At 47.3% G+C, this 144,179-nt stretch overlaps 2 protein-coding genes and 1 long non-coding RNA gene across 4 annotated transcripts in view; 1 reads left to right on the top strand and 2 right to left on the bottom strand.

Moving 5' to 3' along the window:
- Nucleotides 1-62,703: 62,703 nt before the first annotated feature.
- On the top strand, nucleotides 62,704-129,509 carry CSTF3 (cleavage stimulation factor subunit 3). The gene is made up of 21 exons (XM_083164310.1): nucleotides 62,704-62,913; nucleotides 74,987-75,088; nucleotides 75,200-75,295; nucleotides 112,433-112,465; nucleotides 112,784-112,881; nucleotides 113,839-113,905; nucleotides 113,993-114,027; nucleotides 116,517-116,643; nucleotides 116,733-116,810; nucleotides 117,315-117,477; nucleotides 117,892-118,001; nucleotides 122,060-122,176; nucleotides 122,415-122,489; nucleotides 122,837-122,980; nucleotides 124,248-124,350; nucleotides 124,500-124,569; nucleotides 124,977-125,172; nucleotides 125,371-125,524; nucleotides 126,013-126,107; nucleotides 126,312-126,372; nucleotides 128,487-129,509. The coding sequence occupies exons 1-21, from the start codon at nucleotides 62,830-62,832 to the stop codon at nucleotides 128,687-128,689; spliced, it is 2,211 nt and encodes a 736-aa protein (XP_083020436.1). The 5' UTR covers nucleotides 62,704-62,829; the 3' UTR covers nucleotides 128,690-129,509.
- Nucleotides 129,510-136,735: 7,226 nt separating this feature from the next.
- LOC146045472 (uncharacterized) overlaps nucleotides 136,736-144,179 on the bottom strand; it is a 365,523-nt gene continuing 358,079 nt past the window's right edge. Inside the window, exon 2 of the long non-coding RNA XR_014465439.1 lies at nucleotides 136,736-137,313. This is a non-coding gene — a long non-coding RNA (uncharacterized LOC146045472). The remainder of the gene's footprint in view (nucleotides 137,314-144,179) is intronic.
- The window catches only part of TCP11L1 (t-complex 11 like 1), a 43,744-nt gene continuing 37,101 nt past the window's right edge, over nucleotides 137,537-144,179 (bottom strand). For both annotated transcript variants that reach the window (XM_083164306.1, XM_083164307.1), the window contains exons 7-10: nucleotides 143,328-143,497; nucleotides 142,156-142,337; nucleotides 141,207-141,379; nucleotides 137,537-138,116 (exon numbers count right to left, since the gene is read on the bottom strand). In XM_083164306.1, coding sequence (XP_083020432.1) covers nucleotides 137,896-138,116; nucleotides 141,207-141,379; nucleotides 142,156-142,337; nucleotides 143,328-143,497 — 746 coding nt within the window. In that variant the 3' untranslated portion in view covers nucleotides 137,537-137,895. The remainder of the gene's footprint in view (nucleotides 138,117-141,206; nucleotides 141,380-142,155; nucleotides 142,338-143,327; nucleotides 143,498-144,179) is intronic.

Genomic DNA, 144,179 nt, shown 5'->3' with positions numbered 1-144,179 from the left:
CGACCCCGTTAAAACCAAAGCATCTACCCGCGGGTGCTCCACCCGCGCCTCCTCGAAAGGGGGGAGTGGCCCGTCTAGCCACCACACCAGCCGCTGGCGGCGGAGGTGTAGGTGCAGGAGGGGGGGGGTGTTGGGGCGGAGGACACGGGCCTTTTCCCCACCCACAATTCCACATCTTTACACCCGAAGTCCATGATGGCGGATCCCGACTGTTTATGACGGAAATCCTCATCATAGGACTTCCATGCCGTGCCGCCATCTGACATGAACATTTCGTGTATCATGTGCATATAGCGCACCATGTTCATGTGCTCTTGCGGCCTGGTTTCAAGATAGCAGGCCGCAAACATGAACAGCCCTGACTGCCAGCGCTGATAAGTGCAATAAGCCGCCTCCCCTATGCCCCCTTTTCTCTTCGCCGCGCGATAGTCTTTTTCCGCCTGAGCAGTCATTGTGAAAAAACTCACGTATTTACCCTCGATGATCCGCTCCCGCACGCTCTGCCGCAGACCCCTGCACACGGCTGTATAATCGCAGCGCACCACATTACCTTTGGGGTAAAGCGGGGAGCCAGAGCTCCCGCTGGTCGATCGCGAGTAGCGGCGCCGCCGCCTAGAATGTCTATGCCTACGCCGCGACCTACGACCCCCCTCCTCCCCCGACGTCACTGAATTGGACCCGGAAGAAGTGGATGTGTGTGACCTACGCCTGCGACGCTTAGCCTTACGTGCAGACCTACCTGATGGTTCTGCCACAGCGACCGCCAACGTCTGGGCCAACGGACTGGACGCGCCTCCGGAACCGACCTGCAGACCGGACGTCGATGCCTCTTCAGCCGTTGGGACTGCCGGTACTGCCGCCGACGGCACAGGAACCCCACCTTGATGGAATGACACACCGGGGAGCTGCGCGGAGGAGCTACTCGCTGGCGGGGAGCGCTGCGAAGGCTGACTTAGCAGGGGGACCAATACTGAGACCAGCTGTCTCCACCTATCGTCCGCCTGCATAGCCTCAACCGGTGGCTGCGCCGGCGCAGCCGCCACCCCTGCCCCCGCAATGTTTGTGGGACCTGCCCCTCCCCCGAGCCTAGGCAGTAGCCTGGCCCTCCTCAGCCGCTGTCTTCTGGCCGCCTGCAAATGTGCCATGGCCCACGCGGTAGTAGGGGGTGGGGGGGGGGTTCACCGCCTCCCCACTAACCCCTGAGCTTCCCCTAATCCTGGGCCCCACTCCTGCAGCACGGCCAGCAGGTGGAGCATTGCCCCTGCTTCCCTGGCTTGTGGATCCTAACACCCCAGCTACACGCTTTGCCAGCAGGGGGATGCCAGAGGGGCGCCCTGCACCTCTCCCAGGGCCCCCCCCACGTGCCATGCCCCTGCAGGCCCGCCCCCTGCTGCTTGACTGGCTTGCAGCCTGGCCTGATCTTATTCCAGCCGCGGGCCTAGCGCCCGCTGCTGCACGACTCCCAGCGCTGTTACTGTTAATATTTCCCCTGCTCCGCGCAGCACTGCTGCGAACCCCCCTCCCGCTACTTCCCCGCCTGGACGCCGTCGCCAGGGGCCCGCTCGCGCCGCTAGCGACGGAACCCCCGGCCGCGTCATCAGCGGGGGACGCGCGCCCACGTGCTGCACGCGCGGCCGCCGTCCCCGCTCTCCCAGCGCCCGCCGGACGCCTCTGACCACCCCGCCGGGAGCCTGGAGAAGCTCCGGCGGCGGGTGCCACTCCACCAGCGTTCCCAGCATCCGCCAATCGGGCGGGGGGACGGCTCACGCGAGCAGGACGGGGCATGACTACCGAGCACACGCACAGCACTGCAAGGTGAGAGGATAGGGAAAGACTGTATAGAAAGAGGGACAGAATAGGTAAAGAAAAGAAAGAAATTGGGAATTAGAGAGAGAGCCCTAAGGAATTAAATCAGGAGCAGGCAGTAATGCGACTTACCAGTCCCCAAAAATTCTCCAAGAGAGGCTGAACTCCCTGGTCACAAGACCCTTCTACCCCTCTACTCCTCCCCTTGCACCCATTGGCTGCCAGACGCAGCACACTGTCCCTTCATTAACTGTTTCCTAGCCTGCAGCATGATAGCCCTTCGGTGATTTATGTCACCTCCTGCCTAATCAGCCATCGGTGTTACTTTCGTGCAGAACTGAGGGTGTGGGTGAAATCAATTTGTTCCGGGGTAAGTTGATGGCGCTGGGTGAACCCCTTCATTAACCATCGTCGTAATGGGTATGCTGCATCCCCGATTATATGTACTGGGATCTCCACCCCATCGATGATCTTCGATTTCTGCAAAGTAAAATAAGAGTTACAATATGGAATTCTTGGAGTACAAGTATGCTATTCTGATTGCCACTTTTCTCTACCGGTGAAAAGAGAGACATTGAAAAACAACAATACATGTGGTACGTTGGTTATACATACATGCATACATAACACTAAAAATATCCCAACTGCAACAATCAAAAACATATCTTTACCTCTCTAGGGAACAACCAGCCATCCTGCTTCTCCTCAGCAATAAGGTATAGGTCCAAATTTGCTAGAACCCTTGCATCATGGGAACGGCCAGGCCAGCCAATGAAGACATCAGTGAAGCTAGTTACCCTAGCAATACGCAAAGCACAGTTTAATATTATCATAAAAAAATGTACTTACCAATACTTGTGGTCCACTACAGCCTGTAGAATTATGGAGTGCCAGCCTTTGCGATTAAAGTAATCAGCATGGTTTTCTGTGGGGGCAATAATAGGAATGTGTGTACCGTCTATAGCGCCAGCACACTGTGGATATCCACGATGCAGGAAACCCGCGATGATGTCGTCCAACCTTTGTCCTTGAGGTAAGGTGATGAAACGACGGTAAAGTCCTTCCAGCAAAGCCTGCGTCACCTCATGGACTATAGTGCATACAGTGGATCTCCCCACTCCAAACAAGCAGGCGACTGTGCGGTATTCTCCCGGTGTAGCATACCACCATAGCGCTATCGCTAGTCTCTTTCTAGGTGAGATGGGTATTCTGCAGTTTGTGGTCTGTCTGGAAAGTGCAGGGGTTAGAAGGTCCAGCACATACTGAAAGGTCCCACGTGACATGCGAAAATGCACCATCCACTGGTCATCCTCATAACCCTCCACTGTAGACCAAAATACCTCGCCATGAGAGCAGTCTCTGGTCCACATTCGCCTGGTACTGGATGTGCTGAACCTCAATATGGAGGTAACGCTGGAGGTGATGAAAGCTCTTCTCCTTCGCACATAATGAAGGCGAGCACTGTCTCTCTCAGCAAGAAATTGCGCTCTCCTCCTCTTCAAGGTGCATTGTGCAAGGTAGCACAAAGTAAGCAGCTGCAGCAAGCTCTCATTTGCTGCATGAAACAGCAAAATGGTGCAAAACAAAAGCATCTCATCAGCCATGATTCCAGCAATGCAGTGTGCTTGGAAAAAACAGGCCACTTTATATGACATCATCCTCAGCCAGCCAATAACAGCTGCTTTCTAAAACAGCCAATCACAGCTACTTTTTCAACAGCCAATCAAAGCTGCTTTTATATTCACACACTTGTTGGCAGGGCAGACCAGGGGAAGCAGTGTGAACGCGTCATACACGGGAATTTCCCGGGTTTAAGGTGCTGTATGAACGGGGTAGAAAAGTATCCATTCTCTGTGCCCCGCCAAAAACCCGGCAAGAAAAACCCGGGATTTTGCAGGGGCGGCAATGAGAACATGGTATTACTGTATAGCACCGTGCTCGATATTCTAAGCACTGGTGACCATACGTGGGAAATCTCTCAGGGCGGTCCCCCACGTGCAGGCTTACTGGGGGATACCCTGGGCAATAGCATACCCCATTGAGGGAACATATTGACATTATCTAACCAGTATTAACTTTGGCCACACTGATACTAACATTATACAGTGCAGAGAAGGCGAGCCGGGGTGAGTTATCTGGGACTAGATACACAGTAATACCATTTACGGGGTAGTTCACATGACCCCGAGTTATTGTTACTGATAGAGGGTTATTCTATTCGTACGCCCGTATATAGGGTTTGTATTATACAGTACTGTCAAGACACAATAAATAGACACTCATTCATAGAGTACTACACAGTGTGTTGATTGTCTGCCACCTTTGTTTTAATTGTGTGATTTTTACCACTGTCTGTCTATCCTATTTATATTATCGCAGTTCTTAATCTTAATCTAATAAAAGTTCATTTTTAAACTCTGTTAGGTGCACCTACATCAAAGGACATTACTCTCTTTTTCATTTGCTCTAATCCCTTTTCTGTCCATTGGTTGCACACCCCCATCCAGTGAATAACCACAAAATACACAAGGACATATTAGGGGGTCCTCTACCTACGATCCTTGTCCTGTGTGACTGGCACAAACCCTCCCCTTTACCCTATTTTAAATAGTTGAAAGTTCAAAGCTTTGTTTTGATGAAAAAAGTGTTACTTATACTGTATGTCAACCAAAGTAACTAAAAGAAACCTCAAAGACAACAAATTAGCACATACTGTATAATATGTTAGTAAATAAGACCGTCATATTTTTTTTATTATTGATTCCGCTAGGTCCTTTTTTGAAAGTATCAGGTAACCGCCAAATGTAGAAGACGTTTATTTTGTCAGTTGTGACCCTTGAAATGCGCTAGCGGATACATTAACGCACACTTACGTAAATAAATCTATAAATAAACAATTATAAATAAAGAAGCAATGCGACCTTGTAATCAGTACGTCTCCTAGTAATTGAGAATGAATGACACTTGTTGTATATAGTGAGTTCAATGGGATGATCTCTCTCTCTCTCTCTCTCTCTCTCTCTGTCTCTCCCCCCCCCCCCTCTCTCTCTCTCTCTCTCTCTCTCTCTCTCTCTCTCTCCACATTAAAAGAATAGGGCTGTTTTAATGTTAATAATTTTTAATGGTTAAAACGGAAAAGGTTCGTGCAGAAACAGCATTCAGAACATTGGACCTTATTCAGTCCCCCCTGTGAACGCATGAGGGACAGATGGTGTGCGCACCTGCGCATGTGCAGACGCAGGGTGCGTGTGGCCATGGCGAACAGGGTGTTTGCCGGGTGCACGCACACAAGATTGCAGGCGTGGGGTGTGGGGCAGCGGGCTGGGCGATTCTCCCATGGTGACGCGATTCCCCCGGTGATGCGGGTGCGGGGGGCAGGCAGCTGACATCACCGGATGTCAGCTTCCCGCCCACTTCCTGCCGAGCGTAAGTATATCTAAGGGACCTAACTTAGATACGCACGCACATCGTCGGCGACCATCATATTATGTGGGTGGTTCCCTGTAGCCTGCGAATGGATGTGTATGCCACAGGCAGTGCGGGTGAACCCGCGGTGCATTCACCGGGCGGGGTCTGGTAGACTCACAGCCTTGCGAATCAACCATAATACCCCCCCCCCCCCCAGAGGCTAGTTGGAGTTGGGTGCCCCCCATTTAAAGAAAAATGACGGTAAACATATATGGTGCGTGTGAATGCTTGTTTGTGTATATAAAACACGCACGACTTACAGATTTATATAGATAGCGGGCTTAGCTGGACTACAAGTACCAGAGCCCTCAACGAATTGTCAGGGCTCTCGCTAAGCTGTGTGACAATGGCCGCTGTTTCCGGATCAGACTCAGATTCAGCCGTCTGCAGAATTAGCTTTCATCAGTGGGTCCCAACTCAGGGGTCAATGTTCTAAGACGGGTGTTCTATTGTAAATGAGATGTTGCCCGTAGCAACCAATGAGATTCTACTTTTTTATTTAGCACCTTCTAGAAGATAACTTGTAGATGGAATCTGATTGGTTGCTCTTTGCAACATTCCACCCTCAATAAAACGCCCATCTTAGTAAATATACTCCTCCTTTGTAAAAGCACTTGGATCGCACTGTGAACCAAACAGGTAATACTGTACATGTAGGTGCCCTTTTAAGGCTTGGAGCCCAGATGCAGGTGATTTCATTGACTTTGTGAGTTAAAACCCTAGTTGGTGGGGATTTGAGGACTGAGGGGCAGATGTATGAAGCAGTGATAAGGGAGGAGAAGTGATAAAGGGGGAGATTCTCTAAGATACCCCGGTTTTTACCGCATTTTGGGATGCACTAAGCATCCCCCGCCGCGATAGAAGCCCAATGGGCTTCTAACGCGAACCCACCGCCGCCCCGCAACGACCCCCGCCGCCCCTCACGGACCACCACCGTCCCGCATCGCCCCCTCACCTGTGACCTCCTCCCTGCACTGATCCTCTTCCGGGTGCAGGGAGGAGGAGAGCCCGGCGCAGCAGCAGCAGCGCCGGGTGTGGGAGGGAGGGGAGAGTCCCCCATGGGACCCGCTGACTCTATCGCAAAGGACAGCTCTTAACGCAAGAGCTGTCCTTTGCCATAATTATCGCATATGTTAGAACATATGCGATAATTATGTCTGCGATGGGCAGCGAAGGGGGGCGGAGCTGGGCGGCGATTCTTAGAGAATCTCCCCCAAAGTGCCTGGTACTTTATCAACAGCAAATCAGCTCCTGACTGTTAAGTTACAGGCTGGGTTTACAAAGGAACAGTTAGGAGCTGATTGGCCGGTGATAATGTACCAGGCACTTTATCACTTCTCCCTTATCACTGATTCAAACATCTACCCTTGAGGGGCAGATTTATTAAGCACGGTGAAGTGATAATGTGGCTGGTACTTCATCACCAGAAAATCAGCTCCTAACTATAAAGTTACAGACTGGGTTTGAAAAATGATAGTTAGGAGCTGATTGGCCGGTGATAAAGACCAGACACTTTATCACTTCGCCGAGCGTAATAAATCTGCCCCTCAGTTGGGGGTCCACTGGTCTGTGCTAATTTATGCCCCCCATGATAGCCAAGGCACAAGCTCCGTCATGCTCTGCCCATCTTGGAGTTGCTTCCACTGGTCGTTCTATACAATAAATATGTTTTATATGGCAGTCCTGTTACAACAACAATGCAAGCTAATAACGCTGATCTCTATAGCACTTAGCGCCCCACCCTTAGGATTATGGGTATTAGTGGGGACAGCTATACCCATCTAGGAGCCTCTAGGAGGAAGACACTGTAGGTGTGGCATGTATGGGCTGATCCAACGTTATGTTACATGGGTGTCTCTGTTTCCCGTTGGAAAATTATAGGAGCCCCAGCAATAAAACAGTGCTGCATTTTTCACTGTGGTTGAACATGATCCGAGTCACACTCATGGTTGGTCGGACTTCTATCCCTGCAGAACACATGGATGTTATTGTGCATTATTTACCCATGTTCTGTTCTGAATTTACATGGAAAATCCCTTTTAATGTGGAACTGCGGTTCTTCTTACCACTCAGTATGGGGTGAAGTTACTACATTGCATGCAATGCCAGTCCATTCACACCATGCCCCTGGGGCTGGCACATGGGCAGGGGCTGGCACATGTGCCCTGGGGACATGTTTGCTTTACTACATAGTGTATGTGCCAACCAGGGCTGCTATTAGATGTGTTGGGCCCCAATACAGCACAGGATTTGGCCACTAGGTGTAAACATGGCTTTGTTATGTTAAGCCCCCTCCCACACACACTAGTCGATTTCTTAAAATATATCTCTGAAAAGGGCCCATCTGAGCGATATTTTGTTTAAAATAATGCCTAGTTGTACCCTCAATATTGTTAACGACCCTCCCCCCCCCTTAATCTCCCATCAGCTGAATAGTCAGGCTGATTATGGCTACGACCAGGGCCGCCATTAGGGGGGTGCTGTGGTAACAGCTGTCCTGGGCCCGGCCTCTCTGAGAGAGATGGAAGGCCCAGGGCAGCTCATTTTGCCCACCGCAACCCCCTCCCCCCCTGACTGCCTCCGCTGTGCTGCCTGCGCTCAGTGCGCTGAATGAAGAAGGTCCCAGAGTGCAGGCTTCTTCAACTCCAGGATGCCGGCGGCCAAATAAAATGCTGCACCGGCTTTTGAGCCAATCAGAGCTCACGTACTGTTAGCCAATCAGATCGGCTGCCGGTATTCAGCACAAGCAGCACAGCGGAAGAAGGGATGGGGAAGCAGGAGCCGGGAGTGGTAAGGGAAGTGAGGAGGGAGGAGAAGGGAGGAGGAGGGAGGAGGAGGAGGAGGAGGAGGAGGAAATCGGTCTCTGGCCACAAAATTTCTAATGGCAGCCCTGGCTAAGACCTCCATGTTCAGTGGGTCCTGGTGAAGTCACTGAACGATATTATTTACCGATATCTACCGATATCAATATAGTTCAGCGAGTATGCTCAATTCACCCACCTGCTGCCGGTAATGATTACTCTATGGGCTGCAGAGTGTGTACAGGACTTTTGGGTCTACCGTACCCCATTCACAGCTAACCCTGTACACACTAGGGGCCTTATTCTGGTTGGAGCGGCCGGGCCGTACGCGCACGTCCCGGGGTTTTTAATGATCTGCGCATGCGTACATTCGCTAATGCGCAGGCGCGAACACTCCACAACGCTTACGGACGGGTCTCTACGTGCGAAAAAACCTGTACGCGAGTGTACGGGCATTGGGGGCGGCATAGGGGCGTGATGAGGGGAGCGGCCGAAATAATGAGGGAAAATGGGCGTAAATATGGGCGTACACGGGGGTGTGCACCAAAAATGAGCGGTGCTACTACCGCACGATCGACTAAGGCACCGTTCATTTCGGACCCAAAACAGGCGGCCGCCAACCGCCAGCTCAGACCACCCCTACAGATACCGCATGCCAGCGTGCGCCTGGGTTAGCTAATTTACGCGGATTACTACCAAACACATACACCTGAATGTAATAAGCAATGCTGCAGTCTATTAAGTCCAAACCATGATTTCACTACCTGCAAGCCACACACAGCACTCTAACACATTGGAAGCTTATCTTTCTATACTTCTCCACATTTAAAGGTTTGTTTAATTTAAGGTAAGAATCTTTGTAAGACCTGCTTATATATATGCTAAGGTAGGTATTTGTTAAACAGTTATACACATTCACTACGTGCTTTCATAGACTTTACACAGTAGCACACTCAATCGACACAAGTCGACATGTGTCGATGTGTTCACTCTAATACAAACATAGGTTTTGTATTTATGATACAATAACATAAACCACATCTAACACCTACAAAGGATGTTTCAGCAATGTTTTAATCCCATGGCCACTATTTTGCACATTAATTAATTCAATCAATTAATTAATTTTCATAATTATAGTTGAAAGGCAACATTTGCAGGTCCATATATATGAAGGGTATGTCAGCGTACACGGACGTACGCTCACTCTCACGAGCGGTGACATAAGCTGACTTTTCTATTGAAAACAATAGGGACCCGTCCGTGCAAGCTGGCGTACGCTCAGATCTCCGCAAGAAGGCGGTGGGAAGACGGACGAGAGACGTCCGTAAACGGCGGCGTACGCTCAGTTGTACGCCAGTTGTCGGAGTGTAAGGGCTGGCCCGTCCGTGTACGTTGGCGTACGCTCATTAGTACGCCACTCCCCTTCTACGTTGTTTATGCCCGTACGTATGCGGCAGAGTTGTGGGTGGACTTAACCCCAATGGCCGCGTGCGGCTAGCGTACGTTAATTGCGAACGTACGCACGTTTGGCCGCACCGATCAGAATAACCTCCTAGATGAGGTTTTTAAAGATATTGTTCAGAAAGGCCACAGTTATCAGTAAACAATATCATTGTTTGTACGCTCTCTATTGTACACCCACGGCCACTGCCGATATTAATTAGGGGCGTGGTCCCTCATAAGGGGGTGTGGCCACACCACATTGAAGGCGTGTCTGCACCTCTTTTGCTGGACTGGGAAACCAGTACTTTGTAGCCGTGATGGCTGTCTTGGCACCCCCTCTACCAGGCCAGCCACGCCATCTCCAGAAAAGTGGGGTGCTGTGGGGTATAGAGAGGCATTGACAAACCATCCCCCAAAATATCCCATTGAGCCTTATGATGCTGTGTTTTGATATATCAATCAGGTTGGATAATAGGATGGAATACTCACAGCTCCAATCCTTTCTTTCTCTGCAAATAAATGTCACAGCATGTAAACGCACAAGTGAGCGGCCAATTCTTCCCTTTCAGATCTGACATTGATTTGGAGTGCGCTGAAAAAAGACAATCGAAAGAAAACAGTTATTCATTATTCATCCTTACATTATGTCGGGAATAAGTAGGTCAAGAAACCGTGCCCTTGGCGCAAAGAAATTCATATTCAGCTTCTGTGTTCAAATATGGGCAGCTGGATATTAAGTGAAGTTGATTTGTGTGCAGGTTATTGATAATCGGATGTACCACAAGCCCATCAGTGCAATGGTCGTGACAGTTGTAGACATTGCTTCTATTTATCTGGGTTCTAGTAATACCCTTAAGCTAAACTGCACTGTATTACCATGATCATTGAATTCAATTCCATGTGAATTAGTCTGTTTACTATGGTTATCATGTGACTTTATTGTAATGGAACATTCAGAATCAATTGAACTTTTGCTAAACTTTTCAAAAGTACAGCTGGCGGCGCTAATCTCCAGGGGGGGGGGCTGCCCAGTACATGCCTAGACTGCCCCGCACACTGGGTTCCTCCCCGCGATATGGCCAATATGGGTGTGGGTGCTTATCACATGGCTCAACAGGGGTGCAGCCGCTGCTGCCTTGCGACAAAGTGCTACCCTCCAGTGGCTGGCACCAACAGGCAAATGCCTGAAGCTGCCTAGTGGTGGCACCGCCCTGCACTCCCATCAGAACTTGTTTGTGCATTCTCAAAACTCCAAGGTTCTAAATGAATTGATCCCAATGAGTGATCTCACCAGGCCTCACCAGGGCCGTCTTAACAGCAGTGTGGGCCCCTGGGAAAAGCAATGCACCGGGGCCCTTACCCATTCTCCCCTCCTAGGGGTGGGGGTGTTATCAGCAGCAGCTTTGATGTCCCACGGGTGGCAGGGGTGCTCTATCTTCCACTCAACATGTAAGACCTGGAGCAGTAACTTCTGCTAATTACTCCTTTACTGCACAGGTGGTGGGAGGGAGAACACTAACGTGTGAAAGGGTGAACTGAGCTGAACGAAGGGTCCCTTGTAAATGACTTCCAGGGAGGTAGGGGGTGTTTTATACACAGGCATAGGCGAATCTAGGGGGTGGTCCGGGGGTGCACAGGACCACCCATTAGCCCATTTTGTAGCTGAGGGATAGGGCTTTCCAACGAGCCCAGCCCCGTGTCTCTAGCTCCCTGGGAACCAGAGATACTGCCAGGCAAAGCTGGAACGTTTTCTCTATAGGATAACATGGGACCCGCTAATTCCGACCCGCACCCAGTTCAACAGCTGCCAGTTCCCCCTTCTGCATCACTGAAGCTCGAGGTTGATCTCAGTCGAACCCAAATCGCTGGGCCTTCAATCTGATACCAGGCTGGATCCATATGGGTTAATTGGTTCCAGGGATATTGAGGTTAAACCGTTCTCTGGAACCAAACAGCCCAGTTTCACGGGACCAAAAATCATTCGAAGCCAACTCAAAAGTTCTTCAATATGATACTGGTCTCATGTAAATGGGTCAGTTGGTTCCGAAGATATAGCTTGTGGGTTAAAGGGGTGTAGGGAGAGGGGAGTGTTTGTCTCTCCCCCTCACACCGGAAAATGCAGGGACTAGGCTGCTGTATAAGGGGTCAGCCTGGGAATGTCCCTGCATGATCCTAGTACCACATTCCCGGGTAAATCCCTGCATTTTCTGTTGTGAAAGGGGTATTATTTCAAACAGCCGTGACCTGCAGTGCTCGGAATACAGCCAGCAGCCCCATGCTCTCTGCCCAGCTGTCAATGACTGTCACCCCTGCAGCTTCCGCTACAATTCTTCTCCCCGCTTTCACCTTAGCCCGCCCCCCTTTAATCATGTGGTGCCGGAGCCCGGCGTGCTCCCCCTCACGCACAACAACAGCGTGCACAATATTTCAAATGTCCACTCGGCTAGAGGGGACACCAGGAGGGGAGTGGGAGCGTGCTCTGCGCTGCGCTCTGCTCCTCTCCCCATAGAAGCAGCTGCACCACTCTCCATCTCTCCCTGCAGCAGCAGCGAAGGCTCATATAAAAATTTACAGTAAGTGGCACATTTTGGGGGCATTGCTTAAGGGACGCTACAAGTATGTGGGGGCAGTATGTGGGGGCATTACGCATAATGTGTGGCTTAATGTGTAAGGGGCATTACGGTGTGCAGCATCATGTGTAAGCGGCATTATGTGTGCAGCATCATGTGTAATGGACATTATGTGTGCAGCATCATGTGTAATGGGTACTATGGTGCGCGGCATCATGTGTAATGGGTTCTATGGTGTGTGGCATCATGTGTAATGGGTACTATGGTGTGCGGCATAATGTGTAATGGGTACTATGGTGCCATCAAGCAAGAACCCCCTAGCAATGAGCACGTAGGTAAGCAGCACTTATGTGGCAAATATGTAATGGGCATTACGGTTTGTTATATAGTATGTAATGGGCATCATGATGTGTGGCACAATGTGTAATGGGCATTATGGTGTGTGGCCTAATGTGTAATTGGCATTATGGCATGTGGCATTATGTGTAATGGGTATTACGGAGTTTGCTATGTATGGTCTAAAGTGTAATACCACACCCCTTTTTGTGATGCCACGCCTCCTTTCCATGGGGCCACGCCCCCTTTTTTGGCGCGCGGCTACGCCGCGCAAAGTTCCCCCTACTATTATGTCTAGTTCTGGGACCACCCATTACCATAATTCTAGATTCGCCTATGTACACAGGGGAGGGTTGGATAATGGAGTGGGCTTAATATTCGTCATTTTCCGGTGGAAGGGCAGCTTGTTTGACTGCTGATATCGCCATTATCTGGAAATAGATTTCTTAGCCTTCAATAGTATAAAAACCTAGAATCCCAACTTTCAGGAGGTGCTGGGAACTTGGGGATCAGGAGCTAGAGCAATCCATTGACAAAAATATAAAACTGTACACCAGATGTTTGGAGCTGGAGCAGGGACCAGCTGCTGGAAGGCTGATAACTCTGGTTCTGGGCATGATAGAGACAAGCTGCTAGTGTCAACAGAAAGGGGAGAGTCCCAGCATTTGGAATATACTCTCAGAAATTCAGAGAGAATCTGAGAAATATGACTGGGAATTGCAATTAACAGGTCGGATGTGGACTGCTGCTTTGAAGTTGGATATCTCCAGTTCCCCTGGGCTGATTTTCAAAATTCTGGTATCCCTGGAAAAGGGGGATCAGCATAGGGCCCTTATATACCTGGAGCCCCTGGGCAAGTGCCCATTAAGCCCATACGAAAAAACGGCCCTGGGCCTCACTTATGTCTCATCACCTTTTTCATACCAAAAAGCTTTGTATGTACCTATAGAAAGTGAGACCTTCCCTTGCTTGCACAACAACAGGAACTCCATCTCATTGATATGCGCGGTGACTGAGTTTTCATATTCCAAAAGAAAAAACACCAGTTTATCCGGTGATACTAATCTATAGACTCTGCAGGGTGACTCATTGTCAATATAATGTGGCAGTATTTATACAATGTGACAATTAGTTGCGTGTAATGAATGTATTGTTTTTAAGCAACTCAAGACCAATTACCTTTTGATGGTGCAGCCAGTTCTTCTGTTTGCACTCACTCCTCCTGGCAGAAGCATTTATTAGTTCGTTTGGCTGGAAGCCCCATAGGGAAAGTCTCCATCCCGGCCTTACGGATGTTTATTTACACCATAGAGATCTCAGCTCCAGAGGAAGCTCCAGGCCACAAACACTGTAATAACCCAGCAGCTTCCTGGCGGCTAGATCACATCCGAGACACCATATGCGGCCATTTTGAATACGATGTATCGCATGTGATCCCATTCACCGTCCCAGGATACAACCAACCCACTAACCAACCAACCAACCAACTAGTTGTCTGGTTGGAAGACATATCTGGTAATCTATGGATCAAAGGACAATTGACCATTTAGTACTAAATACTTGAAAATGGACAAAAAAAGAGCTGTTCAAATTGGTTAAAAACGTTTGATGTAACCAATTTGTCCGAAAGACAGTTTTTGTCCATTGCAGAGTGATTGGCCATAAATGATCAGTCGTTATTTGCTGCCATCTATTAGTATTTTACTTTCCAACCAGCCAATTAGTTGGTTGTTTGGGCACATAGGGGGTTTTTCTGGTTCATTTGCATGTGTTGCATCTGGATATGTGCAGATGCCGGGTGTGTGCGGCCGCGGTAAACTGGGTGTTCGCCGGAAGCACACACCCAAGTGTGTGGGTGGGGGCGTAGAGGGGAGTGGGGCAGCGGCCCGGACCAGTTGCCAAATGCCCCGAAGACACGGGTGTGTGTGTGTGTGGGGGGGGGGGGGGCAGCCAGAAGACATCACCGGATATCAGTTGCCCGCCCCCTTCTTCCCGAGCGTCCATGCATATGTAAGTGACTTGAGAGTCCCTTTTATGCGTGCACCTCCGACCATCAAATGATGTGGGCGGATCCCACTAGGCTGCGACTGGATTTTACTGTGTAATACCTATTCCCAAGTCCTGCGAGGGAATCGCCCTTGCGAATGGGTGGCGGCCAGGCCAACATTCGCAACTCTGGGTTTGGTGGACTCTTGCGAATCAACCAGATTAACCCCCATAATATCAATGTACAATAACCAGCTTTAAGCCCCATACACACTATGCAATAATGTGCACAATAACGCACAGAAAGGCGCTTCTGAGCGATATTGCTCGCGATATCATATAGTGTGTACACACGTTAGCAATGCGCGCTCCTACACAATGTTAATGGTGATTGATGTCTTCCAAAGATGTAAGTCAGTTTGGTAATTTAGCCAAATAACCTGCATGCTTAGTGGCCGCAGTGACAACATTGAATGATATCGGCGTCAGTTATCATTCTGTTGGTGCAGGCAATATTGTCCGCCTGCGGGCCGATATGGTTACTTATATCGGTCGCGGCCTTTGTCGTGCATTGTGCGTGGGGCTTTAGTTAGGAAAAGTCCTGTACAAAACCCATTGTCAGCGACATAATCAGAGCCCATTGGGTGATACGTTATTCAGGTTCTTAGTATAGTTTACAGTATATAAGCTTTATAAAGAGAGACATAGACACAACTCGCTGTGTTATGTAAGCTTGCTTTTTTCCCATTACAACTTTGTAGACTTGGCTCAGAAAATCATTTCATGACTTGCAGCTTGCAATGAATTGTCAACACCCAATGGCTATTGCTTCCTGTATGCTACCTGTTGCCAGATATCTGTTTGATTCTGGTCCTAAAAGGAGTTTTCGTTTCCTCCACTGATCCTGACTCAGTTTATCGATGACTCCTGATTCTATTCATGTTACTGTAGTTTGACTCTTCATCAATTACTTGGATTGCTTTACCTCTACAATCTGTACCATTAGAATACCTGGGTTATTTCTACAGGGAGCGTTTCCACCTCTGCCTAAAATCCCGGGTTTTGTGTGCTCCTGTGCAATAACCTGGGATATTTACGCTAGTGGAACAAGTAAACAACAGGCTGAACATCCCCCCCCCCCCACCCAGGGCTATGACTACCCTACTGACCTTCCACCTATGACTCAGATTATTTGTTTGAAGGTCTTTGTTTGAAGGACTAACGGACTAACGGAAATTCATCCCGAATCCTCCCTCCAGTCCCCACTGAAGGGCCAATCGTTTTTTATGTCTCCGCTTTGACTGGCACGCCCTAGATTGGTCACCGTGAGACTCAATATACACTTCATTATATCCCAGTACATGAAAAAGGTTGACAGAGCTTAGGTTGGCACGTGAAATAGGTCGACATGGCTAAGGTCGGAATGTCGACACAAGCATTATGTCGACAATGGGAAGGTCAACAGTCAACAGTCAAAAGGTCGACATGAGTTTTGTAACTTTTTTTTAGCCGACTTGTGCCGACAGGCGGTATTTCATACCATCCGCTAGGACGTGGAGGGAATATATAATGGTGCCGCAAGCAATGCGGAGGGATGCGGTACACTGGTCCATGTCGACTCACGGTGAAATTTGCAACAAAAAATGGGAAAAACTCATGACAACCTTTTGACAACCTAATGCTTGTGTTGACCGTAAGTGGTTGACCCCATGACCCTTACCCATATAGATTTGTATAAACACCAGAGATGGTCTCTTCTAGGTAAAAGCACTATGGTGCAGATTTATCAATGCTTAGAGAGAGAGATAAAGTACTATCCAATCAGCGCCTGCAGTAGGTAAGTAACTTTTTAAATATTGTTGTATATATTATTGTATACCTAATATATGTGAGAAACCAGTGTTTAAAGGCATGTCCAAACTATGGCCCTCCAGCTACAGGGGGGGGGGGGGACTCCCAACTGCCCCCCCCCCCACCGCGGGACACTGCCGGTGGCGGGAAGAGACGCAGGACATTCCCGCGATAAGCGGGACAGTTAAGAGGTATGACCAACCCATTGACCTCAACGGTCTGTGAAACGTTGGGCTACAAAGCAGTTGCCTGGGTTACCTCCTCTTGAGCCAGGTATTCCAGGTATCTGGTCAGCATAACAGGTTCCAGAACATTCCACCATTGTTTTCTGATGAACACCTCTCTATCTTGATATAGTCATAGGGAAATAAATCTGAGGACTGTGACGAATACGCTGTAAACAGTAATTGGCGCGTTAGAGTCGGTATTAAAGGCTTAGCTCAGGTAGAGACTGCATTGTGATCTGTATGGAGCTGAGAACCTGTTCTATGGGATGTCCTCTTCTAGTTTCCTTGGTTACCTCTATAGGATTGAGTGACATAGGGTACATGTGTGTATGTGTGTGTGTGTGTTTCACATTCAACCCACTCTTTATTCATCCTGTGCCAATCTTTCATCTTCTGTGATCCAAAATACTGTAACTGCTGCTTTATTGTTACTGAGATGACGAGAAAGAGGAATCAAATCTGACAATGCATTGAAAATAATATTTATGCCAATACAGCAATATACAGTATTATTTATACCAGTGGTAGCCAACTCCAGTCCTCGAGAGCTACCAACAGTTCACATTTTCCAGACCACCTAGCTGCTGCACAGGTGCACTCATTACTAGCTGAAACATTTTCAAAGATCCACATGTGCAGCTAATTACTTCACTTGTGATTCTGTGAGTAGATCTGGAAAACATTAACTGTTGGTAGCTCTCGAGGACTGGAGTTGGCTACCTTAGATTTATACCAATACAGCAATAAACCAGGGGCAGATTAAGCCTTCGGGGGGCACAGGTCACTTTATACAGGGGGACCCCCTCCCACTTGTCATTACTGGCCGCAAACTGCACGGGAGAACATTACACTGTCAAAACACAGAGTAAAGGCAGTATAAACTTGGTCGATGGGTAACTGCAGGGTGAGGTATTTATATATTTATATTTATATATATATATATATATATATATACACACACCACATGAAAAGCCTGTGTTTTCCCTCTGTACATTACTCTTTAGGAGACCTAACAGGCTCAGTAGCCTCTGATTAAAAACCCTCCCATGATGAGGCCGCGGCTGCTGCTGTCTTCCATGGGCCTGAGGAGCAAGTGATGAGCTCCATCAATTAGAGCTAAGCACAAGCTTCTCAGCCTCTAACCTCTTGTTCAAAGTCTCATGTGTCAACTCCCAGTAATGCACTGCACACTTGTGCAGTCAGTGTGCCTTGGCTCCCAATGCTCACCACCATTAGTCACATTGGCAGATAGCTGAAGCTGCAGCACTACCCCACTCCCATGCACAAAACTTTAAGCTACATTTTTTTTTAAATTTGACATAACGTCAGAGCCCGCCCAGAATTTGACGGACAGCCATTGCGGGGAGGGCCATGGGCGGGTAACGTGTTACGGCATCCCCATGAAAATGCTGGGCGTTCCCATGGGAGCGCAGGTGGGTCGATGCTTGCCGGGGCGGATGCTGACGTCACAGGACGTCAGCGCCTGCTCCCTCTTCGGCGAACATCGAAGGAAATAAAAGTCAGCAACCATCAAATTATTTCTCCTGCTAGCAGATGTATGTGAGGGGATGTGTTAGTAATGTCACTACATTTAGCAACTATGCCTATAGGGATTAAAGTGTGTTCCCGCAGGCTGGGCCCACCACTGTCAGACAGGCAGAGTTTGCATTTGTTGGAACTTGCTGGGGGATATGAGAAAGGAGCAGGAAAGGTCAGACGTTCATCATGTTTGAATTGAACATATGGGAGCTAAGACTGAAGGTGTCCAGCCTAATGGCAGTAGTCTAGGGTTACCAGATACCCAGGGCTGCTGGGAACTGAGAAGGTGACAGATTTAAAGTCTTACCAATCCCAGAAGTGTGGATCATGGCAGTCCATAAATCTCCAGTGTCTAATAGCAACTCAGTCTGTTCGTGTACTTTCACCTTCGCGCTACTGCAAAACTGTACAATGCGTTACTCTTCCAATATGTTACAGCTGCTTAGTGACGCTTCGAAGGTTATTCTGAAAAGCGCAATTGAATAGGCTGCCGATATATATAAGTAAATATTAATAAAACTTATAGAACATATTTTTATCTTTGGGCCTGATTCGGAGATGCACGCCAGGGAGATAGAGTTTCCTCCCCTGTTCCCCAACTCCGCTGCCTGGGTGTCACTCTTGACTCCTCCCTCTCCTTTGCACCCCACATCCAAGCCCTGGCCCATTCTTGCCGGTTCCAGTTACAGTACAAATTTTAAACAATAACAATTGGTGCGCACAGGTATATAAGGTGCAGCTCAAGATATGGTGCAAAAAGTGACATCCAATTCACTTCAAAAGGTATAGATACAGCATAGAAAGAATGCACAAAATCAGTAAAGCGCTCCCCATATACACCATGTGTAAATAAAAGAAAAGGTACTACCCCTTTAAGGCAGTATATTCGAATCCTCAAATCCACGTTTTATACTCTGTGGAAACAGCCTTGGTTTTATGCAGCCCAATATGCATGCATAATTCCAAGGAGAAATATAACAAATTTTAGTGCAGACTGTTATACACTAATAAGCATAATGTGGAATAGTTGTAAACTCACACTTTACTAGTTGGTATAAGCGTATTCATATATATCCAACTTACGCAACATTGCTCGCATCAGGCCCTTTCTCTCACAGAGTGCAACTAAGCTGATCATCCACTCATTAGTCATCTCACGGCTTGACTACTGTAATGCTCTTCTCACTGGCCTCGCTCAATCCCAACTAGCTCCTCTCCAATCTGTCCTCAATGCTGCAGCCAGGCTTATCTTCCTCTCCCGCCGCTCTAACTCTGCTACTCCCCTTCAACAAAATCTGCACTGGCTTCCATTCCCCTACAGAATCCTCTTCAAACACCTCACACTCACATACAGGGCCATCTCTAATTCCATTGCTCCATATATCTCTAACCTCATCTCCATTCATACACCCTCCCGCCCTCTACGGTCAGCTGACGACTGTCGTCTCTCCTCCACCCTGATCACTGCTTCCCATGCTAGAGTACAGGACTTTGCCCGTGCTGCACCCCTTCAGTGGAACGCACTCCCTCGCTCCATTAGACTCTCCCCGACCTTGCAAAGCTTCAAACGGGCACTGAAAACTCACCTATTCATCAAAGCGTACCCTTCCACTGCATAAACCAGCTGGTTCTCCGACCCCTTGCCTGTTTACATCCTGCTATCTAGCCACCACCCACTCACGTGCACCTCTTGTAATCTGTCTGTCTCCCCTTCCTACTAGATTGTAAGCTCCTCCGAGTAGGGCCCTCTTCCCTCCTGTTGTCAAAGCCCACTTCTCTTCACATGTCACTCACAGCTCTCCTATACTCCAACACTCAGTGACCATCTTCATACTCATCTCCATCATTGGCCTCAAGCCTCTAGTTGTATGTTGATTGAGTCCTCACTACTTACATTTAAGCTGTAATGTGTATTGATCTGTGGCGCTCTTTATTTGTACTGTATTCTTGTTATTTATTCAATGTTATGCCAAGCTTTGTCTCCCTGTATTGTTCCTTTGTACGGCGCTGCGAAACACTTGTGGCGCCTTATAAATAAAATTATAATAATAATAATAATAGAGTTTGTCACAGCCAGTTTTCCAATAAGGACATACAGTAAGGCCCATTCCCTCAAGGGGAAGGGTCTTGTCAAAACTGATCCCAGAGAAAGCCCATGCTATGATGCCCCTTCCCATAATAAATAACACATTTCATTATACTGCTATACCAAGGATTCAAACCCATAACCTGTTACATTGCAGTCAAACACACTACTTATCGAGCTAGTCATGAGATGCCGGGCCCCAAAAAGGAGGGAAGATTACAAGTAAAACAGATAATTGACAAGTGTCGCCAATAGCGTCCCCACCCAGCAGCGCTGTATGCGTTGGCACATTGTGTACCACCCTAGTTACGGCCCTGGGGATCTTGTTCTTTGTTGCTTTGTACCAACACACTCTCACCATGGCCCACAGTCACTCTGTTGTTTTCTAGATGTTTCCCTGAACATGTGCCTAGCTTGGATCAGAATGGAACAGTACAATACAGACAATGGTACAGGAATAGGCAGCTACTGTATGCCATCAATCCTCCTTCAATTTGCTCAGACTAAGCTGTAATTGCAATCTCTCGTACGACGTCAGGTTTTCCTGTGTCTTTGCAGCAATTAAAATAGTGTCATCTGTGTTTAAGATTCATTTGACCAGAGTCAGAGGACATCTTCCTTCATCTCCTGTAGCCAAGGTTTAATAATGATGCATGCATGAAGGTTTTAGCGAAGGACCGCTCTCCTGATGACAGCTATCCTTTGCGGGTTGGGGATTTTCAGGTTAAGGACTGGGAGTCCCAATATATACATTATGCCACACTATAAAGCCCCCAGTATGCCCATTATAGCTCACTATACTACCCCCAGTATGCCCATTATGCCATACAGTACCCTACTATACACATTATGCCACGCAGTATGCATATTACACATTTGCCACGGGCTCTTGATGATTTTGCGCTCATTCAACCAGTGCGGCTGCAGGCAAATAGAGAAGCTCTCAGTTCCCAGAAGTGTTGTAGAAGTGGTGCTGTGCTTTAGGGACTCAGAGCCACTCTTGATGCCCCGTCCAGGACAGGTGCCACTGCCGAATTATGAGTAATGGAGCACAATAATATTGGCAAATATACCAGTCACAGGACCCCATATACAGTAGGACATTAGACATGTGCAGGGGATTTGCAATAAAACAGGCACTTTGCTGGTTACTTGTTTGCTTTTGTCTGAATGTGCATCTACTGTTAGCAACGCTGCCTTCTGGGGCCAGATTAGGGTTTGTGTGGGGCCACACAATGTGAAGTATAATACATAAATCCCAGGTGATGGGGGCCCCACTGGGCCCCTCCATCAGACCTGGGGCTGGGTAATTACTGTCGTACCCACTTCTCTTGGCACCACTGTGTGGGGGAAGTGTGCGTGAGACTCTGGGTGACCGCACCAGATGCCCAGGTTTTGATCCGTGTTCTGCCTTGAATCAGTAAGACCATTTGGTAGTCCCTGAGCACGCTCGGTGTGTATCCCTCTAGACCGCACACACAGGCCTGAGGCTGCTGTGTGCCAGGTCACTGACCATAGCTTCCAATCCTAACTATTACTCCACATTAAACCAGTTTGCAGTGGTTCTGGCCATGTATCTGTGCAGCCCCCCTGTTGTTCCTGTTTCACTAGGACAGCTGAATAATTATCTGCAGTGTCCATCTTCATCCCCACGGGCTGTGCCATTTGTCTGACCATGAGCTGCCCTTTCTAAGGACTCATCTTTTCTGCGGGTGTGGTATATGTTCCCGACAGTCATTAGCCCGACGTCGGGATCCCGACTGGCCGGACTCAGACAGCGGGGCAAGCGCTCCCCACGCTATGGGCACGGTGGCTCGCTACACTTGCCACCTATTCTGTTCTCCCTCTATGGGGGTCGTGGACCCCCACGAGAGAGAATAGGCGGTGGACGTCGGGACCCTGAGTGTCTGGGTTTTGACTGTCGGGATCCCGATGTCGGGGTAGTGCCTGTCGGGAAACTGTCCGGCACCCTTTTCTGAAGCCAACTCACTATCCAGGCCTGTGTTATTCACAAACTAGTGTTACATTGCACGTCAGCCTGTTCTTGAAGTGGTACCTATGAAAAATGGTGCACTGGAAAAAGGTGCTACAGTATACATCCCAGTCAGTCACTTGATTTAATATTGTAATCTGCACTAGAAATATAGGACCTTATTCAAGTCTGTTCGTTTGGACCCCTTCGTTCGCAAGGAGTCAGATGGTGTGCGTCTGTGCAGATGCTGGGTCCGTGCACCCATGGCGAAACTGTTCGCTGGGTGCCCGCACCCAACCTTGCGCGAGGGGGGTGGAGATTGGCGTGGGGCGGCGGGTTGGGCCATTAGCATATGTGAATGCCCATTCTCATGCTAATGAGCCGATGACATGGGTGCAGATACTAGATATCAGCTGCCCGCCCACTTCCCACCGAGCGTCCACACATATGTAAGTGAAAAGGGGCCGATTCACACCTGTCAGCACAGGTCGGAATTCTGGCTCCACCCCTGATGGTGGGGGAGTGCGCATGGTCATAGTCACACATGCGTATGTGCACATCCCGGAAGAGAATGCCTTTGTTGAGTTGTCCACTCGCCGGGGGCCGGTCGCAGGGCCAGCGCCACCACTAGGCAGCTCTAGGCATTTTCCTAATGCGCCGGCACCTGGAGGGCGGCAGTTCACCCCTCACCCCCAGCATGTGCATATTGCTGGCGTCCCTGCAGTGCTGCAGCGGGCAGGTGCTGGAGCGGGCAGGGGTGTCCGTGCCGCGGGGGTACCTGCGGCGCTGTCACTGTGTATAAAGCTGCTGCTGGCGGCGGCGGGGTCCCTGCAGTGAATAGAGAATAACTAGCGCTATGCGGCGGCGCGGGAAGCGCTTCTGGGTTTGAAAACACTTGCCGCAATCAGCGTGCGGCAAGTGTTTTCAAAATGATTGACAGGCAGAGGGCGGTCGCTGGGGTGTGGTGCCCAATGTTCTATGGGTGTGCCCAAAAAAACGGTGGGTGCACCCTTGGAAACACCAGGTGGACACCTGCGAATGCGTGTGTGGCCCTGTCTGTTTGCGGCAGGCTGATGACGTCACATGACAAGACCGTACAACCAATTGTAAAGCGGAATCTGCTGCGCTATATAAGAAACCGTAAATAAATAAAATAAATGGTACTTGTGTTATCACGGTGCCCAGATTTTCTACGTACGGAAGCGTAGTGAAATCGCATTGCATCGCAGTGCATCGCATGTATGCCATACAATGCGATGGGATGCGATTTTATATCGCACCCTATCTTTTTAATGGTCTATACCACTAAATTACATAAAAATGCAATTTAGGGTGGCCCCCCACTATCCACTCCCCCCCCACTATGCACGTCGTCCCCCCCCACCACCACCACTATCCAAGTAATCCCAAAGCATGGTATGAAAATTTCGGAGGACGCGTTCCGCCGCCCCTCGCGGGGCTCGCTAAGCTCACCACGCTTCACGATTACGTGGAAAGTGGGGGGGGGGGGATGTGGATATTGGTGGGGGAAGTGGATAGTGGGGAGCCACCCTAAATGGCATTTTTTTGTCATTCGTGGTATAGAATGTGATGGGTGCTTGTACAATTTTTTTATCTCATTGCATCGCATCCTGTATACAATGCTGTAGAATGCTGTACAATGCGACGCAATTTTTTATCGTGATTTCCTGGGCTATGCAGTGGGCGCCGTGATAATACATAAGTACCAAATAAATAAATCATAACAGAAAGTCCAGGCTCACCACTGTGCGGAGAAATGAAAAATCATTTGATAGTGAGTAACCCTCAAATTACATATTTTTCTCTGTATGGCCTCATGCAAATGATGTGTAAGCGTACACACAAGCTCACATCGTAGCGGGGGGATACATGCGGCGGGGGTGGGGAGTGTGTTAGACGTGCAGTGTTTTCCTGCTCACATGCCTGAATTACCCCTAAAGTACTCTGACCAGAACTGTCTTGAGGCCAACAGTGCGCCAGACCTCTCAAGGAGTTGTAACCATACTACCAATGTGGCATGCCCAGGGCTATTTTTCAGCAGGCTCCAGCAGGAATGAGGCCCTTATTCTAGTTCACTCTTTCTGACAAAATATTTCTTAGTTGGACCAAACCATGTGCACTGCAGGTGGGGCAGGTGTTACTTGTGCAGAGATAATTAGATTTGGGTGGGGTTTTACACCTGCCTCACCTGCAGTGCACATGGTTTTGTCCATCTAAGAAATATTTTGTCAGAAAGAGTAAACTAGGTCCCACACCCTCCAACTAAGGGCGTAAATACCATAGGTGCAGGGAGTGCACCTGCTATGGGGCTCAATGCTGAGAGGGGCCACCTTCCCTATCAAAGTAATATGTGCTACATACAAATGGGTGGTACAATGGGGCCCTTACAAGCCTTTGCTATGGGGTCTACAAATATATAGTGACACCACTGCCTCCAACTGTACCGTCTTAGCCACCATTGTGCCTCGCCCCCTTAATTGTTGGCCCTACATTTGTCCTGGTGGCCCTGACTATAGAAGCTGAATTAATTGGGATTAGACTAAAATCTGTTACTTCATTGAGCAATTCAGCTGCCAAGGAAGCAATAACTGCTGAGGAGATTTATGATTGGGATATATAATACAGGCAATGAAATGTCAGTTATATATAACGTACAGTAAGTACATATCCACATATAGGTTTGAGCAGCTGCCACCCACCAGCTTATATCAATGTTCAGCTGCGGTAAACCGCACTTAGGGGGAAATGTAGGAAACCTTCTAGAGACAATGAGTGGAGGCGTTGTCCTTTAATTTTATAGAATGTACTAAATCACAGAAAGCCCAAGGTGATTGGTTGCTATGGGAGACTTTTCCTTTTGACCATTACAAAAATGTGATACTTTACCCCATAGATGCAGGGAAATACAGGGCGTCATTCGGATATAGTAGTGCTGATGTCGGATGCAGTGGAGCTACTTTTCTGGCACTGCGCAGACATCTTAGTCGCACTACGTATGCCACGCGATGGTCTGACAATAGCAATCACAGTGAGGATTTATTTTTAGAGAATGACTGACAGTTAGGGAGCGTTTGTGGATGGTTACGTGAGCTGACCAATCAAATTGTATTATTTATTTATTAACAGTTTCTTATATAGTGCACACATATTCCGCAGTGCTGTACAGAGAATATTTGAACATTCACATCAGTCCCTGCCCCAGTGGAGCTTACAATCTATATTCCCTACCACACGCACACACAGACATTCTAGGGTTAATTTTGTTGGGAGCCAATTAACCTACCAGTATATTTTTTGGAAACCGGAGTCCCGGAGGAAACCCACACCAAGTCCGGGGAGAATATTCAAACTCTGCACAATTCGGGCCATGGTGGGAATCAAACCCATGACCTCAGTGCTGTGAGGCAGTAATGCTAAAAACCATTACACCGTCCGTACTGCCCCATATATATAACACATGGTGGGGATAGAACCCATGACCTCAGTGCTGTGAGGCAGTAATGCTAACCATTACACCATCCGTACTGCCCTGTATATATAACACATGGTGGGGATAGAACCCATGACCTCAGTGCTGTGAGGCAGTAATGCTAACCATTACACCATCCGTGCTGCACCGTATATATAACACATGGTGGGAATAGAACCCATGACCGCAGTGCTTTGATACAGTAATGCTAACCATTACACCATCCGTACTGCCCTGTATATATAACACATGGTGGGCAAAGGCGTAACTACCATAGGTGCAAGGGGTGCAACTGCTATGGGGCCCAGAGCTGAAGGGGGCCCATCTTTACAGTCTAAGGTATATGTGCTATATTCATTTATTACCAACAGTTGCTAAATAGGGGGCCCATACAAACTTTTGCTATGGGGCCTATGAATGTCTAGTTATGCCTCTGATGGTGGGGATAGAACCCATGACCTCAGCGCTGTGAGGCAGTAATGCTAACCATTACACCGTCCGTACTGCCCCGTATATATATATAGCACATGGTGGGGATAGAACCCATGACCTCAGTGCTGTGAGGCAGTAATGCTAACCATTACACCATCCGTACTGCCCCGTATATAAATATAGCACATGACAGAACCCATGACCTCAGTGCTGAGGTGCTGTATATATGACCTCAGTGCTGAGGTGCTGTATATATATATAGCACATGATAGAACCCATGACCTCAGTGCTGTGAGGCAGTAATGCTAACCATTACACCATCTGTACTGCCCCGTATATATAACACATGGTGGGGATAGAACCCATGACATCAGCGCTGTGAGGCAGTAATGCTAACCATTACACCATCCGTACTGCCCCGTATATATAACAGATGGTGGGAATAGAACCCATGACATCAGCGCTGTGAGGCAGTAATGCTAACCATTACACCATCCGTACTGCCCCGTATATATAACACATGGTGGGAATAGAACCCATGACATAAGCGCTGTGAGGCAGTAAAGCTAACCATTACACCGTCCGTACTGCCCTGTATATATAACACATGGTGGGAATAGAACCCATGACCTCAGTGCTGTGAGGCAGTAATGCTATAACCATTACACCATCCGTACTGCCCCATATATATAACACATGGTGGGAATGGAACCCATGACCTCAACGATGTGAGGCAGTAATGCTAACCATTATACCATCCGTATTGCCCCGTATATATAACACATGGTGGGAATAGAACCCATGACCTCAGCGCTGTGAGGCAGTAATGCTAACCATTACACCATATGTACTGCCCCGTATATATAACACATGGTGGGAATAGAACCCATGACCTCAGTGCTGTGAGGCAGTAATGTAACCATTACACCATCCGTACTGCCCCGTATATATAACACATGGTGGGGATAGAACCCATGACCTCAGTGCTGTGAGGCAGTAATGTAACCATTACACCATCCGTACTGCCCCGTATATATAACACATGGTTGGGATAGAACCCATGATCTCAGCGCTGTGAGGCAGTAATGCTATAACCATTACACCATCCGTACTGCCCTGTATATATAACACATGGTGGGGATAGAACCCATGACCTCAGCACTGTGAGGCAGTAATGCTATAACCATTGCACCGTCCGTACTGCCCTGTATATATAATACATGGTGGGGATAGAACCCATGACCTCAGTGCTGCGAGGCAGTAATGTAACCATTACACCATCCGTACTGCCCCGTATATATAACACATGGTGGGGATAGAACCCATGACCTCAGTGCTGTGAGGCAGTAATGTAACCATTACACCATCTGTACTGCCCCATTGAAATGTGACCAGTGATGGCTTCAGAGGTGGGGCTGCAGCACAGTTAAAAATTCAAATAGGGTAGTCACATCCACTACCAGTGATTCCGTTTGGAATGGCAGTTGCTGGGGCTCCCAGTGGCGGATTCAGGGGGGGGGGGGGGGCACCCGGGCACATGCCCCCCCTGTCATTTTATTTTATAGCTGAGGACCAGGGCTTTCCAACGAGCCCAGCCCCGTGTCTCTAGCCCCCCCGGGAACCGGAGATATCGCCTGGCAAAGCTGTAACGTTTTTTCTCCATATGATAATATGGGACCCGTCAATTCCGACCCCCACCCGGTTCCGACGGCTGCCAGTTCCCGCCCTTACATCACAGAAGCTTGTGGTTCTTGATACCAGGCTTGTCCATATCGGTCAATCGGTTCCAGAGATATTGCGTGTAAACCGATTTTTTTTAAATGTAATTTCATGGCTGTTCATGTTCTTTGAGGGCAGATTACTCTGGAACCAAACGTTCCAGTTTCACTGGACCAAAATCATTCAAAGCCCACTCAAAAGTTCTTCAATATGATACTCATGTAAATGGGTCAGTTGCTTCTGAAGATATAGCCGGTTAAATGAGATAACTGGTTAAAGGGGAAAATGCAGGGACTAGGCTGGTGTAAAAGGGGCCAACCTGGGAATGCATTTTCTGGTGTGAGAGGGGTATTATTTCAAATAGCCGGTACCTGCAGTGCTCTGAATACAGCCAGGCTCTGCCACTGTCAGTGGCTATCACTTCTGCCTGGCGGCGGCTGTCCCCCATTTACCGCGAGCATGTATTCCCCCTTGGCAATGAACATGTAATCCCACATGGCAACGAGCATGGAACCTCTGGCAATGAGCATGGAACCTTTGGCAATGAGCATGTAGATAAGCAGCACTTATGTAGCATAATTTTCAATAGGCATTATGATGTTTGGCATAATACATAATGGACATAATGGCGTGTAACTTAACGTGTAATGGATATTATGGTGTAAATGTTTAATGCGAGCCTTTGGTGGACAATGTCCCTGTTTATGAAGCGTATTGTGAATTTTGGCTAAATCCGTGTGGGGGGGGGGGGGGCGATTTCAGGGACCCTCCCGGGCTTTCCGGGAGAGTAGGAAACCATGTACTAAAATAATGATAGTTCTGTAAAATGTCTTCCAGGCAAGAACAAGTTACGCGTTCTGTTTCTGTGACCAGAGCAGCCCCCGCCACGACACAAAAATCCAATACAAAGAAAAGTTAATGAACTTTTTAAGGTCACCTACTGAGCATGGAAACGCAGACAACTATAATTCCATAATCCAGTTCCGAGCCAGAAACAACATTAACACAGATAAAGATGAAAGAGCCTCTTGTACTGTGGTGCAGCCAGGTCGGACATCTCCCGAATTACGTGTAAACAGAAGATAAAAAGATTTTTCTGACCAATTTCAAAAGTTTTAAAATCAGTTGAAGAGTCCCAAGGTCTCTAAATATCTTCTAAATAGAAAATGGGCTCAAATATGGGGATAAACAATATAATAATAAAAGTCATCATCAGGGCTGTTTCTAGACAATGCAGAATCAGGGGCGGATTTGCCCACCGGGAAACCGGGCCATTTCCCGGTGGGCCGGCCCAAAATTCTTTAAAAAGGGTCTGGCCGCGCTCCCCCCTGGGCTGGCTGGGCCGCGGGCAGCAGCCGCAGCACTTTGCCCAAATACAAAATGGCCGTGGATCTCCAGTACCTCACATCAGGCTGGGGACGCCGGGAGATCGAGTGGACCAGGCTCCGATCCTCCTGCCACTTGAGTGCCATGCCTCCCTGTGAGTACTACTGTGCAGCCGCTGGCGGTGTTCGGGGACGGGCGGGCATCTAGTGCTGTGCTGCCTCAGTGTCTCCCTGCTGCTGCTCCTCCTGTGATCTCCGGACAGCGGCCATCTTGGTTGAGGCAGAGTGGACGGCTGCGACCTCTGCCTGCCGCATACTGACTACCTACTCTGTCACCTCCCAGAAAGAAGCAGCACCCCCCTGCATTACATACCGCCGCACACCCCGCGCATTACATACCGCCGCACACCCCCCCACACCAGAGCCGAATTTCCCATTAGACACGTGAGGCACCGGCCTAGGGGCGGCACATGTTTGGGGGCGGCACTTGGATGCCTGTGATAGTACGGTCCGCCCAAAATGTCCCAATAACTGCAAAATATCCACTGTACTGTACTATATTCCATCTTAAATAGAGTGTAAATGGATAGGACATGCAGATACTGCCCCTATAAACTGTCCTACTTAGTAAACATTATTGTTGTGCCTAGGGGCGCCCTCCTCCCTAAATCCGCCCCTGCCCCACACACACACACGCGCATTACATACCGGCGCCCCCTTCCCCGCTCCCGCTCCCAGGCCGGAATAAAGTCCCAATCCGCCCCTTTGCAGAATCCAGTATGGAAAGTAAAAATGGGGTATGCCTTAAGGCCCCCATACACAGGGCGATGTACCTGCTCTTTTCCTGTGATTGCAGCAATAAATCATAGGAAAGAGCCCAAATGGCAGGTGACTGACAGTGAGTCCAATGCAATACGCGGACCCATGCGCATCGCACCGGGCTCTCCGAGTCGCACCTGCAGCAGAAGCCATCTCCTGAATTGCTTCTGAGCCGAGCATGTGTCCTCACTGCCCTGCAAAATGCGGTTGTACCCACTGTCCACTGAGCCACGAACACGTGGACAAGTGGATCAGGGCAAACTAAGGACTATGTGACTGTGACAGCCCAATGGGTAGATGCATCGCCTTCCGCAGCAGCAGCATCTCCTGCACCCCAGCTCCTTCCAAGGCAGGCTACGCTGTGTATCACCAGTTTCAGGAAGAGGCACAACGCCGACAACCTCTTAGAGAAACTGAGGGAAATCATCTCCCTGAGGCTTACCCCCCTTAGACTCTCCTGGGGATTTGTGGTGTCGGACAATGCCAGTAACATTGTGCGGGCATTACATATGGGCAGTTTCCAACATGTACCATGTTTTGCCCACACAATAAATTTGGTGGTGCAGCATTTCATCAGAAGTGACAGGAGCATGCAGGAGATGCTTGTGGTGGGCCGCAAATCGCCATTCTGCCACTGCCTGCTGAAGGCACTACCTGCCCTGCCATCACCTCAACTCCACCCGGTATATGCTGCAGAGGATGGAGGAGCATCAAAAGGCCCTTTCAAGCCTACACGGCCCCTAAGACATAGGCAGAGGAGCGGGGCGGCACCTGACTCAAGCACAGTGGAGGCTGATTTCTGTGTGTGCAAGGTTTTCCAGCCGTTTGAATCTGCCACATGTGAATATTCGTATAGTGAGAAAGATCGCTAAGTGAATTTGAAACGTGAATTATAAAAATATAAAAAGGTATAAATAAAGTATATTAATGGTACCTGAAAACTAAATCAATAATAAGGTTCACATCCTTTTGGGGATAGTGATTTTTGTAAAGGATTTTATCTCCGGTACTCCTGGCCCTAAGCTTACCCTGAGTTGTTCCGTGTGAGGGAGAATTGTGGTATAGCCATAGATGGAACAGATGGAGGCTCTCTGCGGTATCCAGATTGATGTGTGGGAAGCGAAGATCCTGGCCCCGTCACCTAGCCATTGCCGCTGGAATCACCGCTATCTCCAAAACGGGAAGTGATCGGAAGTTGGCGGCGGCTGCCGGAGAGGGTCCAGGGTGGGAGTGTGCCAGAGTTTACTTTGTGTCCTGGGAGCCCAACGCATTTCATGCGTCCAGCGCACTTTATCAAGGATGATGCTTGTGTTAGCAATGTTTTGCCACATGTGAAGTCAGTTCCGGCGCTGCCAGCTTGAGGCAGGTGATTCCCCTGATCAGGCTGTTGCAGAAGCAGCTGGAGAAAGTGAAGTTGAAGTGTTGGGATTCCGCAAAGCACGTAGCTCTTGTGGATGAAGCCCTCCATACGCTTTGCCAGGATACGAGGGTGGTCAATCTGTTAAAGTCAGAGGAATACGTTCTGGCCACCATGCTTGATCCTTGGTTTAAAGCGTATGATGTGTCTCTGTTTCCGGCGGACACAGGTCTACAGCGGTGCAAAGACCTGCTGATCAAATGTCCTACCCGACCTGCTGGTGGTGATGCAGGAAAGGCAGTAGCGAGTTTGGACATCTGGCCAAGATAGAAGGACCTGACGGCGATTGCTGACACTTTAGCCCCACCCCCTCCCTGGAGAGTTTTTAACATAGCCAGGAACCTTGTCAACGAGCGGCTTAGGACGTTGCTTCTGCAAAATGTGGAGACGGTATAAGGGGTGTGAGGTATTCCGGATAGACTGGAAATGAGTGGAAATTAATTATTGAGGTTAATAATAGCTTAGGAGCAATAAAAATAAAAAATTTAGTGATTTTAATTGTTAAGCTTTAAAAAAAAAAATACAGATCCAAAACACGACGAAACACGAAACAGTGAAGGGTGGTGCTTTGGAACAGATCCAGATCCAAAACACTGCCATAGATCAGGGTTGCCTACACTCCAAGAATGGCCGGGAGGGTCCCGAAAATCGGGTTACCCTCCCGGCCCCCCGAAAAGGTGGCCGACCCTCCCGGATTCTGGGGGACCCCCGCTCCCCTCCTCTGATTGCGCCCCCCCCCCCTGACCGCGGCGGTTAAATTACCTTATGTCTGCAGATCTCCAGGGAGGGGGTGGGGCTAAAGTGGCATAATCGCGTCATTTAGCCCCGCCCCCTCAATGGAGATAGGCTAACTAAGTAACTTTCCTTCATGGGGGCGGGGCTTAATGATGTCCCGATTAAGCTGCAGGTGGGGCAGATGTTACTTGTGCAGAGAGAATTAGATTTGGGTGGGGTTTTACTTAAAAATGTGAGATCTATATTGCAGTGTAAAAATAAAGCAGTCAGTATTTACCCTGCACAGAAACAAAATAACTCACCAAAATCTAATTCTCTCTGCACATGTTACATCTGCCCCCCCCCTGCAGTGCACATGGTTTTGTCCATCTAAGAAGGATTTTATCAGAAAGCGTGAACTAGAATAAGGCCCTAAAAGTTGCCGGTTCACATCCCTACTTTAACCTTACTGCATAAAGACATTTTATTCCCCAGTAGACAGCGCCCGAGCAGAATGGACATTAGCTGAACCATCCGTCCCTCAGACAGCGTAGCAGTCATTGACTGACGCTTTGCACATATGTCTAATCCTCTTTTAGGCTTATTGACTGAATTAGTTCTTACGTCACCCATTCACTCACAGATTCTCCGCTTCATAATTCACTGTGAAGAAGTCTGGAGATTTATATCTCGGATCCCTGAATGTGTTGGACAGCATGGGCTCAGGTTTCTAGCCTTGACTGTTACATGTATCACCTGTGAGCCACACATTATAATTTACCACCATGTCACGAAGCTACTGATTGGCTCTCGCAGGGAATTCCTGATATACAGTCCTAGATACGTTATCAGGCTGCATGAGGGCCAGTGTGATATAACCAAATCGCGTGTAGGTGTATGTGGCCGGTACCTGAGACTCCGGACTCCTCTTCTGGCACTGCTCTGCTGTGTCTTGCCGGCTTCACTCGCCTGCAGTTCGGAGGGTGGAGGGACAAGGTGCCCCGGGGAAGAACAATACCTCAAAACAACCCCACAGATCGGTCAGCACACGTTAGGGCGGTGATCAGAATATTTTATTTAGACTGCTATGAAGTGAAAGATCACCGCTATAACAGAAGGATTTATCAGTGTAATGACAATAAAACCGGAAATCAATAACAGGTACACAATCGGTGCACTGGAGTTGACAAGTACTACAAGAGTAATAGGAAATGTTCTACAATAGAAATATTGTGCGCAATGGGGCCCGCTATAATACCCGTAGGCCACAACTCACACAATATTCTGCTTCAGCCATACCGCTAACAATCTGTGCACAGCAGAAAGTAAGGGTCACACATCAAAAGGGTTTGCAAATGAATTTCTATAAAACTGTAACACTGTACATTTAGCACACACAATAACAAAGGTCCATAGATCAGAAGGCACTGAGTCCCTGAACTGCGCAGTTCACCTCTAATGATAAGGTACCTGTCTGGCCTAGGTGCACCGTATTTTGGGAGGGACACTAAAGAAAAGTAACTGGTCCTCCAAGGCGAAAGCGTCCCTGAATTCTGGCACTGAGCCAACAAGTACAATTGTCACGCCCGTAGTCACTGGCCCAACGTGGCGGTGAACTGTTGAACACCACCCTATCACTGGGGGTTAGGCAACAAGGCAAAGGCAGGATATTCCGCGATTGTTCCTAATAGGAAGGAAGTAGGCAATAAGGTGAAAGGCCGGGTATTCCTCAATTGTTCCCAATAGGGAGATAGTAGGCAATAATGTAAAAGGCAAGACGTCCCTCAATTGTTCCCAATGGGGAGAAAGTAGGCAATAATGTCACAAGCAGGGTGTCCCTCAATTGTTCTCCGATAGGGAGGAATTAGGCCACCTGTGTTGGGCTGTGAGGCTTATGGAAGAGGGTGCGGGGCAATGAGAGTCTTTCGGCTGGGTGGCAGTGGTCCAGGAGGGCCTGGAAGGGCCGCGGGGAGAGGGTAGGACCAGGGTACCTTAGGGTCTGCTGCAGTTGCCGGCTCCTGCCAGTCACGGTCTCTCTGTTGCCTGGAGTCTTCAGGGGGTTCTTGCGCTGCTGCACGCCATTTGTTCTCCTCTTCTCCGGTCAGCTGTAGTCGGCGGGGTCACTCGCTGCCAGGCGCCGTCCTGCTCTCCTCCTTCTGCGGCTGGCTGGGGTCGGCGGGGGTCACGCGCTGCTGTGCGCTTTTCTGGCTCCCGGCGTGGTTTAGGAGGTCAGCGGGGGTCCCTGCTGCTGACGTGAGTCGCGGGGTCAGCGGGGATCACACAGGCGTCGCCGCCCTCGCTCCGGTCTCTCGCTTGATGCTGCGGGCGTCCTCCTTCACGTTCCTCGTCTCCTGCCTCGTGCTGCCGTCCCGCCACTTCCTCCGGTCTCCGTTCTGCCACACCTCCTTCTTCGCACTCTGCTCCTCCTCTCTTCCCAGCCCCGCGCCACTTGTTACTTTTTCTTCTGCCTGGCAACAGGCTAGGACCACCCCCGCCATCTCGCGCCCTGCTGAACCACCAATCAGAGCGGTCCCTCGCTGATGTGGGCTGCAGCTGAGCCCCGAGTCCCTGGCCACCATCTTGACAAAGGGCAGGCTGCCCATCCATGTCGCTCCGGGGCATAAGGTACCCCAATTCTAGAGTGCCACACCAGATGCACTAAAGGTGCCCATACACTTGTCCAATTTGGGATGATGTTGCCAGATCCAGCCGAGAAATCGTCTCAAATCGGACCCCACTGACTGACTGCCCAGCCCTGCAGCTACCGCGCTGACTGCTCCGCACCACACAGACCCACCTGCCCACCCCGCTCCACACGGATTCCGTTGCCCACCCCCTGCCACTGCCAGCTCCCCGGGGATATACATGCAATCAATTGCATGGGATTATTGCATGTAATTTGGCACATCAAGTGCCAAATCATAAGCGAGTCCGGGAAGCTGCCGGGGGCTCTCAAGGGCAAATTGGTCCGACTTGTCCTTAGGACCAGTTATCCTGTCCTTATCTTCAAAAAGTGATAAAGTGGAAAGAAATCAACAACCAGCCAATCAGCTCCTAACTGTCATTCTACAGACTTGGTTTGAAAAATGACAGGTAGGAGCTGATCCACCTTATCACTTTTTGAAGCTTAAGCAACCACTGCTCCACTTGCCCTCAGGCAATGCAGTATTGCTTCCATTGAAAGATGGTTGATTGACAGCTGTAATTTGCTTTTTTCTTCAAGAGGACATTTTTCAAATGGATAGAAAGCAACAGTTATATGTGGTGCTATTCATCATACATGTATGCGGTATACCCTGTACAGATATTTATCATTATAGGCTAGAGGCAGGCATTCTATCCTTCCTGACGTGCTGTGACGCGATATTACACAACAAGAGAACCCTGCGGGTGCCCAGGCTGGATATATGTATTATACCCTCCCATGAATGGACCCAGGCAAGGCAGACTTGCAAGCTGAACAGGTAATGGACATGGACGACATGCATTGGGTCCACTACTGAAGGTTGATATTGGCCTAGGTCGACACCGCAGAAGGTCAACATGGGCTTAGGTCGACAGGGTCATTAGGTCAACATGAGCAAGGTCGACAGTCAAAAGGTCAATATGGGATTTTTCATAAGCATAACTCCCAACCAGATTGTAAGGGCCCCTTTGTATCCATATAACACATATTATGTTGGCAGGGAAGGTGGCCCCTCTCAGCTGTGGGCACCATAGCAGCTGCACTCCATGCACCTATGGTAGTTATGCCCTTGGGGAGGTCCCTTCTCCCCAGCTGCTGTGCTTAGCAGAGCAAGCGGTGAATAGATGCGGTCAGAGGCGTAGGGAGGGCGGAGCCAGTGGAGCACACGCTCCGGGCACCGTGGCACCTAGCTACACCACTGGATGCGGTACACCAACGGTGGAGAAAGGGACTGCTGGTGTGGCTTCGGGTTGTGACAGCCAGGCCATGCACCCTAAAGTGGCCAGTAGTGTCTCCTCTTTGGGCATGTCCCCAAGAGAAGACCTTCAAAGTAGGTAAATATGGGTATATGATGTTATTATTAGGCTACAAGTAAATGTTCTGGAAGCTTCACTGCTGTGTTATAAAATAGAGGTATTTGTGTTTCGCTGCGCAAGTCACCAGACCACGCTCAGTGCGGCCAGACTTTCTACTGATACATCAGCGTGTTGTGGTCAGCTCTGGGATATGTTTATGTCGGGGATAGAATAATCTACATTTGTCAGATCTTATGTCAATTCTGATGCTAATGCTAACAACTTAATTTAGAATTAGACTTATTTCTTTGAAATGACAAACAGCTGTGATGTGACCAGACAGCTGTGATGGGATTGGACAGCTGTGATGGGATTGGACAGCTGTGATGGGACCGGACAGCTGTGATGGGAACGGACAGCTGTGATAGGACTGGGAAGGGGTTCTGCCTCCTACATATGCCCAGTGGTAGGACAGATTAGAGGTTTGCAGACAAATATATCCAGCATGCACTGGTGAGGGCTTCAAAGACGCAATCCTTCATGTTGTGAGTGTGACACATAAACACAGCTGAGTCCTCAATAGCTAATGCACATGTTTTAATAAACATTTTCAGAAAAGGAAGGAATTCCCGTTTATAAGCAGCATAGCGTTTCAATTAAGATAAATGGACTAAACCAGAAAATTCTTTTAATCGATTCCAGACTTTAACAAAAAGATTTCCGGCCCGATTCAGACACGTTTGTTAGGGTCTGAATTCGACTCCGTCTCCGATGTTCGGAGTTTGCACATGCAAAGTTATAGGCATGCCCAAAACCCAGGAATGAACGGATTCAGTGGGAACGAAACTCACCGAGCTGTTCTCTCCGGGGGCCGGGGGGGGGGGATTTCTCTCCTGTTCGGCCTCATGTGAGGGGATGTGTTCACGTACACAGGTTTGAATCAGGCCCTTATTCACTGGATTTTGTCACTTTGAGCCTCTTTAATGCATTAGTGCATATATATATATATATATATATATATATATATATATATATGGAGAGAAATAGAGTTTCAGAGGGCTCTTCAGATGGTAAATCAATTTTGAATTGATGATTAATATTTAATAAAATGTACAAACATATAAAAAACCTGCAATCAGGTATTTTACATATACATGCCGTGAGCAATCTCAACAGTAAATACAGCACTGATTAGTTGTTCAGTTTGATCGACGACAGGGGCCCAACGCGGTTCGTCATGGTCATGACTTCTTCAGGGGCAAGACTGCAATCGATAATAACTATGCGTGTCCATATACAGTGGTATCCACAGATGAATATTTTTGGGAAAGATCCCAATCCCTCGGGACAGAGAAAAAAGTTATGTGGTGAACTCCAGCTGCATGCTACTACTCCTGAGTATATTTACTGTGGAAATTTCTTCCAGCAAACCCTCTAAATAACTCCACTCAGTTTAAGAAAAAAAAACACGTTTTTCTCTGTCCCGAGGGATTGGGATCTTTCCGGACTGTTTTTTGAAATATTCATCTGTGGATACCACTGTATATGGACACGCATAGCTATTATCGATTGCATTCTTGCCCCTGAAGAAGTCATGACCATGACGAAACGCGTTGGACCCTGTCATCGATCAAACTGAACAACTAATCAGAGCTGTATTTACTGTTGAGATTGCTCACTGCATGTATATGTAAAATACCTGATTACAGGTTTTTTATATGTTTGTACATTTTATTAAATATTAATCATCAATTCAAAATTGATTTACCATCTAAAGCGCCCTCTGAAACTCTATTTCTCTTCATTTCTATCTTTTGGGTCCTGTCTAACAGAGAACCCCTCAGAGGTGCTGCTCACATAACCTGAGCACAGGAAGGGGATCCCCCTATTGAGATATATATATATATATATATATATACATACTAGCCATTAAACCAGGATGCTCATTGATTACACAGCATACTTGCCTTCCTACCCCTCTGACCTCTGCCACACTTCCCTCCTTGTACTCTGTTGTGGGTAGCAAAGGGAGGCCTCCAGGGAAAGTGGGGAATTGCCACCTTCCCAGGTGTGGGCTGGGTGGACCACCTGATTTTTGGGAGCCTCCCTGCCATTCCAGAATGTTAGGCAAGGTATGCCTTATTGCCTATTACATATAATACCACACATTTTATGCCACATAAGTTCCACTTACCTATGGGTTTCATGCTTAAGGCCAGGGGTTAACATGCTCTGCCAGGGGTTAACATGCTTATTGCCATGGGTTTACATGCTCTACCCAGAGTTACATGCTCTGCCAGGGTTTAACATTCTCTGCAAGGGGTTAACATGCTCATTGTCATGGAGTTACATGCTCATTGCCATGGGTTACATGCTTTGCCAGTGGTTAATATGCTTGTTGCCTTGGAGTTACAGTACATGCACTGTCAGGGGTTAACTTGCTCCTTGCCGTGGAGTTACAGCACATGCTCTGTCAGGGTTACATGCTTTGCCAGGGGTTAACATGCTCGTTGCCATGGAGTTACAGCACATGCTCTGTCAGGGTTACATGCTTTGCCAGGGGTTAACATGCTCGTTGCCATGGAGTTACAGTACATGCTCTGTCCGGGGTTACATGCTGACTTCCAGAGTCGGATCTCATCCCCAGCAGCCTGCAGGGAGGCAGCAGACACAGAGCACCCAGTGACCCACCTTCCACCTTGGAACACAGTGACCTGGACATGGGTGGGGAACCAGGTCTGGGACTGCTGGGCTACAGACATGGCTCCGGCACCTGCTGCAGATGTCGGCGGCTGGGATGGGAATGTGGGGAGCGGGGTGTGCCGGAAACTCTAATGGGAGGCGGCCTCTCTCTGTCCCAGCTCCTCCCACGCCCAGGGACTACATAATGCATACCCGAAGTATTCAAGTATCCTCCTGTCGCCGAGCCACAGTAAGCTCCTGAGTCATGTGGCGAGCTCTCCAGGCCCTGGCCCTAGAGAACAGAATGTTGCCCAGAAGGACCTCTGTGATGCTGCCGCCCCCATTCCAGCCCACGTCCGTGCTCCCTCTGCCGCTGCTACACAGCTCTGGTGCACTCAGACGCAGCGCATTTGCCACCAGATAAAAAAAAACTGTGTATGTGTCTGGACCCAGGCCCCCCTGACAGGCCTGGGTAAACGGTACCTGCTCCCCCCCCTCTGGGCAGCCCTGGTGGCAGTATGGTAAGAGGGGGTGGGGGCAGTAGGTTGAAGTTTTACCTAGGGTGTTGAGAAGCCTTACACCGGCCCTGCACCTCGAGCACAAGTGGGCAGACTCATGGGGATCCAATGACATGATTTGCATTACTGCAGCCCCGCCCCCTCTATGCAATGTGTTTTTATGGTGCTGACAGAGGTAGAGCCACAATGACAAGACCACATGCTACACCCCCTAAACGCCAACTAGGTTGCCCTCTCCCAGAGTAGGGGTCACCAAAGTTGGTGTCACGTTTCGTGAAGCACCAGCCGGAGTGTAACGGAGGCTGGGCGCTTTAATGTAGGGCCGTTGCATGAACGACAGACTGGAGTGAAGCACTTGAATAAAATGAAACCTTTTTTAATGAAGATACTGCGGTACAAGATATGAATGATGGCACAATGAATTACTGTAGATATTGATAAATTGGAAGAAGACAATAATAAACAATACTTATTGAAAGAGCTTGAAGATGATTGAGAAGTTGAATGATTGGATGATTGGAAGGTTGGATGATTGGATGATTGAATGAAAGATTGGATGATTGGATGAAGAATTGGATGATTGGATGAAGAATTGGATGATTGGATGAAGAAGGGAATGAGAACAAGATGAAGTCCAGTTGAAATCTGTGCTGAATGAGATTGTAGCTGCAGAACCAGGGATGCGGACCACGGATAATAACTGTCAGGAAGCGAGGATGAAGATGACACCCTTTGGGGGTTAACCTTGTCCTAATAGGCGGCAGAGGATTCCCGTGGACGATACGGTGGAGCAGTAGACGATCAGCAGGAGATCAGGATAGACTTTCACCAAAAGACGATAGATGCCTGTAGTGGATACTACAGGGATAGCCAGGAATGTCCATTGATGCTAACGGGTGGACATCATTGTACTGACTGCCGGTCTGGCCCGGCTAGTCAGTATTTAAGGGTTGAGCTAAGCAGTGATTGGCTGCATGTGTGACATCACACTTGGAGCCGTGCAGCATAGGCTGTGGAAACCAGGAAAATGGCCGCCGCCAGCTGCGGTGACAGAAACCAGCCAGCGGAGAACATACTCGGAGGCGCTGCAGCTGGCGCTTCCCAGCCTGAGGCCTAACATGATACGGACACCATCATGGCGGCTCGAGCCTCACGCCACCCGGAGCCAGTGTGATGCTGTCAGACTATGTGTAATTGTACGTGCACGATACCTGAAATTCCTGGCCTTCTTTTCGGCACTGCTCTTCTGTGACCTGCCTGCTTCACTCGCCTGCAATTCAGAGGGCGGAGGGACAAGGGCACCCCAGGGAGACAATACCCCAAAACACCCCACAAACTGGTCACCACACGTTAGGACGGTGATCAAGGATTTTATTATCTCCAAGGAAACTGGATCACCACTTTGAGTAATGAGGACGAATATTTTACAACAATGAAGAAATGCAAATATAATAATATGGATGAGGACAACTCACATTTGATGAATGAAGATTTAGAGGAATTTCCACCTAAGTGATGCTGTGCGCAATGGGGTCACTGAGGCACCGTAGGCCACACCTCGCGCAGCACCACTACAATAAATGAAATACACTGTTTCAACAAATTAATTCACATGCAGATGAAAAGGTAATCAATTCTCTCAAGAGGGGGAATATCGTGTGCGATGGGGCCGTCCGTGATACCAACAGGCCGCAATTCACACGATACGCCCAATGGACAGCACCGTTAGGCAGTTACCCACAGTGCGAAGGAACAAAAGATACAAAACACCAAAAACCTGACAGTAGCTTCCTCTGTGAATAAACTTAGGGCTGCATGCAGCAATTCCACGGTTTAAATGACAACATGTATCCAAATGCAACTATTAATATGTCCCTGAACTGCGCAGTTCTACTGTTATTTGGTACCTGTTTTTGGCCTAGGTGCACCGCATTTGTTGATGAACACTAAATAAAGGACTTGTAATCCGAGGCAAAAAGGGTGTCCTGAGTACTGTTATTGTTTTTAACGCTTTAGGTCAAAGAGACACAACCACTGTGGGCTAAGTGTCTTTCATTCAAGGTCACCGGGGCCTGCAGGGGCTCAGTTGCAGCTGAGTATCCAGAGAGGGGGTAAAGGCAGTAGACTGGAGGGGGGACGCAGTCACTGGGAGAAGCTGAAGGGCTTTTAGGCCACTGAGCAACTGGGGCTCTGGTAAACGAACAGGGCCCGAATCCGGGGCATGACAGCTGGGCTTCAAGGGTCAGTTCCTTAAGTAGGCAGTATAAGGAGCCTTAGGCCACTTGAGGAGTGGCTTTACGGTGATGGTGGTTTTGGGCAGTGGGTTGCACAGGGACAGGGTCAGTATGCGGCTGAGAGCTGGGTACCTGCACCTCTGCTACCGTTGCCAGCTCCGGCCGGTCACGATCCCTCTCTCTGCTGGATGCCGGGGTCTGCCGAAAGACACAGGCGGGCGGTGAGCTGCGGACCTTCTCTCCCTCCTCGCGCTGCTGCAGGCTGGACCTCTGGACGCCGTTACCTGAGACCGGGATCACTCTGCGCTGGGTCCCTTGCTTCTGCGCCTGGGTCGCGGCACCGCTCTTCCTTCACACGGGACGCTGAACTGACGTCGCGACTCCCGGCGTGTCTTCCTGGGCCGCGTCACACTCCTTGCGCCGTCTTCCGCACCGCCCGCTGGTCCTCGCCCTCCGATCGACCTGCGGTCCACGTCAGCTACTGGGCGCCAGTCACCTCGTGGAGCTCCCTCACGGTGTCGCCCTGAGCCACCGCTCACGCCGTACCCGCCACACTCAGGTACCCTTCTCCTCTCAGCTCTTCCCGCGCCGTCCTCAGTCCCTCCTCCTGGGTGCACTTGTTACAGTCTTTTCTCCCCAGCAACAGGCTGGGCCGTCCCTCCTCTGCTGGCGCCTTCCTGAGCCACCAATCACAAGGGCTCTCTCTCTTAGCACGCTCCCCAGGGAGTAAAGGTCAGTCCCGGGATCTCACTTAGAGATGGCCGGGGTGGGCTGGTCTCCTAGCAACCCCACGCTGGGACAGTTATCCACCATTTTAAGTGAGGGCAGCGCTGGCCACCAATGTTGTAACGAAGCAGACCCCTGATGGGGCTTTGAAACAGGGGTACTCCCAATTCTAGGATGCCACATGCTTCCTCGCTGGAAGAATGCCAGTCCGCGGGCATTATATCGGAGACAACTAAAGTCCTGGTACAGTCTCTTGTTAAGGACAAAACATTTAAGACTTTGGGCATTTCTGAACAGAAAGCGACTATACATTCAAGTAAAACAGCTTAAAGTACAATTTACAAGGGCACAGGAACACTAAAGAAAGGCACCTTACGTTCTATACCTCAAGGGTGGGACACCCTTGGTTGTGCGTTCCGACCTACGTGTCTGAACCACTGGGGAATGGATCTCATGGGAATCATGGCCGGACACTGGCAGAGGTTCTTCCGTCACAGGAGTGGGGGATATCCATGGAAGGAAAGGTACTGGGGCACTCATGAAGACTAACATGTCAGTGGGGTTGTCCCAGGGCATGCCCCCCCAGGTTCCCTGCCCCTCCACCTCAGGCGAGACTCTTGATTCTACTGGGACTTCGGCAGTGCAAAGCTTGAGCTGATCCCTTGACACCACGTTGATCGGCCCTTCGGGGGTCTTTTGGATTTCGTAGGTGTAACGGTCACCCGCGGGTGTACTGACGACTGTATATGGTTCCCTTTCCCACATGGCGTCGAGCTTACTCGAGCGATGATTCCGTTTCCTCCACACAGGGTCTCCAACTTTCAGGGGTTCGGGCCTGTTGTTGGAGTTGTAGTCCTTTCCTTGTCGACGCTGGGCACCCTCCATCCGCTGCAGAACGACTTCTCGAGCAGTGTCAATTCACTGCTGATGCTCACGGACCCAGTCGGTCTGGGGTTGGATTGGTGGGCCTTCTATCGGAGACAGTTCCAAGTCTTGCGGTAACTTGCCCTTGCGGCCAAACATTAAGTAGTATGGGGTGAAGCCAGTGGAGCAATGTTCGGCGTTATTGTAGAGGTACGCCAGTTCGGGCAGTAAGGTTGGCCACTTGTTTCGGTCTCCTGCCGACAGACTGCGGAGCATGCCGATGATGGTCTGGTTAGACCGTTCGCAGAGCCCGTTTCCCTGGGGGTGATAGGCCGTGGTTCTGACCTTCCGACAGCCATAGTAGGAGCATAGCTCGTGAAAGAGCTGGGACTCAAAGGCGGGTCCTTGGTCCGTGAGGATGCAGTCGGGATAGCCATAGGGTCTTGCAAAGTGCTTGAGGAACTGTTCTGCGGTGGTCTTGGCGGTGAGGTCTCGAACCGGAATGACCACGAGGAATTTGCTGTAGTGGTCAGTGATGGTCAAGGCATATTGATGCCCACTGGAGCTAGGCTCGAGCTTGACGTGATCAAGAGCCACGATCTGCAATGGGCGTTGGGTCTTGATGGAGTGTAAAGGATCTCGCTGGGAGACGTCGGGAGCCCTCTTTAGACTGCAGGGGATGCAGGCACGGCACCATTTGTCAACGTCTTCTCGCATACCCACCCAGAAGTACCGGGTACGCAGGATGGCTTCCGTCTTCTGCACACCAAAGTGGCCGGATTTGTCGTGGTAGGCGGCCAGAAGTAATGGAGCCTGTTTCCTTGGGACAACCACCTGAACCACGGGGTGGTGTGTGCCGGGGTCCACACTGTCACGGACCAAGATGCCTTCTTCTTGACGAACTCGGTCGCGATGCCGCAACAGCTTCACCAGCTCGGGGTCAGCCTCTTTGCGTTGGTTTCGGTCCAAGTGGCGGCGTTGGTTCAGCAGAATCAGGAATTCCGTCAGCACTGGATCTTGGCGCTGAATTTTCCTCCAGTCGACTGTAGGAGTGTCGAGTAGGTCGGCTTTCTGCAGGCGTGAGTCTGTGACGGACAGGGGATCCGAGGTTACCAGGTTTCTTGCTCTATACGCCTTGAATACGGGCATTTCCACCTCCTCGTTCGGGTCCCCTACCTCTTCGGGGGCATCGATCACAGGCAGTCTGGAGAGGGCGTCGGCATTGGCGTTGGCCTTGCCACTACGGTAGTTAGTGGTGAACCGGTAGCTGGCGAGGCGTGACATCCACCGCTGCTCTAAGGCCCCAAGTTTGGCATTCTGCAGGTGCACTAACGGGTTGTTGTTGGTCATGACTACAAATGGGGTGGCGGCCAGGTAGTGCTTAAACTTCTCGGTAACTGCCCATACCAGGGCGAGCATCTCCAGCTTGAAAGCGCTATAATTTTCACAATTCCTCTCGGTCTTACGGAGGCCTCTGCTGGCATACGCTATTACTCGCTCACGCCCATCCTGAGTCTGGGAGAGCACAGCACCGAGCCCGCGGTTGCTGGCGTCCGTGTAGAGTTGGAATGGTTTGTCATAATCGGGGTAGGCCAGCAAAGGAGCGTCGATCAAGGATCTCTTCAATTGGTTGAAGGCCTGCTGTTGTTCTTCTCCCCAAGCGATTAGGGCCGACCCCCTTCGTTCCTGGCCCGACTGGCCCCTCAATAGTTCATGCAGGGGGGATGCCACCTTCGCAAAATTCTCGATGAACCGCCTATAGTATCCCACGAATCCCAGGTAACTGCGGACCTCTCTGACGGTCTTGGGAGCTGACCATTCCTTGACAACTGCGATCTTCTCTGGGTCGGGCGTCACGCCCTCGGCGCTGACCACATGTCCGAGGTACTGTACTCTGGGCTTTAGTAAGTGACACTTGCTGGGCTTTAGCTTCAGGCCGCTTTGGATCAATTGCTTGAAGACCTCATCCAGGTGCCGAAGGTGGTCGTCGTAGCTCCTTGAGAATATTATCACGTCGTCGAGATAGAGGAGGACCATTTCAAAGTTGTGTTGCCCAAGGCAGTGTTCCATAACACGTTGGAAAGTGGCGGGGGCGTTACAGAGTCCGAACGGCATTCTTTCGAACTCAAACAGGCCCATTGGGGTGGTGAAGGCCGTCTTTTCTCTGTCTTCTGGGGCCATCTGGACCTGCCAGTACCCGCTGGTCAGGTCGAGGGTCGAGAAGTACTCAGCCGTCTTCAAGGCCGTCAGCGACTCCTCGATTCTTGGGAGTGGGTAGGCGTCTTTGTGGGTTGCGGCGTTCAGTTTGCGGTAATCCACGCAGAAGCGCAGACTACCGTCTTTTTTCTTGACGATAACAAGCGGGGCCGCCCATGGGCTATGGCTTTCCCTGATGACGCCAGCATCCTTCATTTCCGTGATCATATTCCTGACGGGTTGATACAGGGCCGGTGGAAGGGGTCTGTGTCTTTCCTTGATCGGGGGAGTCGACCCCGTGGGGATGTGGTGGTATACTTTGTCGGCTTTACCGAAATCGCAAGGGTGCTGGCTGAATGCGGCAGCGTTTCGTTTCACGACTCGGAGGACCCCCTCTCGCTTTTCGGCCGGAGTGTCTTTGTCTCCAATCTGTATGTCCGTGTACCAGGGAGACTCTTCATCACCTCCCTCCTCATCCGCCACCCCCTGTTGGGCCACCGTGACGCTTTGCCCCAAGACATCCTGGAAGTCCACCCAGCTGATCTTGGCCACCTGACAGCACTTGTACAGTTTGACCGCATATGGGTGCGGGTTCAGCAGCCTCACCGGGACTCTCCCTTGGACCACCTTTGCCAAAGTTCTAGCCACCGCGAATGGCTGTCGGCCTTCAGGATCACAGGATTCTATCAGGGCTTCATAGTCTCTGCCTCCAGGGCCCATTCGAGCCTTACACCAGACGACTTGTTCCGAATTTGGGCGCAGTAGGATCGGGCGGCAGTCTGCGATTCGGGCCTTCCCCACCTCTCCTCGGTCGTTGATAAACTTCTGCTGACCTGTAATCAGTCGCACCGTCTGCTGTAGAGCCTTCCTTTCCTGGGGGGGCTGTCCTCATTTCCCACTGCAGCGCTTCTACCACTTCATCTGGGCAGTTTCTTAGCACATTCATGCCCAGTATCACCGGAGGCAAGTGTTCGTTGGGGTCAGTGGTGACCAGGAACCCCTGTTGATTCAGGGCGGCCTTTCCCACTTGTACACTAGCTTCCCAGTATCCTTGGAAGGTTATGGGTTGGCCATTGCTGGCGAGCAGACGTAACCATGTTGCGGGGGGCGATACAACGTCCGTCTGCGCCCAATGCTGCAGAAAGTCTGTGATCCTGATGGTAGATACCTGCGATCCTGTATCCAGGAGGGCTGTCAGTTGGACTCCATTCACCCTGATATTTAGGTGAGGGCATTCCCCGACGTACCGGGGCCACCATTCTGCCGGTGGTGCCGGACCGGTTAGTGAGCCTCCTCCCGAGGGTCGGTCCCTTGCCTTGGGGTCCCTTCGTTTAAAGTCGCCTCTGTACAGTTTCTCTCAATGTGCCCACTCTGTCGGCATCTTCGGCAGATTGGCCGCCCCTGCTGGTCAAATTGGTCGGAGGATCTTCGGCCGGACTCGCGGGTAACCTCCCATCTTGGGCGGTTCCTCGGGCCACGTTCTTGCCGCCAATCTCCTTGCCGACTTCTGCCTTGATTTTTGTCTAGGTCTTCTAGCTTTTGCGTCACGCGAGTCATGTTACGCGTTAGTTCCGACATCTGGCGAGTTAACACTTCAATCGGGTTCGGTTCTATGGGGGCTTGCGCCTGCTGAGTAACTGCTCTGCTCGGGCATAAGGGGTCTGCCATTTGTCCTTTTGGGGCCTGATAGCAGGCTTCCCCTTCTATCGAGTCTTCGTCTTCATCCCGGCCGCTCTGGTTCAGGCCCAGGATTTGTAGGACGGTTTCTTTAAATTTGGCGAACGAACTGTCGGGTTGTTGGCGTCTCCACATACGCAGTTGGGACTTGATCGCCTCCCCCTGTGCCCCTTCGATAAACAGGTTGGTTAGTGTCTCGTCCACTTGTTCCTTTGGTATCTTTTCTTTAAGCTGTATGGCCTTCATGGCTTCCTGTAAGCTTAATGCATACTCTCGCAGTGGTTCATTGGGACGCTGTTTTCTCGAGTACAGGCGGCTCTTCAGATCCGCTATTGTCTTTGATTCGAAAATTTCCCGCAACTTTTCAAAAATCTGATCCACCGTTTTCTTTTCATCGGTTTCCCACGTTCTCACTTCGCGTAGTGCTGGGCCTTTCAGTTGCCCCACCAGTATTTCTACTGCCTGTTTGTTGCCGAGCCTGTATAACTGTGTCATGGAGAGTATCCTGTTTTTAAATTCTTTCAGCGTGTGTGTCCCCGGGGTGTTGTTTCCCGAATAAGTCGGTACCCAGGGTGCTCCAAAGTAGTATGGCATGGTGATGGGTGCCGCCGTCATTTCCGCCGAATTTCCTTCCCCGGGTGATGCAGGGAGTCGTCTCCTTCTGGTTGACGTGGGGGCCTCTGCTTGGTCCGAGTCTGACATCGCTGAATCCTGTTCGTGGACGCCAAGTGTGATGCTGTCAGACTATGTGTAATTGTACATGCACGATACCTGAAATTCCTGGCCTTCTTTTTGGCACTGCTCTTCTGTGACCTGCCTGCTTCACTCGCCTGCAATTCAGAGGGCGGAGGGACAAGGGCACCCCAGGGAGACAATACCCCAAAACACCCCACAAACTGGTCACCACACGTTAGGACGGTGATCAAGGATTTTATTATCTCCAAGGAAACTGGATCACCACTTTGAGTAATGAGGACGAATATTTTACAACAATGAAGAAATGCAAATATAATAATATGGATGAGGACAACTCACATTTGATGAATGAAGATTTAGAGGAATTTCCACCTAAGTGATGCTGTGCGCAATGGGGTCACTGAGGCACCGTAGGCCACACCTCGCGCCGCACCACTACAATAAATGAAATACACTGTTTCAACAAATTAATTCACATGCAGATGTAAAGGTAATCAATTCTCTCAAGAGGGGGAATATCGTGTGCGATGGGGCCGTCCGTGACACCAACAGGCCGCAATTCACACGATACGCCCAATGGACAGCACCGTTAGGCAGTTACCCACAGTGCGAAGGAACAAAAGATACAAAACACCAAAAACCTGACAGTAGCTTCCTCTGTGAATAAACTTAGGGCTGCATGCAGCAATTCCACGGTTTAAATGACAACATGTATCCAAATGCAACTATTAATATGTCCCTGAACTGCGCAGTTCTACTGTTATTTGGTACCTGTTTTTGGCCTAGGTGCACCGCATTTGTTGATGAACACTAAATAAAGGACTTGTAATCCGAGGCAAAAAGGGTGTCCTGAGTACTGTTATTGTTTTTAACGCTTTAGGTCAAAGAGACACAACCACTGTGGGCTAAGTGTCTTTCATTCAAGGTCACCGGGGCCTGCAGGGGCTCAGTTGCAGCTGAGTATCCAGAGAGGGGGTAAAGGCAGTAGACTGGAGGGGGGACGCAGTCACTGGGAGAAGCTGAAGGGCTTTTAGGCCACTGAGCAACTGGGGCTCTGGTAAACGAACAGGGCCCGAATCCGGGGCATGACAGCTGGGCTTCAAGGGTCAGTTCCTTAAGTAGGCAGTATAAGGAGCCTTAGGCCACTTGAGGAGTGGCTTTACGGTGATGGTGGTTTTGGGCAGTGGGTTGCACAGGGACAGGGTCAGTATGCGGCTGAGAGCTGGGTACCTGCACCTCTGCTACCGTTGCCAGCTCCGGCCGGTCACGATCCCTCTCTCTGCTGGATGCCGGGGTCTGCCGAAAGACACAGGCGGGCGGTGAGCTGCGGACCTTCTCTCCCTCCTCGCGCTGCTGCAGGCTGGACCTCTGGACGCCGTTACCTGAGACCGGGATCACTCTGCGCTGGGTCCCTTGCTTCTGCGCCTGGGTCGCGGCACCGCTCTCCCTTCACACGGGACGCTGAACTGACGTCGCGACTCCCGGCGTGTCTTCCTGGGCCGCGTCACACTCCTTGCGCCGTCTTCCGCACCGCCCGCTGGTCCTCGCCCTCCGATCGACCTGCGGTCCACGTCAGCTACTGGGCGCCAGTCACCTCGTGGAGCTCCCTCACGGTGTCGCCCTGAGCCACCGCTCACGCCGTACCCGCCACACTCAGGTACCCTTCTCCTCTCAGCTCTTCCCGCGCCGTCCTCAGTCCCTCCTCCTGGGTGCACTTGTTACAGTCTTTTCTCCCCAGCAACAGGCTGGGCCGTCCCTCCTCTGCTGGCGCCTTCCTGAGCCACCAATCACAAGGGCTCTCTCTCTTAGCACGCTCCCCAGGGAGTAAAGGTCAGTCCCGGGATCTCACTTAGAGATGGCCGGGGTGGGCTGGTCTCCTAGCAACCCCACGCTGGGACAGTTATCCACCATTTTAAGTGAGGGCAGCGCTGGCCACCAATGTTGTAACGAAGCAGACCCCTGATGGGGCTTTGAAACAGGGGTACTCCCAATTCTAGGATGCCACACCCGCACAGCAGGAGACTGCACACCACAACTGTCACCTGGCGGTGACAGAACGCAGACAGCTGGAATGGGTATGAGCAGCGGAGGTGAGCGCAACGACAGAGGGTAACACATCAGAGGTCTGTGGGACCGGGACAGCACAGGGAGCCAGGGTAGCTGAGATGGTGGTCATGACAGTTGGCATATATATTACACAGGAACTGCGGCTGATTAAAGCCAGCTAACATGTAAGCTTGAAGTCAGCCAGCCACAGAACCTGTGTAATTAATAAGTGTCCCAGTTTAAAGGCATATGGTAAGCCTATTTGGATATCGAAATAAAATACTAACTATAGAAATGACCACAGAGACTTTAGAATTAGCAATTTACACCATAGGAGAAACCCAAGGTTAACGTCCCACAAATCATTGGCTAAGAGCTGGTAATTGTACGAGTGCGCTGCAGAGGTAAAGCAAACACAGATCAAGATTAGAAAAAAATAGATTAAGTGTTTCTTAAGACACAGTCTGCCTGGGATAGCCATCGAAAGACTTAAAGTAACATAATCCCCGCAGCAACTGCCAGTCCCAGCTGGAACGTTTAAACAAGGCTTGAATTCAGCTTAAAAGCAAACAGGTGCAGAGCAGTTGTAGGTCCCTGCAGCAGATAGTGTGTTACGGGAGGGACGTTGGACAACATATCATTGCCGAATAAAAATACTTATTCACTGAAAATACTTTGGGGCTTATTCTGGTTGATTTGCAAGGCTGCGAATTCGCAGCCTTTACGAGTCCACCAAACCCCGCCTTGTGAATGGTTGGCTGGCCCCGCCCATTCGCGAGGGTGACTTACTCGAAGGGGCTTGCGATGGATGTTACACAGTAACATCTATTCGCCGGGCAGGGGGAACCTCCCACATCTTTCCCTGTCTCTTGTGTTCTGAAGATGGGAAACACTGGTATCATTGCCATTTACAGGACTATACCAAAGAGGATCTGATCCTGGCGTTCAGGATTCCGGCAGTTGGAATACGAACGCCAGAATCCAAGTGAGAAGACCGGTGCCGGAAGTCCACCCCTGCTCACAATGCTGGTGCCCCATTTCCCGACTGTCGGCATCTCGGACATCCTGATTAGGGTGGGCCACAGGGGTGGGGTTAGGTTTAGGCAGCGTAGGGAAAGTTAGGGTTAGGCTGGAGGAGTCAGGTTAGGCACTAAGGGTGTGATGAAAACTCGCTGCTTAGGGAGCCAGGTAGCACCGCCCACCACCCGCATGAATCTCCGCCCCCGCCGCCGTTTCCCAGGCATTTTGCAAAGACACATCCCCTCGCATGCCGCCGCTGCGTTCCTGATTCTTCTCCTGGTTCCTGCTGCAAATGAAAACTGACCGTCACAAAATGGCTGCCCCCATATAGCAGACAGTTTTTGAGGATGCTAGAGGAGGCGAACGCGGCATGCGGAGGGGTAAGACAGGGTTGGGGGGGTTAACTTTACTTGGTTGGGGGTGCACTGCCGAAATTTTTGGCGCGGGGGTGGGGGTGTGGGGTGCAAATTTAGTAGTTACGCCACTGCTGCATTCATAAAACGCCCTCTGCTGAGATTTATCTCACTCACGAGCCATGATCTCAATGTATTGGAAACTGATCAGCTGGGTATATTCATTACTTCCCGTCCAGATAACCTATTCCATAGGAGCCGGGTCCACAGAGGGGGGTATAACTGTACGCCCGTCAGCCACAGTGTGACTTTCTTCCTGTCCAGGCACTGAGCACATTCCTTCCGGTCAGATTCTCATACCTCGCTCTATAAATATACGCAGCGCTCGCATGCACACCTAAAGCCAGAACTGCTCTCAAGGTCAAGGACATTTCTCCGACCAGTGGCCAAGTCTCAGTTTCTGTGTCGTCCATTCAAATCCACTTACTTGCGCTTCAGCATTTCAGCGGCAAGGCTTCTATACTGGTTATTTATTAGCTTTCTGTTTATACCAAAAAAACATGGACTGATGCATTCAAGGATTTTAGCATAACGAGACGAGTGAACCATTTCATTTTAATATCTGAAAGCCCCTGGGCTTTTCCTCAGCATATATTCAGTACAGTACTGTTGTGTGCTTGTGTGCCCATTGAAATGGCTGAAAGTATTATTCTTTAATATCCTCTGTGGATCACTTATAAAGTCTCATACAGTACCTTGCACTAAGCTTCAAAAGTGATAAAATGGAGAGTGATAAACAACCAGCCAATCAGCTCCTGCCTGACATTTTTCAAACACAGTCTGTGACATGGCAGGTAGGAGCTGATTGGCTGGTTGCTTATCACTCTCCATTTTATCACCTTTGAAGCTTAGGCCCTTATTCTAGTTCACGGACAAAACCATGTGCACTGCAGGTGGGGCAGATGTTACTTGTGCAGAGAGAATTAGATTTGGGTGGGGTTTTACTTTAAAGTGAGGTCTATATTGCAGTGTAAAAATAAAGCAGCCATTATTTACCCTGCACAGAGACAAAATAATTCACCCAAATCTAATTCTCTCAATACATTTTACATCTGCCCCACCTGCAGTGCACATGGTTTTGTCCATCTAAGAAGGATTTTGTCAGAAAGAGTGAACTAGAATAAGGCCCATAGTGCATTTGGTCTTCTAATAGTTGCAATTAAGCAGCAACAAGATCTCCCCAAGGTAACTGGAAAGTACACCATGAAGCTGGGTGCTCACTGAGGGCAGTATTCAATGTAAAATATCGCCGTGTGCAGCGAATCCTGTTTAGGATTCGCTGCACACTCGCTGTGTTCCGGAGGGCTGGCTGCCACTCGCTCTCCCTGTATTCAATGTCAGAGGGGCTCGTTGCCCATCGCGGCGAATCTTAACCCCTGCAGCGGACGAGTGTCCGCTGCAGGGAGCCGTGGGACGGTGGTAGGCAGGGAGATGGAAGTCTCCCTGCCTGCCCCAGAACGTATGTGGGGGGGGGGGGGTGGGCTCCCCGGGAGCCAGGCAGCACAGGCTGCCCCCCGGGAGAGCCAACAGGGGACCGGCTATTCACTGTACCCGATCATGCATATGTAATGATCGGGTGTAGTGAATATATGAATATCTAATGAGTGGCTCTCGCCGCTCCGGGCCCCCTGCTGGCTGCTCTGTGTAAAAAAAAAAAATTATTAAATATATATTCATGTGCTATAATCACATGAATAGAAATAGCATGCCCCTTTCACAGAATAAAATTCCTGATTTTTTTACACCAAAATGAAAACAAAAAAACTTTTATTTTAAAAGTTCACATTCCACTTCTCCATGAAAAGATGGAGAATTGCTACATGGAGAGACACGGCGAAAATCACTCAGAAAGACGGCGAGAAGTGCACGTTGAATAGGGTTGCTCGCTTTTTGAGACCAAAATTCTCCGTCCAACGCGAGAAAAGCACAAACTCGCCATAAAACAAAGCAATTTTTTCTCATTGAATACTGCCCTAGGTGATATATAGCCCATCAGCGGGGGTGTACACCTAATCAAGCTTGCCTACCCTCCTGGAATTACCGGGAGGCTCCCGAAAATTGTGTCCCTATCCCGCCCCCCTCCCGCAATGCCCTGGCAGCCCCCCCCCCCCCCAGCCCCTTTCATTGCTGCACAAAATGCTGGTTTTTTGCGGGTCCGCGGTGGGGCGAAAATGACGCGAATCAAGTCATTTTGCGTCATTTTAGCCCCGGACCCACGAATTGCATTGTTTGACGACCATGGGGGCGGAGGCTTGATGACATCTTTCCCGTGCCGACCCCCTGACATGCTAATATCGGGTCTCCTCTCCGGGCTTCTCCCGGAGAGGAGTACACAAAAGTCGGCAAGTATGTACCTAATATATCTGAGAATGATTTTGCACACCGACATATCGCGTCGGCTGTGCATCGTCAGCGGCAAAGCTGGCTGTGTGTGAAGGTGGCCCATCAACTAGGGATAGCCATCGGTGCAGTCACCATCAGTGGTTGCCATTGATGGTGATACTGCAACAGGTCATCAATAGTAGTAAACAAGGGGGGAGATTCTCTAAGAATCTCTGCCCCCCCTTCGCCGCCCATCGCATATTTAATTATCGCATATGCTGTAACATATGCGATAATTAAGGCAAAGGACAGCTCTTGCGTTAAGAGCTGTCCTTTGCGGTGAGAGTCGCCGGGTCCCAGCAGGTCCCGGCGGCTCCCCCCTCACTCACACACCCGGTGCTGCTGCTGCTGCGCCGGGCTCTCCTCCTCCCTGCACCCGGAAGAGGATCAGTGCAGGGAGGAGGTCACAGGTCCGGGCAGCACTGCGCTGTGCTGCCCGGACACAGGTGAGGGGGAGGGGGCGATGCGGGTCGGCGGGGGGTCGGCGCGGGGCGGCGGAGGGTTGCGATAGAAGCCCATTGGCTGGGTTTTTACCGCATTTTTAGCTTAGAGAATCTCCCCCTATGTGATGGATGACCAGCTATAGTTTTACCTATTAATGATAATCCATTTTCTTTGACTGACCCATGGGCTTATCAGAATGGGTGCCGGATGACGCTCCGACAGTGGGGATCCCGACAGTCAGTATCCCGACTGCCGGTGCTCCGACGGGGGATACAGACACACAGAGGCTATTCTCCCTTGTGGGGGTCCGCGATACAAAGAGAGCCGCCGGACCCGCCGTCCAGAGGTTCTCTCTGTGCGCCGATCGGGAGGCGGAGCCTCCACCTTGCACAAAGAAATCGGCCCACCTGGCCATCGGCCCCTCTGGCATTTACCAGAAGGGCCCGATGGCCAGTCCAGCCATGGAGGAAGATCGATGTACTTGTGGCATTTCATAAAAAATACGCCACTTACATTTATTAACAGTTTCTTATATAGTACACACGGGTGTATTTACTAAGATGAGAGTTCTATTGAAGAGAGGATGTTTCCATAGCAACCAAACAGATTCTTGGGGCCAAATGTAATAGGGTGTGAGAATCCGAAAGTGAGACATTTTGGAAGAGTTTTCCCAATTGTTTAAAGCGGCAATCATTTACACTGCTGATTTTGTGATGTCATTGATTGCCGCTTTAAACAATTGGGAAAACTCTTCCAAAATGTCTCACTTTCTGATTCTCACACCCTATTACATTTTGCCCTACTTCTTATTTATTTAGTGCCTTCTAGAAGATAACAGATAGCACCTGATTGGTTGCTATGGACAACACCCCATCTTCAATAGAACTCCCCTCTTAGTAGATTTACACAACACATTCTGCAGCGCGTTACAGAGAATATTTGAACATTCACTTACAGTACATGATACACGTCCTCATACCTCCCAACCGTCCTGCTTATTGCGGGAACGTGGCGTCTTTTTGGGACGATCCCAATGTCCCCCGTGGGGTGGGGGCGCAGTTGGGAGTCCCCCCCTGTCATCCGTAAACAGACAGTGTCTATTCTTGCATCCAGAGGGGCTGGGGGTATAGCCAGCAGCTCACGGAGCCGCTGGGCATGCCCCCACAGCGGCGAAAAGGGGCGGGGCAGGACACGCCCCCAAAAATTCAGCATGCACCTACAGCGCGCAAGCTGTCCTGCCGTCCTGTCGAGAAATGTTGGGAGGTACGCAGAGTGACCAACCGTCCCGGTTTGGCCGGGACTGTCCTGATTTAGGGGTGTGGTATGGGACTCCGGCAGTCGGGATCCCGACAGTCATTATCCCGACGTCGGGATCACGACTGGCCAGAGTCAGACAGCATGGCGAGTGCAAAAAAGCCCCTTGCGGGCACGGTGGCTCGCTACGCGAGTCAGACAGTCAGACAGCATGGCGAGTGCAAAAAAGCCCCTTGCGGGCACGGTGGCTCGCTGCGCTCGCCACCTATTCTATTCTCCCTCTATGGGGGTCGTGGACCCCCAATAAGGGGAAAATAGCGGGTGGACGTCGGGCACCCGGCTGTCGGCGTTTTGACAGTTGGGATCCCGACGTCGGGTAAATGATTGTCGGAATCCCGACTGTCGGGAACCCGTCCGGCACCCCTGATTTAGACCTCCTAAATCACGCGTCCCGGCCAAACCCATCCCGGGACGCAGAAAGTCCTGTTTTAACTAAATTGTTGGTGTTGTTGCCTGGTGACGTGCCGGGCAGCTCACTGCTCTATCCGGCCGCACAGCATTAGACTTGGAGTGTGTGAGGGGAAGCTGTTACGCGTTGTGCATCGCCGCCTCCCCATCATTGGTTAGTTCGGCCGCCGCGTGACCGCGTCCCCTCCCACTCTCCCAGTAATGCTGTGCAGCCAGCCAGGGGCGGGTGTGGTCAGGTAGCATTTCTGTGAGTGCGGCGCCGGCACCGCGTTAATGACTTGCTGCTGCCTGTGCTGGTGAGCCCCTGGCTTGACTGAAGCATACCTCCCAACTTCTGTCCGTAAGAAATAGGGACACTCACGCGGCTTCAGCGTCCGAAAAGGGGGCGGGCGCATGCAAATGAGGGCGCGGCTTATGCTAATTAGCCGCAACCTCATTTTCATACGAGAATAGACGCTGTGCGCATGCGCACAGCATCTATTCTACTAGATTGGGGGTCTCCCAACTGCCACCCCCCCGCAGCGGGACAATGCCTGCCGCGGGTGGGACAGCAGGACAGGACCCGAAAATCGGGACTGTCCCTCTAAAATCGTGACAGTTGGGAGGTATGCTGAAGGAGGAAGGTGAAGTCGACTCTGCGACTCCCTGAGACGGTCGTCAGTCTGCTCTGCGTCTGCGACGGTGTGCTGCTGAGTGTGATATGCGGCCGGGTGAGTCACTCTGTGAGGGGGAGGGGAGGGAAGGAGGGAGGGGGGGTTGTCGAGCCCGCGACCCCCTGTCCCGGGTTGGCCCTATGGAAAGTTGGTCACCCTAGAGCAGGCTTTCCCAACCACGGTCCTCAAGGCACACCAACAGTGCAGGTTTTAGTGATATCCAGGCTTCAGCACAGATGGTTTAATCAGAATCACTCAGGTACTAATTAAGTCACCTGTGCTCAAGCCTGGATATCTGCAAAACCTGCACTGTTGGTGTGCCTTGAGAACCGTGGTTGGGAATGCCTGCCCTAGAGGTACGTGTCAGTAAAGGCGCTGTAGGTTTTTTTTTTTTTTTTTTACTAATCTGCAAATTACTCTTCTGTTTTGCAATAAATAATAAATGTAAGAAGACATCTGTGCTGTGCTGCTTTCAGTTCTGGCTTTTTAGCATCAATATGTTTTTCTTGGTGCTTGTAAATGCTTTCTTCCTTTCTCAATTGAGCAAGTAGACATTACACACGGCCTGGCTACATTTATGTTTAGAGTGCCATCTAGTGGTGAATACTGGTCTTTAATTCAGTGGTACTCCAGCTTTCCAGAATCTCTTGGGTAGCTGTTCCCAACTCAAGTCCACAAGCACCACCTGCAGGCCATGTTTTGGGGATTTCTTTAATCATGTGCAGGTTTGTCATTCCCCACCTGCTTCCTCAGACAGAAATCTTTAAAGCACTGCTTGTTGTTAGGTTTGAGGATCGTAGTGACAGAGTTTGCCAGCTTTCGTTTTAAACAAAAGATTTTTTCAAAACACAATTTTTGACTGCCATTTTTAAAAGGGCTGTAGTAGAAAATGATAAATCTGCCAGGCAAAATCTGTAATGGGTTTGAAAATGTCTTGCTTATTAACCCTTAGAGTGCCAAGTGAATTTGTCAAAATTGGTGTGAAAATTGGCAAGAAAAAGTTTTTATTTATCCTAATGACCTGTAATGTTACCGGAAATATAATTTGTGACGCAACATTTTTAATTTGAATTCATATAAATGTGAGCGACGCTGGCGTTTTTAGCTGATATTTTGCACATCTCTCACAAAGCTGTTGGCACTCAAAGGGTTAAATATACCCCAGAGAACAGTGTTTCCCAGCTTTAAGGCCCCCATACACTAGCTCGATTTGGGCAATTTTTAACACAATTTCGATGTATCAGGCACAATGTCTTTTACTTCTGATCCGAAGCTCGGTCCCGTGCACATCAGATTGGATCCAGAGATTGTCACTGCTGCAATAAGGTTACATTGAATCCCATTGCAGTGAATGGGATTGCATGGCAATACATCATGGACCTTATTCTGGTTGACACGCAGTTCACAGCGCTTTGTGTCTTTTTAAGCCCGCCCGCCGCTCTCATTGCCGCCAACCCCTGTTTGTACGGTAAATTTGCATAAACATCCATACGCAGCCAAGGGGGCGACACCCACATCATTCGATGTGAGGACAGGGTGGGCAGCTGACATCGGGTGACCCATGGCATTGGACCATTACCATGAGAATGCCCAGCGTTTTCATGGGAACGCCCAGGAAACGCTTTGTGTTCCCATGGGCACATCCCCCAGCTCGCCGCCCCAAGCCTCCCGTCTGCACTGTTGCATGTGAGCACAACGCATGCGCGTGCGCAGAACAAAAACGTGCTCCCGTGCGAATTCGCATAGAAATGCATCAACTAGAATCAGGCCCCATATGCAAAGTGACAGCATACGATGTGCCGGAAGTGATCTAGCCGCTGGTGGAGTTGTGGAAATCTGCCGATATTGTCAGTGGCTGCGTGTTCGGCAGGGGTCCCGGTGACGTTATTAAAACTATCTTTAATGATGTCATTCAGTGTTTAACCCACAGATCGTTCTTTCCGGGGCAACGCGATATCATTAACTACATGAAGTCACCTGTGCTCAAGTAGGGTCATCCCTAAAACATGAACTGTTGCTATGCCTGGAGGAGTTTGGGAAACACTGCCTTATGGGGCCTACACACATGCCGATTTTGTGCCATTTTCTAAGCGATTTAGCAAGGTCGCTTAGAAACTAAGCATACATCGGTGTGTGTGTGGGGGCTAAACCGATATAGATGCGCGGCCCCGTGCGTCTAAATCGCATTAAGATTAAGAATGAGCATGTCCCATCAATCTAGCAAAATCGTTTAGCAAGACCCTGCATATTGGGTGCCTTTTGCTTGAGAAGAACCTGGCATGCTTAAATCGCTAAGCAGAATAGCTGAGGCATATCGTTGACACATTTTGCACGTTCTAAGCAATATAGATGATTTTGTGCTCAAAGGAAATCTGCTATGCTAAATCTGGCATGCTATATCTCTGGCCAAAATCGGGATGTGTGTAGGCCCTATTAGAGCACAGGTTCTCGAACTCGGTCCCCAGGACCCCAAACAGGGCATGTTTTCCAGGTCTCCTCACAGTGAATTACCGAACGGACGTTATTGTGCGTACAAACTGAGCGATATCGTTATCGTGCACATGTTTGTATAGTGTGTACGCAGTGAAAAACCCCATGCCGACCTTTTGGCTGTCGACCTAGCTCTAGTCGACCTAATGCTTATGTCCACCTAATGACATGTCGACCTAAGCCCATGTCAACCTTCCCATGTGTCGACCTTGGCTCATGTTGCCCTTAGTGCCAGTGGCGTAACTATAGCACCGCAGCCCCCGCAGTCGCGGGGGGGGGGGGGGCTGTTCATATGGGGGCGCTGGGAGGGCTGCGGTGCTATAGTTATCCCCCCGCCCCCATCCCCCGCAGGCTTACCTGTCCGCGCGTCCCGGCTCCCCTCCTGGCTTCAATCAATGCTATGGAGACGGACCACGATAAAATGGCCGCCCCATAAAGCAGACTGTTCTCTGAAACTGTCTGCGGTATGGGGGCGGCCATTTTATCGTGGTCCGTCTGCATAGAATTAATTGAAGCCAGGAGGGGAGCTGGGACGCACGGACAGGTAAGCATGCGGCAATGGGGGGAGGGGGCACGGGCGGGCGGCCGGACGGGCGGGGAGGGGGGGGGGCGCCCCCCCCCATTAACGGCGGGGGGGCGCCCCAAACAAAGCTACGACGCTGCTTAGTGCTGTCAGCTCTATGACCCATACACATGTGTAGCTGGCAGCATAGAAGACTGTGTGCCAAGCAGGACCCGCATTCAGTGCACATGTTACTCTCTTCTTATCCATTGATAGTAGTCAGCACTGCTAGTACAATCTCAGGGCAGCCAGTTCAGTCAGGCACGGGGGACGGGGCCACTGACAGGGAGGGCTAGGGGAGGGGCGGCCGGTGGATGATGAGTGTAGGGGCGTGGCCAAAGTGATCACGTCCTCATCGCCATGCCCCCCCACGTGCAATGTCAGTATTTCAGGCATTGCACAGTGGAAGGTGGAGCTCCAAAGATGCAAATCTTGTCACTTTCTCGTACAGACCCCCCATTGTGGGGGAGGGGTCTCAGAAGGCTACCCAGATTCCAGGAGGCTTGCCTACCTCCCAATGGGACTGGCTGTCATTTACAGTGAAGCCAATTGTCCAATCTTCAATCGTTCAATCTTCCAATCGTCCAATCTCCAATCGTCCAATCTTCCAATCATCCAGTCGTCCAATCATTCGATCGTCCAATCAATCTTCAAACACCAATTCCAATATTTACTTATGCAAAGACTTGTTTCTCAGTTCTTTCCAAGGTCCAAAGACTTATTATTTATGTTTTGTGACTGCTCATCAAAGAAGTATTTGATTCAAGTTCATGTCATTTATATATGAGTTCTTTCATTAAACCTGCTCCTTTTAAACTAATGCATACATTAGCAATTAATTGTGTCAATCCTCCGTTCTGGAGACGATTGTCACAATTAACCTTTAATGTGTGGGCTCCCAATTTTGGCGATCCCGATCAATCGCCAATCGATTGCTGAATCAGATTTTTAAACATGTTTAATAATCAATAATAATCTGGTATTATCTGCAGTTGTTTTTTATATGTGTGGGCGTTCTCGTCTCGTCTTCTTCTTCTATTTCAATTATGAAAAGAAGTGACAGCTGAAATGACAACCGTTTGAGGTGATGTATGGGCAAAAATCTGCCGATCACTGAAACAAATCTGTAGTGTGTGGGCAAGTCAAATAGATTGGAGAAACAATTTATCTTGGGAAAAAAATCACTGGATCAGAGAAGCAATTAATTGTGATTGCAGGTGTATGGGGTCATTACATCTTCTGGTCAATTATCTATTGCTGTGAACCACATGATACCATCTAATCCACCACCTGTGACACTACATTCTGGGGGCTACTAGACTGCAAAGCATATTGCTTCCACACAGGTGTAGTGATGTATTAATCCCACCTATTTTGGTTTTGTTCTGCCCAGAGGCGGTACTAACTAGGGTGGTCAATCCCGGGATCGGCGGAATCCTGGGATTTGGCCCCAAAACTGCCGGGGGTTTCAATCTTGGGATTTTTCGGGATTAGACTGCGCAGTCTAATGCCGGGTAGTGTCTGAGCACCCACTCAAACACTGCCTGATTAATCCCGATACCTGGCCTGCGGCTCTGCGCAGAGTGACGGTCAGAGGTCACGCTGCGCAGGCCGCGTCACTCCCGTCCGCCCACTTCCGCTGTCTGGGCCACGAACGTCGCACACCAGACCAGCCCACTTTCAAAGGCATCCCGGCCAAAGGCACCTCTCCATCCCGCTCCGCTCTGGCCGCTGCACTGAATGTGTGGCGGGAATCCCAGGATTTAAAAAATGCCCCAGGATTGGCATCCCTAGTACTAATATTGGTGCAGCAGGTGCATTGCACTGGTGGCCCCTGAGGACTAAGGGGCCCACTGCTGCCACCCACTGCTGTTTGGCATATTGTTGACTTGGGTTGGAGTGGAGGAGGGGGGCCCAAATTATATTTTGGCACCTGGACAAAACACTCACAAGTACTGCCACTGGTTAAGCCTACATTTGATTTGGTGCCGCCCACATGAGGCCACTTTTAGAAATTGTTCCACGGTAGGTATGGCCACCGGTATGGTCGCATTGCCAACCATCGTTGGCAATAGTGTAACTGCCCATCGATGTTAGCATACTATGCGGCAGATTACTTTAACTGTCGATAGTAATCAGTTTTCTTTGACTGATTGGTCTATGGGTCAATCAGAACCTGGGGAAGGGCTTCATGGGTGATGGGGTGGGGTGGGGCGGGGCTATGTATCCCATCGCCTTGGGGGAAATAAAAATTCAGTTATGCTTTGCCATCGATGGAGGTAAACCATCTGGTTCTCCCCCATCGATGGCAAAAGTATTCTACATCATAATTCATTCAAACCATTCATGATTACGAATTATCGATGGTCGATGACCATCCCTATTCCAGGGTCAATTTTAGGCCCTGATTCACTAAGGCTTGATAAGCAGCTAAGATTCGCTGCTTAAAGAACCCTCCAACGCCGCCCACTGGGCGAGCGAATGCCCACTCCCCCATGGCCACGCAAACTGCGCATGGATGTTTAGCTTAAACATCCACTTGCACGGGAGCATCCGGGCCAAAAATCGAATGATTTTTCCCCTGTTCGCAAATATGTCAGCCTTAACTGACGTATATTCGCGGCATGCGGCTCCAAGAATGGGGCGGGCGGCTGATGTCCTGTATCATCAGCCGCCCACCCCCAGCAGGAACGCCCAGCGTTTTCATGGGTACGCCCAACAAACGCTGGGCATTCAAATACGCCATCCCTCTGCCTTCACCCCCCCATGCGCTCATACGCCTCGGTGAAGACATCAGCGCAGCAGCCCTGCACATGTGTGTATTAGCATATATGCATGCGCAGAGCCAAAACATCGGTCGGTCCCGAACCAATTGTTACTGTATCAGGACCTTCATTTTCAATCTGCCTCTGGTGTATGAAACCCAGAGAGGACAAGAGGAGAAGTTACCCAGTTTCTAATTTCAATTTATCTTCTGTAGTATAATAAATATTATGGTAGCTAGCTACAAGCTGCTCGGTTTCTATGGGTAATTTCTCCACCTTGCCCCAATAGATGTGTGTAGAGTGAAGGTGCCCATACACTAGTAATATTTATACTCAGATCTGGCTGGTTGGAACAAAAACATGGCTATGGATGAGTGTCAGTTTGTCAGTTTTCCAGCATTTCCAAGCAAATGGTCAACTGTCATTTGCTCTCATCCATAACCATGTTTTTGTTCCAACCAGACAGATCTGCAGATAAATCTGCGTGTGTATGGCCACCTTTACAGTACCGCTCAGTCCCGCAAGGTGGCGCTTCATCCAGACAGCCCATGCCAGTCCGGCCACCTTGACGTAGTGCTGCAGTAACGCTGGGTTCCGCGCGGTGGCGCTGCCCCGTACAGCCTCAGCCGCCTGAGAGCGGCGCAGCACGGATGCAGCAGCGCTCCTTCTACCCCTGTCCCTGGCCGCCATTTTGCGCGCCGTCGCTGGGCTGCTGCGGGTAGCAAGGATTCGGAGAGCGGACAGCCGGAGCTCCATGTGCGAGCGCAGCGAAGGAACGAACCAACCCACACCGATCAGTGGGAACATGATGTCCACCGGGGAAGGTCCCTCCGAGCAAGTGAGTAGCGGGCGTGGGGGCGGGCGGGAGGCCGGGGTTGGGCCCGGGGCGGAGGCCGCAGTATGCCGGGGAGGGGGGAGGCCTCCTATGGGGTATTTCCAGTCATGGTGGTTGTATGAGGATATAGTACGGTGTGTGTGTAGGGGGGGGGGCTACATTTTATGAGGACCTGCTGTGGGCACCATAGACCTGTGAGGCTCGGCCCTGGCACCTGTAGTATACATGTCCTATACTGTGTGTGTGTGTGTGTGTGTGTGTGTGTGTGTTGGGGGGGGGGGCTGCATTGTGTGAGGACCTGCCGTGGGCACCATGGACCTGGGAGGCTAGGCCCTGGCACCTTGTATACATGTCCTAAACTGTATATGTAGTATACTGTGCCCCCCTGTGTGTGTAGGGGGGGGGGGGGGGCTGCATTGTGTGAGGACCTGCTGTGGACACCATGGACCTGGGAGGCTCGGCCCTGGCACCTAGTATACATGTCCTATACTGTGCCCCCTGTGTGTGTGTAGGGGGGGGGGGGGCTGCATTGTGTGAGGACCTGCTGTGGACACCATGGACCTGGGAGGCTCGGCCCTGGCACCTAGTATACATGTCCTATACTGTGCCCCCTGTGTGTGTGTGTAGGGGGGGGGGGGGGCTGCATTGTGTGAGGACCTGCTGTGGCACCATGGACCTGGGTGGCTCGGCCCTGGCACCTAGTATACATGTCCTATACTGTGTATGTAGTATACTCTGCCCCCCCTGTGGCCCAGTAATGGGTTTGGTGCCACTGGGTTTGGACCTGGCATTGCTGACGGTGCAATGCAGGTGATGTACTGGCTGTAGCCGGTTAGTGGGTGATAAAACCTTGTGACGTGATTTATGGGCACATGGAATGAATTAACAATGGGACTGGATAATGATTTCATTACACTAATATGTCCTACAGCAGTATTTTGGGTACGTCTGAATAAGTGTGCATTAAATGGGCACGTGTCAATACATCTGCCTACCAGAGAGGACAAATCCAGTTCCATGTTAGCGATGTTGCGTTATATAGTTGGACTGAACAATAGCCATTGTCTCTTTGTTGCTGCTACAGTACCGTTTAATAAACTGGATAAGGCCAGAGCTCCCCTGTGGTTTGCCTGCAAAGAAAGGTGATATGTCTCTGTGCATGGTGCAGCTTCCTCGTGTGTGGCTGAACTTGCAGCGTTTTTGCTGTGTAGCCTTTCCTATAGGTTTAATGTTTACATTTGTCCTATGACTGAATGCGTTTTTATGTTATTTCTACAAATGTTTGCTCAGTATGTTTGTATCAGTTTGTGAATGTTGAACAACCTGGTAGTCTGTGCATTATAATATAGGTATACGTACGTTGGGTTGACCACTGAAGGTCGGCACAACTAATGTTGACGCAATCATTAGGTCGACATGGATTTTTCACTGTTTTTTTATTGAGCTGACATGTGCCAACGGGTGGTATTTCATGTCCTACCAACCACTAGGGCGTGGAGGGAGAATAGAATAGTGAGGCACCACCCCGAAGCATAGCGAGCGCAGCGGTGCATTGAAATGATGACCATGTTGACATTCGGGACAAAAAAATTTAAACTCCATGTCGATCTTTTGACTGCCAACCTAATGCTTGTATTGACATTCCATCCATGACAACCTTCAGCATGTTGACCTATTTCAGGTGACCACCTAAGCTGTGTCCAGGGGCGTAACTATAGCACCGCAGCCCCCGCCACCACGGGGGGGCGCTGTGCATGTGGGGGCGCCGGGGGCTGCGGTGCTATAGTTAAACCCCCCCCCAATCCCCCGCAGACTGTCACTTACCTATCGCGCTGGTCCCGGCGGCTCCGTTCTTTTGCTGAGGACCACCACAAAATGGCCGCCCCCATATAGCACACAGTTCTCTGAAACTGTCTGCTGTATGGGGGTGGCCATTTTCTGGTGGTTCTCAGCAGAAGAACGGAGCCGCCGGGACCTGCGCGATAGGTAAGGCTGTGGGGGATTGAGGGGGGGTTTGCATGGGCGGCGGGGTAGGGGTGCTCGGCGGGGCGGCGACGGGGCCCCCCCCTAACGGCGGGGGGGCGCCCAAAACGTAGCTACGCCACTGGCTGTGTCGACCTTCAGTGTTTGAGCCCAATGCTTGTTGACCTTTGGTTGACCCACAGTATATACCCCACCAGTGGTTGTCTGGGTAGTGACTAGTCTTGCTGCTCTTTTAGTGGGCAGATAATGGAGTCGATGTTCTGTCTGTATGATTTATCTAACATTGGCAGGAACTGCCGTGAGTATATGTGAAGCACCTGCCTTGGCCTCCTGAAAGCTGGGAACAAGGGTAAATTACCCCAAAGCAACCTCTTTCATCATTGCAGTGATCCTAACTGATGATCTTTGTTGTGTAGTTGTTATACACCTTAATGTTTCTTAAAAAGCGTTGCTACTGAACTGTAACCCTGAAGTACCGCCAACGGGTCATGGATGTATTTAACCATGCACAGGTGAATGATGTATTTTTCTGCTGTCCGTAATTATTCCACCTGCTCTCAAAGGAAGAAATCCTCAAATCATGGCCCTGGGTGGAGTTATTAGTTTGGGTTTTTTGGCACCCACCAGTTATTGTGCATTATTGCTCACTCCCTCTCCAGGTACAAGCAGAATTTTTTTTAAAAAGATGAGGTTGGTTTTGCCTTCAGTTAAAAAAACAACCGGTTATGGTATAGTGGGTCCACAGTGACTTGGTTGACAATGACATGGTCAATGCTGAAAAGGTAGACACAAGATTTTTCACGCTTTTTTGGTGTCAATGTTGACATGGGCACCTTTATAAGTGTACCTTGCCCCCTGCTTTGGGCATAGTGCCTCACTGCGCTTGGCAATTCTATGCCCACTTTGATGGTAAAGTATGAACCAAGTTGGTCCAAACAAAAAACTAGAGTAACTTGCGTCAACCGTTTCCATGTCGAACATGTCAGTGGTGACCTGTCAATAACGACCTAGGGTATGTCGTCCTAAACATTGTTGACCCAAGGACTGGATACATAAAAAAACATAAGGTGGCGATTCAATTCCTTATTTAGGTGCATGCCACTAATTGGCACCCGATGGCAACAATTGAATTGTTCTGGCACTGACATCAGCCTCCTAAGGTGGCGAGTCCAAATGTGCAACGTTTTTCCTGTGTGGACTTTTTGTTTTAGTCAGATTTAGCCGCTTTGCCTCATAAACAGTAATGGGCGCTCGCTCAGAGCAGCATTCGAATTGTTATCATTGCCTCCGAGTAACTGACACTGACTTGTATTCATGAGGGTTGTGGGTTATATTATAATGATTTAGTTGAGCCCACAAAATTGTTGCCACTATTGTGTGGGGTGGATAAGTCCCCATTAGACATAAAGCTGGCCATACAGTACTGCGATGTGTCACAGCAGTTTGTGGCCATCCAACAACCATTGAGCTGCATGCGGTTCTATCACATGTAATGTATTACATGCGACCCCATTCCCCTGCCGCCAGGAGGGCTGTCAATGTTGACCTCTGTATCCCATCTGATGTGCATATGACCTCACATTGGATCGGACATCAAACACAAATGGGACCAGTGTATGGGAACTATAATGCACTGCTTTATTTCAAAGCTAAATCCTTGTGACCAACAGCCACTGACCAATTGTATTCCCTCCGTTACAAGACGTTAATGGTACCTCTGACTTAAAGGTATATTCACCAAAGCTTCTAAAATTGAAGAGGTGATGTTGCCCATAGCAACCAGTGTACCCATTAGTGTAAATGGCTCTCTTTCTGTTACCTGGCTTTGTTCATGTATCCCCTCGTCATGTCATACAGTACTGGTTTGTTTGCATTCAAAGACAGTGGGCGGTATTCAATGAGCCTGATTCGCCATGTTTTTATGGCGAATTTGTGCTGTTTGGCGAATTTTTGACTAAAACGGTGAATCACCCTATTCAATGACCACATGGCAAATACATTTCAAGGTTTTTTTCACCATGATTCACCGAGTAGCAATCGCTATCTTTTTATGGTGAAGTGGAATGTGAACTTTTAAAATAAAGTGTTTTGTTTTTTTACATTTGGTGTCAAAAAATCAGGAATTTTATTCTGAGGAGGGGCATGCTATTTTTATTCATTAGATATTAATATATTCACTGCACCCGATCGTGTTTAGTGAATATACGCTCCCCTGCTGGCACCCCTGGGGGGGCAGCCTGTGCTGCCTGGCACCCGGGGAGCCCACCTACCCCCCACAAAGTTCTGGGGCAGGCAGAGAGACTACCATCTCTCTGCCTGGCACCATCCTCAGGCTCCCTGCGGCAATCGCCGCAGGAGCTCATATTCGCCAGTCAGGGGCAGCGAGCCCCTGACACGTTGAATACCGGAGCCCGCCGGCTCCGGAACGTGGCGAATGTGCAGCGAATCCCAAAAAGGATTCGCTGCACCTCGCAGGTATTCTCATTGAATACCGCTTAAAGGCTCTCTTTTATCATGAAGTATTGAATTGTGATGAGTTATATAATGCTGTATTAATGTATTTCCAGTCAGTGTTCTGGGGTTAGCCTTTTTGCCAAACAATTTAGGAAGATCGCTACTTTTTAGTTTGGGCCCCGCGTCAGTTTTTGTCATTTGCTAAATGCTGGGAGCTTTATATGGAGGAGTAAATAAGCTGCACGTGCTGTGAAGTATATTAAGAGTTCGAGTTATCGTTCCCCCCCCCCCCCCCCCCCCTTTACATTTATGATATCTGCGTGTCTGGTGCACAATAGTTTTGGAGGTAGTGCAATGTTCGGTGGCCAAATTTGACAGAAGGACGTCTAAATTTTACATACGGGGATCAAATGGACATTGGACCTTAATCAGATCTGATTGCAGTACAAATTTGTTCTCAAAATGGGCAAAACCATGTGTGCTGCAGGTGGGGCAGATGTAACATGTGCAGAGAGAGTTAGATTTGGGTGGGGTGTGTTGAAACTGAAATCTAAATTGCAGTGTAATAATAATGCAGCCAGTATTTACCCTGCACAGAAACAAAATAACTCACCCAAATATAATGGTGTGTACACACAGGCCGATATGGCTTCTCATGTTGCCGATATAGTGAACATCGGAAGCCATATCGCATGCTGATTGTGTGTGTTTTTTTTTTTAGGGCTTAAGAGCCCGATGCGTGCTCCCGTGTGAGCGCATATCGGCAGCCAGATAGAGGGCAGGCAAGACTATATAGTGCGGATCTGCACTATATAGAGTCTCTCTGAAGCATGCCATGCTATGCGAGTGCCGATACGATCTGATCATATTGGGACTCTCATAGCACAGCATATCTGCTGTGTGTACACACCATAACTCTCTCTATAGATGTTACATCTGCCCCACCTGCAGTGCACATGGTTTTGGCCAATTTGAGAACAAATTTGTGCTGCAATCAGATCTGAATAAGGGCTATTGTATTTATGTAATGCGGGGGGTGGTATTCTGTTTTGGACACTATTAAATAGTGTTGGGCAACCATTAATCATCACCTACTAATTAGTGATGTGTTCTAAAAATCCCCCCCAGTACTATAGACAGGTTTCGTTGCTTTTATGCATCTAAACCTGGGTGTATTTGTGTGTGACATGCACATAAACTATTGGGCGCTCAGTTACCTGCTTTTGCCTGGACAAACAAATGTTTAGTGTAAGAAGTTTTATATTTCTTTATAATACAGAATCTATGATTGCATTATAAAGGTGAGGCAGTGATTCAGGCTCATTAATTCCAAGAATTATTCATCTTACCCTCAGAGGATCCCGTTTTCAGGGAGTTCCCAAATAAATGCAGACGTCCCCAAGCAGTTTAAGAAAGGGCCCGTGACGTCCGCGTCGGCCTTGATCAGCCTGTCTCTGTCGCAGAGATGTGAAAGGGTCAGACTTCCATTTGCTTAGACTGGAAAAAGCATCTAATGGTTCAGGAATTGCGGATGGATTTGTGACTGGGTCGGCATTAGCGATCTGTTTGCTGGCAGATTTGCACAGGACATGTTTTCTTTCTGTCTGGACGGTGGCTATCTACTAAGTGATTGGCTACTTTGCAGATGAGCCATACAACATATGAGCCCTATTGTGCATGGTTATCAGTAGCGGTTTCAGACTGTGCTGCATTGCATTAACCTGTTGCACATGTTTGTGTATTTATATATATGTTTTTGTTTCGTCTATATGTTTGTCTAGCATATTTTAAAGAGTTTACATTAAAATCTACATTTTAATATTTGTAGCATTTTCACTAACAGGACTCGGAGACAGCCCCGTCCATAGGGACTGTAGCTCTGTTTTCCTGAACCTTGTTATCTAGTATCTTTTAATCGGTTACTTTTCTCATTTCTGGACCACACATAGGCAAGTGGTCTGTGGGTTTTTCCCTATTTCTAGATATGTGATAATCTTATCTCTGTTAAAATCTCAATAATCCAAGAGTGCCCCAACAAAGAGAGAGTCTTTTTTTCTTCTTTTTCCAGTAACCCATTTACTCTCCAGGGCGCACCTCCACCCGAATAATTGTTAAAAATTAGGGAGACTAACTATCCCCTTTAATTTATCGACTGTGGATCTTCTTATCTCCTTTCATTAATAAATAAATTGTTATCTCTTGTGCACCGGTCACCATCCCCTTCCCCTTTCCCCCTTAAGTATACAGATCAGCCATCATGTCTGAATCAGGCCCATAGTGCACAGTGCAGTTTTGCATAAGATATCGTCGGTGGCCGCATACAGGTATATGCTACTGTTGACGATATCCTCAGTTTGAGTTGCATGCATGGCCAATGGCGTATGTTGCTGACCATGCGAGGGAGTGCGCACTGTTAGCGACATAGTGCGTACACTAAATGAATAACAAATGTTACAGTTCAAATTGGTAGAAATAGTTAAACATTGTCATCTAGTGCAGTGGTTCTCAACATAGGTCCTCAAGGACCCCCAACAGTTTGTTTTCCAGGGCACCAGACCGGTGCACTCATTACTCACTGACACATTTTAAAAGATCCACAGGTGGGGCCAATTACTTCACTTGTGATTCTCTGTGGAGACCTGGAAAAGGTGAACTGTTGGTGGTTCCTGAGGACCAAGGTTGAGAACCACTGTTCTAGAGTGTACAGGAGCAGTGATAAATCACATACAAATCATGTGATATTAGCCAATTTCTTTGTGTGTGTTTGTTCTGGCCTCTAGGTAAATAAGTAAATTTTGCACAAATGTCTCCCCTTATGTATACTGTGATGTGGTGTTCTGGGGCATGAGTTGTTTGCCATATATTACAAGACTCTTAATCCATTCCAAAAGTTTTAAATGTTTTGCATGTATTCTGATATTGGTGAGATTCCACTTCCCCACATCCTTGTGTTGTGCTGTTGTTCTGCTGACATCAAGAGGGAAGGAACATTTGTGATGTCGGCACAGATTGCACACTAGAGGATATCGCGGTGATGCCTGCTGGCATAATGCACCAGATTAAAGGCGCCATTGTTTCGTGAGCAGCAGTGACTGATCGCTTTTGCTGAAAGTCATTTAAATTGTGATCTGTTGGTTTTTAATGACACTGTAAGAAGAGTTCGAGGCCGTTGTGAGCCGAGGGCCCTGTAGCTATTCAATGGGGTCGACTAAATTCAGCACTGGGTGGGGACTCCGGAGCTATTCATATCAGCGTGATATTATGTCACAGTACCGGTACTTGCGGGTGTTTTAATCCTCATAACCAGCATTCTCCAACATAAGAGACCTGCTGCAATGCTGTTTGTGCCATGTTGGGTACAAAACAGCAACCCAACCTATTTTTATCGGTTTTCTACTTGGACCACAGTTTGTGAGCAGAAATAAATTTGTTGGACTTAACAGCGCACTAATTTGAATTGACCCCAATGTTAGTCCATCGTTTCTGCGGACAGTTGGCACAAGGGTGACAATCCTATTCAAAATGATGTGAATAGCGCAGGGAGGGTGTGAGCAGAATCTAACAAAACTAGGGTGGCAATTCTGTTTGGTTCCCTAGTGCAGTGCAGGCAGCATTGCTATGGGGCACTTAAGTCGGAAAGTGTGCAGTACGCGCGACTCAACAACCGCGAGTGCCGGCATTCTCTCATTTAACAGCGCACTGATTATACTAGTGCTGGGAGCTCCCTCGTAACGCTTTTCACATAATTTTGAATGGCATCAACCCCTATGTGTCTGCTTATACTGTCTGTGAACCAAGAAAATGATTGTTACTGTACTCGGAAGGGATGCGGTCATTTGGTCTACTGCATTATGGTAGAAAGTCATTAGGTCGACATGCTAAAAGGTCGACATGCTAAAAGGTCGACATGACTCTAGGTCGACATGGGAAAAGGTCGACATGATTCTAGTTCGAAAGGTCATTAGTTCGACAGGTCATTAGTTCGACAAGGTCATTAGTTCGACATTGTCTATGTCGACATTCACAAGGTCGACATGGAGTTTTTCACTGTTTTTTGAGCCAACATGTGCCGACAGGCGGTATTTCATGCCCTACCATCCACTAGGGCGTGGTGGGAGAATAAAATAGTGTGCCGAGCGTAGCGAGGCACCGTGCCCGACGCATAGCGAGCGCAGCGAGCGATGCGAGGGGATGCAGTGCACTTTAAACTGTGTCCATGTCGACTGTGTTGACATTCAGGTAAAAAAACAGTGAAAAACCCCATGTCGACCTTGTGAATGTCGACATAGACAATGTCGAACTAATGACCTTGTCGAACTAATGACCTGTCGAACTAATGACCTTTCGACCTAGAATCATGTCGACCTTTTCCCATGTCGACCTAGAATCATGTCGACCTTTTAGCATGTCGACCTAATGGATTCGACCTAATGACTTTCTACCATAATGCAATAGACCAAATGATCCCAACCCACTCGGAACATGCAGGCTGCCTCCTTTAATGCAAGGTGGCTGGATGGTGGCCGAAGTGTCTAATGGACCTGCAATGAAGATGTGCAGGTCTGTGTCGATTTCTTAACATCATGGCGGTCTTTGTCGGTGTAATGGTGATAGAATGTGCTATTGATACACTTGTATCTATGACAATGGCTCTTGTGACTGAACTTGAGTACTAGGGGATTACGAGGCATTAATGTTGCCCTTCTCGGCTTTTTTTTTTTTTTTAAAGGGCAAAATGCACCCTAACCACCACCCTGCTAGGACAGCATGCCCATCTGTCCCAGCTGCCGCACCAGTGCACTCGGGGGATGCCTGGCACTGCCGTATGCCCGCCCCCAATGTATGCCTTCCTATTGTAAACTCTATATTGCGCTACCTACAAAATGTCCTGTAACATGTACACAGTAGTTGGCAGTAATGTGCCACCATCATACCTCCGTGTTCAGCTGCGCACGTATACACCAGTTCTGGCAGGCTGGGCATGAATATGGGATGGGAAGGACTGGCCTTGGTGCCCCATCCCAGTCACATGACAGCTAAGCTACTAATTGAATTCCCACTTTCTGGTGTCTGGTTTTGCACTAAAGAGATGTTGACCTGCATGTTACTGGGGAACAATATATAATAGAGGCCAATTAGTGGCTTAGCCATGATGTGTAAAGGTGCCCACACACTAGAACGATTTTTGGGCCGATTGGCCGATTTTCGATAAATCGGCCGATATATCGGTCGATATTTACCGATAATCGGTCGAAAATCGGCCGATGCGCGCTCCCGTGGATCTTTTGCTAAATCTTCTGATCTTACGTGCTGCACAAAAGATCAGAAGATTTAACAAAAGATCCATAGGAACGCACATGGGATCTTAAGAAAAATCTTTGGTAAAGATGTGCGCTTGCCTGAAATCTTTTGTCCAGATCGGACAAAAGATTTGAAGGCTAATTTATGCGCACATCTTAAGATCGCAGATCTTTCTAGTGTGTGGGCACCTTTACAGGGGTAGTTATTTGCACAACACACTGTGGTGCACAGGAAATTGGTGATGTCGTACCTATTGTACTAGGCGGCATGTGGCCATGACTGAGTTGACCGTGTAAGCAATGTGTTCTGATCTTGCAGGGAGGGTGCATATGATGCTCTGGCTGCCCAGCAGACTTGCATTGTATCAGTGGCGTAACTTTAGCACCGCAGCCCCCCGCGGTCGCGGGGGGGCGCTGTGCATGTGGGGGCGCCGGGGGGCTGCATCCCGGCTCCCCTCCTGGCTTCAATCAATTCTATGGAAACGGACCACGATAAAATGGACGCCCCTTAAAGCAGACAGTTCTCTGAAACTCTCTGCGGTATGGGGGCGGCCATTTTATCGTGGTCCGTCTGCATAGAATTAATTGAAGCCAGGAGGGGAGCCAGGACGCGCAGACAGGTAAGCCTGCAGTGATGGGGGGGCCCATTAACGGCGGGGGCCCAAACCAAGCTACGCCACTGCACTGTATGGAGGAAGCGTTTCATGGAAGCAAGAAGCTGCCTGTAGCTTTACCTGATTGTTTTTGGACTGACTTCGTACATACAGCCAGAGTACTGATAGCTGCAATATATATCTTAGTTGTGTTGAATGCTCGCAGGCTCAGTAATGCAACTGACCCCCTGCATGCGCCGTTTCCACCTCGCTAGGTTTTTGTAGCGACGAGGAAACGGTGTGTTCTGCCGCTGAAACAGCGAGGCTCACAGCTAAATGCAGCGGGCTCCCCACATTAGCCGCGAGCCTCACTATTTGGGGGATGTCCTCTGACAGGGAGGATTCCTCAAGAACGTACAATAGGGTGAGCAGCCGGCGTGGGGGTTGTTTTCTGCAATCCCCGCCATTTAACCCCCTTGCCGGCCGCATTGAATACAGCCCATAGTGTGTACCTGTTTACTTCTAGTTCAGATGCTTGTGATTGCTGCTAGCTTGCTGCTTCAACATCTCCCCGTTCACATCCCCCCTGTAGCTATAGTTACCAGAGACTTATCACACCAAGTGATCGTGTGTAATATAGTGTTAATGTCATAATTAGTATATACTACACACTGAAGTTGTCCTTATTTTGGCTGCTGAACAGCAGGGAACTTCCTGTGACAATGCATCTGGCACGTAAGGAGACGCCATGCTGAAGCAGCCTACCCCCTGCTGCCCCCACCTGCAGGCTATATTGTATAGTGGCTTTTAAAATCTGTGTTTTAGCCCTCCCTGCTGGTGAATAAATGGCAGCTATTCAGTGTGGGGAGAGTTTGTGGTCTGACCTGCATCCCTGTAAGTGCTGGGCATGGCCGCAACAGTGACTAAATAAGAACAAGACCATGCCCCCTTTTTGGCAGGTGCGCATAAGTGCCCTGCTTCACCAACTGCCCCCTGCCACAGTTTATCCAAGAGTGAACACAGTAGATAATAGCATTAAATGTTCATTGGCACAGAAAGGTTATAAAGTGTAATGGCCAATTTACATTTTGTAATATGTTTAAAAATTAATGAGTGCTTCCTGTGTGCCTTGTGTAGTCACTGCACTCAGAACCTGGTCCAGTAATGAGATTGTGCCCACATAGACGGCTGCAGTTCAGATTTATGCTCATCCTCTATGATGCAGTGTGTGTGTGTGTGTCTGTACCCACACACACACGTACTGTAGTAACATTTCAATGCAAGCTCTGTTAATGTTTTAATACGCCGCCCCTCTTCTTAACAATAGCTGCTATTGTTTATAGTTCTCTGCTGAAGCTTTATTGACAGCGTAGCATCATCCTCCATGACAACGCTTCTGAATTTGTCCTAAAGGTGCCCATACGCTACTGTAATGTATCGCAGCAGTGTATGTGCTGTCCGGGACCTCCTCAGGTGACAGTCCTTTCACAGGAGGGGGGGCTGAGTGAGTTCAGATGGGCAGCAGGTACGACCTACGGCTCAGGCCCAAATCGGACAAGTGTACGGGCAGCTTTAGGGCAGGGACTGGACACTTATGTTCCCCTTTTTGCTGCTCTATAATATTAGCCTCTTTGTGTGTATAATTATGCATTTAACCACCCAATATATTTTTATAATATATATTTTTTTCTTTCTTTCGTTTTTTTTCTTTTCTTTTTTCTTTGTTTTGTTATTTGCTTCACGAAGGCGGCTGAATATGTTCCAGAGAAGGTGAAGAAAGCAGAGAAGAAGTTGGAAGACAACTCGTACGACCTTGACGCTTGGAGCATTCTCATTCGCGAAGCACAGGTTTAGTGACATAGGATTACATTACATTCTCTCAGTCCCGCTAGCGGCTTTATAATCTAAACTGTCTCTGTAAATCCGTAATATTGTGAATGCTGTTTATCCAAATTCTAGAATCAGCCTATAGACAAAGCGCGGAAGACCTATGAACGGCTTGTGGTCCAATTTCCAAGTTCTGGCAGGTTCTGGAAACTTTACATTGAAGCAGAGGTTAATATTTTTTTTTCTATTTTATTTCTGGGTATTATCACACTAGCACATATGGCAAAAGGGTTATTTCAGTGGGGACGACACAAAACGGGACCAATAGTTCAGGGTTAATAACTGTCAATCAGGGTTAAAGACATAAGCGAGTTCTCTAAAGTGTTACCGTACTGATGATTGTTGCATAGCGCTACTGCAACAACATTAAAACATTTGAATGGTATGGAGTGCTTTTAGACTTTTATTTATTTGTCGTGTCAATTTATTGCCTCCTGTGTCATTTATTTAGATCTTATGTTATTATTGCAAACTAATTTGAATGGTATCCTGAATACGGTCGCCTTGCTCTCAGAATAAAACATTGTTATTAATGCTCCATATGGGTAATCTAACATACTTTACATTCCTATTCTGATGTCGTGATTACACGTATTGCATGAATGTGCTTTAAATGTCATGAATAACCCAATGATCCTCTTGCAGCAATTGTTTTAGCGATATTAATCCCATAAAACAGTGGAAATCTGAAAACATTTAAATAAAAAATGTTGTGTAAAGCACAGATAACCATATCTATGTCATGTACACATGCGGTATGTGCAACATCCGTAGCGATGGGCATTAAAATAGGATTTTGGGTACCTACCGGTAAATCCTTTTCTCGTAGTCCATATGGGATACTGGGAGCCCGCCTCTGTGCGGCTTTCTGCTGTAACGACACGGTTAGGGCTTGTTGTCCTATAGGTGAACTCAGAAGTTGTTATGATTCACCTCTTTGTAATTTTATGTTTCTTATTTTGGTTTGGGTGTGCTGTGAGAATCTCACCACGTTATTGTTCACATACCTCCTCACATAGCTCTCCTTCGGCACAGTTTTTCATTAACTGACTAGTGGAGGGAGATAGAGGGGAGGAGCCAGTGCACCCACACTGAAAGCTTTAATGTGCCTGTCTCTCCTGCGGAGGATCTCTATCCCCATAGTATAACCCAGTATCGCATTGGACGGTAGAGAAATTGTACTCGTGTATCTCACATTGCTGTTAGAGGCTCTGTGTATTCAATTTTCTTTAGTTTCCAATATTACGGCTACCGTGAATCTAATGTACTATACTGTACTATTCGCTATGGGGGCTCAGAGGTGTAATATGTTTTATACTTACACATGGACTATGATAAAAGAAAAATTGTCACAGATCATGCGTATTAATACATGAATTAATCACGATAGTTAGAATTTAGGGGAAATAAATTACAACAGGGACAAACCTTTCATGAATAATCAATATATATGTTCTCCGCAGGACAATCATTCTGATGCATGAACACAAGAGGCTGCTCTCTCTTTTCTGTATACGTGTGGTTAATTGAGATTGCAGTGTGTAACTCATGAGACATTAGGCTTTCCTCATTTCATGTTGTAGTGTATAGGAGCGTGTGATTGGCTGAGGATTGTTCATATTTGTTTTAGCTGTTGTAGGTTACATTAATTAGTTTACAGCAGTGGTACTACAGTCTAGAGATTTTAGGGACTAACGAAAGCAAAGTGGACTGCAATCCATGAAGTAACTACAGCCCTGACTTCTAAATGGTATATTGCTACTTTGTTAGTATTTTAATTAAATTAATAGTCTCTATTAAAGTTCATTGTAATGGGCCATACACACGGGGTGATTTCAGCCCCATTTCAAAAAAATAGTTTGTAAAGCAATATTCTTCGTAATTAGTCCAAGTGCCAGCCAGTCTGGGCAGGGTACCGGTCCGCTGGTTATACTACTCTCCATGTCTAGCCAAGGCTGCTTCTATTAGAGATGGGATTAATAGGGGGAATGAATGAGTGAGTGAATGAGGTTGGCCATTACTGTGTAATAGTCACTACCCTTTTGCATCTTACATATAACAGTGAAATAAATTTCATAAGTAGTTTCACAAAAATCGCACAATATATTACAAAGAAAAAAATATATATATTCTGGTCAGATATATATTCCGATATCGGCTGTAAATTTAGTCCCAAAAAGAGACTATTGCCTGAAAATGATCTATGTGGGTCACACACATTGCAGCAGTGGTCAGGGAACTCGGTCCTCATTACCCCACGCAGTGCATGTTTTGCAGGTCTCCTCACAGAATCACAAGTGAAGTAATTCACTCCACCTGCGGACCATATAAAATGTGTCTGAGTAATTAGTACACCTGTGCACCTGCTGGGTTACCAGCAAAACATGCACTGTGTGGGGTAATGAGGACAGCGTTCCCTGACCACTGCATTGCAGTATCCATCTTATTGGGCGATGTGACTGCGTTATGGAGCGTGGGGGGCGATGTGACTGCATTAAGGAGCGTGGGGGGCGATGTGACTGCATTATGGAGCGTGGGGGGCGATGTGACTGCATTATGGAGCGTGGGGGCCGATGTGACTGCATTATGGAGCGTGGGGGGGGGGCGATGTGACTGCGTTATGGAGCGTGGGGGGGGCGATGTGACTGCATTATGGAGCGTGGGGGCGATGTGACTGCGTTATGGAGCGTGGGGGCGATGTGACTGCGTTATGGAGCGTGGGGGGGGGGGCGATGTGACTGCGTTATGGAGCGTGGGGGGGGCGATGTGACTGCATTATGGAGCGTGGGGTGAGCTTTCTTTTGAGCTTTATCTAAAGCAACGGTTCCCAACCATTGACCTCGAAGCACACTAAAGATTCAATCCCGGGTCCCGACAGCCCTGGCCCGTTTTTGTTTTGCTTGCCTGTATATCGGCAGGTGGGATTCAGTGTCGTTTAATCGATTTTCACGGGGGTGGACGGCTTTTCATATAGTCTAATTTTAATTGTGAAAACCATTCCATTGGCTAAAATCATTGGTTCCCAAATGAGGTCCTCAAGGTACCTGAAAAGTCAAGATTTGAAGGATAACTATGCTTAAGTAAAGGTGACTTAATTAGTGCCGGTACTTATGTAATATCTGGACTCCCGTTTTTCTTATGAGACCGCGTCCCCTCGCGGGGCTCGCTGCGCTCACCACGCTTCGGGCACGGTGGCTCGCTGCGCTCGCCTCACGATATAAAATCAACTCCATGCGTAGTTGGATGATAGGGGTATGAAAAAATGGGGTGCATTTAACATGGGAGTCCAGATAATACATAAGTACCTTAGTGCCTAAGTCCGTTTGATTATTCTATCTGTGCACAAGCAGAAATGTCCCTAATACCTGGACGGTTGGGGTTCCTTGATGTTTTGGAACCACTGGCTTAGTTGGCACCAGAAAGACCTAGGCTGGGCATCACTTTGGCCTCTAATTTTATGATGCCCTTTTGGGGTCATGCCTATTCCAGTGATGGAACACCAACTTTCTTGCCGCTAAGAAACACCATCATGCTGTGTATGGTGCCAGGTGTATCATTTATTAGTGCAATTATAAGGAATCTTCAGGGCGAAGTTAGAGAGAGTGATAAAGAATAAAGGTGCCCACACACTAGAACGATTTTTGGGCCGATTGGCCGATTTTCGATATATCGGCCGATATGTACCGATAATCGGTCGAAAATCGGCCGATGCTCGCTCCCGTGGATCTTTTGCTAAATCTTCTGATCTTACGTGCTGCACAAAAGATAAGAAGATTTAACAAAAGATCCACAGGAAAGCACACGGGATCTTAAGAAAAATCTTTGGTAAAGATGTGCACTTGCCTGAAATCTTTTGTCCAGATCGGACAAAAGATTTGAAGGCTAATTTATGCGCACATCTTATGATCGCAGATCTTTCTAGTGTGTGGGCACCTTAAAACCTGTGAACTCTGCAAAGTAGGTAACCTTATCAAAGTATGTAGGGAGCGGTTCAATTGTCCCGCTCCCACAGCCACCTGAGTTTGCTATTCGCAAATAAGTACAATGGGTAACTGAACAATGACATACTGCCCTGTCTAAAGTGACCTTGGAAATTCAGTTATGGGCTCCCATTAAACAGTTGATTTACCCCATAGACTTATTACAAATGACTGTTTTTGTCAAATAGAAATTACAATTTTACAATGTACACCAATGGGTAGATTGTTCCTTTTTGATATTTTATTGCGAGTTTATTTAGTCTGTTATAGTGTTCCTTCTAGGAACTGGGAAGGGTGGGGGCAGAAAGAAAGGGGCGGACCGGGCCAGCTGACGTGAACAAAGTGGATGGGCCAGGCCTCGCCGAAGTGACTGCTGGGGTTGTGCCGGGCTTCAGCGTGGGCTCTGGGCTTCCCCGTGCGCATCGACAGTAGGGCTGTTCTAGCAGGGTGCTGCTAGAGGGGCAGGGTGAGGCGCCCAGCTGAAATGGGATCCCGACAGGCATTCACCCGACTTCGGAATCCCGACTGTCAAAACACCGACCGTCGGGTTCCCGACGGCCACCTGCTATTTTCCCTCGTGGGGGTCCACGACCCCCATAGAGGGAGAATAGAATAGGTGGCGAGTGTAGCGATCCTGCAAAGGGGCTTAGTTGCGCTCACCATGATTATTGTGATTACAGTTTCCCCTTCTTTATAAAGTTAAACCTTTTACTTCTAATAAACTTTTGAGTCGGTGGTCATTTTTACTGATTTGCCATAAAAGTTATCTCCCGCTCTCCCCCCCCCCCCCCCTCATCTACTTATCCAGAACAACTCTTGTAGCGTTTTGCAGAATGACTTCACTAGACCACTCTCTAGTATAAATAAGTTAAATATCAACTTCTAGAAGATTCTCTCTGTGGCTATACAGTAGGTCGACCACTGAAGGTCGACACCTGAAATAGGTCAACCGGTTTAGAAGGTTGACACAAGCATTAGGTTGCCAATGGGAATGTCAAAAGTTAAACATGAGTTTTTCACTTTTTTTTTTGTCCAGAATGTCAACATGGACACCATGAAACTGTAGCAATGTTGGCGGTCAAAAATTGTGTGTACAATTTACAAACTTGCTGAACATCTCATCATTAATGTCATAATGCTAATCATTGGTGCTTTTGTATCATAAATAAATGGGCTTTCCTTGTAATGCTCAATGACATCCACAAATGGGTTAACAACTTGGGTCCTTAAGGCACCCGTATGGTCCAGGTCTTACGTATATCTGTACGTGGCCACATGGTGACCCCAGTCAATTTGGTCTGAGCCAGGAGTAGGTTCTCAGACTGGGCTGTTAGGAGGCCTTGAGAACCAAGTTCGGCAACCTTGATCAGCTGAGCAATGAGAGGTATAAGACGCACCCTGGGAGATCTAAATTTGGGCACTTTCTCTTAAGTGACATTGAGAATATTTCTAAGGGGATGTAGTTGGCATCCCAAAGGATGGGGTAACGCTGGAAACCTGATACCCCCATCAAAATCCAGACACTGGAATCCAGGCAGCAGCCATCCTGGTAGTAAGCCAAGGAGGGTGAGGGAATAGTTAGGAGCGGGTTAGTATACTAACAGTGTACTCAAGGTGCCGGGATGTGGTGCTTGTACTCCAAGCACCCGTCTCATACCCAACTGTTCTTAAGCTACCCTAGAAAACATAATCCAACATCGCAGTAAGAACGGGACCTGGTTGCCATGAAGTATTCAAGGGAAAATAAATTAACAAAAATTTTACTTTCTTTTTACTCCATGGCAGCCATCAATGAATGGAACCGTATGCAGACACAAATATGTAAAACTGAGTGTTGGTTTATTCATTTGCTTGTAATTAACAGCACAAGTTTAAATATACAGAAAACTTATTGAATAATCGAAGAGTTTTTTTTGAACGGAACATCCGCAATTCATTTCCTTTCCAGATTGTATCTGAATAGTCGTCCTTTGAAGCCTGGAACCCAACACGTCAGAGGAATGTCTTCTAAAGGTGCAGAGAGCCTCTTCCAGTAATTCTCCTGCACTTCTATCTCATGGAGGGATGTTGTGCCGCTCAGTGACATTGACTATTATTCTGCATCTTTTCCAGTGGTGTTGTGGAAACTGAAGCCATTGGCCGAATTGGACTCTTATGAAATATTTAAAGCAATATATCTTCTATATATGGGATTATTTTTGCCTCTCAATCTTCTAGTGGATCTGTGGTCCTTTTATCCTGAACTCGGCTGTATCCGTTTAGGGCACCTAACACCATTTTAGAAGTGAATTCATCCTGAAGGATACATAATTATCATTTCAAGATTGCACTAATTTTTGTCATGTGTTCCGGTTTTTTATTAATAAAATATTTAGCAACTTGGTGTAAAATGAGTGTTCTGCTTATTGCTTAAACAGTAATTGTTGGGAGAGATTAGCAGGGAAAAATCAAGTTGGTTTTTCAGTGTAAATGTTTAAAAAAAAAAATAATAATAATAATGGGAAAACTCTCCCAAAAGCTTTCACTTTGATTCTCAAAGTACATTTGGTCCTAGGTTTACAGTAAAGAAATGTGTGTGTCCCAGAGACCCCTCACTCTATAAAGTTGGGGTCCTACTCCGCTGTTTTTGGGTACCTTAACATATTATGCCTTTGAGCCCCACCACCACTACTGTCACTACAACGCCTCTTTAAAGGGGCAGGAGAGTGGAATGCGGGAATAAAGAGAGGAGCAAGAAAGTGAGAAATGGGTGATTGTGGATAAAGAGGGAATGCGAGAGGGTGAGAAGGCAGAGAGAGAAAAAGGGGGAGCATGGGGATGTAGGGAGGGGATGGGAGGTGAGTAGTAGAGAGGATAAAGACATGGGGCAGAGAGATAGAGGTAGGTGAGACACGTGAGAAAGGATAGACCGAAAGGGGTGCCGGACGGCTCCCCGACAGTCGGGATTCCGACAGTCATTACTCAGACGTCGGAATCCCGCCTGCTCCCTCGTGGAGGTCCGCGACCCCCATAGAGGGAGAATAAAATAGGTGGCGAGCACAGCTCACCACCGTACCTGCAGCGTGGTGAGCGCAGCAAGCCCGCAAGGGGCTCCATTGCGCTCCCCCTGCTGTGCAGTCGGGATTCCGACTGTCGGTGTGTCATACCACACCCACCAAAAGTGAGGTGGCGGCAGAAGAGCACAGAGGAAACAATAGGGGACAAGGGGATGGGGAGCTCCAAAGAGGGGGATTAAAGGAAGTGAGGGGATGGGTTTGGGGGGGGTAAGAGGAGGAGGAGGAGGCAGCAGGTTTTTTCTCACGAACAATGGCACTACTTCTGCTCCCCGGCTGCAGCATTTTCCCACTCTGGCTGCTAGCCACTTCTGATCCCCAGCAGCAGACACCGATGTTCACTGCTCCTCGGAGCCAGCCGCTGGGCTCTACTGATTTCAGTGTTCCCTGCGCTGACCTCCACTACTCCCCCTGTAGCCTACAGCATTCCCGGGGACCCACTCTGTCTGCCGGGCTGCACAGTTACGCAAGTAGTGACCCATGGACCTGCCCCCTGTCCTGGAGCTGTGTCGCAGCCACTGTTCACACGTATTTAAAACACTAGTATGACAAATATACCTATGTCCTATGACTACACATAAACGTTCCTCACTTAAACAGGTTACACACTAAACAATGTGTATACCCGGCCAGTGGCAAGATTTGTGTAAAGATATCAGCAATGCACATTCACTCCCTCTCAATGGCGACAGATTTTTCTATCCTCCTACACAATGTCCCATTGCCTAAACCACACTGAGATGCACATTAAGCTCACCAACAGACTCTATCTAACCCCTGATCGTCTCCACACCTTCTGGCCATCCTGTTCTACTGGAGGCAGTGTGGCTGTGTGGGCAACATATATCATATTTTTTGGTTCTGCCCCAAACTCCGGGAATACTGGGCCGAGGTCTTCAAGTTAATCTCAACTGTCCTTCAGATTGCTCTCCCTCCCGCACCGGCCATCGCCTTATACCCCCAGGAAGTCCAGTCAGAGAAGACCTATGTCCTCGGAGACATACTCATTGCTGCACGAGCAAACTTAGCTCAGCAATGAAGCAACTCCCCCCACCCACCCTTTCTTCAGGTTATCCTGAAAATGAACCACCATTTTCTTATGGAAACCAACTTCCTACCTCTCTCGGCCAAACCCTCCTCCCTTCACTCTTGTTGGCAACCCTGGCACATTTGTCACGGACGGAGAGGGTGCCAAATTCTTCCCCTCCACGCAGCTGTCGCAGTTCAGCCTGAATGAACCCCCCGATGCCTCCTCACCTTAGGACCATAACTTAATGCTTACCCTACTACCTCTTAGAAATGTTAGCACCGCCTTACTGGCTGTGCTTGGAAATTGAGGTGTTTTGCCACGTTTCGCTATGTTTTACCGTTGCTCCCCTTACTGTTCGCTCTGCGTAGCGACACGTTATATGCCAATTTGTACCCTGACTGTATTTGATGTCCATGTCCCCCCAATTGTCCCCTTTTTCTTTTTGTACCCCATATAAACCTGTACCAATAAAAATGTATTGATGGAAAAAAAAGATATCAGCAATGCCATAGACATTGAACGATATATGGTTCAATAAACAGTTTAAAGACACATTCCCTTGTATGCCAGGATTGTCCTGTCACACACACACACACACGGTGACCTGGCGAACAGCCTACGGCCGTGTGTGATTGCCAGTGCCAGTCTGATCCGCTGGCTCTGTGGACATATCTCCTAGTGTTACGAAGGTGAAATAGGCAAACAAGTAGGCCATTAACATTGTCATGCAAATGATAGGGTCAAGATTTTCTATCTTGTCATTTTCCGTTCAACACCGGTCCTAGTGTGAAGCGGTCAACCGGAGCCGACATTCCCAGAGTCTTCAGCTCTGCTGTATTCCCTGGTTCATCCTTTCAAACTACAAATGGACCAATGTTGAATTTTTCAGAATATTCAGTCTGATTTTAGTATTACTAGTGTATCTGTATGAGTTGCTGCAGTATAATAAGGTGTTAACCCGTTTGTGGATGGTTGCAATGAAGTTCAAAAGAAAATGATGTCCTACTGACTACATGCTGCAAACTTTTTTTAATATGGTCACTGGGGAAATTTGGGTTTAGTTAGTTTATTTTAGATAGTTTGCCGAGCGTAGAAACCGGAAGTAGCACGGCGCCATGCTGGTGCCGTGAAACTACACAAGTACCGAAATATTTCATGTCTTCTGGGTTTTTTTGTTTTTACTTTTTAAACGTGTTCTTCTTAAAGACCCTAACACAAGGCTACATATCCTGGGGGGTTCCAAATGGTGTTTTTTTTGTGGTGTTCGTTCAAGATTTTGCTATCGTAAGCTGCGGGTTTAACCATGATCCTGTCACGTCGGTTCTGTAGGAAACAGCAACTCACAAGTGTTCGTCACAATTTGCCTCAGTAGTATCATTTCTAACTGAATCAAGCTGCTTTGGTCATGGATGACCTATCATCCCACAAACTGCAATCCCTCATTGGATAGGTGGAATGTGCTTTGGAATTACTATCTCTCTCTGTTCCTGCTATAAGTAATACCCAAATACTACTTTCACATCGTTCCTCGGACTCTGATTATTGCTGGGTTGGTGACGTAGGAGCACCGGTCAAGGTGTGGTGTGAAAGTACCACCGTTTATCACCCGGGTTGACGATCCCCGCATTCAACCTGGTTGCAAGAAGGGTTAAACCCAGGTCCCCATGTGTGTAATGGGTGATACGGGTTTAATGTGAAAGCACCGGACCAGGGTTGGTGCCAGGTCAGACCTGGGATTGCGGTGTGAAAGGGGGATTGGTGATCTAAAAATATCCTTGAGTTGCCTACTGCTCTCCTTTTCCTCTGTTTCTGACCTACACACATCTGATCTTCACATACAAGAAGACTTTTTTTTTTTAAGAGTGGTATTCAATTGTTATATCACACCCAATCTCCCTTCTAAAATCACAGAATAGTAGGGCTATATCCAATTGATCTATTTTTTTGCACATATCTCGCTCATTTATGGTCAGGTTTGGTAACGGATTTGTGCATTTCAGGTCGCTATCATACATTCAGGGATAGCTAACTGGAATGTTGGTGAAAAACAATTGAATACCGCCCTTAGTTTTTACATGAGTTGGTGATATTCCAATCTTATTCTCTTATAAATCGAATGAAAACTGGGCAGGCGTCTGAAGGGTACACCCAGGAAATGCTGGTTGTCCCCATGAGAATGCCGCCTGCCTGACTCCGTCCCGCCTCCCCTGTTCGAGCGCCACGGTGACTATGCAAGTTCCCGAAGGTGCCCGCACAGAAGCCATCGACTATACCATTGGTCCCCGGTGGGAACATTGTAATCATGCCCTAAGTCTGTTGCTTGGGCTTCCTCTTTGAATTCTCTCATTCACTAGCCACATCCAAGTTCCTCCTAATTATGTCTCTGCCACCTTTGTAATATCTGTACTGTTGGACCATCCCTCACTAAAACGCTCAACAGTGCATTTCTCACTTCCCAGCTGGGCTTATACAACCCCTTCTATCTGGCTTTCTTCCCATGTCAGTCCATTAGTGCTACCTCTACAGCTTGTGTAACTTTCCTAAGCCCTCTTCAGTCATACTTTCCTATACCCGTCACCAGTCTGTATTGTCTCATACTAGTAATTCAGATCCATCAGGCTGCTCACTTGTCGAGGGTCTGTAAGTGACTCCGCTTCTAAGGTAATTTGGATTTACAAGTACTGAACCACATGAATTACTCTGAGTTGTTAGTCTTTGCATCTTCCTAGTGTTCTAATAGTTGATACTCGTTCAGCCCACAAACTGGCCACTACATCTGTTAGGTGACAAGTACATGGTAATTGTTGTGAATTCTGCCTGTGAAATGTGTCTGTAACAAGTATGATGTTTTAGCATAGCTTTGCGATCTATAAAAGTGTTATGTACAAGTGTTGTGCAGTAAGTTTCCGGATGTGCGTTACAACGGTAGAGTAGACATGATCTGACTATGCGGTTGTGAATTGTGATGTAACTATAAAGTTATTTTGAAACGTCAAGGCACAGAATCGTACATAAGCAGCACTGCTCACCGAAGACGTCAGCATGATTTATTCCTTCACAAACGTGTTATGGTGCTCAACAGAGGTCACTGGAGAGCCATGATCTTTTACCACTTCAAGAGTTCAGATACAGCAGGACCAATTTTCACCGACCGTCTAGCTGCGTTTGAGGAAGGACTGTCCCACACCATTGTTGGTGGTTGGTTTGCAAAATGTGGTAGGAGACTGTCTCTGGAAGACAAGGAGCACTGGGAATGACTTGAGTCTGCCATCACAAGGACGAACATTGCTGCTTTGCCCAAGCGGGCCATAGTTGGTGTGCCACCACCAAAGCTCTTACGTTCTCAAGGCATTTAGCTACCATACAACTTATGCAGTAGCGCACAGTCACTGGGGACTGATATGTCAACCCGATGCCTTCCGCATTTGCCTGGAGCCATTTCCAGATGCCATCCAATAACTTGCGCTATAATAATAATGTTCCTGCCCCAAAGTTAAAAAAAGTGGTGGTTTTCTTGCACAGCAATTCATTTAGGAGATTGGTCATGCACTGTACAGTCCAGACCTGGCCCCTGTGATTTTTATTTTTTGTGTTCCCACTAATCAACTACAAGATCGGTGGAATTCCTTTTGATCCACGTGAAGCTGCAGTGGAGACCATCCAGCATGGAGATGACTGAACCTGCTTCGGGCTGTTAAGCACACACAACTTTGCATAGACGGCTCTGGCTAATATATGTAATGTTCACTTTGTAAATGTAATTTTTGCATAACTGGGCACTTATTGCACACACCTTGTACATTTAATGCTTAGGGTACAGTATGATAAAACTTGTGCATGCTACACTGTGTAATCTTGAGGACATAATCATTCTGAAAGTTTCAGAACAAACAATCTCCTCAGTGTGTACTGCGATGGCAATAACCAGGTAAGTGTGCGCCGCTGGAGCTATTTGTATCCGTGCAGCCCCCTGAAGGCTGAGAGACCTAAATTTCAGTGATGGTGTTTTACACAATGTTTGCCCCCGAACTGTTTTTACAGTAAAAATTATTGGCTTTTAATGCAATCGTAGGTTAATGAAGCTTTGCAGATGAGTAACACATTTATATTTGTGGGGGGGGGGGGGATTAATCATTTTGGATTCTGTCCAGTCCAGCATTTGTAACCCTAACAGGAAATGTTCTGTTGTTTGGCTCAGGACCGTAATGCGAAGGAATGGGGTCCCCCTCCCCATGCCGTCAGGTTATGCAGCAGTATCTCAGTATGGTTTAGGCCAAGGCTTATGATGGAGATGGTTATTTCAGAAAACTATCTTTCTGCGTATGCCAGCATTGCTTTATCTTTTACTTCCAGTTACGTACAACAGGTTGAGTATCCCTTATCCAGATGATCTGTCATCAAATTCCAAAAACCATAGTTTTTTTTTTTTTTTTTCAAAGCACTTCTGGGGACATGACATGATATGACATGTCCCCAGCAGCTGGCACTACCGGGGGGACATGATATGCAGCTGGCACTACTGGATACATGATATGCAGCTGGCACTACTGGATACATGATATGCAGCTGGCACTACTGGATACATGATATGCAGCTGGCACTACTGGATACATGATATGCAGCTGGCACTACTGGATACATGATATGCAGCTGGCACTACTGGATACGTGATATGCAGCTGGCACTACTGGATACGTGATATGCAGTTGGCACTACTGGATATGTGATATGCAGCTGGCACTACTGGATATGTGATATGCAGCTGGCACTACTGGGGACGTGATATGCAGCTGGCACTACTGGGGACATGATATGCAGCTGGCACTACTTTGGACATGATATGCAGCTGGCACTACCTGGGACATGATATGCAGCTGACACTACCTGGGACATGATATGACCTGTCACCAGCAGCTGGCACTACCGGGGACATAAAACGTTTTAAGGATAATGTCGCGCAACCTTGTGTGCTGGCAGCTAGGTTGAGTGTGTCCAGACTCAATAATGGAGATAAAGATAATGAGACCAGCGCTCAGGCTCTGAACCTATTCAGTCTACCCCAATAAAGTGTGGAGTGTGTGCTAGGAAAGCCTAGATAAGTGGAGGTGTGGATGGTGCCACTAATAGATAGATTGACACACTGTATGTGGCAAATCAAAATAAATTTATTGATAATCTGTTGAAAATCACATGGATGTATTAAATAGCATACAAACATATGGGGCGTGTGGGGAAAGGGGTAAGGATGGGGGAGAGATTACTGAATGTCTGGCCTGTGCTTGGCACAGGGGAGTCTTGTGCAACTGCCACTGCACCTCCTGCAGTGACTGTGGTCCATATTGCACAGACAGGTGGAGAGTCTTAGGTTGGGATAAACACAGTGCTCCGGCTGCTGGTGGGTGGATAAAGTCAATGGGGGTCGAGGAAAGTGCAACAGTGTCACTGGGAGCCAGCCCTTGTGGTGGTGCACCTCACACTTACCTGATACCTTGGGTGTTAATCTGCTTCGACCGTCCCACGTCGCTCTGCGTTGATCTTCTCCTGCTGGTGCCTGCACAGCCGTGCGAGCACACCAGTGTAGATACCGCGTTGCTTCTACAGTGACAGACGCACTTCTGGGTCCCGCTGGGAGGCGTTCGCCGGGAGTGGGGAGGCATGGGAGCTCAACTCCCGGTGGGGAGGAGACTGATGGGTGATGTGTGCTCCAACACGTTTCAACCCCTGTGGGGCCTTTGTCAAGGACTACCGGGGACATGATATGCAACTGGCACTACTGGGGACATATGACATGTCCCCAGCAGCTAGCACTACCCGGGACATTATGTGCAAATGGCACTACTGGGGACATTATGTGCAAATGGCACTACTGGGGACATTATGTGCAAATGGCACTACTGGGGACATTATGTGCAAATGGCACTACTGGGGACATTATGTGCAAATGGCACTACCGGGGACATGATGTGCAAATGGCACTACCGGGGACATGATATGACATGATGTGCAAATGGCACTACTGGGGACATGATATGTAACTGGCACTACCGGGGACATAATATGTAGCTGGCACTACTGGGGGACATGATATGTAGCCGGCACTACCGGGGACATGATATGCAACTGGCACTACCGGGAATATGATATGTAACTGGCACTACTGGGGGACATTTAACTGGCACTACTGGGGGACATGATATGCATCTGGCACTAGGTATGTGCACGACAGTGATTATTCAGCATTCATATTCAGTGCCTGTTTTGCTTTGATGTTTTGAAACCTTGTTTCATGCACAAATAAAATGTGTAATTGATGTGTTTATACATTTTAGAAATGCATTTTGTGTTTACACATAGGTCCCGTCCTCCCGGGTCATCAATGAAATACAAAAATACTCTGAAATACGGAAAAATCCTTCTTATTCCAACCTTTTTTCATAAAGAATATTCAACCATTAGTAGAATTCTCAGTTCATATCACTATACCTTTTTTTATAGGATGTTTTGCACCTTTTGAGTTGTATTTGCAATAATCTGGGTGCACAGTGACACTATTAGTTTTTCAGAACTAAAATATTAGTAGGAAGGATGTTTTATTTGCAGATGCATTTGCCAAGCCATGTGACCATTTTTTTTTTTTTAAAGATGGGTAAAGCCATTATGTTCTACCATAATCTCAAATGTAGCAAATTTAAGGTACCCATACACTAGTGCGATTTGTGTCCTTTTCACACAATTTTAATACATTGGGCCGATTGGTGTGGAAAGTGACATCGTATGCAAAAGGACCACTTACTTTGTATCGCATGCGATCCAGCTGCTGGGGTATAGCATTTAAGGCTAGCATGCGATACCTCACACTAGTGTATTGAGGGCCTTTGGTACATATTTAGACTTTGGTACACATGAGATGATATGTTGTATGATCCCGTGGATTGGCTTAGGTGTACCTGGATTGCATGCTCCTGCCAGCTGAAATCTGATTTTGCACAACACTTGGCAGCTGACCTATTATCCTTGTAAATGTTGCCATGAGTTCATTATCACGCAACTAGGTTAGTGGTAGCCAACCCTAGCCCTCAAGAGCTACCCAACAGTTCACATTTTCCAGACAACCTAGCTGCTGCACTCATTAACCCCTTCCTGACAGAGCTAGTTTTTGCGTTCCTGACAGAGCCATTTTTTTCAAATCTGACATGTCTCACTTAAGTGGGGATAACTTTTTTTTGCTTTTACTTATCCCAGTGATTTTGAGATTTTTTTCGTGACACATTGTACTTCAAATTAGTGGTAAATTTGGGTCGATACAGTCTGTGTTTTTTTGTGAAAAATACCAAAATGTCGTGAAAAAATGGAAAATTTAGCGATTTGCAAAATGTTAAATTTTCTGCTTGGGAGACAAATAATCATACCACTCAAAATAGTTAATAACTAACATAGACCATATGTCTACTTTATGTTGCCATCATTATTTCAACTTCCTTTTGGACACTAGGAGGCTTCAAATATGAATAGCAAATTCTCAAATTTTCAAGAAAATTTCAAACACTGATTTTTTTAGGGACCAGTTCAGTTCTGATGTGACTTTGAGGGACTTGTATGTGAGACACCCCCATAAATGATTCCATTTCAAAAACTGCACCCCTCACAGTATTCAAAACAGCATTTTGGAAGTTTGTTAACCCTTTAGGTGTTTCACAGGAATTAAAACAAAGTGTAGGTGAAATTTCAAAATTTCATTTTTTTTGCAGATTTGCAAATTTAATACATTTTTCTAAGGAACACAGTACATTTTACTAGAGAAATGTGACTAAAAATTGATTCCCCCAATTCTTTGGTTTTCATAAATATCCTATATGTGGCCCTAGTGTGCACGGTGACCAAACCACAGGCTTCATAATAGAAGGAGCACCTACTTGATTTTGGAGCCTCCTTTTTATGAGATTATTTTTTAGGAACCATGTAGGTTTCTAGGCACCATAAGATGCTAAAAGTTAGGTACCCCCCCACAAGTGACCCCATTTTGCAAACTACACCCTTCAGGGAATTCATCTAGGGGTATAGTGTACATTTCAAACCCCCAGGGGTTTCACCAATTGTGGTACAACTGGGCAGTGAAAATGAAAAAAATAAATTTTTCATTTTCACAGCTCAGTTGTATCAAAATTGGTGAAACCCCTGGGGGTTTGAAATGTACACTATACCCCTTGATGAATTCCCTGAAGGGTGTAGTTTGCAAAATGGGGTCACTTGTGGGGGGGTTCCACTGTATGGGTGTTTCGGGGGTCATTCAACCAGAATCTGTGCTGCAAAATCCAAAAATCACTCCTTCCCTTCTGAGTCCTGCCATGCACCCAACTGGTATTTTTTGGTCACACATGAGGCATTGCCGTACTCGGGAGAAATTGGGGCACAGATTTTGGGGTGCTTTGTCTCCTTCATTCCTTGTGAAAATGAAAAATTTTGAGCCAGATCTGCATTTTTGTGTAAAAAAATGTAATTTTTTACACAAAAATGCAGTTCTGGCTCAAAATTTTTTATTTTCACAAGGAATGAAGGAGACAAAGCACCCCAAAATCTGTGCCCCAATTTCTCCCGAGTACGGCAATGCCTCACGTGTGACCAAAAAATACCAGTTGGGTGCATGGCAGGACTCAGAAGGGAAGGAGTGATTTTTGGTGGCGGAATGAATGGTGGGTGCTATGTCGCATTAGCAAGACCCCCGAAGCACCAATACAGTGGAACCCCCCCACAAGTGACCCCATTTTAGTCACCAGCTTTGGGAGGGGGGCTGGCGCTGCGGCTGCGGCTGGCGGGGGGGTGGGAGGGGTGCTGGCGCTGCGGCAGCCGGGTGGGTGGGAGGGAGGGGGGCTGCCGGGTGGGAGGGGGGGGGGGGCTGGCGATCGGTGGGGTATATACACACACACACACACACACACACACACATATATATATATATATATATATATATATATATATATATATATATATATATATATATATGTATATATGTATATATATATATATACATATATATACATATATATACACACACATATATATATATATATATATATGTGTGTGTGTGTATATATATATATATATATATATATATATATATATATATATATATATATATATATATATATATATATATATATATACATATATTTTCAGTGCATATATTTTATTTTACAACTTTTTCAGCAGCTTGATGCTGCTGCTGCTGCTGCGGGGGGGAGGGGGGAGGAGGGCAGCGCTGCGTGCGCTCCAGACGCTCCGGGGGAGCCGTGGGAGCCGCTGCTGCTGCCGGGTGAGTGCCCGGCGGGTGCGAGGGGTGGGCTGCACATCGGTGGTGATCGGTGCTGTACCTGACAGCACCGATCACCACCGATCCCTGTGCTACCGAGCGGCTTAGCCGCCGGTAACACAGGAAACGCTGTGAATGGCTGTTCAGATTTGAACAGCCAATCACAGCGATCGCCGACCGGGGGGGGCACCCCTGCCCCCCCTGGGCGGCGAGGGGGGATGTCTGCGGTCAGGGACAGCAGACATCACCTAACTGTCACTGCGTCTCTAGACGCAGTGACAGTTAGAAGTCATGACGTACATTTATGCCATGTGTCGGGAAGTACCTCCCGGCCATGACGTAAATGTACGTCAAATGTCGGGAAGGGGTTAATCACTGACACATTTTAAAAGATACACAGATGGAGCTAATTAGCTCACTTGTGATTCTGGGCCTTATTCTGGTTGGAGCGGCCGGGCCGTACGCGCACGTCCCGGGGTTTTTAATGATCTGCGCATGCGTACATTCGCTAATGCGCAGGCGCGAACACTCCACAACGCTTACGGACGGGTCTCTACGTGCGAAAAAACCTGTACGCGAGTGTACGGGCATTGGGGGCGGCATAGGGGCGTGATGAGGGGAGCGCCCGAAATAATGAGGGAAAATGGGCGTAAATATGGGCGTGCACGGGGGTGTGCACCAAAAATGAGCGGTGCTACTACCGCACGATCGACTAAAGCACCGTTCATTTCGGACACAAAACAGGCGGCCGCCAACCGCCATCTCAAACCACCCCTACAGATACCGCATGCCATTGTGCGCCTGGGTTAGCTAATTTACGCGGATTACTACCAAACACATACACCTGAATGTAATAAGCAATACTGCAGTCTATTAAGTCCAAACCATGATTTCACTACCTGCAAGCCACACACATCACTCTAACACATTGGAAGCTTATCTTTCTATACTTCTCTACATTTAAAGGTTTGTTTAATTTAAGGTAAGAATCTTTGTAAGACCTGCTTATATATGCAAAGGTAGGTATTTGTTAAACAGTTATACACATTCACTACGTGCTTTCATAGACTTTACACAGTAGCACACTCAATCGACACAAGTCGACATGTGTCAACGTGTTCACTCTAATACAAACATAGGTTTTGTATTTATGATACAATAACATAAACCACATCTAACACCTACAAAGGATGTTTCAGCAATGTTTTAATCCCATGGCCACTATTTTGCACATTAATTAATTAAATCAATCAATTAATTAATTTTCATAATTATACTTGAAAGGGAAGATATGCTGGTCCCTATATGTGAAGGGTATGTCAGCGTACACGGACGTACGCTCACTCTCACGAGCGGTGCCATAAGCTGACTTTTCTATTGAAAACAATAGGGACCCGTCCGTGCAAGCTGGCGTACGCTCAGATAGCCGCAAGAAGTCGGTGGGAAGACGGCCGAGAGACGTCCGTAAACTGTGGTGTACGCTCAATTGTACGCCAGTTGTCGGAGTGTAAGGGCTGGCCCGTCCGTGTACGTTGGCGTACGCTCAATTGTACGCCACTCCCCTTTGCCGATATTTCTGGCCGTACGTATGCGGCTGAGTTGTGGGTGGACTTAACCCCAACGGCCGCGTACGGATAGCGTACGTTGTTTTGGTACGTACGCACGTTTGGCTGCACCGATCAGAATAAGCTCCACTGTGAGGAGACCTGCAAAACATGCACTGTTGGTAGCTCTCGAGGACTAAGGTTGGCTACCCCAGAACTTGGTGGTATATTTGAGTGTGACGTATGTTTGTTGTTTGGTGAAGGATGTGCTTAAAGTCTATTGTCGGGATGTATTAAAATACATCACCACCCGCCCATCCCTATGCCAGTGCATATGTACTAGCATATGAGGCTGGCATCCCGGTGCGGTGACTGAGGGCCCCGCGCGTTACCTGTAATGTGGTGTGCGGGGGTCTCCGTCACCTCCTGGGCTCTGCGACGTCCCCGGCAGCAGGGAGGACAGGGGGGAGGGGTGTGCGGACACTGCGTAGCGGGCGGCGATAGAAACCCATAAGCTTCTATAGGTAGCCGGCCGATATGATGGCTGGCATAACGTATCAACGGTTCACATCGGAAACTATGTAATGAAGGTCTGAATGACCCCTTGTTAAAAGTTAAATAATAAATATAATAAAATAATAATGATATCAATGATAAAAATACTAATAATATTAAAATAAAGATAAGAATCCCATGTAAACAAACAATGCTTTATATAAATACTAAAGCATTTCTCATTCATTTGTTTGTTACCAACATGCTGAAATTGCAATAACCAGGAAAGCCACTGCTGTACTTGTAGTTCCACAGCAGTAAGAGCTGAAGGGTCATTGCAACGCATTCACTCCCGCTGCTGTGGCAGGGAGCATACGGTGCGGGCAGGCCCGCTGCTTCAGGGGGGGGGGGGGCTGCGGGTAGACCCGCTGATCTAGCGGGGGTTGGGGGGGGGCAGAACCGTCGCTCACCTACAGCAGTTCCAGTCAGGGGCAGGCAGCGTGCTCCCTGTACCTGCTAGTACCTCCTGTGACCCAGTCACTGTGATCAAGGCAGCTATCCTTGTAGGGTGCATGTGGAGAAGGCCCCCTTGAAATTCCAGAGAGGTATCAATCAAAAATGATGTGTTTCCCGGCCTCTTATGAGTATCAGCAGCTCCTACAGAGATCGTAAACGGAAGATGCTGCCGATACCCATAAGAGGCGGGGGAACAAATATTGAGTGAAATCATGGAGTCAAAGTATATATAGTTATGGTGTACTAACAGGCTAACAGTTCCATGTATATATATATATATATATATATATACTTTTCAATACTAACTGTCCTAAATGACCTTAGAATATTCATCTTTTAGATATATATATATATATTTTTTAAATATCCCTGGCCAGTGAATATTTAGTATAATAAATCCTTCTTTAATATAGGTTTAGCACTGTCCTGAGCAATTTCTAGAATATATCCCGTTTTCAAGTATTTCAGGGATCGTTACAGCATCTTATATAGCATTTTGCTGATTGTTACATTATCTGAGTCTCCCAAATCCCTCAGTGGTCCAGATCAAAATTGTTAATGGTGACATTTTAGGACCGTCTCATATTTGAAGACTTATTTACACCTATGGGTAATTCCTACATCGAAAATACATTCCCTTCATTGAATTCTGGTTCATGACTCATTTGAAACTAGGACACAAAGTGGCCTATTTCTAACATAGGGGTAGATGTATTAAGCCTTAGCAGGAGATAATGCAAGGGTGATAAAGAGAGATAAACGTCCAGCCAATCAGCTCCTTACTGACTTTTTTCAAACACAGCCTGTAACATGGCAGTTAGGATGTGATTGGCTGGACGTTTATCTCTCTTGATCACCCTTGCATTTATCTTTTGTTAAGGCTTAATACATCTGCCCCTTAGGCCCTTCTTCTAGTTGATTCGGATGGATGCGTATTTCGGACAGGAACCGAGTGTTCTTAGCCCCGCCTACCGTAGGGATCGCTCACGCCGTCCGAATGCGGTAAGATGCCGAGCGTACGGACCGTGAGTGAATGTTGCATGTGAAAGCCTCCATCTGTGGGAAACTCCCCCATCCTCCGATGGTCGCCGACCATCGAATGATGGACTGAGCGGTCAGACAGCTCTGAGTGCTCCAGACCACTCGGACATTTCTCCATGCGAAAGCAGGGATATGGGCGGGCAGCTGACATCCAGCTGTCCGCCCCCCACACGTGCGTCACGGGCGCATTACCATATGTATGCCCAGCATTTTCATGGGAACACCCATAAAACGTGGGGCGTACGCATATTGTACCTTACTCCGTGTTCGAACGTGCGAGGCCTCTGCACATGCGCAAATACCAAACATCGGTCATCCGACCGCACACAGAGCCGTCCGACTCAATCAGAATAAGGGCCTTAATTTCTCTTGTAACATCGTTTTGTTGGCAAAGTGCAATTTATATAAAGAACATGGAAACCCAAAGTGCATGGGGTTTCTTTCAAAGTGCTAACTTTATGATCATGTGTCTTAGTACATTATGTCTCAGATTAACATTTGCTCTAAACCAGGAGTCCTGGTCAACAAATCTACATTTTGGGGTTGTACAGAGGAAACAACAGAAAGTCTTTTTTGGCGGTGCACTAGGAGGAGAAAAAAAGTTTTTTAAAATATAGCTTTTATTAATTAGTTTAAGAAGTTAGATGCGAAATATAAAATCAAAACATACAACATGAATTGACACTGGACTCATTAAAAAGGAAGAGAGAAACTCCCCTTATCGTAGTGGGGGTAGATATCTGGATTTATTATATATAGTCACAAAATCTGCTGATTGCTTGGTGTGTACCCTAATACAATGGGGTTTACAATCTGTAGTCACTGGTGTTTCCTGTAGGGGGAACCGTGTCCCTGTATTGTATAGACACACCTATACAAAGTAACCAAAATCCTTGTTTGTATCGGATACATGCGGTGTAATAGTAACTGGTTCACTGTTTCTGTTTAAATGAACAAATTAATTAACAGTTGCCGGACACACAGTATCTCTCATATGCGCCGTGCTGCGAGATCATCAGCTACGGTCGCAGTTGGAGGGGATTCTGCAGGGACGGCGTCCCGTCTGCAGCTATCACCCCCTGGAGGCTGTGCACACTGCCGGTAAGGGCTAGTAGGCACACGGATAAATCGCCAGGAGAGTCAGGCTCTCCTACACTGATAACCACCGCGTGTTGCAGCCGGCGGCGGTGTATGCTGTCACCGAGATGTGACCCGCATCTATCTCCGGCTGTTAGTCAAGTACTTAGAACATATAAACAAAACAATCAATTTACATTCCCCAGCTACCCCCACTCAACGATCCACGCCAACGCGCGTTTCGCAGTTTTGCTTTTTCGAGCCTTGAAAAAGCAAAACTGCGAAACGCGCGTTGGCGTGGATCGTTGAGTGGGGGTAGCTGGGGAATGTAAATTGATTGTTTTGTTGATATGTTCTAAGTACTTGACTAACAGCCGGAGATAGATGCGGGTCACATCTCAGTGACAGCATACACCGCCGCCGGCTGCAACACGCGGTGGTTATCAGTGTAGGAGAGCCTGACTCTCCTGGCGATATATCCGTGTGCCTACTAGCCCTTACCGGCAGTGTGCACAGCCTCCAGGGGGTGATAGCTGCAGACGGGACGCCGTCCCTGCAGAATCCCCTCCAACTGCGACCGTAGCTGATGATCTCGCAGCACGGTGCATATGAGAGATACTGTGTGTCCGGCAACTGTTAATTAATTTGTTCATTTAAACAGAAACAGTGAACCAGTTACTATTACAACGCATGTATCCGATACAAACAAGGATTTTGGTTACTTTGTATGGGTGTGTCTATACAATACAGGGACACGGTTCCCCCTACAGGAAACACCAGTGACTACAGATTGTACACCCCATTGTATTAGGGTACACACCAAGCAATCAGCAGATTTTGTGACTATATATAATAAATCCAGATATCTACCCCCACTACGATAAGGGGAGTTTCTCTCCCCATTTTTAATGAGTCCAGTGTCAATTCATGTTGTATGTTTTGATTTTATATTTCGCATCTAACTTCTTAAACTAATTAATAAAAGCTATATTTTAAAAAACTTTTTTTCTCCTCCTAGTGCACCGCCAAAAAATACTTTCTGTTGTTTCCTCTGTACTATTGTATCACTGTCTGGCGGTAGCACACCCCATGACTATATAGAACATCTACAACGAATTATAATAAAGAGGTTTAGATACATTATCTTTAATTCCAGTGCGATCAATCACCCCCCTTTCCCTCTACATTTTGGGGTTGTCTAACTCATAAAAGTTACTTTGTAAAAAAAAAAAACTGCTGAGGAATCCTAAAATGTTAATATTTTTATTTACCCTGCTACATGCTAATTAGAACAGTGTTAATTGCTTTGTGCACATGCTTGCAATATAAACCACTTTACCATGGTATTTTCATAATTATTTCTGACATGGTCAAGAGTGAAGAAAGAGAAGAGAGAACTCTTTTAATCCATACAAGTTAACTATATATACTATATATACTATATATATATACACACACACACACACAACTTGTTCCTTTACTGTTTGTACTGTATTGCTAATGGTTTGAAGTTTGTAAAAAAATATTTTTAATATGTAATAAAATACAAAACAATGCAAAGTTGAACGATTTGAAAGAAAACCTAAATAGATAAGATTTTTAAGAAACATCAACAGTTGTGAACAGGCAGACCATGTCCTCTCAATCATGTCGGTGTAAAAACTGAAGGTGTGGCCTTTGGAGGATTAGGTTAAAGATTGTAGATCAGGGAGAGCGGGAGTAGGTCATCTAAGAGCCGAGCTGTATTATCCAAAGCCTGTTAATAATTCAAATACTGTTCGATTACTTTGTTAATTATTTTAGGTATTTGGATGGAATTATTCATATTGTAATTTTTTTATGTTATGGGGGGAGGGGGACATCAACTTCACAAAGTAATTTTGTGTTTTTCCAAGTATAAATATCTACCAGTAATCTATCACATTTGGTGGCACCGCTGAGACTTGTCCCATAAAGGTGGCAGTCTAGGGTGGCCAATCCCGTGATCGGGATCGGCGGGATCCCGGGATTTTGCCCCCAAAAGGCCGGGATTTCAATCCCGGGATTGGAGTTTCCAATCCCGGGATTTCGGGACTAGACTGCGCATGCGCAGTCAAATGCCAGGCAGCGTCTGAGCACCCGCTCAGACGCTGCCTGGCTTCACCCGGCAGAGCATACTGCGCAGCGTGACCTCTCAGCGTGACGAGGTCACGCTGCGCAGGCAGGGCAGGCAGGTCATTTACGTCACGCCCGGCAGCACCCCGCCGCTCGCCCGCCCAACTAGCCAGCCAGCAGGAGCATACCGCGCAGCGTGACCTCTCAGCGTGACGAGGTCACGCTGTGCAAGCAGGTCACTCACGTCACGGGCGGCAGCATGAAGAAGCCGCACCGCGCCGCTCACCCACCCGCCCAACTAGTCAGCGAGCAGAAGCATTAACTACCCGTCCCCCAGCCTGGCTCCTTAAGATGACCGCCCATCCACCCACCCGGCAACCCAGCTGCCCCTGCATGGATGTAAGTAATTGCGGGGCAGCCAGGGCATTTTTCTATTAGGAAAGCCAATCCCGGGAATCCCGGGATTGAGCATTTTTCAATCCTGAATCCCGGGATTGAAAAATGCCCCGGGATTGGCTTCCCTATAGCAGTCCAACAAAAGTTTGATGAGGAGAAAAAAAAAAGCCATCCAAATGTTTTAGAACATCCCCATTTTACAGTTTTTATTGAACTTTAACTCCTGTCCAGTGAACAACCTGAAGTTGTACAAATGTTATTGAGAAACTGCTGGAGGTTACAAAAAGGTTAAGGTTGGCATATACCCAAAAGTACGTTTTTAGATTTTTATGAAACCGTGGGGGGAAAGAACCTGTCATTGTCTGTTTCAGTCATTGGACTACTGAAGACTGGAAGAAGTGCAACACATTTTTGGGTACTTCTGCAACAGTGTTGGGAAGAACATTTGTTACCATTTTAGGAAAGAATGGCATGATTGCGTTGGCTATTAGATCTGGGTGGCTACTCCTGAAATTCAAGCATTAATGAGCCATAAAGTTTAGGTTATAATTTTAAAATGAGTTTTATCTCCAGTTGTTTTATTGTTCTCTGCTTTCATTTCAGAGTACACTAAGATGTTAAACTGCATAAAATGGCATGCAATGCAATTTTTAATTGTACAGGCACCCTGATGGGAGATTACTATGTTAAATGCACCCCCATTGTTAACGCCACCCCCACTATCAATGCCAACCCGAAGTTTGGCGAGCCCGCGAGGGGCGGCGGTATGCATCCTCAGACCTTTTCATACCCCCAGTGTATAGTGTGGCGAGCCACCGAGCCCGAAGCGTGGCAAGCGGACGCGGAATACATGTGAATTAATCTGCGTGCGCTCGCCACACAATATAAAATACACTACATGCCAACGTGGATAGTGAGGGTATGAAAAGGTCGGAGGACGCGTACCGCTGCGCTCCCCACGCTTCAGGTTGGCATTCATAGTGGGGGTGACCTTAACAATGGGGGTGCATTTTACATAGTAATCACCCATCAGGGTGCCTGTGCAATTAAAAAATTGGGTCGCATCGCATGCGATGCGATCAAAACTATGGCATAAGATGAAAATCGTGGGCACCGTGCTAGGAAACAAGTACCAAAAATACTTTTGTTTACAACCTTTACAAATTTAAAAGCTTCAATAAGGTTATTTAAAAGGAATGTTATTTGTGGAGGAATGTATTTCCCTATACAATGCACTCTTCATACCTGTAATTGTATTAACTATTCTTTAACAGAAACCAATAGCTGAACCTCTGCAATGGTGAACGTGTTATAACTTTAACTACTTTGCATACTTGAGATTGTTATTAAGCTTATTATGTTATGCTCTTTAGTAACTGCTGTTCTAGGTTTAGTCCTTTTTTTAGTTAGTTTTTAAGACAATTTTAGCTTGTTTATGGACTGTAAGTTACTACGTGACATTCAGAAACCTGAAATTATTAGATGCAAGTGAGGCTGTCATAAGATAATGTCATTGCTTTCAGTATCTCAGGACTATTAATGATATATATTAAGTGGGACTGTGGTTCTTAGCGGTTTGATCTCTGAACTTTGTGTAATATGAAATTTGTGCTTTACCTGTAAATGTACGTGTTTGTGTGTGTGTGTTTTCAATTAGCTAAAGTTATTGTTAAATTAAACTAATTTAAAAACATTTATTCTGCAGTTGTATCATTGTTTAAGTTTTATTCACTGCAAATGACTCCGTGTCAGAATACACAAATCCTCCTTTATTCCCCTCCAAAAAAAATCCTGATCAGTCATTATTCCTGTCCTTTGGTAGGGTACTTACCAGCTAGAACCCATGTGTTAAGCTAGGACTGTGTGTTCCAAAATTAGATAACTATAACCGCACTGGACGTCATGCATTCAGGTATGTGTTGCAAATCACCTACTGGGGTATAAGGGTGCATGTCGAATAATGTGATAGAACATCAAGCCTGAAAATCAGAAAGAATGCAATAGATTTAATTCATCATATAATAAAGTCAGCCTTGATCGTTGTAAGATAAAGATCTCACCGCATGACCTGTCACAGCAAAATATATATATATATATATATATATATTATATATATATAATAGGTGACAGTGCTCAGGCAGATCCAACAATTAAATCTAGTGCCCCAAATCAAAGTGCAGTTAGGCCTGAGAGCTGAACAGCAGGATCCTATATTGAACAATTAGATTGACAATACATATCCCAACATTCAATTCCACGTCTACTATTGTAAAGCGCAACGGAATGTGCTGCGCTATATAAGAAACTGTAAATAAATAAGAAAGAAAGAAAAAAGGGTAGTTGTTTCCTAGCACAGCGCCACAGATTTTGATTGTATTGATCGGGTCGGAAAAATCGCATCGCATGCCAACCAAATCGCATGTGATGCGATCGACCCGATTTTTACATTGGAATCAATGTAAAATGGTCTAACGAGACCCGATTTTACATTGATTTCAATGTAAAAAGCCCCCAAACCCCCCATTTTAATAGCAAACCCCCCCTGATGGTTGAAATGGCCCCCCATTGTTAACGCTACCCCACTATTTATGCCAACCCGAAGCGTGGCGAGCGCAGCGGTACACGTCCTCCGACCTTTTCATAACCCTTACTATCCACGTCGGCGTGGAGTTGATTTTATATAGTGTGGCGAGCGCAGTGAGTCACCGTCCCCTCGCGAGGCTCGCTGCGCTCGTCACACTATATAAAATCAACTCTACGCCGACGTGGATAGTGGGGGTATGAAAAGGTCGGAGGACGCGTATCGCCACACTTCGGGGTGGCGTTAACAATGTGGGGACATTAACCATACTTTCTAACCCTATACAATGAGATATTGGCCCATTTCCCATTGTTCCCTATGTAAAATTGGGTTGATCAACCCGATTTTAACTTTAAAAATAATTTAACATTATTCTCTATGGGAAAATCGGGTTGGTCGCGGCCCATTATAATGGGCCGCGATGGACCCGATCAACGCGATTTTGTCTTTCACCGGCAAATACACTGGTGATTGACATAAAATCGGGTCCATCGCGTCGATCGCATGACTTAAGTACCTTAAACTTAAGGCATGCGTTCAACCCGACGGGCGCCGTGCTAGGAAACAAGTACTGAAAAAAGTCCTCAAAAAACCTAGAATTTGAAATAAATATAGGTTCCGTTATCTCTCTGGCAAGTTCCTCGGGAGGTTTCGTTGGTCTAGCAGTGCATTTCCCCTCCTACTGTTTCCTGGATTTATATAAAGTCTCAAGTAAAGGCTCATGGGAGAAAGCGCATTGATGGCTCAACCTGCTATAAAAGGCAACACCCACAGGGTCACACTAGTAAAAACATGTCTGCGTTTACCATTCATTCATACTAGTGGTTTCTAGATAAATGATCGCTCAAATCTGGTTACTGGAGGCACCTTCTCCACTTGTCCTCATTCGTTCTGATACATCTCCGAAATCCCTAATAGAACTCAAAGGTCAGCTTAGTGTAGATTTATTACTATTACATAATCCATTAAGGTGATTAGAATTAAGCAAATTATGAGATTGGTAAACGGTTCCCTTTTAAACGTAAAGTGACTCAGTTTACTACTCTGCAACGTGTTGCAGTGAGACTTCTATCCTCAAGATTTCCTTATGCTTTATTTGCAGGTACAACTTGTAGGCTGCACACTAAAGCTGATTTATGTTTAAGCCTAAAGTGGTTCATACACTTACCTGATTTTGCCCAATTTCACCCGATTCCCACGCATCAGGCTGAGTAATTAGGCAAATTTACATGTGTTGTTGCTCCGATCCGATTGACTGTACTACTGCGAGAAGTCACCACAGAGTATTGTCGCTTTCGGGCTTGCAATATACTCAGCCAAGAACAATGTTCACTATTTACATTGAACCCCCCCCTGTTTGCTTTACCATTGACCATCTATCATTGACAAATGTATCAGTCGTACACTGAACTATATGCACCTAGTCATAAATGACGGGCATAATTTGCATGTACAGATGGCGGGTAGGGGGAGAGCGCTCAGAGTTCCTGGGTGTTTATCCAGGAACCTATGGGTTCAACAGTTGTATTCGCTGAAAATGTACTGCGAGAGGAAAAGCGATTGTACTGTAGCTGTATAGCCTCGGAGGTAAAAGCCCAAGGCTGTCATCCGTTTCCTCAGTTTTGTTTTATTATTGTTTGTTCCCAATTGTACAACACTGCTAAGTATGCCGGTGCTATAAAAATGTCTAACACCCAAATCTTAAGGAATAAGATTCGTTAGACCATTTAGTACATCAGGTTTTGAAGTAAAGGATCATACAGAAGGCATATTGTGAGGTTTATCATCTGCCTTTTTTTTTTTTTTTTTTCCATATGTTCTTGTTGAGCCTCTCTATGCTTTGAGAGATGAAATGTTGGAGGGTGTTAATACCTTTTATGAGCTATGGAGAGGTGCCTCTTGGGAGGAGTGCATTTTTCTGCTGGCGCCCGCCCCCTTTGGTGCAAAGTTTGTGGCAGTAATGGATCCCAGCATTCAATTTTATAAATAATTAAAACAAAGGATAAAAAAGAGCAGCATTGTATTCACATGGCATTGATTTCCCATTCCCTAGGTATGCTTTGTAACCTATTTCCACTATTTAACAGGTCTTTTATAAACACATTTAATTATGCTAAATATTATTCAGTTGAGGCACTTGTTTCAGTGTCCTATCAACATGAACTTTACAGACAGTAATTTAGAAATAGACACTAATTCTAATATGAGTAAAGGCCTCATCAAATCATATTTGTATTTTACATCTCCGAGAGGTATTCAATCCCGGCCTTTATTTCCACCGGGGGAAATAGTCTGTCTCCTATTCAATTCTGCCGTTACCGACAGCATTGTAGGCAGCTTCTAACAAAACCAATCCGCCTTAAAAACAAGTGAGATGTATTTTGACGTAAACGGCTGCGGATTATCGAATTTGTGTCCGTTTTTAAACAATCCACGGCCGTTTTCACAATTTGCAGTCTTTCCAACAGTCTGTGCATTTAATACTGACTGTCGAGTTCCTGTTGGAAGGAATGAAAAATGGATTCCGACGGTCAAGACATCCCGATAGTTGGAATCCGGGATTGTATCCCCCCCCCCCCCCCCCCCCATGTCAAGGCACAGAACTGTATATAAGCAGCACTGCATACCGGAAGTGTCCGCATGTGCACTCCCTTTACATACTCGTTATGGAGTGTAACCTAGGCCGCTGGAGGTCCATGATCTTCTAAAACTAAAAGAGTGGTCTACAACAGTTTGAGAGTTTTGACCGACTGCGTCTTTTGAAGAAGCAATGGGGTTTGAGTGGTTTGCCAAATTTCAGGGCGAGTGACGTTCTCTGGAAGGCTCGGAATGCTGTGGCTAACCTGTGTTTTCCAGAAGACAACATTGCTGCCATGCTGGTCATACCTGAGATAGATGCCAGGGCAACCATGGCCTAGTAAGATTAGTCATCTGCAAATAGCTTGGCCTGAACAAGATTTCTGTACGCTATAACATACTAACCAGTGCTTACGTAGAGGCTTGAGCCCAAACCCCCCAGCACCTCATAATGTGGCTGTAATGGGGAATATCAAGTCGCCTGTTGGTGGTGACAGCAGAGGTCGCACTGCATTAGCAGGGTACCTTTTGTCATTGAAAAATTGGGCAGGGCACTGTGTCCTACTGAGACTGCCTAGTGGGAACACTAGTAAAGTCTGCCTTCTACAACACCAGTGAACACTCTTTGAGGAGTGCGGCATGAAGCTTCACTTGAGCTGCAGTGCCAGACAGACCATTAGTTTTTTGGGGGCATATCTAATACAAAGTTTTTGCGCTAGAAGGCACAGTGCACTGCAGCTCTGAGCGTAACCACCTGTACTGACCACTTTGGTACGGCCCATTGTTGAGTGTCTCCAGGATTATGAACAAGAAAACATGACTTTAAGGCTTAAGTCTTTTTGTCTTTGAATCCATTCTGACATGTTGGCCCATTCTGTTCTCTAGTTTTTAGTTACATTTTTAACTCAGGGGTGGTGGTCGGTCTCTCTTCTGTCTTTTTCTGTGTGTTAGATCAATATCTCCTATTAAAGGCACTGTAAACTTACAATACTACTCTATTACCACCCGCTGGTGCTGCTCTCATCCCTTGTAATTTATAGGACCTGTTTCTAAGTGTGTCTCAAACCCAACTGTGATCTGAGCATTGCATCCATGGACATATATGGGAATATTCGCCAGTATCCATCTATGTGGCTCCACCGCCCCCCCCACCCATCTACTTATAAAAAGAGTCTCCATGATTATCAGCGCACCTATAACTGGTGCAAGAGAGGCTGCAATTTTACCTACACACCCTCAAGACACTAAGGGGCTGATTCAATTGTTTTGGGACTCTGAGCATCTACAGTCCAATTTAGATGGGAAATACAAACAGTTGTCACAATTCAATTGTGTCCAAATTTACCTGATTTGTGGATTTAAATGGTAAAACACAGTTGGGTATAAGTAGAGGTTGGAAAACCTACAATCATGATGAATAAGTCCTTGGACTCATGTCGCACTGAAATAGACGGGTTTTAGCTGCGTAAAATGGCTCAAGTCCAGTTTTGGGATCCAAGTCCTTTTTGGATGCAAAAATAATGCCTATTTAGTGCACCTTTCTGCTGGCAGCCTCCTGTCACTGGTTTCCAGGCCTCCAAAAGGAGCAGCAATTTGGAGTTATCCATTTAGTTGCAAGAGGAGATTCCAAAATGCGTAGAACTCCAAACCACCAGCAGCTGCTTCCAGTCCTGTGTGCTCAGCTCAGATGCATGAGACATGAGCAATATGGGATTGGTGCAGCTGCATCAGGCCCTTAGAGGGTAGAGATACTTGTTGATCAACTTCCACTATAAGGCAACTTTACCATCTTCCTCCCTACTGCCCTAAAAATCTGCTGCACACATATCAATCCTTCAATCCACTCTCTCATACACCACTTATTCAAAAACTTTGCCTCTTTTTTTTTTTTTCTCTTCCCACATTTGCAGCATTTTTACGATGCCACCAAAACCCATCCCACTTAAACCGGTCCTGAACTCTGCTTCCGGTCTATTTTCTCTTTGCATCCAAACACCCCCCCCCCCCCCCCCCCCCAAATAGAAACCAGTTCTAATTTCACACCACTTTTTTTATAGGGTCCTTAATTCATTCTTCCATACATCTCAGTCGTTGGGGCAAATTTACTAAGATGGGCGTTCTGTTGAAGATGGGATGTTGTCCATAGAATCTGGTTACTATCTATTATCTTCTACATTCTAAAGGATGATAAAATCTAATTGGTTGTTATGGACAACCTCCCATCTTCAGTAGAACTCCCATCTTTGTAAATTTACATCCTTACTTCTATCCGTGCTCCCTCTGCCCATTAAACTTTTCGGTACTTGTGTATTTTGGCGGCGCCCGTCGTGGGCATCGTGTGCCTTAACTTAAGGCACAGGACGCGACGCGATGGACGCGATTTCTCCATAGGCTTCAATGTTAAAATATTTTTAACATTGAACCCGATGGAGAAATCGGGTCCATCGCGTTGCGTCCTGTGCCTTAAAGTTAAGGCACACGACGCGACCGACACGATTTCTCCATAGGCTTCAATGTTAAAATATTTTTAACATTGAAATACTGTCGGTCGCGTCGGACTTGTGCCATTATAATGGCACAAGATCAAATGTAGTTGATAAAGTCCATCTAACATAGAAAACAATGGGAAATGGGCCAATATGGCCCATTTCTCATTGTATATGGTCCCTTCATGTCCAAATAAAAATGCCCCCCATTGTTAGCGGCACCCCAGTATTGACGCCAACCTGAAGCGTGGCTAGCGTAGCGGTACACGTCCTACGACCTTTTCATACCCCTACTATCCACGTCGGCGTGGAGTTGAGAATAGAATAGTGTGTCGAGCGCAGCGAGCCACCGAGCCCGAAGCGTGGCGAGCGCACGCGGATACCTTCACAGGTAAACGCGTCCCTTCGCGGGCTTCACAGGTGTCCGCGTCGCCATGGACACCTGTGAAGCCCGCGAGGGGACGCGTATAGCTGTGAAGGTATCCGCGTCCCCTCGCGGGGCTCGCTGCGCTCGCCACGCTTCGGGCTCCGTGGCTCGCTGCGCTCGCCACACTATTCTATTCTCAACTCCACGCCGACGTGGATAGTAGGGGTATGAAAAGGTCGGAGGACGCGCACCGCCGCCCCTCGCGGGCTCGCTGCGCTCGCCACGCTTCGGGTTGACGTCAATACTGAGGTGCCGCTCACAATGGGGGGTCAGTTATATTTGGACATGACGGGGACATATACAATGAAAAATGGGCCATATTGGCCCATTTCCCATTTTATTACATGTAAAATGGACTTTATCAAGTCCATCTTATCTTGTGCCATTATAATGGCACAAGACCGACGCGACCGACACGATTTCAATGTTAAAATATTTTAACATTGAAGCCTATGGAGAAATCGGGTCCATCGCGTCGGTCGCGTCGTGTGCCATGTTAATGCACACGACGCGACGCGATGGACCCGATTTTTCACACACGATGGACGCGATCCTCATCGTGGGCGCCGCCAAAATACACAAGTACCAACTTTTCTACTGATCTCTGCCCCAGCTAAGACCTATGTTACCTTTTAATGTCGGAGCTGTTCCGTGATATTTTGGATAGTGCTGGATATTCAAATGGAGTGAAATAATTGTGGGGTTATTAGCCATGGGCATCCCAGTGGCCTGACCCATTCCAGTTTGGAGGTTCAGTAAATCAAAGACTAAAAATACGTCACTGCTGTACATCATTTTTGCCTAAGATTTCATTGGGATGGAGAAGTAGACATAATGGGATTACCTTTACTGGTCCACAAAATATGGTTAGGGTATTGGGTGTTTTTGGTGTGGGGCGATTTGTTTGATAAGTTATCAATTGTTACTTTTTACTTTAGTGTTCAATCTTCAAACTAATGTTACTGCCAATAAAGATACTTTTCCAGGATCTAAATAGTTACTGATAAGTAGCATCTGTACGGTGGGGGGGTACTGTACCTCAAGTCGGTCGAACATGTCTAGTTAGATGTCTAAAGATAATCGTCATTGTCTAGATTGACAGGAAGGAAGTTAGACACGTTAGGTCAACGGGAACGTGGTTTCTTTTTGCTTTTACACCGCCTTAGTTCATACTTTACCATCCAAGTGGACATAGATTATAAATTTGTGTCGAGTGTAATGAGGCATCGTGCCCGAAGCATGGCGAGCGCACACGGTACACTTTTATTTTGGTGTCCATGTTGATCTATGTCCACATAGGCACCGAAAGAACGTGAAAAATGATGTCGACCTTCTGTCTGTCAATCACGCTCCCATTGACCAAACGCTTGCATCTCACTTTGGCTACTATCGATCTAGACGCTGTGGATTATATATTATGCTTCTAACTAGACTGGTTCAACTAGGCATGGTCGAACAGAACATGGTTGATCTAGACACCGTCGAACCACTATACCATAACCAAGTGCAAACGTGTCCCGCAAATATTTCACCTAGACAAAACTTTCGTTATCCAATAAGAACCTTTTTATAATCATCATGTGTTGCGATACTCGTATCTGTACTGGTTTGTGGATTTACATGATAACACACAGCTGGGTAGAAGCGAAGGTAGGAAAGTACACAGTATTGAGTGCCACAGCCTGTGGTATCGGCGTAGAATTCTGTTTTGCTCTCTGCTGTCAGTTATGAACCCGAATTGTCCATGAAGACACCTACATAAAAGACAATAAAAAGTAAATGAATCTGTATAGTTAACTGTAAAAATCCTAAATATTCCAGCATTCAGTAGCCGGTTCCGTCAGATGGCTGACCGCTGGGACACCAGGCGATAAGTTCAGCCTGGGGCTACAGAGATTTTATTTTCAGAAGATTAATTGCGTAAGCTAAAAAAAATAGTCTGGTTTTCTGTGATGAAAGTCATGAGATTATTTGGACACAGGAAAATAAAACAAAGGTTTCCTGTGTTCTGTCCCGTAGGAGCGTTTCCTGCCTGGAATCTTCCTTATGGGATCAGTAACTAACAGCTAATACTATCTATGTTGGAGAGTAATCACCTGATATTCAACGTGTTACTGTAAATGACCAAGTTTCCTCTAATGCAGTGGCAGAGCTGTGCTGTGTATTTAGGCTGCACACTGCGCTCCTCCCTGTCTCGTCCATCACATAATCATCAAGTGATGCTGGGGCTGCAAAATAACACCGGAGAACATAGGCCCAAAATCTAACACTTCAAAATCTGCATTTACTGACATCTGATAACTGCATAATTGTTTTCCCCAGCTCATTGAATGGTATTAGCAACCAATCTTGAACACTACATTATAATAGAATTCGGAGACATTGGTTACATATACTTTGTTTACTTACTCAGTATTATCCCCTCCCTCTCATGCACCTGAGTGGTATTACTGAACTAATTGAGCATCTACAACTATCCATATATCTGACAACTACAGCAAGCAAGACAATGTATACAGATTTCAAGTATAACCTGATTAATTAATTTCATTAAGCTCCAAATGCCTTCAACTTTGCTTATTGGCGTCTCCACTTCACAAATGAAGAGGCATAAGGCAACGATGTGGGGACAAATACAGTTTAATCTATGAAAAAGGAAACAACATTTGATATCCTCATCGTCCTTTCTTTTTAAAACTTTGAAAACAGTAACTGATATATAATATGCTTTGTCACATTATGAGAACAAGTGAAACTTGCCACAGTATATAAATATAGATGTTATATCAATCTAATCTTATCAATCTTCTAATTCAATCTACAAAGACAAACACATAACAGCCAGGAATATATACGTTATACATCAAGTGGTTCCCAAACTCTTGAATCACTGTGCCCTAGAGTATTAGAATATTATTCACAGCACTCCTAGGCCAACATTTTTTATTGAGAAATGCAGAAAAAAAATGAAAAAGACGTTTTGTCTTTCAATCCTGTTATGTGGTGGGGGACAGGTTTCACGTTTGTTTGTCCGTCCACATTTTATGACTGAAAGCCACTGGTTTACCTGTTACACTGACCATAAGTAATTAGAATTGGTCCTTCTCTGGACCACCACATTAATGCACCCTGCTAGTGCCCGACTCACCTCCGGGAACCACAGTACCCAGTTTGAGAACCACTGCGTTATATGAAAATAGTACTCCACAGAAAGGATATAAATGATGTGAAGTATTATTTAAGGATTGAAAAGCATACTACAGTATAGTAATGTAACCCAACATCTCTGTGGAAGATGCGTAAAATATCCGCTAAAAATGCCAGCGTCGCTCACATTTGTTATATAGATTCAAATAAAAAAATGTGTAAAAAAAAAAAAAAAAATTCCTTGGCACTCAGAGGGTTAAGGTACTTCTGTTGATTATAAAACAGGATACCATTTAAAATAGTTAACAGTTGTAATGTACATTTCCACCAATATCCAGCGATGATATGTTTGCTGCGACCATGGTAAAAGGATTCTTCGCTACCAACTAATATGTGAATTTATATTTTAATAATTTGAGGAAATATGGTTTCCTATTCATTTTAGAAACCTTTTATTTTAACTTGTGACTAGTAGTATTCCAATGAAAAGGAGATGGGTTATTGACTGAGAAAACTGAACTATTGGTCCTGAAACTGACACCAAGAAAAAAGGTGGTTATTCACTTTCTGGTCACAGATGGTGATGTGAAAAGTGTTTTTAGTAAAAACCCAATAGCTATACATACCTGATAATCAGCTGCACCAGGTCTTAGACGGGGATGCCTCAGAGAGCGTTCTAGATTCTGTCTTATGTTCCTTTGATGGCTGTAATGGATTATATCGAATTTGTTTTGTTATTAAATGGATATGGCTACTATACACTACTAATATAATATACAATAGAGCCCGTGGGGTGGGGGTATAACTTGTTTTTCCTGGGTCAGCAAATCCATTAGGACTTTATTACATTGTACGTAGTCATGGTCAGGGCCGGTGCAAGGCACCGGAGCGCCCCAGGCGAGGGGGGGTGGGGCGCCCCGGTGCCTACGTGGGGGGGGGGGTACCTGCGGCGCTGTGTGATCTGGCGGCGAGGTCCCTGCAGTGATGCGCGCTATCCGGCAGCCAGGCGGCGGCGCGGGAAGCGCTGATGGGTTTGAAAACTCGCCGCACACTGATTGGCTGAATCTCAGCCAATCAGCATGCGGAATGTTTTCAAACCCAGCAGCGCTTCCCGCGCCACCTGGCTGCCAGATAGCACGCATCACTGCAGGGACCCCGCCGCCAGATCACACAGTGCCGCAGGTACCCGGCACGGACACCCCTGCAGCCTCCAGGCGAGGGGCGAAGTGCCGCCCTCCAGTGGCTGGCGCCCTAGGCAAATGCCTAGATTTGCCTAGTGGTGGCGCCGGCCCTGGTCATGGTACGCAAGTGCCTCACACCAGGTCATGTACAAAGCATCATGGTACGCAAGTGCCTCACACCAGGTCATGTACAAAGCATCATGGTACGCAAGTGCCTCACACCAGGTCATGTACAAAGCATCATGGTACGCAAGTGCCTCACACCAGGTCATGTACAAAGCATCATGGTACGCAAGTGCCTCACACCAGGTCATGTACAAAGCAATGACTTTTGTTCAATTTTAATTATAACTTTTATTCCATTTACTTGCAGATTAAAGCTAAGAATTATGATAAGGTTGAAAAGGTGAGTTCCATCAGCAGTTCTACATTATAAATCATTGCCTATGCTATAATTACCCAAACAATTTATAAATCAATGTTATGAGATCCTAGCCTGGCAGCCTTAGGAGTGGATTGGAGAAATTCTAACGTCAATGAACCATAACTGTTACCATTTAAAAAAAGATTTAACATCACCTCAAACATTACATCATAGTCTAGAAAGTCTTTGTTTGATTTTTTTAGTTCATAAAATAGTAACTTATCTATAATCTAAATGCCAGTTCGGGATGTGTTTGTGCCAAGTTACAGACCTTATATTTTTCTTGCCATATGTCTGCAGTTGTTTCAGCGATGTCTCATGAAAGTTTTACACATCGATCTCTGGAAATGCTACGTGTTGTACGTACGGGAGACCAAAGGGAAACTGCCAAGTTACAAGTAAGTACACCGTGCGTCTTCAAGGTTCTTGGATTTATGCAATGATGACGGACTTCCCTTACCTGGGGCACCCGGTATTTGTGGGTCATAGTTGTTTGGGCCCCAAAAGAGAAGGTTTAAAGGGCGTGTCTGGCAGAGCTAGCATTTTTTTTTTGTAGGAATAAGGCGATGGAACGGTCCTCTTCTGCTTTATTGAAAAGGATCGAATAATACCGCTCATTCCAGGACCTAGATATAAACTTTTTTTTTTAAATATCCAATATAAGTCATGGCATCTATGATCCCATATTCAGTTTATGTATGATGACTTTACAGTATAAATATTATTTGTACGTTCATCTGCATGCCTTAGTTCTCTTGGTTAATGTGAACAGAGCCAACCAATCAGCTTAACTAATTTTTCAAACACAACCTGTAATGTGATTGGCTGGTAGTTCATCATTCTCCACTTTTACTCACGCCAAAGCTTAATAAATGTATTCCGTAGTAAATAAAGAAAAGACACAACAGCTGCAAGATTGATTGACTGTGCAGTTGTGATTGGCAGAAAATCTCCATCCTTATTGGTTACATTACCGTCTCGACAGGCAGCATAATGTTGTTTTCTAAGATTCCTACCATATACTCTACAACAGTGGTTCCCAACCCTGGTCCTCAAGTACCTCCAACAGTGCACGTTTTCCAGGTCCCCACACAGAATCACAAGTGACTGAGTGCACCTGCCGGGTGACCTGGAAAACATTGAACTGTTGGGGGTACTTGAGGACCAGGGTTGGGAACCACTGCACTCGAACACAGAGCATATTGGTAAAATAAACTGAGAAGTGAAAAATATTTTGTATGAGCAAATTGGTAATTGATATAAAAAGCAAATAAAAAATGCCGCAGTGCGCGTCCAGTTCGCATCATCTCAATTTGTATTTTTAGAGAGTTTAATTCCCACGTTTGTTTTTTCAGGGAAAAAATGGCACAAGCTTACGACTTTGCTCTTGATAAAATTGGCATGGAAATAATGTCCTACCAGGTACGATTGCTCTTCATTATACAAATATACCTATATTGCATGTAGCATATTTGTGGTGTGATTAACGCTCATTCTTTCTTTTTGCAGATATGGGTTGATTACATCAATTTTTTGAAAGGAGTGTAAGTTCATTTTTATGTTGCCAATTACAATTGTTGCTAAGATTTAATAAATAAGACAAAATAGATTTCAGGCTTTGGTCCTGGTACTCCAGTGAGTTGTACGTTCCTGTAGGCTATAGCCTTATAAGTCTGTAATGATATGAGAGGAAAAAATAGAAGGGGCGAATGTGTCTATATAGCGAGCTTATTTTACCTTCCTGACACGATCTTCCCTGTAATACACTGCCGCTGTGTATTAAACCGTTTTACAAAATTGGGGGCAGATTTATCAACGAATGATGATATTATCGCTCGTTACAAATAATAAATGGTGCTCAAGCCAATCAGATCCTGTCAGATTTTTGAAACGTGTCAGGAGCTGATTGGCTGGAGGACCAATCATCATTCGTAACGAGTGATAAGAATATTGCTCATTGATAAATCATCTCCTGGATACGAACCCTATAATTCCTGTCGCTCACACCTGAGTTGGTCATCTTTCTTTATCTAATATAAATATGCCTTCGTCGTCCGTATCACGCCTGTCATTTGTAGCAATACATGAGGTGCTGTAGCCTTTGAGAAAGCAGTGATACGTCCTCTTGTAAAAGCATCTTTATTTTAAATTTGGTTATTAATGTACTGTCTATTACGGTGTGGATCATTAGGTCCCCAGCATGTTGGTCGACATGAGTCTAGGTTGACATGGGTTAGGTCGACAGGGTCAAAAGTTCATCGTTGGTTAGGTCGATAGACAAAAGGTCAATATGGGGTTTTTCACATTTTTTTTGTTTTGAAAGGCAACATGGACACTGAAACGTAGCACCACGTCCCCTCGCGTGGCTCGATGCGCTTGCCATGCTTCGGCCACGGTGACTCGCTACACTCGGCACACTTTTATTCACCCACCGCGCATGTAAAAAAAACCATGTCGTCCTTTTGACTGTCGACCTAACCCATGTTGAATTAAAGACCCTGTCGACCTTCCTGTATGTGGACCTAAATGCATGTCGATCTAATGGTTTCGACCAACATGCTGTTGACCCAATGACCGTGTCCCGTCTATTTTTTTTTTAATTTCCACTTTATTTTTATTTTGAATATAAAAAAAGACATTACATATCATACAAACACATAATGAGTTGAGAAAAAAAAGAAAGTACAAAATAACGGTATTTACTAATAACTGGGAAAGTTGGTTACAGGGTTGTTGTCTTTATCCCGGGGCGGATGCCCACCTCCACTGGCACAGCACTTAACATTCTGGTTAATTTACTTTAGTTCCATATATTTTATCTTATCTTCCTTACTAATTACATATAAAATTTCCCAATTACATTAGATCCGGACTTTAACATGACCCGATTAATTTAACCGATATCAGGTTAATTTGGTTATGCCCCTTCTGTGCTGTGTTTTGTGCTTGGGGGGAACTCGCCCAGAGATTCACATTTAGACTGGTGCATGTCCCGTCTATTAAATGCTGGGTAGACACTATGCAATTTGCTCAGTTAAGGATTTCCCTTGAACTCCCCACAGTGTAAGATTGTACTATATGGTGCGTACACACTGAACAATTTGATAAACGATAAAGAAATATATTTAGCTTGGCCACTGATCATCTTGTATTACATGAGATTGTTATCGTTCGTACACACTGGGCGTGACTACCTGTACAGTTGACAGGTGGGTTCATTAATGACCAACAGGAACACAGATCATTAACAAATTAGCAATATGAACAGTAATATCGTTAAGTTATGGTGCATATCGTTTTCATATATCTTGGTGTATACTCAGCTGTCATGTTCCAATGTATTCTTTTATACAGTGGTGCCGGTATTTGCCGATTACAAACTGCAAACAAAATATAAAGTATCCCTTTCCTTTATATAGTTATCAAGATAATCCTTAAACGTGCTTAGTAGTTATTTATGGTATGTACAGATCTGTAGCTGGAAAAATATAAGGTATTTTATGTCTGGTGGGGAAAAAACTGCGCAGCTGTATATATATCGCCTATTACTCTGGGGATGTGCGAATTATAGGAGCAAGCTGAATTGTAGCAGAAGGTGCATTTTCCTATAATATGGGGTTGCTGTCTGCTCTGTGATGACTTGGGCCGGTTTCACACACTCCGGCTCATGCCGGACGGTGAAATCCCGCACGGCTAGGGAGCCGTGCCGCACACAGTACTTTATCATGGAGGGGATGGCCACAGCCCGGCAGCCGTCCCTTCCAGTGGCGGGATCCGGCTGCAGCCGTGCGGCCGAGCCGTGGCCGTCCCGTGTGAATGGACGCAATAGTGTCCATTCACAACTAATGTGTGCTGCACGGCTCCCTGGCCGTGCGGGATTTCACCGTCCGGCAGGAGCCGGAGTGTGTGAAACCGGCCTTAGTGACCCACAAGCGGTTAGCGAATTAGCCGCTCTGTGGGACAGACTGGCAGGTCACACAATGATAATACGTTTGGATACACAGTCATGTGCATTTGGTCTTTTGACGATTAGGGAAGCCGTGGGGTCTTATGCGGAGAACCAGAGGATCACCGCAGTCCGCAGGGTCTACCAGCGAGGTTGTGTCAATCCCATGATCAACATCGAACAGCTCTGGAGAGATTACAGCAAGTATGAAGAGGTAATTTGTACGGCCTTAATTCTGAATAACCGACATCGCCCTAGATCCAGGCACCCGGCAGGTGTAACACATTGTGTTTTTATCCTCAGGGTATTAACATTCACCTCGCAAAGAAAATGATAGAAGATCGGAATAGAGACTATGTGAATGCCAGGAGGGTAGCAAAGGTAAGTGTCATTGCATATTACTTCCACCTCACATCAATAGCCAGACCTCCTTCTATTATTTCAGACCTGCCTGTTGTGGTATTTGTGCAGAGCTACAGTACATGAAGATACAGTACTACAAGGTTTGACCTTCTGTACCTTAGTGATGTACTGTCTGATGGTAGGTCGTAGTTATCAGATATGGGAGGCAGACCGATCCTCACCAATCGCACCACGCAGCCTATGCAATGCTGCCGTTTCCGACAGCATTGAAGGTAGGTTCCAATAAAACAGAGGCGACTTTAAAACAAGTCTGATCTGTTTAGTCGGAAACGGCCCACTTTTTGACACCCGGAACATTGAAAACCGGCTGTCGAGTTTCTGTTGAGCGGAGCGAAAACGCTTCCGGATTCAGACTGTCGGAACGTTCCGACAGTCGGAACCCCGCCCATTATGTTTGTCTTCACTAGACATTTATCTAGGTTATATTTTCTATAATGAGGATTTTGTTATTCCTGTTCTAAGGAATATGAGACTGTAATGAAAGGGCTGGACCGGAACGCTCCCTCCGTACCTCCGCAGAATACGCCACAGGAAGCTCAGCAGGTGGAGATGTGGAAGAAATATATACAGTGGGAGAAGAGTAATCCGCTCCGAACTGAAGACCAGACCCTCATAACAAAACGAGGTACAGCACGCTGGGGGGCGCCGGAAGTGTTTTCTGTTTATGGGGGTCTGCTTTAGGGGGATTGAGATCCTGCCGCCATGTTACATTCTATGTGCGACTACTTGTATGCCAGCAATAATGTGTTCAGAACTCAGTGTGCATAGCAGAAGAGGAAGCCTGAATAGGGACAAGTATCCTCCAACAGCTGCCTGACTGCTCTCCCCAGCATTCATACGGCACTATGGCTACTCCCAGTCACTTTCCTAATGGCAGCATAGGTTATACATATTTTCTCTGTTTTCTATATAGTGCACAAGTAGAAGTAAAACAAAGACTAACATCATAATGCCCTAGTGATGGTTCTACTCTGTCTGCTGCATTGTCGCTGTTCTGTGCGGGTGTTCCACATTCAGTAACCACTGTGTTCTCTTTCAGTCATGTTTGCTTATGAACAGTGTCTGCTGGTGCTGGGACATCATCCGGACATCTGGTACGAAGCTGCCCAATACCTGGAGCAGTCCAGCAAGCTGCTAGCTGAGAAAGGGGTAAGTTTGTTTATCATGGCCACTAAAGCAGTCCATTGCTTTACACTAAGATTGCAGCGGTGCAAGGTTGTAGAGGGTATCCAACACAAGACTGACGTCGCAGAGGTGACTGGTGCACGGTAACAAATTGGATGCATCTACGTTCCGTTCTGGGTCACACTGAACTCTCTAGGATCCGTCTTTCCATAAAATGAAGCAGCAACACTGCAAATGGGCAGAACCACCATGACTTGTGCATACAGTGAAGGGAGGCCTGTGGCTGACGGAACTCTGGCACCTGGGATGGGCCGGTGGAAGTGCAGATGCTAATGGTTACTGTTGCTTTTACAGACGCACAACCACCTGCATTAGCTGTATGGAATATTGCGTTGGCCTAAGACTGTAAATCAGACTTCCACAATTACAGTGTCTTTGCGTGTTAAGCTGCCCATACACGCATAGTGCAATTTGGACTCTTTTCATCCAATTCCGATGGATCGGATTGAGAAATCGTGTGAAAAGTGTCCAATCCGCAGTCTCCAATATGGATAGAGTATATTTCTATCATTCTGGAAGTTTTATGACCCTGATATAGGGGGAAATTTACTAAAGGAAATTTGTAAAAAAAAAAATAGGTGTATTTGTATCCAGAAATACACTTATTTTTGACATTTACTATCCCGAAAATACGGCAATTTGTATTCGTATTTATGTGCTATCAATACGAATACGAATTGCCGTATTTTCGGGATAGTAAATGTCAAAAATAAATGTATTTCTGGATACAAATACACCTATTTTTTTACAAATTTCCTTTAGTAAATTTCCCCCATAGTGTCTACTTACTGTAGCTACAGGCATGTACTGTTGGCATTGCGGCGGTCGGGATTCCGGCATCGGTATTTCGACCGCCGGCATTTCATACCAGACCCACCTCACCAGAATATAAAACAAGTATAATGCTAAATGTTCTAATAAGTTTAAGAAATAAACATTATAGACCACATATTCTTCTTCATCCTCTCCCCATCTTATCATGTAAGAGTGCTTCATACACTTGTGAAATTTTGCGGATGTCAGGAACAGTTCCTCTCTCCCCACCCCCTCCCCAAATAATACCAGCTGCTTACCAATGGTCTTCCTAATCTCCTAATGTAAGAATGAATGTACATCGCTGTGTTATACCAGATAGATACCCTACAACTTCTATGGCCAGATACACATTTAAATGATCTGAGCACAACATGTCGCGTCCAGGCCAGTTGAAACAATGTTTTGGCCAGATTGTACAGTGTGTGCTCCCGCGGGTCGTACACAACATTTTCTGGTTGGCCATGCTGCACGGACAATGAGAAGTTATTGTGTACGCTGCTGAAGTCTGCATGGCATGTTAGACTGTGCAGTGTGTATGGAAGGCACAATGTGTACAGGTGGCGTGATGTGTTCTGGCATGTTAGACTGTGCAGTGTGTACGGGAGGCACAATGTGTACAGGTGGCGTGATGTGTTCTGGCATGTTAGACTGTGCAGTGTGTACGGGAGGCACAATGTGTACAGGTGGCGTGATGTGTTCTGGCATGTTAGACTGTGCAGTGTGTACGGGAGGCACAATGTGTACAGGTGGCGTGATGTGTTCTGGCATGTTAGACTGTGCAGTGTGTATGGGAGGCACAATGTGTACAGGTGGCGTGATGTGTTCTGGCATGTTAGACTGTGCAGTGTGTACGGGAGGCACGATGTGTACAGGTGGCGTGATGTGTTCTGGCATGTTAGACTGTGCAGTGTGTACGGGAGGCACGATGTGTACAGGTGGCGTGATGTGTTCTGGCAAGTTAGACTGTGCAGTGTGTACGGGAGGCACAATGTGTACAGGTGGCGTGATGTGTTCTGGCATGTTAGACTGTGCAGTGTGTACGGGAGGCACAATGTGTACGGGAGGCACAATGTGTACAGGTGGCGTGATGTGTTCTGGCATGTTAGACTGTGCAGTGTGTATGGGAGGCACAATGTGTACAGGTGGCGTGATGTGTTCTGGCATGTTAGACTGTGCAGTGTGTACGGGAGGCACAATGTGTACGGGTGGCGTTATGTGTTCTGGCATGTTAGACTGTGCAGTGTGTACGGGAGGCACGATGTGTACAGGTGGTGTGATGTGTTCTGGCAAGTTAGACTGTGCAGTGTGTACGGGAGGCACAATGTGTACAGGTGGCGTGATGTGTTCTGGCATGTTAGACTGTGCAGTGTGTACGGGAGGCACGATATGTACGGGAGGCACAATGTGTACAGGTGGCGTGATGTGTTCTGGCATGTTAGACTGTGCAGTGTGTACGGGAGGCACAATGTGTACAGGTGGCGTGATGTGTTCTTGCATGCTAGACTGTGCAGTGTGTCCAGGAGGCACGATGTGTACGGGAGGCATGATGTGTTCTGGCAATATTGGCTGGGAAGACATCACTGTCATATGTACCTGGCTTAAGTGAGTACAAGAACTAGAACTGTGATTTTGTAATTGTGATACAAGGTATGAGAATAACTGAAAAAGCCATTTTTGTGTTCACATTTTAGTGCATTTTTTAAGTTTATAGTGTATGTTTCTAAGCACTATAGAAAGCCCCATATAAAATTTACATGCCTGGACTTTTTTTTTTTTTTTTTACATGGTCTCATCACAAAATATGAAATTTGGTCTTCTGCAAACATGTCCAAACGGTGACCCTCCAGCTGTCGTGAAACTACACCTCCCAGCATGCCTTGCCATAGTTTTAGCATTCACTAATAGCAGAACTATGGCAAGGCATGATGGGACTTGTGGTTTCACAACAGCTGGAGGGCCATAGTTTGAATATGCCTGGTCTACTGAGTATCATGCAATCTTGAAATAGAAACATAGAATTTGGCTGCTTATAAGAACCATGTGGCCCATCTAGTCTGCCCCCTTTTTTCTACTTTATAAGTGTTCTCTACCCTTTTTGATCTTTAGTTTCTTTGTAAGGAAATCCTTATGCCTATCCCAAGCATGTCTAAATTGCTGTACTGCATCTGCCTCTACCACCTCTGATGCGAGGCTATTCCACTTATCCACTACCCTTTCTGTGAAGTGGTTTTTCCTCCGCTTTCCCCTGAACCTCCAGTGTCTGTGGGTGTCCACGAGGTCTAACACTTCTCTTCCATTGAACAATGTCTCCCTGCACCTTAGTAACACCCACTGGCCTGTTTTAGTTTCTATATTGTGCCTGGTTTCCCTTTTCTGCTCCAAACTGTACATGTTAAGATCTTTTAGTCTTTCCGTTTTAGTTTTGTGCTGTACGTAATGTAAATATGTGCAGTCTTCTCTTTTATATTAAGGGACGGGATACGGTCATTTGGTCTACAGCAGGTTGGTCGACAAACATTTGGTCGACATGGTCTAGGTCGACATGGGGTTTTTGACTGTTTATTGAGCCGACATGTGCCGACAGGCGATATTTCATGCCCTACCATATACTAGGGCATGGTGGGAGAATAAAATAGTGTGTCCCGGGAGTAGCGAGGCACCGTGCCCGAAGCATGGCGAGCGCAGCAGTGCACTTTAACCAGTGTATATGTCGACTGTGTTGACATCCGCGTCAAAAAACAGTCAAAAACCCCATGTCGACCTTTTGACTGTCGACCTAGACCATGTTGACCTAATGTTTGTGTCGACCTAATGACCTGTCGACCTAGAACCATGTCAACCTATCCCCATGTCGACCTAATGACTGTCGACCAACTTGCTGTAGACCAAATGATCCCAGCCCTAAGGGACATTGGGGCAGATGTATTAAGCCTGGAGAAGAGATAAAGTGGAGATAAAGTGGAGATAACTTGGAAGAGTTAACGCACCAGCAAATCAGCTGTGTTTGAAATATGACAGTTGGGATCTGATTGTCTGGTGCGTTATCTCCTTCAACTTTATCTCCAGTTTATCTCTTCACCAGGCTTAATACATCTGCCCCAATGTGCTGTTTAAGAGCCAGTAAACCAAGAGTTTTGGAATTTGTGTTACTGGTTGATTTTACAATTGTAACCTTTTTGTTTAAATGAAAATGTGATGTGTTACAGGACATGAACAATGCAAAACTGTTCAGCGACGAAGCTGCAAATATCTATGAACGCGCCATCAGCACCTTGCTGAAGAAGAACATGCTGCTGTATTTCGCCTACGCTGACTATGAAGAGGTCGGTGTCGCACTCAACAATGACTTTACAAATAGTCATCGCACCCCCTTATCAGGACTTTTGACTCCTCCCATTCTGGCATCTATTACGTGTAACTTGTAGTTCCCACACAGATTTTTCCACTATTCTATAGAATTTACTTGTTCCTTATCAGCCCCAAAGCTATTGTCACGTATTGCGGCATTGTCCGTGTGTTAATAAATCTTCGTTGTGTCATGAAATTCTCTTCTCCTCGTAGAGTCGCATGAAGTATGAAAAGACGCACAGTATATATAACCGGCTCCTCACTATAGAAGACATAGACCCCACTTTGGTAAGGGTTTATTATCCAACGTTTCATTCTGATCAGGGGCGGCGACAGGTCGAATAAAGGGGCAAGGCTACCAGGAAGGGGCAACATCCCTGTGGGGCACCTTAGTTTTTATGGGCGGGAGGGCACCGGTGCGGGCGTGATCGCACTCCAGTGCAGGGTAGAGAGGGCAGGCAGCTGCTGTAGCTGCCTCTCCTCAGCTATGCAGCTGGGGAGAGAGGCTGTGCTGCATGGGCAGCCTGTTCTCTCTCTCTCCCACTGCCTGGCTCTGCAACAGGGGAGCGGTTTCCTGATAGGCTGGGAAACGACCACTCTACAGCTTGATGTGAATCCTGTTTTATGTTACCCAGGTTTACATCCAGTACATGAAATTTGCGAGGCGGGCGGAAGGGATCAAGTCTGGCAGACTGATTTTCAAGAAAGCCAGAGAAGATCTTCGGACCCGCCATCACGTGTACGTCACCGCGGCCTTAATGGAGTATTATTGCAGCAAGGTTAGAAACTGGCGTGTGTCCTGTGGTCTGTGCGCTCACAATTACCAAACCCTTTTATCTCGTTGTCTGTTTGGATTTAAAACCAATAAAAAGCTAACATTTTGGATGTTTGCATAATGTCTTTCCTCTGTAGACGGCTTTGAGAGGGAGAACATTACTAGTAATAATAATGAAGCTGAAGAGAACGTCCCTAACCCTCAAATGGGCCGCACATTCCCTTAATCGCGTTAATAACTGTAATGAATACATTTAATCTAAAATAACCGTATCAGCCGGCATTTTATAGCCACGTCCTCTGTAATAAACAAATCTGGTAATTAAGCAATAAAGAGATGGGGCGCAACTGGTAGAGGCTCGGAGGGCCGAACACAGCACCTTACCTGCATTGCTGCTAATAGATATGATGCAGCAGCGCCATCTGCAGGTCTTATGTGGAAGTGCTTCACTCTGTTAATATTCACCTTTCCCTCACACGTAGAACAGGCTTCAATACCAATATGATATGCACCCGAATATAGAAGGCTTTGCATACCTCCCAACATATCTAAATTGGGACGCTGCTCAGAAAGTGGTATACTCGTGGCATGTTAGGGGGTGTGACCAGGGGGCGGCCACTGAAAGCCTCTTTACTACCCTAAAGTAACTGCTCGGCATCTACGGACACCTTGCTCTCATAGACAGGGCAGTAACGTACCTCCTGACATTGCAAATAACCATTATACTATACATGTTTGCTGTGTTGTATTTCCTCCCAAAATAAGTGGCTACCTGCAGTAATCTTTTAGTGAGGGTGTCTGCGTATAGGAACATGCTTTTTGGGTTACCTCATTGTATTAAAAACCTGTATTTCTGATATGTCCATGAATCCTCTTCTTGTCCCTGAACGGCGTTTCGGATTGTCTCCTAGTTATACGGTCATTTAATATACTGCTCAAATACATGGTGTTGCTATTTTTCTTTGTTATAACCCTTTGAGTGTCAATATCTCTGAGAGAAGCGTAAAATGTCCATTTAAAATGCCAACATCGCTCACATTTGTTATATAAATTCAAAAAAAAACATGTGTAAAAAAAAAAAAAAAGATTGTATTTCCTATATAAGGTAACATTACAGGTCATTATGATGAATATAAAAGTTTGCTTGGCGATTTTCACACCTATTTTTGACAAATTCCATTGGCACTCAAAGGGTTAAGCAGATTTTGCTTTTCTTTGTTCATCGAAATTGGGAGGTGTGAATAAGTCTGAACCAATGACTCCTTTTGCAGGACACGTCGGTGGCCTTCAAGATTTTTGAGTTAGGACTGAAGAAATACGGGGATATCCCAGAATATGTTCTTGCTTATATTGATTATTTATCTCACCTCAATGGTAAGTTCTAGGTAGCCCTTAAGGTCAAGTTATTTTTTTTATTATTATTAGTACGGGTATGTCAGTTTATTTTTTGACATTAGACTGCTTGTTTTATATTGTTTGTAGAATACCAATTTTCATTCATGATTGTTTTTATCTCCTTGCAGAGGACAACAACACTAGGGTATTATTTGAACGAGTTTTAACATCAGGGAGTCTGCCCCCTGAGAAATCTGGGTATGTACTTGACATATCGTGTATCTATTCTGTTCTATTTTGCACATAATGTGCCAAGATTATTTAATTTGGCTGCAGTGGCATCCTAAAAGGGATGGACCCACAGCAAGTTTAGGAAACCCCTTATCTACCAGCCCCCCGGAGTTCCAAAAAACGGAGTTCAGGCCACTCGGCTACGCCCCAGCCATCTATATAGGCCACACCTCTTTTGCACGGTGAGGGGCAGCATCTGACTCTTTGATGGGCAAGCTGGGTGCCATAAGGGTCAGTGGCGACACTATCAAAGCCTAAGGTTGTTGCCCCCCACCCCTCCCATCCCCTCTTTATATAGTGTAGTCTGGACACTCAGCTGCACAACTATAATAGTATTTTCCTTAAAACAACATTTCCTTGTCTGCTTCCTTCAGTGAAATCTGGGCGCGATTCTTAGCGTTTGAAAGTAATATTGGTGATTTAGCCAGTATTCTGAAAGTAGAGAAGCGGAGGTACACTGCATTCAAGGAAGAGTACGAGGGGAAAGAGACGGCACTCCTGGTGGACCGCTACAAGTTCATGGATCTCTATCCTTGTTCTGCAAGTGAACTCAAAGCTCTGGGCTATAAAGTAGGTGTCCTCTGTTGGTACATAGCTAATACAGACGTTCTTACTGCATCTGGCTTCATTATTCAGCAAAAACACCTTGACAAACCCCCCCCCCCCCTCCACCTTAATTTGTACCACTCTATTTTTACCGCTGCTTTCACTGTTCACTTTTTTCTTCCTCCCTCCTCATGTCATTGTAATTTCAACCTCTTTTGCCAGGATGTCTCCCGCGCCAAATTAGCGTCTATGCTCCCAGATCCTGTCGTTACTCCTTCAATAACTCCATCCTTAAAGGATGAGGCTGATAGGAAACCCGAGTACCCCAAACCAGACACCAGCCAGATGATTCCGTTTCAGCCCAGGCATCTAGCACGTAAGTCGTCGTCATTGGGAGAAGCTGAACGTTAACCTCAGCCAGCGCCACAGTGTTGTGTGTGATATGATAACTGTAGATCAATCTGTGGGTCCTAGTGTAAGTCTGGAGGTAAAGGCTGTATTTCTGAACAACAGGCCTTGTGCTGATCACTGGGGGCGCGGGAACAGCATGCTGCAACATGCTGGGAAACCTAAGTATGCTGCCACCTATATGTTCCTGACATGCCACTGGGGGGGGGGGGGGGTTATTGGAAATACTAGTAAGCACGCTCGAAGAAAAAGCTTTGAAAGCTAGTCTGCTACTTTGTGATTGCCTATGTGTTTGTGCATGTGTGAAAGAGAAAGACATGGAAACTAGACCTATATATAGATATCAGTGACTGTTTGCATGGGGTACTGCTAAACGACCCGGCAGTGATGTAATGAAGTGTAATATGAGGGAGTCCAGTGCGTGGTGTCCTGATGACAGATGTGGTGTGTTTTCAGCTCCTGGACTTCATCCTGTGCCCGGAGGAGTGTTCCCAGTGCCCCCTGCTGCTGTGCTATTAATGAAGCTGCTTCCTCCACCTCTCTGCTACCAGGTTAGTAAGCGGAGATAACTGATTTCGTCCCTAAGTGTGCTTGCTGACCTCCAGTAGGATGCTTGGATCACTGGGGTGTCTTCAGGACTGCATTTGGGGACCTCTGTATTAAAGCCATTCTTTACCGTGAAGCGCGCACATTGGGGTGTTCCATCAGTGACGTGGCCAGTTGTAAATCATCAATGTAATGTTTTTGTTTCTCAGGGTCCATTCGTGCAGGTGGATGAGCTGATGGAAATCTTCCGCAGGTCTAAAATTCCAGATAGTAAGTATATGCATTCAGTTGCTGCAAATGATCAGTACGTACTTACATAAATGTATTAAAGTAGTTTGCTTTGGAGCAGGTAAGTGATTATCAGCGATTATTCAGAAAAACAAAGGTTACTGTGTGAGACTCAGTGCAATGCTAGAGTGACACAACATATTACCATTTATATCAGTGCCCAGCTCTCTCCTGTACCATTGCTGTGTCAGTGCCCAGCTCTCTCCTGTACCATTCCTGTATGTCAGTGCCCAGCTCTCTCCTGTACCATTGCTGTATATCAGTGCCCAGCTCTCTCCTGTACCATTGCTGTATATCAGTGCCCAGCTCTCTCCTTAACCATTGCTGTATGTCAGTGCCCAGCTTTCTCCTGTACCATTGCTGTATGTCAGTGCCCAGCTCTCTCCTGTACCATTGCTGTATGTCAGTGCCCAGCTCTCTCCTGTACCATTGCTGTATGTCAGTGCCCAGCTCTCTCCTGTACCATTGCTGTATGTCAGTGCCCAGCTCTCTCCTGTACCATTGCTGTAGGTCAGTGCCCAGCTCTCTCCTGTACCATTCCTGTATGTCAGTGCCCAGCTCTCTCCTGTACCATTGCTGTATGTCAGTGCCCAGCTCTCCTCTATCATTGCTGTATATCAGTGCCCAGCTCTCTCCTCTATCATTGCTGTATATCAGTGCCCAGCTCTCTCCTGTACCATTGCTGTATATCAGTGCCCAGCTCTCTCCTGTACCATTGCTGTATGTCAGTGCCCAGCTCTCCTCTATCATTGCTGTATATCAGTGCCCAGCTCTCTCCTGTACCATTGCTGTATATCAGTGCCCAGCTCTCTCCTGTACCATTGCTGTATGTCAGTGCCCAGCTCTCTCCTGTACCATTGCTGTATGTCGGTGCCCAGCTCTCTCCTGTACCAATGCTGTATTTCAGAGCCCAGCTCTCTCCTGTACCATTGCTGTATGTCAGTGCCCAGCTCTCTCCTGTACCATTGCTGTATGTCAGTGCCCTGCTCTCCTCTATCATTGCTGTATATCAGTGCCCAGCTCTCTCCTGTACCATTGCTGTATATCAGTGCCCAGCTCTCATCTGTCATTGCTGTATGTCAGTGCCCAGCTCTCTCCTGTACCAATGCTGTATGTCAGTGCCCAGCTCTGTCCTGTACCATTGCTGTATATCAGTGCCCAGCTCTGTCCTGTACCATTGCTGTATATCAGTGCCCAGCTCTCCTCTATCATTGCTGTATGTCAGTGCCTAGCTCTCTCCTGTACCATTGCTGTATGTCAGTGCCCAGCTCTCCTCTATCATTGCTGTATATCAGTGCCCAGCTCTCCTCTATCATTGCTGTATATCAGTGCCCAGCTCTCTCCTGTACCATTGCTGTATATCAGTGCCCAGCTCTCCTCTATCATTGCTGTATGTCAGTGCCCAGCTCTCTCCTGTACTATTCCTGTATGTCAGTGCCCAGCTCTCCTCTACCATTGCTGTATGTCAGTGCCCAGCTCTCTCCTCTACCATTGCTGTATGTCAGTGCCCAGCTCTCTCCTCTACCATTGCTGTATGTCAGTGCCCAGCTCTCTCATATACCATTGCTGTATGTCAGTGCCCAGCTCTCATATACCATTGCTGTATGTCAGTGCCCAGCTCTCTCATATACCATTGCTGTAGGTCAGTGCCCAGCTCTCTCCTGTACCATTGCTGTAGGTCAGTGCCCAGCTCTCTCCTGTACCATTGCTCTATGGTGTTCCCCTCCCAACAGCCAGGGAATGCCTCAGTTTTCCGATGTACTCACAGAAAATGCACGGTGACCGCCCCCCAAGGTCTTGAAGGCCTTGGTTCCCCTGCCAACATGGTCAAGAATGATCAGGGCACCGGGTTCCAAAGATTACAATATGACTTAAATTGACACTCAAAAACTTTCCTGAACTCCTTGAGAACTTTTACGTTGTAATGCGTACATTGTCGCTATACATTTATAAATCATTTTCGGTACTTTCACTATTGGTGAAAAAACATGGAGCTGCTAAAACCTAAATTAGACCTTGACTGTTACAGTAGAGTTGCAGCAGTATAGACCTGTATTTCCTGCGAAAATATGAACCATCTTTCTTCTCTTACGCAGCTGTTGAAGAGGCGGTCAGACTGATCACCGGGAGTCAGGTAGAGTTACTGCTAGAAGGTAACGGCCCCATTGAAGTCAACGCCCTGATCAATAAATCACTAAAAAGACCCAATGAAGATTCTGACGATGATGAAGAGAAAGGGGCGGTGGTGCCTCCGGTTCATGACATCTACAGAGCTCGGCAGCAGAAGAGAATTCGGTGAAGCGGTTACTAGACCAGGAACATTCTATAAAAGAGACAAACAGACTTTTTATCAACCAATGTTTTTTTTTTTGCCTCAAATCTTCTGCTTTAAGGACAACTATGTTGTCACAAGCATCTTGATAAAAAAAAATTGCATTGGTGCCTGTATACCCCATCAGCTGAACAATAAGAAGAAACTAAAACAAAAAAACACGCTCATAGGGAAGTACAACGCCTTGAAATGTACATACTCCTTCAATTTCCGTGTTTTTACGTACGATCGGAAGACTCGTTGGGACTCCATGGTTTTATTTTTAAAACTGGACCGCTTATAAATGTGACCATTTTTTTTTTCTTTTAGCGTTCTCCATTTTGTTTTATTTGTGGCAGAATACCAGACACTGTATTTCTTTAGGGTTTTTGTTGTTTTTTGCAGCAGAGTGGATTTACATTCCCGGACACCAGGGGGCGATGCAAACTGTTGCCTTGTTTGTTTGGTTTTTATTAGTAGAAAACAGCTGCTATTTTAAAAGAACACTGTAAGATGGAAAACGACTATTCCCGTTATAAAACACTTCATTCTGCGCCTTTGTTCCCTTTATAAATTGGATAATTTACCCATTCATTCAATGGGGGTTTTTTTGGGTCGTTTTGTGCTAGTATCCCTGTGATTCACTGCAAAAGACTTCAGGGAACCTTCTTAGGGCAGAGAATATCAAGTGCAAAATCCACTCTAAACATTTTTTTTAACCTCCGTATACTGTTTTGTGGCTGCCTGTTTGATACACGTCACTTATTTTTTTCCATACAATAAATAAAAATATTAAACAAATTCAAAATGTGAGCTTTATTTTGTGGTACCCAGCGGTTATGGTACAGATGGTAGACAATGTATAGGGCAACACCTAAGAATGGTCGACATGAACACAGTAGACACTGAAAAGGTCAACAAGTTTTTGATGTTTTTTTTTTTTGGTGTGTCACACTGTAAAGGGGTACCGCATCCCCTCGCCATGTTTTGGGCAGGTGCCTCACTGCCCTTGGCACACTATAATAATCTAAATCTATGTCATTTTGAATGGTAAAGTATTAACCAAGCCGGTAAAAAAAAAAAAAAACACACTTGTCGACATTTAGCTTGTGTTGACATTGGCATCCTAGGGTATGTTGACCATTTTTAGGTGTTGACCTAGGGACCATACCCAGCAGCCATTTCTGACTGTCAGGCTCAAGTTCTGTCACCACTGTATAATGTGTCAACACTGAACTTATGGGGTGTGGTATAGGGTTCCGACAGTCGGGATCCTGACAGTCATTAGCCCGACATCGGGATCCCGACTGGCCGGACTCAGACAGCATGGCGAGCACAACAAAGCCCCTTGCAGGCTCGCCACGCTGCAGGCACGGTGGCTCGCTACGCTCCCTATCTATTCTATTCTCCCTCTACGGGTCGTGGACCCCCACGAGGAAGAATAGCCGGTAGACGTCGGGAACCCGTCTGTCGGTGTCCCGTCCGGCACCCGAACTTATATCCTATAACCCAGCAGCTATATGTATACAGGGTCAGACTGGCCCACAGATGTACAAGGGAAATCTCCAGTGTCGCCTTCCCTGCCCTCTAGGGCAGGGGTGGCCAACCCGCGGCCCTCGAGCCACATGCGGCTCTTCTCTTCCCTGTGTGCGGCTCCCTCCCTTGCCTCCTGCGTCTGGTAGCACAGCGTGACGGGCTGCGGACGTGATGATGTGGCGAAGGCACGCTAACTCTGCCACAACTCCACTGTCCTGCACAATCCCGCCTGACCAGGAGGTGACCAGCAAATGACGCATCAGAGTGGGCGCCGTCCATTAGAGATCTGAGACGCTCGGCTGTTAATAAGACATCTGCCGGCTGAGTATGGTGAGTGCGCACCTGACTATAGTGCTTGACAGGCGGGATTGGGCTGGACAGTGGAGTTGTGGCAGAACATACTAGTGCGGCTTTGGGGGCATAACATAGATGGAACGCAGACCCAGAAGGAGGTCTGTGCATCCATATTAGATAATAAAATTTAAAACATCAGTGATCAGTGGCTATATAAATATCTTAATGTTTGATACCGGCGCAGTAGTTTGGATATCCGGTTTTAGTAGGTGTATTAGGCATGTGTATTAGAGTAAGGAAATTTGATCTAATGAATGGTCATGTGACCCTGTGATTAAGTGATGTCAGCTGGGTCTCTATTGATGGACTGTGCCTTAAATAAGGGCCCTGTGAGGGTCCGAAACGTTGAAGGAAATATGCAGTCATTTTAAATAATAAAATACAGAAAATCTGGTCGAGTGCCTTGTCCTTGGATTCATATCCCAGCAATGGATTAATGGTTACTGTGAGTGCACTGGACACTTTTTGTCCTTATATATACCTCCTGAAAGCAGCATTTTGTGGTAACATCCTTTATTCAAGCCCGCCGAGTGCCGTACTACAGACATTAAAATGAGGCGTGGTTTTCTGGGAGCTAGGCCATGCCCATTTTTGAATGGTCGCGGCTCTTTGTCTTAACAGGACAAATTTTTTGTCTCGGTTGGGTTGGCCACCCCTGCTCTAGGGGATAGTAACTTGGTGGAACAGGAGTTTTGGTGCTTGGTTTGTTTGTATGGAAACTGCTGCCATTAAAAGCGATATTGCATACAATCCACATCTGTGCGACAAATCAAAGTATTGTATGCTCATCGAATGTGTCCACTGACTAGATGTGCAGGCTCGCCTGTCAAATGTAGCGTCAATAGATATTATGCGCTACATTTATCTATCGAATTGCATGAGTGATCGCATGTGGTTTTTAACCACATGCAATTGCTTGCAATGCAGGGGGCAGGAGAGCTGGCGGTGGTTTCGGAGAGCGGGTGGCAGGAGCGCGCAGGCGATGGTGTAGCTATGTGCTGTGCAGGAGAGCTGGTGGGCGGCAGAATTTGAAATAACTGTCAAGACAGGGTAGCCTTCTGGTTGGTTGAGAGAGCTCTCAGCCAATCAGCGTCCGTCTGAATTTGAGGCCTCTGATTGGCTGAGAGCTCTCTCAGCCAATCAGAGGGCCGCCCAGTGTTTTGAATTACTTTTTTCATATTCTGCCTCCCCCACTGCTGACTACTGCCTCACTCCAGCTACACTGGCGCCAGTCCTCTTCCAGCACCCGATGTGGCATTGCGATGTCGCATCACATTCGATTGCACAAGTGTATGGGCACTGTTAAACTTAGGTCCCCACAAGTACATTTCCCGCTGGACTCTTCAAGCCCTAGTCTGACGCTGTGTGTGTGTGTGTGGTATTTGTTTGTGCAGAAGTTGGGCAGCCTCTTTACCGTTTCACCAGCAGAATTGTGTTCTAAGTCCGACACCAACCACACTACATTATAAATGGTCTATTATTCCAGATACAGAGACATTGAGATTCACACATACAGGGTTTGTGTGTGTGTGTGTGTGTGTGTGTGTGTGTGTGTGCATAAATATAACTTTTGTGTGACATGTACAATAACATGCCTTGTTGATAATAATAAAAATACAAAATCACCAAGTTATCAGGACCACAAGGTTGGGATCTTGTTGGGCCGCTATTTGCTGTTAGTATGGCTTCAATTCTTCTAGGCCTCGAGTCTATTAATTGTCAGTATGTTGTATGGGGATTATTAGCCCAAATGTGATGAACTGTATCTCCATGACACCGCCTCCGCCAATCTGAGGAGTCGTGATGCTGCATATACAGGACACTGCCCCTGCCAGCCTGAGGAGTCGTGATGCTGCATCTCCAGGACACCGCCTCCGCCAGCCTGAGGAGTCGTGATGCTGCATCTCCAGGACACTGCCCCTGCCAGCCTGAGGAGTCGTGATGCTGCATCTCCAGGACACTGCCCCTGCCAGCCTGAGGAGTCGTGATGCTGCATCTCCAGGACACTGCCCCTGCCAGCCTGAGGAGTCGTGATGCTGCATCTCCAGGACACTGCCCCTGCCAGCCTGAGGAGTCGTGATGCTGCATCTCCATCACACTGTCCCTGCCAGCCTGAGGAGTCGTGATGCTGCATCTCCAGGACACTGCCCCTGCCAGCCTGAGGAGTCGTGATGCTGCATCTCCAGGACACTGCCCCTGCCAGCCGGAGGAGTCGTGATGCTGCATCTCCAGGGCACTGCCCCTGCCAGCCTGAGGAGTCGTGATGCTGCATCTCCAGGACACTGCCCCTGCCAGCCTGAGGAGTCGTGATGCTGCATCTCCAGGACACTGCCCCTGCCAGCCTGAGGAGTCGTGATGCTGCATCTCCATCACACTGTCCCTGCCAGCCTGAGGAGTCGTGATGCTGCATCTCCAGGACACTGCCCCTGCCAGCCTGAGGAGTCGTGATGCTGCATCTCCAGGACACTGCCCCTGCCAGCCTGAGGAGTCGTAATGCTGCATCTCCAGGACACCGCCTCCGCCAGCCTGAGGAGTCGTGTCAATGCAGGTAGTGTCCATGTTGTTATCTTCACCCTACCACCTGCATGGTGTAATTTAAGAACATGACCCATTTGCAATAACTTACATTCCTGACCAAACTGGAGGCATGATCAACATCACTAGATGATGGGATTTTTCCCGAGGGTCAGAGTGCCCACCCTCCCCCACAACCACCTTTTTTGTTAAGGGATACTACATAATATTTTTCAGATTATTTTCTGGAGACAACTTTAAATAGAGAAAAGGGGGCTAAAAGATTTTTTGAGTCTTGGGAGAGTTATATTGCCATTCTTTCAGTGGTGGATTTAAGAATACAGAGTGGTGATGATAACATGGTTATTGGGAGACAACCCCTCCCCCATTACACTAAATGACTAGGCATGTGAATGGTCTGCAGACCCATTTTGGGCTCCGGACTCCTATTGTCAGTTTCTGAATACACTTTGCTCTTATATTGTTTATCATAATCCAGTGGCTCCTTGGGGTGACTCGGGACACTTGCAGGGGTGCCACGGGTTGGTGGTCCAGGACCGATTCAATTTATTTATGATCAATTATTTATGGACAAAACCAGTGCTGGCGGCTGCCAATCATAAAATGTGTACAAACAGAAGCAAATCCTGCCCTTAGAATACCTAAGAAGCACATGTAAACACAACCTGCTAAATGTTATATTTTGGGGGCCTACGGGGGGGTTGCTGTGGAAAAATTCTGATGCTCTAGTGTGCCGTGATTTGAAAAAGATTGGGAACCCTGTCATAATCTGTTAGATATTCTGATTTATATGAAATGCAGATAGGATTTTCCTTTCTGTGCAGTACTGTGATAGTGAGGGGTAGATGTATGAAGCAGTGATAAGGGAGGAGAAGTGATAAAGTGCCTGGTACTTTATCACTGGACAATCAGCTCCGGACTGTTAAGTTACAGGCTGGGTTTAAAAACAGACAGGATCTGATTGGCCGGTGATAAAGTACCAGGCACTTTATCACTTCTCCCTTATCACCGCTTCTTACAGTAATCAGATTTGATAATGTTTTGTTTAACAAACTACTGTACTTTTCACTTGCAGGGGTAGATGTATGGAGCCGGGTGAAGAGATAAAGTGGAAGGTGATAACGCACCAGCCAATCAACCCCGAACTGTCATTTTTCAAACATAGCTGATTGGCTGGTGTGTTATCACCAACTTTATCTCTTCACCAGGCGGAATACATCTGCTCCACTGTGATGCTTAAAAAAAAAAAAAAAGGATAATAGGGGACCAGCAGGGTACAGAAGAGTCTTCAGGGGACCTGGAAATGATGCATGAGGTAAATAAATCTCATTATTTAACATTAACTCACTGAACTTGCCCAGGTTGTTAGGTATTGAGTGGATTGTGCCACATTTCTCATTTTAATCCAAACCAGACACCAGTTCTAGATCTGTAGAATAGATTTATTGGTGAACACTTTACATTTCAGTATATATTAATAGGTTCCAGAGTGTAGACAGAGGAACCCACTATCTTACTGCATTGTAAAATCGTACAGTCTGTTAGCAAGTCGATGGGAAAGGGGAAAACGAGGCTGTTATTGCACAAAGATGCGATTTTCATTGTTCATTGAATCACTGCCTTAAAGCGGAACATTTATTTGCAGCCGGTGCAGCTTCCGTCCCCTGATTAAGGGCTATATTCAATTACAGTCTAAGCTGCCATCTTGTCGGAAAGTCAGCAGTTTCTTACTGATTTTAGGTTTGAGGGGTTTCCACATATTCAGTAAGGGCTGTTATTGGCAGAATGGCCGCGGATCCGCGTGCTTTTGTTGAAAACGCGGCGAACTCAGACAGGTTTTGGCCCTGTTTCCGACAATCTGTATACAACTCAAAAAGTCACATTGTAGAGAAGAGGCAGAGCGGTTGGCACCGGGTAAGCAGCAACAGCTCACCCCCACACCGCCCCCCCCCCCGCCTGCCGCCTCCTGTTGCTCACCCAGTACTGCCGCCAGGCCGGTTGAGCAGCAGCAGCTCTCCCGGCGCCCTCGTTCGCCGTACTACCGTCTGTCACTCACCTGTCCCCGTCCGGGTGAGCAGCAGCAGCCGCCAAATCCGACAGTCAGATATGGCGGCATTGAATAGGGCTTGTCTGATCCATTCCGACAAATGCATGTTGAAATGGACCCAGCTTGAATTGAATATACCCCGGATTAAGGTTTGGTGACTGATCATTCTGCCCCATTAGAAGGGCTGAATGTAATGTATATCTAGTTACGTAAAGTATGTTGGAGAGAAGTAACACAGAACAGTATGGGACTACATGGAAACAGTAGTATGCTAGAATACAGCAATTGTAATATTCGTGTAGTCCAGGTATAGTGGATACCAGTAACTCCTGCTTCATTATAACAGTATTATTTACTGGTGATTTATAAAGTAACAACGCTGCTTCTGTATGATGGACTGGCCTTTAATCATCTTCTTATTCCCATATTATTGTTGGGGACTCGTTAATAATATGCCCGGATTAAGATGTATGAAGCAGTGATAAGGGAGGAGAAGTGATATAGTGCCTGGTACTTTATCACCGGCCAATCACCTCCTGACTGTTAAGGCCCCCCCATACACTAGCCGATTTTGGTCAGATTTCAGCCAGATCAGTCGGATCTGGCCGAAATCGGACCAAAATCGGCTAGTTTTGATGTCCCCTCAGATCCGATGCGCGGTCCCGTGCGCATAGGATCTGCGTCGGGTGGTCGGACCTGCTGCACGTCCGACCACCCGACTTGGGACCTAGTGGGGCGGCGCGGCGGTGGAGGGAGCAGGCGGCGGTGGAGGGAGCAGGCGGGGCTGGGGACGCTGCGGGGGACACAGGCGGCATAGAGCCGGCGGGAGCGGTCAGTATTGAATAAAAAAAAAAAAAGCCCATACAATGCATGGGCGGCCTGTGATTGGCTGAGCGCTCTCTCAGCCAGTCAGCAATTGGCTGAGAGAGCGCTCAACCAATCACAGGCTGCCCATTCATTGTATAGGCTTTTTTTTCTAGCACTGACAGCTCCCGCCGGCTCCCTCTGCCCGGCTCTATGCAGCCTGTGTCCCCCGCAGTGTCCCCAGCCCCCCCTGCTCCCTCTACCGCCTCGCCGCACAGACGTGTCCCCCGCAGCGTCCCCAGCCCCCCTGCTCCCACCTCTGTAGCCCCCCCCTGCTCCCCGGGTTTTTCACATGTGATAAATCGAGACGATTTATCACATGTAAAAAATGGCACATCAAGTGCCAATCTAATCAAGCTCCCCCGGGAGCAGCCGGGGAAGCTCAGGGGGAAGTCGGGGGCGACTTGTCCTAAGGACAAGTCGCCCTAGTGTATGGGGGCCTTTACTTTTCAGCAAGTCTCATCTGACTCTGCAGCAATAAACATGAATATTATACCAGCCGGAGAATCCGACTGATCTGATGAACTCAAATATTTAACACCCCCGTGCCGTAGAGAGGAAAAACTCTGCCAATATTAGATCACCGGTCTATGCTCATATATTACAATATAATCTATACACAGGCTTCAATGTCTCTTTGGGTTCAAATCTGCAGGATATAAAAGATAAACAATGGAAAAATACAAGCGTACAATTAATGTGTAAAGAAAAGCACAAATTCCCCACATTTAATGGTTTTGACACAAATACAATATGTGAAAGTTGCATAAAGATTTGAGGAAGAGACGGCTTTGGGTTGCGTTGGGTAATAGCAAAGCTTTCTATGGTATATATGTAAGAGTTATGGCATTCTTTACGGTTCTGTATTTGGAAATAATGTATATGCTCATTGACTTGGGAGAAGAAGGTTTGATGGCTTACAGGGTTCCAAAAGCCAAGGTCTCTAACCAGAGTGATCAGCCCCAAGGTGCTTCAGTTACATCGGGAGTCCCTAGTGAATGAGGAGTCTGCTTGCCTGACCAGTGCCCTTTTCACACCATGAATGGAAATCCACAAAAAACTTATTGAGACTTATTTTCATGCAGAGTCCCTGTAATCTGTTACAATTCCTCAGGGTGCAGTTACCTGGGGACGACAGAGATGCTCATTTAGGATTTAGGCAACAAGCTATCACTTTTTGTGGTTCTGTGATTACCGCCAAGAGTGGAAAAGAGCAAATTGTCTTGGTAGAACAGACACTGGTACAGGAACAGTCACTTGATGCATGGTTGCCTACCTGACCCTCTCCATGTTCCTGGTAATGTATGATTGCCAGCACCTGTGGGAGCTAGGTAATTGACAAGAAAGGTGTCACCACAGGTGATGACAATCCTTCATTACCAGGGAAGCCCAGGAATAGAGCATTGTATCCCTGAAGGAGAGGGTCAGGTAGGCAAGTAAATGGGTCATTTTTAGGATTGTTTCACTCTGAAAAATGACTTCATTACACCACACGAGAGAACAGGTCTCTATAAAATTTTAATAAGCCAGTGTCCATCTTCCAGTCCCTCTGCAGCACAGATATACATTCCTATATGTACTAAGAGCAATGTCAAGAAAAAAAAACCCAAGAGAGATGCAGAGTCCGTTTCCAAAATACCCGCAAAACCGTTTTTGTCTCTGCGGGAAATACAATATCTAAGCTGCGACGGTGAGACGCTTTTCTCTTTCCTTTTATGTAGGAATCCCGAGGTCTGCTCTGTGGGATTAATGTGATACAGGTCGGTGGAAGAACACTGTGTCCTGAACACAAAGCTATTTAATGTAGAGCGGTGATGACAGTACTTCCTGGCATCTCATCTCCGTTCGTGCATTGATTTCAGGCTAAAGGCTGGGGCTTATGTTTGTTCAGTATGTCGCCCAGGATTGAGTCATAGTAGGGACTAAACACCATTTTGTTATAATTGACAAGACGCAGAAACTTCAAGGCCATCTCCTCCAGTTCTTTTTGGATGGGTCCGAGTCCTCCAGGTAACACAGGAACAGATTTCTGGTTGGTGGCGGACAGGTAGCTCAGCAAAAACGTCTGTATCCTGGAATCTGCAAAAAGCCAAGTAATCATATTACTGTAACCGATCAGAACTGGGCTCTGTGCAAACAGCCTCCTAGACTATTGGAGTAGTTCTGATATTCCCTATATGCAGCTATTTTGTATTGTGAACATTCACTTAAATACAATTGGAAAGCTGATGTAACAGATGCCTGCATGGTCAGAGTCACTGGGTAGGGTTACCCCTGGGTCTGGTTGCTCTGGGGCTTTGCTACTGTCAACCTAATCATCCCTCCCAGTCTATTTCCCAATGCGAGCCCCAATGTTCTAAAGCCTATACCATAGCAACAACCAGCATACAACCGGAGAGTGCCTGCTACTGTGCTCCATGTCCAGCACTATCCAGGCCTATGGACGGAGCTACAAGTACCCAGCATTCGCCTGCAGAGTGCCTGCTCCTGTGCTCCATGCCCAGCACTATCCAGGCCTATGGACGGAGCTACAAGTACCCAGCATTCAACCGCAGAGTGCCTGCTACTGTACTCCATGTCCAGCACTATCCAGGCCTATGGACAGAGTTACAAGTAGCCAGCATTCACCCACTGAGTGCCTGCTACTGTGCTCCCATGTCCTGCACTATCCAGGCCTATGGACAGAGTTACAAGTACCCAGCATTCACCCGCAGAGTGCCTGCTACTGTGCTCCATGCCCAGCACTCTCCAGGCCTATGGACAGAGTTACAAGTAGCCAGCATTCATCCGCTGAGTGCCTGCTACTGTGCTCCATGTCCTGCACTATCCAGGCCTATGGACGGAGTTACAAGTAGCCAGCATTCACCCGCAGAGTGCCTGCTACTGTGCTCCATGTCCAGCACTATCCAGGTCTATGGACGGAGTTACAAGTAGCCAGCATTCACCCACTGAGTGCCTGCTACTGTGCTCCATGTCCTGCACTATCCAGGCCTATGGACGGAGCTACAAGTAGCCAGCATTCACCCGCAGAGTGCCTGCTACTGTGCTCCATGTCCAGCACTATCCAGGCCTATGGACGGAGCTACAAGTACCCAGCATTCACCCGCAGAGTGCCTGCTACTGTGCTCCATGTCCAGCACTATCCAGGCCTATGGACGGAGTTACAAGTAGCCAGCATTCACCCGCAGAGTGCCTGCTACTGTGCTCCATGTCCAGCACTATCCAGGCCTATGGACGGAGTTACAAGTAGCCAGCATTCACCCGCAGAGTGCCTGCTACTGTGCTCCATGTCCAGCACTATCCAGGCCTATGGACAGAGTTACAAGTAGCCAGCATTCACCCGCAGAGTGCCTGCTACTGTGCTCCATGTCCAGCACTATCCAGGCCTATGGACGGAGCTACAAGTAGCCAGCATTCACCCGCAGAGTGCCTGCTACTGTGCTCCATGTCCTGCACTATCCAGGCCTATGGACAGAGATACCAGTAGCCAGCATTCACCCGCAGAGTGCCTGCTACTGTGCTCCATGTCCAGCACTATCCAGGCCTATGGACGGAGTTACAAGTAGCCAGCATTCTGTCACAGAGTGCCTGCTCCTGTGCTCCATGTCCAGCACTATCCAGGCCTATGGACGGAGCTACAAGTAGCCAGCATTCTGTCACAGAGTGCCTGCTCCTGTGCTCCATGTCCTGCACTATCCAGGCCTATGGACAGAGAGACAAGTAGCCAGCATTCACCCGCTGAGTGCCTGCTCCTGTGCTCCATGTCCTGCACTATCCAGGCCTATGGACGGAGAGACAAGTACCCAGCATTCACCCGCAGAGTGCCTGCTACTGTGCTCCATGTCCAGCACTATCCAGGCCTATGGACGGAGTTACAAGTAGCCAGCATTCACCCGCAGAGTGCCTGCTACTGTACTCCATGTCCAGCACTATCCAGGCCTATGGACAGAGAGACAAGTACCCAGCATTCAACCGCAGAGTGCCTGCTACTGTGCTCCATGTCCAGCACTATCCAGGCCTATGGACGGAGTTACAAGTAGCCAGCATTCACCCGCAGAGTGCCTGCTACTGTACTCCATGTCCAGCACTATCCAGGCCTATGGACAGAGAGACAAGTACCCAGCATTCAACCGCAGAGTGCCTGCTACTGTGCTCCATGTCCTGCACTATCCAGGCCTATGGACGGAGTTACAAGTAGCCAGCATTCTGTCACAGAGTGCCTGCTCCTGTACTCCATGTCCAGCACTATCCAGGCCTATGGACAGAGAGACAAGTACCCAGCATTCAACCGCAGAGTGCCTGCTACTGTGCTCCATGTCCAGCACTATCCAGGCCTATGGACGGAGTTACAAGTAGCCAGCATTCACCCGCAGAGTGCCTGCTACTGTGCTCCATGTCCAGCACTCTCCAGGCCTATGGACGGAGTTACAAGTAGCCAGCATTCACCCGCAGAGTGCCTGCTACTGTGCTCCATGTCCAGCACTCTCCAGGCCTATGGACGGAGTTACAAGTAGCCAGCATTCACCCGCTGAGTGCCTGCTACTGTGCTCCATGTCCTGCACTCTCCAGGCCTATGGATGGAGTTACAAGTAGCAGTTCCTTGAAAGCATACTCTATTATCAAAATCATCGACTCCGGCTAAGCAAAGCCACTACCATTGTCCTACCGGCCAATCAACTCCTAACTGCCATTTTACAGGATGTGTTAAAAAAAAATTACAGAAGCTGATTGGCTGGTACTTTATCTCCACCCACTTGATCTCTCCCTCTAAGGCTTAGCCCCGAAATGGACCCCAGAATAACAAATAACGTTGGGAACATTTTTTAAAACAGATGCATCTGTGACACGTTGCCCATAGCAACCTTTCAAATTCTAATATGTTATAGAAAATTTCTGTGAATGACCTAGAAACTCATTGGTTACTATGAGTAACACCTCCACATATCCTGCCTTACAAGAGAGATGTCATCAGACATCCCAAAAGGTAAAGAACCCATTTCGACCTTTTGCTTGTGTCAAACCTTTGTCAATGTTGACCAATTAAATCGACCTAATGATACACACTCCCCTTGTTCCACAACTGAACACACAGTTCTGGATGGAACATCCGAGGACATGCCGCACGCGGGACATCCAAGTGTCAGAGGCCCAAACAGAAATAGACGTTACCTATTAATCGGTGTATCTGGTTGGACGGAGATGAGGAGCTCAGTATTTGTCCTTTAAGGCTTTCCTCTTTCTCTGTGGAGAAGGGCGTGTAGCCATGGTGGCTGAGGCAGCTGTTCACCTCCACACATATCTTCTCCCCCAGCGTGGCCAGGGACTCCGCTGTATTCACACAGCTATACAGAGAGCAGGAGAGAGAGGGCAAGTGTTAGTAGGCTGGATGAGACCGAGCAACAAAAACATTAGGATCCTGATGCAACATCACTCGGAACGGGGCAAATTCAACCCCAGTTCCGATGTTGGGGGTCTGCGCAAGCGTGTATTTGCGCATGTGCAGACCCCGGCAACAACCGAGCTGTTCATTGTAGGGAAGGACCGGCCAGGGGTGGTGACATCACTGGACCATGGGAACGGCCGGCGTTCCTATAGGGGTTGTGGGCTTGCCAATGGCTGCCTGTGGAGGGGCGGCTGACGTCATGGGATGTCCTCGTTGCGCTGGTAAATAAATGTCTGTTTTCACAGACTTCTATGTGCGGAGGCAGGAGAGATGAATCGATGGTCAGCGAACATTTAATGATTTCCCCCGCTACACATCCCAGCATGCCTTGCACAGTTTTAGCATTCCCTAATAGCAAAACTGTGGCAAGGCATGCTGGGACTTGTAGTTTCACAACAGCTGGAGGGTCATAGTTTGGATATGGAAACCATCTTTGCCTGGTTACACATAGAAGCCTTTTTGGAAAAAAAAGGTTGGAGCCAAAGTGATATTAATGTGAAATCTGCTCGTGGGACACCAGTTACATTACACCAAGGAAAAGGTCCATTGTGTATTACCAGCCTCACAGATGACGTCAGCGGCTAACACTCCACCAGAAAGGGTCTAGTGCAACCACTGAAGCGACAGCAATGTCTACGCATCATGGCCAAGCATTGGTGTCACCAGTCTACTCACGGTGTCCCCACTCCCTTCAGTAACAGCCTGATGAGACTCTTCATTCTGTCCACAAAGCCAGGAAGGCCGGAGACGGCAGGACCTGCAGCATTGTGTATGATCAGGAGCAGTGTTCCCTGTAGGGTGAGCTGTGTCAGCTCCAACTTCATCTCCTGGAACCTGATCTGGTCCATGACCACCGTCTGGAGGAGCAGGACACAGCGGAGGTTTAAAAAAGGTTGTTAAAAATAAACTTAAACAAAATTTTTAAAACTAAGCTTCTGCATTCACCTATACCAGTGTCAGATCATACTCTGTCTTCAGGACCCCACACAACTCATGTTTTCCAGGTCAGGAAAATTATCTAATTCAGTTCCGGACCAAATAAAACCAACATATTTTGGGGATCCCTTGGACTTTGCATCTGCCCCCCAAACCCTGAACGAGGTAACAGCATGCTGAGACTAATATCTTAGTCCCAATGAGCACCACAGTAGTGACGGCTTCCTTGGATATTCTGGGAGCCACCTGTAGGCAGGAGGAGACACTCCTGCATTCCCATGGGGGATGGAACATGAGCCGGGGAGAAACAGGGGATGAGCTGTACAATGTTGCCTGGATTATTACAGCCCTCTTCCGCATGGTTTTATACTGGGCTGTGGTATACATAAAAGTCTTTTTTACCTAATATTTCGAGGAATCGAATTTGGAAGTTACCTTTTCAGTACAACCCAGAAAGTGATTGTCCCAGTGTACCCCACTGGTCTGCAGAGAGTGATAAACAGGAGGGTACAACAAAAGTTTTACTTTCATGCACTCGTCCCATCTTCTAGTTACTGGTTAATGCTGGTAGTACTAGTTCATCTTCAAAAGGCATATATAAAAGACTAGTTAAAAGTCTGTCAAAATGACATCTTCTGCAATGTACTTTCACTTTGAGCTGTGGCAGTTTTTAGCCCAAACTTCACCCCACCCCCTATTTGCTCCTACCCCCAATCTGTTTTCGCAGCTCCTTCTCTCCATACCCAGAAAGTTTGAAACAGATCAGTGTCCCTGCAAAAATTGCTTTCACCTTCTGTTAGGACATCTTTTAGCACCCAAAAGGAGTAATTTGGTCTGTCCAGTGGCCTCTAGTTGTCAGTGGTGGTACTTCACCTCTTAGCGGTAAGGAGTAGTTAGGTCATTGGTCATACCTCTGGGAATGGCCTGTCGTCATGGTCCCAAGTGAGCAGTCTGATGTAGGCGTGATTTAATACGGAGATGGGACACAGCGACCCATCAGCTGCCCCCTCCGATACAGAGCCCTTGGCACTCAGATCATCAGCTGCTTCCTGAAGCCAATTAGTGGCATATTCCAAGAACTCTACCAACACAGAGAAAGGTCAAAATAATGAATTTCAAACAGTTTCAAGGGAAGAACAACAGAAATGTACATCATGTAGACACGTGTTTCGCAGCCTTATTGTCCTGCAGCACTATGTCAGAAGCCAGACACTGCCGGGTACATTTAATAAAGGTTCTAAAAATGTAAAGAAGTCAGATTCTGTCTATTATTTCCCAATTATATCCTAGAAAATCAAAGATAGAATCTGATTGGTTGCTATTGGCAACACGACCGCTTTTCATTTTTAGAACCTTTAATACATTTACCGCTGCACCTCTCTGTTATTGACAACCTTGCTTTCCATTAATGAACGCACAGTCTGTGGTTTGCTGCTGGACTCTTCTCGGGTCATGTCCGCGAATGTCACATGCTGCACTGCAGGTGTGGCAGATGTAACACGTGCAGAGAGTTAAATTTGGGTAAGTCATGTTGTTTCTGCGCAGTGTAAATACTGTCTGCTTTAGTCTTACATTGCAATTTAGATTTCAGTTACAACACATCCCAACCAAATCTAACTCTCTCTGTACATGTTACATCTGCCCCAACAGCAGTGCAGCATGGTTTTGTCCATTTGAGAAAAAAAAAGCAGCTTTGTGATCAGGTCTGAATGACCCCTTTTTCCGCTTTATATTGCTACATTAGGCACAACTGAGATCCTGAA

This window comes from Crinia signifera, chromosome 11 (assembly GCF_055691185.1).
Source record: "Crinia signifera chromosome 11, ASM5569118v1, whole genome shotgun sequence".
Classification (NCBI taxonomy): Eukaryota; Metazoa; Chordata; class Amphibia; order Anura; family Myobatrachidae; genus Crinia; species Crinia signifera.
Note: the sequence above shows the minus strand (reverse complement) of the source record. Positions and strands in the feature narration are given on the sequence as shown.

What these genes read in the sequence shown, in the direction of transcription:
- CSTF3 (XM_083164310.1), top strand. Translation starts at nt 62,830, where the DNA reads ATGTGCGAGCGCAGCGAAGGAACGAACCAACCCACACCGATCAGTGGG. An exon ending in GGGAAACTGCCAAGTTACAA is followed by an intron (nt 112,882 to 113,838) that starts GTAAGTACACCG and finishes TTGTTTTTTCAG; the next exon opens with GGAAAAAATGGCACAAGCTT. An exon ending in ATGCCAGGAGGGTAGCAAAG is followed by an intron (nt 116,811 to 117,314) that starts GTAAGTGTCATT and finishes TCCTGTTCTAAG; the next exon opens with GAATATGAGACTGTAATGAA.